The following is a 113,021-nucleotide window of genomic DNA, read 5'->3' as shown; positions in this document are numbered from 1 at the left end:
AGAAAATGATGGAATATCTAAAATAAAGCATAAAAAGAGAAGAACCCACACTCAAAATTCTGCTGTAAACTTGTAAAGTGAAAATATATAGTTCATCCTACCATCAGCCCTCTTAGGTTTTGAAGCTGGTGCTTTCTAATCAGATTTCTAATGGATGTTGAGGTTTTCATAAAGTATATTTCAGTGGAAGAGGGTAAATAAGAGGGAGAAGTAAAAAAAGAGAAGGAAAGAGGAGAGAGAATATCTATTCACCCTATTCCTAAAAGGACACAATAGCAAGGATGTATGCAGAGGAAACAGAGCTCTCACATCACAAGAATGTAAATTCAAGGAGATACTAAGGGCTACTGTAGCCTCACAGTTAGCTTTTTTATTTACTTGCCCTGAAAATTTTTCAAGACTAGTCATTTGGATGACTCTAAATCTAGACCATCACTGAATTAATGGAGATGACATTTCAAGCCAGAGAAGCCTCTGAACAGCTCTCAAAACACGTGATTTGGCTACTTTGCTTATGTAAAGGATAGATTGTCCCCTTCCTCGTTAAAAAAAAAATCAAGCATTATTAATATTTACATTAGGCTACTGAGGTTGTGGTCATAATATACTTAGTAGTAAACTTTTTTAAAATGCAGGTAAACCTAAATTTATTAACAAATAAGACTTCAAAATCTAAGCCAGTTTGAAACCTGGAAAGCAAACGAGTATACTCATATGCCTTTGACCAGATTGTGGTTCCTCTTCTCTCATTTGTAAATTATTCTCTTCAGTTTGTTTAGGGATTTAAAATGACATCAGTGGGTTGATGAGCATCCAGAATTTTCCCTTACATCCAAATCAAAATCATTTTGTCACAGGCTAGAGTGTAGTAGGGTTTTTTCAACCTAACTTAAACTTATATTGGGGCTTCCCTGGTGGCGCAGTGGTTGAGAATCCGCCTGCCATGCAGGAGACGCGGGTTCGTGCCCTGGTCCGGGAGGATCCCACGTGCCGCGGAGCGGCTGGGCCCGTGAGCCATGGCCGCTGGGCCTGCGCGTCCGGAGCCTGTGCTCCGCAACGGGAGAGGCCACAACAGTGAGAGGCCCGCATACCGCAAAAAAACTTATATTGTGTATTTCAGTCCTGCCCTTCAATACAAGTAAAAGCACCATATACTTTCTTTTTTGGATTAATCCTGCGTAAGTTATAGTCTTATTTTTTTTGAATTTACTTCTTGCTTTGAGTTTTAAAGCTTTTTAGAATGGAAAAAAACCTCAAAAATAAATGAAAGTTTAAAAAATGTATAAAGAACACCCAGATACTGATTATTCATCTTCAGCAATTAATTCATGGCCAATCTTATTACTACTCCTTCTTGCTTCTATTCCTTTTATATTATTCTAAAGCAAATCCTAGGCATTGTATCTTTTACTCATAAACATTTCAGGGCTTTAAAGAATATCTATATCTCTCTATATATCTCAATATCATTTTCACACTTTAAAAAATTTGACAATTCCTTGATAGGATAATTGTCTATAGATGTCAAAATTTTTTACAGTTTTTTTGAATCAGTTGGTTGACAAGCATTGTAAATCTCTTCTAATCTATTATCATGGTTCTCAAACTAGAATACATCAGAATCACCTAGAAGCCTTGTTAAAACACAGACTGCTGGGCCCTACTGCAGAGTTTCTGATAAGTCTGCAGTGTAGCTTGAGAACTTGCACTTCTAACAAATTCCAGGGTGATGCTGATGTTGGCTGGTTTGCAGTCCACTCACATTTTAGTTCCCCACCATCTCTCTTTCATTTCCCCCCTTGTAATTTATTTGTTGAAGAAACTGCATTGTTTCCCCTGTAGGGTTTCCTTCAGGTTGAAATTTGCTGATTGCATGCCTGTTTTACACACTGTTGGTTGTCTCTTTTTGTAATGTTAGCTTTTGCTAATCACTAATTACTAATAATTAGGGATTGAAAAATTATGATACTCTACTATCTCTTCATTTATTAGGTAAAAATACCTCTATAGGTAGAAGCATCCCTTCATCTACTGTTTGGTTACCCAGTGTTAAATTTTACAGGAAAGGCAGACTAAATGCATGATTATCTGGTTTTCAAAATAATGAGCTGTTCACTCTAATGCTCCAGGGGTGAACAATGTGTGTGATTAGCAGTTCATAGGTTTAAACATTCTTGATTCATTTCAGTTCACTGAAGTTATTTTTCTTGCAGATGCTCAAATTGTCCTAATTTTGGCCAGCGAGAGGCTCTTTAAGCTGGCTCCTAGGGCTGTTTGACATGACCCTAGTTTTCATTGGTGGCATCCTTGCTAAGTGATATGACAAGATGTTCCAGGGCCACCTCATATTTCCTGCCTGACCAGAAGGCAACACTTTCTTCAAGGAGGCCTGATTATTTTTACTGGGGAATGGTATTTGGAGACTGCAGTCAGAGCATAAAGATGCTTGTTGAGACTGGGTTACTAGGTTTCTAGGCCCTTTTTGTGGACTAAGATAGGTAATATGTTTTGTTGTTGTTGTCTTAAGATAAAATGCATAATGAGTTTATACCAGTACTCTATGCCCCCCTTAAATTCCAAGCTACAGAGTTTTTCCTTAATTTCTTTAACCTGTCTCCCTTAATTCTCACGGTAAGAATTCCAGTTTTCATTGCCAGAAATGATAGAATATCATATACTTAGTCTTTAGCGTAATCCCACAATATCCACCCAAAATTCTCAGAATATCAATACCAACATTACTACCAACAATATAATTACTGAAAATAATTGAAGTTTTTTGGAGGAGAGGGTGGGGGGGGGTCTTTAAAATACATCACACTCCAGGTTTACAGTCAGATTACTGAAATTTCAGATTATCTGGAATAGTTTCTTTTTTGAGTTTCTCATTCATGTCCTCATCGTTGTCCCCTTAATTTCCCTGAAGTAGCCTCCCAGGTAGTCTTCTTTACTCTGGTCTCTCCTGGCTCATCATCCATCCTATAAAGTCAATAATCTTTCTAAAATATAAATCTAATTGTGTTGCTCCTCCAAGGAAAGTTGTCCACCGGCTCCCAGTAACCTGTAAGTAAATGTAAACTATTTAGCATAGAAAATCATCCTAGTCTGGATCTCCAGCCTCTCCCACCCCTAGGATCTACCCTTCTTCCATCCCTGTCTCGCATACATCCTAGGCTCTAGTCAAGCAAATTTATTTTTTAAATTCTGCATTTTTCACATTTTTAGACGTTATTTCCTTTGTTTTCTCTGCCTGAAATATTCTTCCTCTTATTTGCCTGATTTTCTCATGTTTCCTTCTCAACTCAGCTCAAGCATCTCCTCCTCCTAAAGGTTTTCTCTGACCATTACGTGGTCATGTTAGGTTTCTTCTCCCTGTATCTGTTTGAGCTTTTCATGTGAGTCATTTATTAAAAATGGGCAAATCTCTTAACTTTCTAAGCCTCAGTGGCCTCCTCTGGAAAATGGGATGAACACTCCAGTTAAAACTGTCATATCCAACATCACTCATCTGAGTCTTCAGCTAGATTCTCTTAGTTCCCTCTGAAAAGCCTGCTGCCTGATGCCCACAGCACACTGGACACTCTCAGCCGCACGTATGCACTTTAGCTCTTACCAGGGAATTATATAACGTTACTTGTTTTAACTTGTTAATTTTAATTATATACACTAAATATTGTGTAAATTAATGAAATATGAATGCAAAAAAGAATTGTGTCCATGAAAACTAATTTGAATGGTTTGGAATGACTCAATAAAAGCAAATTGCTAAAAATAATTGCTTTGACTTACATATGGGTAAAATAACAGACTGAAAAAAGTAATAAAAGTTTAGAAAGATTCAGTACTCATATTCATCCTTAGTGTTTTAGTTCATACTTCACTTTAAAGAAACCAAAACTGGAAATCAGAGGTGATACATTTTCGTCTTAAAAACATTTTATTTTAGGAAAGCATTGCCACAAAACATGGAATTTTCATCATCACAAGTTCTGTTTAGGGACTTGCCTGGCGGTCCAGTGGTTAAGACTCCATGCTTGCACTGCAGGGCACGCGGGTTCAATCCCTGTTTGTGGAACTGTGATCCTGCATGCTGCGCATGATGCACAGCATGGCCAAAAAATAAGATTAAATAAATAAATAAATAAAATTTAAAAACTGTTTAAATTCTTCCAGTCTTTGAAACCTTTGAGTTGCAAATGTTTGATTCTGTTGTTTTATTGCTATAAACTATGCATGGAAAACAAAATAAAGATAAGGGTTCTTTGAAATGAATGAGCCAGTCATGATGAATCAAATAAACAAGAGGTGATACATTATGGGTTTGGTGTATACAAAAAAAGAAAAAGGGACTTCGCTGGTGGCGCAGTGGTTAAGAATCCGCCTGCCAATGTAGGGGACATGGGTTTGAGCCCTGGTCTGGGAAGATCCCATATGCTGCAGAGCAGCTAAGCCTGTGCGCCACAACTACTGAGCCTGCGCTCTAGAGCCCGCGAGCCACAACTACTGAAGCCCGCATGCCTGGGGCCCATGCTCTGCAACAAGAGAAGCCACCACAATGAGAAGCCTGCGCACCACAACGAAGAGTAGCCGCTGCTTGCCACAACTAGAGAAAGCCCACGCGCAGCAACGAAGACCCAAAGCAGCCAAAAATAAATTTATTTAAAAAAAAAACGAGACTCCAAAAAATAGGCTCATACTCAGGGAAAAAGCCTTGACCCTACATCAGAAGTGAATAGGTATATATTTGTTATAAGTTAGAAGTGTCTGAAGTACATACAAATTTTTTTTTCATGATTCTGTAATTAACTATTTAGATTAACATACAAATTACTGGTTCTAGTCACATCAGCTACATGGATTTTTCCCTCATAGTGTTTTGGATGGATTATATAAAGCCATTGACATTATGCCTGGCATATTGAAAGCATGCATTTGATCTTCAAACACAGCAGTCCTATAAGGTAGATAGGATATCTTTTTATTGTCCTGATTTTCTATGTGATAGATCAGGTTCTGAAATGTTGTGATGTGTCCAAGATCACAGCAAGTGGCAGAACCAGGAAGAGCCTTAGGCTTCAGGGTCCATGCTCTTTCTACTAGAGCATCCAGTAGGCTGACTCCGTTGGGTCTACAATATAAGACTGCTGAGCTGGAATCCTGTCTGGAGTTGTTACCCTTTATGCAAAATGTCTTCATGAAAGGCAAGCTGGGGTTCCCAGGGAGTATCATTTAAGTGACTATCACTGTCTCTTTTCCCTCTCTTTTTAAAAAACTTCCCCACATTCCTGTTTCACCATCTGAATGGTACATATTAACGTGACTTTGTGAATCTTAGAAGAAAAATTTAAATTATTAAATCAGGAAATTGTCCACCTGTCACAGATGAATATGGAAGTGGATAAACATGTCTACTAAGATGTTTTTTAATTTCAAAATTACTTTTTAAAATTTTTATTTTTCAAACTTATTTTACTGAAGTATAGTTGATATACAATGTGTTAATTTCTGCTGTACAGCAAAGTGATTCAGCTATACAAATATACTTTTTCATATTCTTTTCCATTATGGCTTATCACATGATTTTTTTTTAAATCTTTGAGTATTTTTGGCTGCGTTGGGTCTTCGTTGCAGTGCACAGGCTTCTCATTGCTGTGACTTCTCTTGTTGCGGAGAACGGGCTCTAGGCACGCAGGCTCCAATAGTTGTGGTGTGCGGGCTCAGTAGTTGTGGCTCACGGACTCTAGAGTACAGGCTCAGTAGTTGTGGCGCACGGGCTTAGTTGCTCCGTGGCATGTGGGATCTTCCTGGACCAGGGCTCGAACCCGTGTCTCCTGCATTGGCAGGTGGATTCTTAACCACTGAGCCACCAGGGAAGCCCGATTCTTTAATTTTTTTTTTCAATTTTATTTTTGGCTGTGTTGGGTCTTAGTTGCGGCATGTGGGATCTTTCATTGTGGTGTGTGGGTTCTGTAGTTGTGTATGGGCTTAGTTGCCCCAGGGCGTGTGGGATATTAGTTCCCCAACCAGGGTTCGAACCTGTGTCCCCTGCATTGGAAGGTGTATTGCTAACCACTGGACCACCAGAGAAGTTCCAGAGATGATATTTTGAATGGCTGCTTTCTGAAAATGAGAGGCTAAACATATTTTAAACCAGAAAATTATATTTGGATCCAAAGCCCATCTGGCTGCTTATGAATGTAATCAAAGGCCTTTTTTATGCAAGTGATTTTTAGGTTTGTAATTAATTACTGCAACTATTTGCTGAACAAAGTCATCGACCATAAATAGAGATCATATCAAGAAGGTTGAAAAAGCCTAAAACCTGCTTGAGCTGGTGACAGACACTTCCATTCTAGAGAAAATTTATTTTTAAGCAAAATAGGACTAACTTTAGAGCAGTGGTTTTGAATTTTTTTTGACCACAATCCATGGTAAGGAATACCATTATTGCAACCCAGACACTGAAGTTTCATGAAACAATGTTTACCTCCTATATGCACTTTGATAATTTCATACTTTCATTTTTCAAAAAATTTGGTCACATTCTTTAAATGCAGTTCTGCTCTTTTTTGATAATACTGCTCCAAGAACACTCAGATATGAACAGTAAAGTCAGCTTGGACAGGAAAGTGGAAATGCCACTGGCTTCACTATTCCCATTTATATCCCTTGACTCAGGGGTGATATTTAAAATATAAAAATATCATTTAAAAAGTCAGCTTGCCAAAGAGATCCCTCTAAAATTTTATTCTCCATATTCACACCAATTTTTCTAACTTTATAAAAGTACTGTATCTACAAAACATTTTGGTCTCAATCTACTAATTTTACCACCTACTAATAGGTGGTACTAGGTAGTTTGAAGAAAAAAAGACGGAGAGATCTCTTTGGAATTTGAATTAGGAAATTTGGATGATGTCAAATTTGGGACAATAGAATAGAAAACTGCTTAAATGTGGTGGGCTCATCTAAGACTTTGACTAATTATGTTAACCAGTAATTTGGTTTTTTTAAAAAAATTATTTATTTATTTATTTTTGGGTGTGTTGGGTCTTCGTTTCTGTGCGAGGGCTGTCTCTAGTTGCGGCAAGAGGGGGCCACTCTTCATCGCGGTGCGCGGGCCTCTCACTGTTGCGGCCTGTCTTGTTGCGGAGCACAGGCTCCAGACGCGCAGGCTCAGTAGTTGTGGCTCACGGACCTAGTTGCTCCGCGGCATGTGGGATCCTCCCAGACCAAGGCTCGAACCCGTGTCCCCTGCACTGGCAGGCAGACACTCAACCACTGCGCCACCAGGGAAGTCCCAGTAATTGGGTTTTAAAAATAAAGAATAATCAAAATTCTAGAAAGGCTTTAGCCAAAGTTGACTTCTTGCCATCAAATATGTTGGCATGGGCTTCCCTGGTGGGCGCAGTGGTTGAGTGTCTGCCTGCCAGTGCAGGGGACACGGGTTCGAGCCTTGGTCTGGGAGGATCCCACATGCCGCGGAGCAACTAGGTCCGTGAGCCACAACTACTGAGCCTGCGCGTCTGGAGCCTGTGCTCCGCAACAAGACAGGCCGCAACAGTGAGAGGCCCGCGCACCGCGATGAAGAGTGGCCCCCTCTTGCCGCAACTAGAGACAGCCCTCGCACAGAAACGAAGACCCAACACACCCAAAAATAAATAAATAAATTAATAAACTCCTACCCCCAACATCTTCTTAAAAAAAAATGTGTTGGAATGACGCTTCCTGGATGATGAGAAAACACAAGAACCTGAAATTAATGTCAGGATATAATTACATACATTCATTCACGCATCAACCAGGCACACACAGGGCACCATCTTTGTGCAAGACCCTGTGCTGGGGGCATAGTGGCCACAAAGGTAGGTTGAGTAGGATTCTATGTTCAAACAACTGACAACTTGTGGCTACTGTGTCAGTTACTTTATTTTAAAAAGAGGATGATAATTCCTTCAGTGCCCTGCTACTCACAAAATTGTTATAAAGATGAAATGAGAAATAGATATATACTTTGTAAATTATAAGGGGACATTAGTAAAAACAGTTGAACAAGTAAAATGTTCAATTGTTTTATTTCTATATATACTAAGCAATCATTTGACAATTTGTTTTTCTTTCTTCCCCTTTAATCATCAATTTATAATAACTCTAGGCGGCAGCTAGAAGATTTTCTTTCTGAAGTTCATTTGTCTAAAAGCTTTAACTGTATTTAGTAAAATGTTCCTGATAAAAAGTGCTAGACTTGTAGATGAACAAATTTTATTTCCTTCTAGTCTTGGTTGTACCCTATGTCCACAGGATAATTTAACTAAAAATGTTATCTTCCAATAAAAAATAATGAACCAACTTCCTGCTTATCTCAGTAGATAGGATTTATTGATGCACAATAAAGATTTAAAAACACCCAGAAGACTTCAAAATAACGTGAAGTACTATTAGGTCACTCTTAAAAAATTATATGGCTACAGATATAGAGGTCATAATCTCTATAACTCTGGTAAGACTCAATCCTTAAAAGTTCTAACAATGTGAATATCACTTCCCCAAGGTGATTCTTCTCAGTCACATCAGAGCAACTCAACAACACCAGGGAGGTGCAGAGATTAATAATACATAGTCAATATCCTCTAGGAGAAAGGATGAACAGCAGTAATGATTGTGGTATACAGTGTAATAGAGGTAGCTACACAGAGAGAAGGAGACCACTGATTCTGTTTGGGGAGAGTTGGGAGATATGGGTTAGCAAAAATTAGTAAAAAAACAACAAAAAAAAACCCTGCCTTCAAAGAGCTTAGAGTATAGATGGGGCAGCATTTGATTGACTCGGCCAAGTATGGCAAGTAGAAATGAACATAATGTGTTCTAGGACATAGAGGAGGATATCTAACGCTGGTCCAAGAAAGGGTTCTGAAAGAGGTGACAGGAGCCAAATTCTAAAGGAATTATTGGAGTTGGCTGAGGAAAAGTTGGAAGAAGAGCATTGGAGACAGAAAGAATAATGTACAAGAAAGTAAGGAAGCAAGAAAGAGCAGGTAGTTTAGGATGACTGGAGCTCTGGGGATACGTGGGGAACCGGCAAGCCATGAGGCCAATTCCTGACCAGGTAAGGGGTTTAGGTTGAAAGCTCTAAGACATTGATCACAAGAAGAGAAATTGCATGATCAGATTTCCATTTTAAGCTCACTCTGGTGGCAGGGTGGACAGAGATTAGGAAAGGCAAGCCTTTGGACAGGTTAGGAAGCCATTCATTCATCACGTGTATATTAAGTGCCTACTGTGTGCCAGGACACTGTGGTCATCAAAAATATACATGGTTACGCTTTCATGGAGTTCCACTCTGGTGGTGGAAGTAGATGTCAAACAAATGAACACATAATTACAAAATATAGGTATTCTAAATCACTGTGAGAGAGTAGGACAATGTGACTGTGGTACATTTCTGCTGTTGCTGACTGCCCAACATTCCTTCCTTCTTTTTTTTAAAAAATTATTTATTTTGGGCTGCATTAGGTCTTTGTTGCTGCACGGGGGCTTTCTCTAGTTGCGGCGAGCAGGGCTACTCTTCATTTTGGTGCATGGGCTTCTCATTGTGGTGGCTTCTCTTGTTGCAGAGCATGGGCTCTAGGCGCACGGGCTTCAGTAGTTGTGACATGCGGCCTCAGTAGTTGTGGCACACGGGCTCTAGAGTGCAGCATTCCTTCCTTCTGACAACAGTTTCCTTTAGGGAACCATACCTTCCCTACTCCATGTGATATGTCAATCACATTGTCCCTTCCTCCTAAAAGGTGGGCAAATAACAAAGACTAGTCAATTAAAGTGCTCTATCCTCCTGGCCCTGGTGCTTAGGCTCCAGGCTGGGCATAGGGGCCAAACAAAAAACCAATCAGGAACTACTCTGATATTTGATATGTGGATGCTAGGAAAGAGAGGGCCTTTCATTCTTTTGGCTCAATGGCTTGAACCATTAACATCTTTCCTGATAAATGTAGAGAACCAGAGAATGAATCCAATAAACAGGTGGAAGTAGAGCAGAGAGAGAGAGAAAGAAAAAAAAAAGTTTTGACAACATTATTTGAGCTCCTGGATCTAACTATGCCTAAAAGCTGAAGCCACCTTTGAACGTTCCGGTTACACTGAAGGGAATACAGAAGAAGGAGGTGCATGCTTTGGGGGAAAAATAATGAGGCCAACTTTAGACAAAATGAATGGAAGAAGCTTGTGGGATAACTAGGTGAAAATGCCTAATAGGGTCTGGGTGTATGTTTCTGTTGTGTAGAAGGGAAATCAAAGATGGAGTTACTTATTTGGGAGTTATCGAAATACAAGTGAAAGTTGAAGTCAGGTTTGGCTCTGAACTACAAGGAGAATCTATAGCTTGTGACGGAAGGAGAACAAATTCAGGGGAACATTGCCATTTATAGAAGAAACAGAAGCAGAGATGTCTACACAGAATAATAAGGAGAAAACCCAGGAGAAAGGGAGGTTATTTGAGCTGAAGATGAATAAGGTTTTAACAAGTGGGCACCCTAGGTTCTTCTCTCTCTCACATGCCCTCCCCACACCCAATCTACCAGCATATTTTGTTGTCTCTGCTTTTCTCAGCACTTCTACCTAGACTACCACCTTGGTCTACCATTGCCTCTCACCCAGGTTATTGCCTTAGCATACTAACTGGTCCATTTGTTTCCATTCTTCTGTTCTTAACACAGAAACAATGTGTGATTCCTTTACAAAGGCAGCCAGACTGTATAACTCCTCTGCTTAAATCCCTCCCTTGGCTCCCTGTATTAGTTTGCTAAGGCTGCCATAACAAAGTACCACAAGCTTAATGGGGACATATGTATATGTATAACTGATTCACTTTGTTATAAAGCAGAAACTAACACACCATTGTAAAGCAATTATACTCCAATAAAGATGTTTAAAAAAATTTAACAAATGCAAAAAAACTCGAAAAACAAAGTACCACAAGCTTAGTGGGTTAAACAGCAGAAATTTATTGTCTCACAGTTCTGGAGCCTAAAAGTCCAAGATCAAAGTGTTGGCAGGGCCATATTCCCCCTGAAGACACTAGGGAAGGCTGTATTCTAGGACTTTCTCCTAACTTCTGGTAGTTTCTCAGCTTGTGCATAACTCCAGTGTTTCACATGGCATTCTCCCTGTCTTGTCTTTGTGTCCAAATTTCTCCTTTTGTAAAATAAATTAATTAATTTATTTTTGGCTGTGTTGTGTCTTCGTTGCTGCACACAGGCTTTCTCTAGTTGCTGTGAGCAGGGGCTACACTTCGTTGCGGTGCACGGGCTTCTCATTGCAGTGGCTTCTCTTGTTGCAGAGCACGGGCTCTAGGCTCGTGGGCTTCAGTAGTTGTGGCACGCGAGCTCTAGAGTGCAGGCTCAGTCGTTGTGGTGCACGGGCTTGGTTGCTCCGCGGCGTGTGGGATCTTCCTGGACCAGGGCTCCTGCATTGGCAGGAGGATTCTTAACCACTGCACCACCAGGGAAACCCTCTCCTTTTTTTTCTAAGGACACAGTCGTATTGGATTAGGACCCCCCTTAATGACCTCATTTTAACTGGATTACCTCTGTAAAGACCCTGCCTTCAAATAAGGTCACATTCTGAGGTACTGGGGGTTAGGACTCCAACATATCTTTTTTCCAGGGGACACAAGTCAACCAACCCATAACACTTCCCAACTCAGGGTAAAGTCCAAAGTCTTTGCAAAGCTTCTATAAGACTATAAGATGTGTCCATTCCCCTGCTCTTCCCCACCTGACCCCTTCTTACTCTCTGACAGCATCCCCTACTATTCTCTCTCTGTCATTCACTCTGATGGTGACACAGGGATTTACAGGTTGTTCTCAGTACACTAAGCACACTACCTCAGGGCCTTTGCACTTACTTTCCCCTCTGCCTGAAAAAGTCTTCCCCCTAGATTTCTGCATGGATCTCTTCATCACCTTCTTCAGATCTTGGCTCAACGATCATCTCAGTAAGTCCTTCTCTGACCCATTATTTAAAACACTCTACATTCAGATTATTCTAGCACTCTATCATTTTTCTTGCTTTACTTTTCTCCATAACACCTTCTGATGTATCATAACGCTTTCTCCTAACACATTCTGATGTACCATATAATTTTCTTATTAATTTACTTTATTGCCTATCTTTTCCCACCAGAATAGATGCTTCATGAAGACAGGGACTTGGGACTGTTTTACTCACGAATATATCTTCAGAACCTAGAACAACGCCTGGTGTATGGTAGAGGCTTAATGAACATTTACTGAACAAATGAATGAGTGGTTAATAGTGTCAAATGCCACACAAAAAAGTCAGTATGAAAAAGTTAGAAGAGCATCCATTGGATTTGGCAGGATGGAGCTTATTAACACCTTATCCAAAGCAGCTTCAGTAGAGTGGCAGAGATGACAGTGGATTGGGGAGTGCATGTGAGTTGAAGGAGTAGAGATAGCAGGTGTACTGTTTTCCTATCAGGCTGGTTCTGAGGAAGGAGAGATACAGGTCTGCAGCTAGACAGACACATGGGTAGGGTGAAAGAGAACTGTTATTTTTAGATGAGAGTCACTTGGATTTGGTTAAAGGCTTAAGTAAGAGGCTGGGCTCATGTGTGGCATTTGGGCCCATGGATTACCTGGAGCCACATGGCTGAGTCTCTCCACACTGTGCACCTTAGAAGCAACTAGAACAGGGGAGGGGCAAGAGGAGCTCTGTGGGGCTGGCCACTCCTCAGCTTCCTCCGCACCGGTACTGAGGCTGCAGGGGGCCCTTTCAGCATCCTCTCCCCCTACCCACCTGAGGAGAATTGGGAAACAGAAGAGGAGAGAGTGGGAAGAGGGCCACAGCCACGGCTGAGGCTCAGCTCTGAAGCTGCATGTGGCCTTCACGGCAGCTTACACACTCCTAGGAGTATCGCCCCGTTTTCACTGCTCCCCCAACCCCCAACCACGGAGCAAAAAAGATACCCTTTCTCCCCTTTCCCTGACTTTCTGATGAACCTCTTCCTTGCTTAGACAAACCTATTTTTCATAGTGTTGGGAAAAAGAATGAAGGCTCTTATTATATTGGAGCTTTTAAAAAAAAATTCTCTATTTTTTTAACTTTTAAAATACTTTTTAAAAACTATTTATGTATTCATGGCTGCACCAGGTCTTAGTTGTGGCATGCGTGCAGGATCTAGTTCCCCGAACAGGGATCGAACCCGGGCCCCCTGCCTTTGGAGCGTGGACTCTTAACAGCTGGAGCACAAGGGAAGTCCCTCTATTTTTTTAATTGAAGTATAGTTGATTTACAATGTTGTGCTAATTTCTGCTGTACAGCAAAGTGACTCAGTTATACACTATATATATATATATATATATATATATATATATATTCTTTTTTCATATTCTTTTCCATTATGGTTTATCCCAGGAGATTGGATATAGTTCCCTGTGCTATACAGTAGGACCTTGTTGTTTATCTATTCTAAATATAATAGTTTGCATCTACTAACCCCAAATTCCTGGTCCATCCTTCTCCCTCCCCCTCCCCCTTGGCAACCACAAGTATGTTCTTTATGTCTGTGAGTCTGTTTCTGTTTTGTAGACAGGTTCATTTCTGCCATATTTTAGATTCCACATATAAGTGATATCATATGGTATTTTTCTTTCTCTTTCTGACTTACTTCGCTTATAATCTCTAGCTGCATCCATGTTGCTGCAAATGGCAATGTTTCATTCTTTTTTATGGCTGAGTAGTATTCCATTATATATATGTGTACCACATCTTCTTCATCCGTTCATCTGTCAATGGACATTTAGGTTGTTTCCATGTCTTGGCTATTGTGAATAGTGCTGCAATGAACATAGGGGTGCATGTGTCTTTTTGAATTATAGTTTTGTCCAGGCATATGCCCAGAAGTGGGATTGCTGGATCATATGCTAGTTCTATTTTTAGTTTTTTAGGGAACCTCCATGCTGTTTTCCATAGTGACTGCACCAACTTGCATTCCCACCAACAGTACAGGAGGGTTCCCTTTTCTCAACACTCTCTCCAGCATTTGTTATTTGTAGACATTTTGATGATGGCCATTCTGACCAGTGTGAGGTGTTACCTCATTGCAGTTTTGATTTGCATTTCTCTAATAATTAGTGACGTTGAGCATCTTTTCATCTTCTTTGGACATGTCTTCTTTGGACAAATGTCTATTAAGATCTCCTGCCCATCTTTCAGTTGGGTTGTTTGTTTTTCTGTTGTTGAGTTGTATGAGCTGTTGTATATTTTGGTGATTAAGCCCTTGTCAGTTGCATCATTTGCAAATATTTTCTCCCATTCTGTAGGCTTTTTAAAATATTATTATTACTTTTTATGGTTTCCTTTGCTGTGTGAAAGCTTGTAGGTTTGATTAGGTCCCATTTGTTTATTTTTGTTTTTATTTCTATTGCCTTGGGAGACGGAGCTAAGAAAACATTGGTATAATTTATGTCAGAGAATGTTTTGCCTATGCTCTCTTCTAGGAGTTTTATGGTGTCATGTCTTACGTTTAAGTCTTTAAGCCATTTTGAGTTTATTTTTATGCATGGTGTGAGGGTGTGTTCCAACTTTATTGATTTACATGCAGCTGTCCAACTTTCATATTGGGGCTTTTTTTAAGAGCTGGGAAATCTTTTCCCAGAAGATGCCCAGCCTCTCCAGTGCCCATTGGCTGGATCTGGGTCACACGCTCATCCTCAAGCCCATCAATGTCAAGGGGAATAAGACAACCCTGGTTGGTTTCGTCTACTCATGATTTACCCTAGTTATGTGGCGAGGGAGTTAAACACTGTGGAAAAAATCCAGGATCTGTTAAGCCTGGGAAAAGGGAGAAATGGCTTTGGGTGGCATACAAATATTAAGGGGTATGGATAATGATTCAGAGGGGCCATTCAAGATAGAATTGGGCTGCATGAGGGAGTAACCTGACTCTAGATGGGCCGTCAGCCTCTCTTATTTTGTATCTTGCTATTTGCTGCCACCTGGTGCAGAGATATTTCTTTCCATCATGACCAAGCATCCAGCCTCAAGTTTGGGGGCACCGGAAAAGGCCACTTGGTAGTCAAAATTTCAAAAAACACAATAGATATTTGAATCTGTAGACCTAATTCTTGAATTCCTTCTTTGCTATGTGGGTTTGATTTTTCTAGTTTAATTTTTATCCTTCCGTCAGTTAACCTACAGTTTTTGTGTGTGTGCCACCTAGTAGTGAGACTTGGTCCTGCAGGCTCTCCAGGGTAATGAGGTGCTGTGTTCTTGGAGCCACTTGGCCACTGTACAGCAAAAGGGAAGCAGGCAGAGTAGACTGCACACTTAGAGGATTCTAGAATGGCTACTCCAGTAGGGCCAATGGGAGGCTCCCTATGGTTTAGCATGAAGGCACCGAACCCATAAATGTATGACAGGTACTATTACCTTTTTCCCCTCTTGGACTCTCCTGCCACTCCTCAAACCTCTCAATGTCTGTCCAAGAAAAAACAATAACAGCAACAACAAAACCCACAAAAGGTTTGTTTCTTCCTTGACTTGGCAACCATCCTAAAACATTATGAGAGTAAGAGAGCAGGTGGACCTGGAAGGGTTCCCCTTATCCTACTGGCCGCCCCACCACTGTCTGTCCTCTTGTGGCCCATCTCCATCCAGCCAAGCCCTTCTTCCTCCTGCTTCCCCTTTCCTCTACACCAAATCCTCTGCTGCCCCGCTCTTTGCTTAGACTTTACCACAGCCTCAATTTCATCATAGAATACTCCAGCCCCCGTAACTAAAAACCTGGCTTTCTCATGAGGGAAGTATACATATAATTACATAAATGCATCTGGTAATACATGGTAATTCACAACCCTCCTGAGCAGAGACTGCTGTTTCCCTGACACTCCTATCTGAGGACCAAGAGGTGGAGATGACATGCGTTTAGCTACCCATTGCCCGATCCTCAGTTTTTCAAAAAGCGTGTCTTCTTTTCAGACTTATATCATCAGTCCATAACATCTTATCTCCCTTCTTAAAAACAATAGTTTTTTTTAAAAAAGAAAGTAATATATACACATGGTAAAGAAACAAATATTTATGAAGATATAAAAATAACAAAAATCTATGCCTCCCTCCCCTATACTGTCCTCCTGCCTCACCTTCACTGCCTATTCCAAAATAACTACAGTTAATACTTAGATGTCTATGATGGTTTATTTTATGTGTCAGCTTGGCCTGGCTATGATGCCCAGTTGTTTGGACAAACAGCACCTAGATGTTGCCGTGCAGGTACTTTTTAGATGTGATAAGAGTTCATGATCAGTAGACTTTGAGGAAAGCGGATGATCCTCCATGATGTAACTGGAGCCTCATCCAAGCAGTTGAAGGCCTTAAATGCAAAGAGTGAGGTTTTCCAGATAAGAGGGAATTTTCCTCAAGACAACAACACAGATATCTTGCCCAAGTTTCCAGCTTACTGCCCTGTGGAATTTGGTTTCAAGATAGCCACATCAACTCTTCTTTTTTTAAATTTATTTTTATTGTAGTATAGTTGATGTAGAATGTTGTGTTAGTTTCTGCTGTACAGCAAAGTGACTCAGTTATACATATACAAACACTCAGTTTCATATCCTTTTCCATTACTATTTATGCCACCTCAACTCTTTTTGTTTGTTTGTTTGTTTGGGGGGTACGCAGGCCTCTCACCGTTGTGGCCTCTCCAGTTGCAGAGCACAAGCTCCATGGCTCATGGGCCCAGCCGCTCAACCACTGTGCCACCAGGGAAGCCAACCACCTCAACTCTCACCTGAACTTCCAGCCTGCCAGCCTGCCCTAAGGACTTCAGAATTGCCAGCAATCCCCCCGCAACTCACATAAGCCAATTCCTTAAGATCACTCTCTCTCTCATTCTCTCTGTCTATATAAATATATCCTATGGATTCTGCTTCTCTGGAGAACACTGACTAATAGAATATCTGTAGTGGGGGTGGGTAGCTGGCTCCACAAATTCATACTTCACTCTCCTAGTTAACCGATGATGAGTTGCAGCTTGGTGTGGCCATGCAGCTGAATTCTCTCCACTGGTGTGAGAAGAGAAGTGATATGAGCAACTTCCATGCCTGACCCATTATACCTCCTTGCTCTTTGTCTTTCCTGGATGACTGGCAGGGTGACACAGAGGGCATCCTCAGAAACCGTGTGTTGAAGATGGCATCCCGGGTCCTCCTGTACCTATAGGGAGCCAAGTCCCCTCCTCCCCACCCCTGGCCTCACAGATCTTAAACATCCTAACCTAGATGCCCCTGGACTGTTAGGTAAGTTGTAAATAAATTTCTTTCGTGTTCAAGCTCTTACATTTTGGATCTGTTTCATAAACTAATTTAACATACCCTGACTAATAGAAAAATTGGTACCTTGAAGTGGAGTGCTATTTAAAATAAACACCTAGGGCTTCCCTGGTGGCGCAGTGGTTGAGAGTCCGCCTACCCATGCAGGGGACACGGGTTCGTGCCCCAGTCCGGGAAGATCCCACATGCCGCAGAGCAGCTGGGCCCGTGAGCCATGGCCGCTGAGCCTGCGTGTCCGAAACCTGCGTTCCCCAACGGGAGAGGCCACAACAGTGAGAGGCCCGCGTACCGCAAAAAATATATATATAAATAAAATAAATAAAAACACCTAGGGAATTCCCTGGGGGGTCCAGTGGTTAGGAGTCCTCGCTCTCACTGCCGAGGTCCCGGGTTTGATCCCTGGTCGGGGAACTAAAATCCCACAAGCTGCACCTGTGCAGCTAAAAAATGTAGACTAGAATAGAAAGACATTGGCTTAGCGGAAGCATAGCAGGAGGTTAGGAACTGGTATCACTGGCTGAAAAGATGGCATCTCCTCTTCTGCCATGGCAAAACGTTTGGTAGAACTGATGCTGTGGTAACTTGAAAGGCAGACACAATCCCTATTGTTCCAGTCGTGCGAGGGAATGTGGTTGGAATGAGCCAGAACGTATGAGTTGGCTGCTGCCTGCTGTTTAAAAAAAATTTTTTTTTATTGAAGTATGGTTGATTTACAATGTTGTGTTAGTTTCAGGTGTACAAATACAGTGATTCAGTTATACATATATATATATATACATATTTTTTTCAGATTCTTTTCCCTTATAGATTATTACAAAATATTGAGTAGAGTTCCCTGTGCTCTACAGTAGATCCTGGTTGGTTATCTGTTTTATATATAATAGTGTGTTAATGTTAATCCCAAACTCCTAATTTATCCCTCCCCCACTTTCCCCTTTGGTAACCATAAATTTGTTATGTCTGTGGGTCTATTTCTGTTTTGTATATAAGTTCATTTGCATCTTTTTTTTGGCCATGCCTCAGGGCTTGTGGGATCTTACCCAGGCCCCCTGCAGTGGAAGCAGGGAGTCCTAACCACTGGACTGCCAGGGAATTCCCTCTTTTGTTTTGTTTTTGTTTTTTTTAGATTCCACATATGAGTGATATCATATGATATTTGTCTTTGTTTGGCTTACTTCACTTAGTGTAATAATCTCTAGGTCCATTCATGTTGCTGCACATGGCATTATTTCACTCTTTTTTATGGCTGAATAATATTCCATTGTATATATGTACCACATCTTCTTTATCCAGCCCTCTGTTGATGGACATCTAGGTTGCTTCCGTGTCCTGGCTATTGTAAATAGTGCTGCTATGAACATTGGGGTGCATGTATCTTTTGATATTATAATTTCCTCCAGATATATGCCCAGGAGTGGGATTGTTGGTTCATATGGTAGCTCTATTTTTAGTTTTTTAAGGAACCTCCATGCTGTTCTCCATAGTGGCTGTACCAATTTACATTCTTAACAACAGTGTAGGAAGTTTCCTTTTTCTCCATACCCTCTCCAGCATTTATTATTTGTAGTGCTGCTTACTGTTTTCATCTAGGTATTACAAGCAAGAGATGCACTCAGACCAGAATCTACTGGTTTGCAGGTAGAAGAAGGGAATAAAGAGCTCAGAAATTTGGGATGTTGTAGATATTAATAAGCCAACTACTTCAATACCATAAATAGCAAGAGATGAGACTTGCTGCTTAGAGACCTCTCATTAAGACATCTCAGTCAGACAAAGAGCTTATTTCAATCTTGCCCAATTGTTTCAGGTGTTTTCAAGGCAACTACCACTATTGAGAAGGAGAAGCTTGGGGCAAGGAAGCAAAGTGCTGAAACAGGTTAAGGACTCTGTCTAGAAAAGAACTCTGAGTGTCTCCCCTGGCACATAGAACTGAATAGAAGCATATAGATTAAAAGCCTTGTAAGTTTGTGAAGTGAGAGTATTCCTGAAGAAGCCATAGGAAGCCTGGCCTAAAAAAAGTTTTGTTAAAATAAAACAAATCCTGGACTCTCAGATTGCAAAATCAGGCTGCAAAAGCCAAATAGTCCTCGAAGAAGGACTCCTTAGCACCCACTTTAAAATTTCTATTTATCACAGGTTCCTAGCATTTTGATTAGGATGTGTGTTTTTTTAAATAAATAATATTCTTTTTTCTTTTAAACCCCACATTTGTTTATTTATTTATTTTTGGCTGTGTTGGGTCTTCGTTTCTGTGCGAGGGATTTCTCTAGTTGTGGCAAGGGGGGGCCACTCTTCATCGCAGTGCGTGGGCCTCTCACTATTGCAGCCTCTCTTTTTGCGGAGCGCAGGCTCCAGATGCGCAGGCTCAGTAGCTGTGGCTCACGGGCCTAGTTGCTCCGCGGCATGAGGGATCTTCCCAGACCAAGGCTCGAACCCGTGTCCCCTGCACTAGCAGGCAGATTCTCAACCACTGTGCCACCAGGGAAGCCCTAGGATGTGTTTTGATTTAGTTTCCTTAATGTTTCTTCTGTTTGAGATTCATTGAACTTCTTGGATTGGAAAATTTATTATTTTCATGAAATTTAGAAAAATGTTGACCATTATTTCTTCAAATATTTTTTCTCTCCACCTCCTAATCCCCCCACTTTCTGAGAATCCAGTTATATATATGTCTGGTCACTAGATAATTGCCTTATAGCCCACTAAAGCTCTGTTCATTGTATTTTTCAGTCTTTTTTTTCTGTGTGTTTCATTTTGGAGTTTCTTCTGCTGTCTTCAATTCCATTAATCTTTTCTTCTGCAGTATCTAATCTGTTAATCCCACACAGTATATTTTCAATATTCAGATATTATGTTTTTCATACATATATCTTCCATTTTCCTTCTCATCATGTTCATGTTTTCCTTCTTAAGCATATGTTATACATTTATAATAACTATTTTAACATCCATATCTAATAGTTCTATCACTTGTGTGATTTCTGGGTCTTTCTTTTGACTGATATTCCTTCAGGTTCTTAATATGCCCGATAATTTTTAATTGGCTTTTGGACATTGGACATTGTGAATTTTACTTTGTTAGGTGCTGGACTTTACTGTATTCCTTTAAATATTTGGGGGGTTTTGTTCTGGGACACAGATGAGTTACTTGAAATTGATTTGATCTTTTTGAGGCTTGCTTTAAGCTTTGTTCTGTCAATCCCAGAGCAACCACTAGCCTAGGGCTAATTTGGTCCCACTATTGAGGCAATATCCTTCCAAGGACCCTACACAATGCCCTATGGTATAAGGTCTTTCCACTCTGGCTGGTGGGAACAAAACCAATTTCCAATCCTATATGAGCTCAAGGGATTTTTCTGTCTCCTCCTTTCTGGTGGGTTTTCCCTTGGCCCTGGGTAGTTTCCTCATTACTGAGTACTGTAGATCAGTCGTCAGCCTTCAGATCAGGGACTCCCTGCAGCTCTCCAAAGCTCTCTCTTTGCACAGCTCCTTCCTTTCTAGCTACTCTGAATTATGTCTCCTTCATACAGGAACATGGCTGGACTATCTTTGGGTTTCCTCTCTTGCACTATGGCCTGGAAACTCTTTTAAGGTAGAGAGCTGGGAAATTTGAAGAGCTCACTTGCAGAGATCACTGTCCTATGTTACCTGTTGTCCAATGTCTGTAAATTGTTGTTGCCTATATTTTGCCCAGTCTTCTAGTTGTTTGAGGCAGGAAGATGAATCTGACCCCAGTTATTCAATCATCATTGGAAGCAGAAGTCTGAACAGCCACTTCAAATGAGGACATGGAGGACAGTGAATCAGAAAGTACCATAGTCAGGGACTCAACATTCTCTGGGTTCTCTCAAGTCTTTTTTCCCCCTCATCTTCATCGAGGTATAATTGACAAAGAAAAACTGTATACATTTAAGGTGTACGACTTGATGTTTTAAGTATGCATTGTGAAATAATCAAGCTAATTTACATATGCATCTCCTCACATATCTCACGTAGTTACTATTTCTCTCTCTCTCTCTCTCTCTGTATCTGTATGTGTGTATGTGTATGTGATGAGAACTCTTAAGATCTACCCTCTCAGCAATCTCTCAGCTCCTGATCATCCCCTTAGCAACTTACAAGTCAGTTCCTCAGTTTCATGGAGGACTTCATCATCTGGCCTATTCTGATCTTTTAAAAATCATTTTTCTGCCATCATTCCAGGCATCTATAAAATCCTCAGAGCGAACCAATCCAATAATAATAGCTACTGCTTTTTAAATTCACTGTGCCAGATACTTCATGTATGTTGTCTTCTCACATTGCTCCTACCAGATAGTTATTATTTCCCCCTTTTCTTAAAAAATAAGGAACATAGGGACTTCCCTGGCAGTCCAGTGGTTAAGACTCTGCACTTCCACTGCAGGGGGCATGTGTTTGATCCCTGGTTCGGGAGCCTAGATCTAGCATGCTGTGCAGTGTGGCCACAAAAACAAAACAAAATGAAACAAACAAAAACAAAACAAAAAAAGAAACACACTGAGTAGGTTGAGCAACTTGTTCAAGAGACAAAGCCAGGATTTAATGGTAGCTATTATTGTTTTCACTATGTCATATCTCCTGTTTATTAGCTTTACAATTCCTAGATATCCTTTACTGCAGCAACCTTCCCCTCCAGTTCTCTCCAACAATTCATACCCGTGAATTGATTTAATTACCACCTAAAACTCTGAAATCTTGAACATAGAAATCTCATGTGAACACACCCTGTTAACCTCCCAACTCTACCACTCCTATACCCCCACCAAACCTGCTCTTCCACATCTTTATCTTTCTTTTTTTTTTTTTTTTTGAGGAAAAAACCCGTAGCATTACTTCTCTTCATGTCTTTACTTACTCTCTTTGTCCCACCCCTTTTTTACTTCCTTTGGAATTTTCCATCAGTTGTTCCTTCTTTCTCTTGGATTTGCAAGCTCTCTCTCTTCCTGGCTCCTTTTCTCTTCCTGAGACAGTACTGAACTTTTCTTCCTTTCGTATACTTCTTGAAAGTATAGTTGTACATTCTCTGTGTCCACGCGACCTCTGGTTCATTCTGTAATTTATAGTCCAGTTTCTTCTAATTGTTCAACTGAAATTGCTCAATTTAAGGATACTCAAGATTCCTTAACTGATAAACTTTAACAGTCTCATCTCCCAGCTTGACTCTAAAACAACATATTCCAGTATTTAACTGGAATAACTTGAAAAAACAGTGTGCTGCATTCAGATAAGATTGGGAAATCATGGGTTACAACATTGAACAGATTTCTTTCTTTCATTGCTATTATTTTTTATTGAAGTATAAATGACTTACAATATTAGCTTCAGGTATATAACATAGTGATTCGATACATCTATACATTACAAACTGATCATCACTATAAGACTGATGTAAAGTTTTCACAATATTATTGACAATATTCCCTATGCTGTATATTACATCCCCGTGACTCATTTATTTTGTAACTGGAAGTTTGTACTTCTAATCTCCCTCACCTGTTTTGAACAGATTTCTTTACTGCAGCACTTACTTGAGCTCTAAATGTGCTAATAATTATTGCTAATTTCCAGGAGAAGGATATATTAAGTAGAATCCTTTTTTATAAGGAGCATCTTGCAAAATCAGTGTTCTGAGAGTCATAATTTGGGAAACAATGCTTAGTCATTCTGAGTGTGGTCCAAGGACTACGTCAGAATTACCTGGCATTAGAATTGCCTGGGATACTTGTTATGATATACAAGATGGTAGCTAAGTCTCGGTATGTCAGAAGCTCTTCTATGAGAAGTTAAGTGAGAATGGCCTTTGAAGGAACTTGGAGAAATTAACATGTGAGAGTATCAGAGCAATGAGACAGAGGGTGCCTGAGTCCCTAACACTTCAGGGCCACCATATTATTCCTGTGCTGCTCAGCATGTTGTATGATGGAGAAAAAAATTTATTTCTTCTATAAGCATCTGCTATGTTTGCCTTTGATAATGCAACCAAATATGAAACCTAATTAATTCAGCAGTAAACAGAGAACCTACTTTCTGACCAATCATGGTGAGATTAATTTAACTGTTCTCTGTTGTTTATCATGTGGAATAGATTTTTCTGTTGTGCTTTCCTGCTATTGCAAAGTGAAAAAAAAAAAAGGACTCTCTTTTCAAAGTCTGTGTTACCTATTTGAAATGTAAACCTTAGTATCTGTATGGAGATCAAGGTTTGGGAGATGTGTATTAGATAATTGAAGACTAATATGGCCAGATAGGAGATATTGATCATTTATATGTAGTACCTATTGTTAATGACTTCAGGTCAAACTGAAAAATGAATCCTAGCTTAAAAACTTATTTTTTCTACAACACTATAAAAATTCCACTGAAATGTCTGATGTTTGAAATTTCAAATCTGGTTTCTTGTTTTTCTTTTGCAAGGTGTAACCAAAGTACTTTGGACAATTTCTAACATAAATCATAATCCAGAACTTTTTTTTTTTTTAAAGAAAGGCAGACTGCCATATGCTGGGCCTCATTTGGATGTGTCTGGAGTCTTGGAAGCTTGACTACTCTACATTTTCCTACAGATGGACCTTAAGAGCTTATTTGAATATTGGCAGGGGAGTGCTGCTAATCGTAGATCCTTGATGGAAGAATGATCCAATTCATTATCAAGTCTTATCATTTCTACTTTTAAAATATATCTTGGATTCATCCACTGCCCTACTACTCCAGTCTGTCCAGATGCCATCATCTCTTGAGTAGATGGCTGCAAAAACCTTTCCTAATTGGGTCCTTCTTCTGCCTTCCTGGTTGCTCCCTCCCTCCAATCCATTATTCACAGAGCAGGCAGGGTGAGCTTTTAAAAGTGTATGCTCGATCAGGTCACTCTCCTGCTTAACACCTTTGACAACTGTCCTGTTTCTCTTAGGATAAAATCCAGACTCCTTTCTGTGGCCGGATGCCGATCCTCCAGCTTTGCCTTGAGCCACTCTCATCCATCACAGCAACACTTCAGTCACCCCGAGTCATCAGTAGTTTCTAGACCATGCCTAGCTCTTCTCCATCTGAACTTTCATGCATTCAGTCCTCTCTGTCAGGAATGCTCTGCCCTCAACACTTTCCTTGCCTAATTTCTTCTTTTCCTTCCAATTTCAGCTTAGTCGTCACCTCCTCTGCCAGGCGTTTCTGTTCATTTACCTACACAAATGTCACAGCATTTTTCAAATTTGTGATTGCATATTTATTTATCTGCTTATTCTCTATCTTACTCTCTTAAATCTTAGCTCATGAGCATAAAGATCATTTTTTAAGGGATATCACTCTTTTTATTTATTTTTTATTTTTGGCTGCGTTGGGTGTTGCTGTGCTCGGGCTTTCTCTAGCTGCGGCAAGCGGGGGCTACTCTTCGTTGCGGTGTGCGGGCTTCTGTTTGCGATGGCTTCTCTTGTTGTGGAGCACGGGCTCTAGGCGCACAGGCTCAGTAGTTGTGGCACACGGGCTTAATTGCTCCGCAGCATGTGGGATCTTCCTGGACCAAGGATCGAACTCATGTCCCTTGCATTGGCAGGTGGATTCTTAACCACTGCACCATCAGGGAAGTCCCCATGTTTGTTTATTCATCACCATTAACTTCATGCCTAGCACACAGTAAAATTCTGTTAAATGAACAGATGAATAGGACTCTTGAAGAGGATTTCTAGAGGACAGTGACATATATCAAGGTTGAAATAAGCTATTCTTAAATGTATTTACCCTGTACAAAAGCCAAGGCTGTAAATTTTTGCGGAGGCAGAGAACCATAACTACCTCAGTTAATTCAGTAGTGTATTTGTTATCTATTGCTGCATAAAAAAATTACTCCAAGCTTGAGTAGCAGCTGACAACAATAAACATTTTTATTTCAGTTGGTTTCTGAGGGTCAGGAATCCAGGAGTAGCTTATCTGGGTGGTGCTGGCTCAGTGTCACTCATGAGGTTGTAGTCAAGCTGTTGGCTGGAACTAGCATCATCCGAAGACTAGGGCTGACAGGTGTGCTCCCAACCTGACCAGCATAGCTGTTCAAAATAGGCCTCAGTTCCTCACCATGAGGGCCACTCCACAGCAGCCTCACAACATGTCAGCTGACATCCCCCAGAACAAGTGATCAGAGAGAGAGAGTGTCCAAGAGGAAAGCCACAGTATCCTTTATAACTTAACCCCTGAAGTGACTACTTCTGCCATTTTCTACTGGTCACAGAGACCAACCCTGGTGTAGTTTGAGAGGAGAGTACACAAAAGTGAGAATACCATGAAGCAGGGAATATTTGAGGCCATCTTGGTAACTGGCTTCACAAACAGCTATTTAAACTTCTTACTATGTGTGAGGCTTATTCAGCCCTGTATACTCTCACATCTAATTCAATACCTTGTGCAGAACTGGTCCTCAAAAATTGCTTGTTGGAAAGGCAGGTGAAAAACTGCCTACACATATCAGACTTCTCAACAGTAATGTTGTAAACTAGAAGATGATAGGTGTGTTGCCTTCAAAATTCTAAATGAAAATTATTTTCAACTTAGAATTCTGTACTTACCTGATCCCACCTAGATCATCAATCATGCAGGAGGTGAGAATGACCCTTTTTCAATCAGGCAATTTCCAAAAATTTACCTCCCTTATATCCTTTCTCAAGAAGTTACTACTAGAAAATGTCTTTGTTAAAATAAGGAATACACCAAGAAAGAAGAAGACATGGTAGGCAGGAAGCAGAGGAGACCACAGGGCAGAGGCAAAGGGAATGAATGCTTAAGATGACAGCAAGGGAAGTCCCAGGGCAATAGCTGGGCAGCAGGTTGAGAGAGCAACCAGGGCAGAGTAGATGAGGTCAGAAGGCTTCAACACAGATATCTTCAGGGGACTAAAACACATTCTCTAATAGATCTGACCATGTAGAAATTGTATGGAGCATGGTTTTACAGAGCTGCTAGAGGGTGTGGAAGGACTTGGTCAAGTGTTCACAGAAAACTAAACAAATGGAAATTAGAAGCAATTATGAACTCCAGGAAAAATAAAAAGTTATAAAGAAAGCAAATGTAATTAAATTGGCCACTTATTACCATTGACTCAGTGGCAACTAATATTTACACACTCATATAATAAAAAATAAACTGCCCACATATCTTGAGTGAGGTGATGGTTACATGAGTGAATACCTTTGTCAGAACTCATTGAACTGTCCCTTTAAAATGAATGTATTTTGGGACTTCCCTGGGGGTCCAGTGGGTAAGACTCCTGCTCCCAATGCCGGGGGGCCTGGGTTTGATCCCTGGTTGGGGAACTAGATTCCACATGCATGCCACAATTAAGAGTTTGCATGCTGCAACTGAGAAGTCTGCATGCCTCAACTAAGAAGCCCACATTGCACAACAAAGATCCCACGTGCTGCAACTAAGACCTGGCACAGCCAAAATAAATTAAATAAATATTTTTTAAAAATGAATGCATTTTATTGTAAACTATACCTCTAGCTTTAACAATGGATTCCTGCAAATTGGTATCAAAAGGTTTAAAAACAATCATACACCTAGGTCTAACTAGGATTCTGTCCTAAGAAAACAACTAAGCCAATGACAGATTCATTCATTCTTACTGTCTATCTTACTATCTGACATCTGACAAATTACTCAGTTTTGCCAAATCTCAGTTTCCTCACTTGTAAAATGGGGATAATAGTTCCTGCTGTATAGTGTCATTTTGAGGAATAAATGAGATAATACAAAGTAAAACAGTAAAGTATGATAGTATTTAATAGGTGGTTAGCTATTAACATTATTTCTAGGTGGTGAAATAATTGCTTTAATTTTCTTTAAAAAAATCTCTAAAGATTTTTCTATAGTGAGCATGTGTTCCTTTTTAATTTGTAAAACTATTTATTTTAAAATACTATAGACTCAAGAAATTGGAAAAATATTATAGAGAGGTCCTTGTTTAAGCTTTTAAAGCTTATTTTTTGGGCTTCCCTGGTGGTGCAGTGGTTGAGAGGCCGCCTGCCGATGCAGGGGACACGGGTTCGTGCCCCGGTACGGGAAGATCCCACATGCCGCCGAGTGGCTGGGCCCGTGAGCCATGGCCGCTGAGCCTGCGCGTCCGGAGCAAAAGTTTGTTTGTAACTGACTACATATTATACCCATGCAAATAATCAAAGTTCTATTATGTTTTAGAAAAAAACACTAATACAACCAATGATATATCATATACACGTAAAAGAGTTGAAATAATTCCAATATAACTCTGCTCTCTCAGAGACAGATGGGTTCTAAATTTTTCTGTAAGATCCATGATCTTTCATATTCTGGGGTTATTAGCTCCAAGAACAAATTTCAAAGTCAATGACTGATTTTCATTAAACAAAACAAAACAAAAAGTCACTGCAAACTATGAATGCATTATGATTATAATGACAACAATTGTACAGTGCCTTTTTTAAGACCACTTTCACAAATTCTGTTTCATACTACCTGATATTTGCAAATTCGACCTATTTTTTGAACATATGACTATTACAGCATGAAAAATACGTTGAAAATGGAAAAGACTGGATTTTCCAAGTAGAGATAACTAACTGGCATCCTGGAACATTCTTATCAGGGTGATGATGTCAAAGTCCAGATTTGCAACACCTCTGACTGAATTACTGTTCATTTGTTTATTCAACAAATATTCATTACAAACCTAATCCTAGCGTCAAGGTGCATAGATCAGGAACCTATTAGATCTTGAGTAAGACAATTATATTCTTTTTTTTTTTAAGTTAATTTATTTTTGGCTGTGTTGGGTCCTCGGTGCGCACATGCTTTCTTTTAGTTGCAGCGAGCAGGGGCTACTCTTCCTTGCGGTGCCCCGGCTTCTCACTGTGGTGGCTTCTCTTATTGTGGAGCATGGGCTCTAGGTATGTGGGCTTCAGTAGTTGTGGCACGAAGGCTCTAGAGTGCAGGCTCAGTAGTTCTGGTGCACAGGCTTAGTTGCTCCGCAGCATGTGGTATCTCCCCGGACCAGGGATCAAACCCATGTCCCCTGAACTGGCAGGTGGATTCTTAACCACTGTGCCACCAGGGAAGTCCCAAGACAATTATATTCTATATGTGAAGAATGTGTGCATTCTCAAGGCTTAAAATGGAATTAAATCTGTAAACTATTATAAGAGAAAGTGTCTGTAAATATGGGCAGGAAAAGGATTCTGAATCATTTTTTTCCTCTTTTTGTGTGGATGGTTTTCTGGTTCCTCACTGAAAGAAAAGTGTAATAGATGTATTATTATATCCAGGAAAAAAGTTGTATGAGTGTTTATTTTTAATGTAGTTCTAGAAGATGGAGTGAGAGCTGGCTTCTCCCTAAAGACATTTTCTTTTCCTCCTGGTGGATGTATCAAAGCCTGGAGTACCGCTAATGATGAAACTAAGACAAAGCAACAGCCTGGCAGCTGGATGACACGGGGTGGGGGGGTGAGAGGGGAGTGAGGGACCCCAAGTGGGTTCCCAAGGGCTCCCTTCTTTGGGAATCCTGGAGATGGGGGAAGAGGATATAGTTGCTTTTCTTCTTCACCTCCAGTTCTCTGGGGAAGGAAATTTGGATATGGAGGCGGCTTTAGTGGCACCCAGGCTTGGCTTTAAGCAAATTGTGAGGTACGCAGTTTCTCTCAGCTTCTCCTCCTCCTTTAGCAACGATTCCACTCCTCCCACTCCTCTTTATCCCTTCACCTGTGCCGTCCCTAGTGCATCCATCTCAGGAGGTGCACTCCTCTCACTCGGTGTGTGCCTGTCTCTTGACATTTTCACCCAGATCTCAACTGGCCAATACCCTCTGTGGCTTCTCAGCTGCTTTGGGAGTATTGCTAACAAGCTCCTCCCGGAAATTTACAGGTTCTTTAAATCTTTCCCCCAGGGCCAGCTTCCTGAGTTTCAAAATCCCCCTTTTCTTTGATAAATGACCACCCAATTAAGAGTGAATTTTGATGGCAACCTTCATGGGGACAACATCCGGACCTGGTGTAGTGAGAAGAAATGTGCTTTGGATTTGCACAGACCTGGATTCCCATCCCAGGTCCTCCAGGCAGGAAGATCTACAACCTTTCTGAGCTAGTTGCCTCATCTATACAAAGGATGATAAAACCTAACTTGCTGAATTACCACTGAGATATTTATGAGAGTGCCCTATATGAGCTCCTCACTCAATCTGTACTAGTCTCCTTTTCTTTTACAAGGTTATTATGAGCATTATGTGAGGAGATAAATGTGAAAGCGCTTTGCAATCTATAAAGCTCTCTCTCTACATGTTGGGTTTTTCAAATAACAATATGTTAATAACACTAATAATAAAAGCACCAATAGGTAAGGGGAAGAGCTAAATATTTTGGTGGAGTTTTGTCATTTTATAATCTATGAATTATAGCAACAGACAACATGACCATATGTCTAAAACAAACATCAGGAACCATGATCTGACAGGTCAAAATGCATTTGTTGGGGCAGAACATTATAAATAGGAATTGTACCCCCCAAGTAGAAACCTTGAGACTTGTGGTCTCTGTACACGCAAATGACCATCTTTGATCCAGTGATCCTGGAAATCTACATTGCTGGTTATCAACTCATGATATGTTTCAATTCTGTTTCCAATGGCCAATAAAAACAAAGGTAGTGGGCTTCCCTGGTGGCGCAGTGGTTGAGAGTCCATCTGCCGATGCAGGGGACGCGGGTTCGTGCCCCGGTCCGGGAGGATCCCACATGCCGCGGAGCGGCTGGGCCCGTGGGCCATGGCCGCTGGGCCTGTGCGTCCAGAGCCTGTGCTCCGCAACGGGAGAGGCCACAACAGTGAGAGGCCTGTGTACCGCAAAACAAACAAACAAAACAACAACAACAAAACAAAGGTAGTAGCTGAGTTTGGCCCCAGGTGTTCTAAGTTTGAATGTTGCTATTTCCACTTGAGGACCAAGACCTACAAATTTCAGAAGCATTGCAGGGGTTAACAAATTGGCATAGAGTTCTGGAAAAGTTGACCAGTGTAGTTTATTTCTGTTTCAAACCTGAAAATCACCCTCCCTAATAATGTGCTGGTAGGTAAAGGAAAGAACATTGAGCAAGACTGCAGCCCCTAGAAGAGTAACAAACCTGCTGGAAATAATGGAATGTGCATTTTGGCAATTAATTTCTGTTCATGAAACTCTCTGCTGCAGATGCATGGGAGTTCAGTATGAAGAATGAACAAGACTGCTTTTGTGTAAGATCCCTCAGCTGCTGGGACCTTGGTAGTGCCTTTTTTCCACAGGCCTTTTCATGAGGATTTTGCTCTTTATAACCTGTTATTAGGTTTCCCTTTGTGCTGCTGTCATTAATAGAATTTACATAGATCTTTCTGAATTTAAAAAGAAGTTTCAGATCAGCTTGGTGCTTTGTGACCACCTAGAGGGGTGAGATAGGGAGCGTGGGAGGGAGACGCAAGAGGGAGGGGATATGGGGATATATGTATATGTATAGCTGATTCACTTTGTTATACAGTAGAAACTAACACAACATTGTAAAGCAATTATACTCCAATAAAGATGTTTAAAAAAAAAAGCAGTTTCACATCAAAATATGTTTTTTTACTTGTATTAATTTATTCACAATTATTTACTGCATTTATTGTTTTTGAATTTTTGAATTTTATTTATTTTTTATACAGCAGGCTCTTATTAGTTATCTATTTTATACATATTAGTGTATATATGTCAATCCCAATCTCCCAATTCATCCCACCACCACCCCCACTCCCAGCACTTTCCAAAATATCGTATGTTTTCTTGACAGTCCTCCCGTTGGTCTTTACAATAACATTTAAAAAAAAAATTTAATTGAATTTTTATTTTATATTGGAGTATAGTTGATTTACAATGTTGTGTTAGTGTCAGGTGTACAACAAAGGCAAAAACTTTTTAAAAGTATTATTACACAAATAAAGAAATGGTGGCTTAAGAGTGAAGTAATCCCCAAAGTAAAATTACTAGCACTCCAATCCTCCGCTTCCTTCAGACGGAAAAATCGAGAGTAAGATCCTGGGATGATTACATGCAGTGATGTACCTGATAACTCTTGTTTCAAATATTGAGCTGGAAGATGAAAGCGAAAATGAGAGAGAGACAGAGAGAGAGAGAGACGGAGGGAGAGAGAGAGAAAGAGAAAGCGTGCATGCGTGTGCGTGTGTGTAAGTCTTTGGTGTGTCGCCCATCTTTTCATCTAAGCGAGATGGCCAGACCTGGACCGCGGACGAGCCTAGCGAGGGCCCCCAAAGGTCTCGCAAACTCCGCCCCGGAAGGCCCGCCTCCTTTCCTGGAGACCCCTTAACTCTAGTCCAGCGGCGCCACGCCCCTCAGCCCGCAGCTAGCTCTGCCTCCCCGCGGCCCCCGCCCCTCCGCGCCTCCCCTTGACCTAGGGCAAGACACCTACCCCGTCCTCCATGTTCCTCCCAGTGGGTCCGGTCGGGTTCTCTCCGCTTCGCCACACTCTCCGGCCTGCTCTGGTCGCCGCCATGAGCACTGGCACCTTCGTCGTGGCTCAGCCGCTCAATTACCGCGGCGGGGCCCGCGTGGATCCGGTGGACGCCTCCGGCACCGAGAAGGCTTTCGAGCCAGCAACCGGTAGTGGGACGGAGACCGGGCGGCAGGGCCGGGGCGGCGGGGCGGGGAACGCGGCGGGGACCGGGGTAGGGGCGAGGGTCGGGCGCGGATTGACTCTCCCCCGTCCCAGGGGTGAACCTAGTCTACCTCCCTGAACCTTCATGTAGTGCATTCAGCAGACGTTTATTGGGCACAGGTAGAGTATAAAGTTGTATGTGTATGTAGGTAGCTGTAACGGTGCTGTGCAAACTCGAAAGCATGTGGACCGGAAACGAAGGGGGTCGTAGGAAACTGGACAGGCTGGTGAGTTGCTCGATGGGGTCATGGGTAGTTTTACAACGGCCTGAACAGAGAGTCCACAAAACCCCAGTGGGTGAGGTGGAGTATTCGTTAATTATTAAATTTTAAGGTTAGGACTGCAGTAATGTCTTCAACCGTGCACGTAGCAGAGGAGTTCTAGAAGGACGGGGTGAAAAGAAACACTTGTGCCAAAATGGAGGAGCGCGCACAGAGGTTTTTAGTTAGCGTGAATGAGAATTTTGTTGCCATCCCCTAGTGTTAAAATATTTCCGAACATGAACCAGAACTGGGAAAGGGGAAGAAAAAAATCCTGCTTTTATCCTGTGTTTAATGTGTGCCCAGCACTGTGCCAAGCCCTCAGTTTGCCCTGGGAGCTCCATAGATCACAAAACAAATGAGGAAGAAGTTTTTTGTTTTGGTTTTGCTTTGTGTTTGTTTTGCTGGGTGTTATGGAATATTTGTGAGGAGAAAAATGAAAATGTTTGTGCAAACCAAGTGGTATGTAGCCAGAGGGATAAAACTGGATTTCAAGAGACTGGAGAATTTACATTTGACCAATTACACCAAACCACAGAGCAGCGACTTGTCAGAACAGGAAGGGGCCACAGACACCATCAGGTTCTTCTTTAGGTAGGAGGAAACAGCCTCTTGACCCCCACTCCCATATTGATACAAAAGAAAGAAAAATTGCTCTTTATTTTAATTGCCTACAGTGTGTGCGATCCGTAAGCACCGCCTTTACCAGTTGGCTATTCAAATTTGTAACAAATAGCAGGTTTGTGAAATCTCTGGAAAAAGCAGAGTCCCGGGTGTTCTTGTGGGAGGGGAAAAGAAACTGCTGACTTGACATCTTAGAGAATTCTTTTTCGTAGAGTCATCACAACCCTTGGGATTTGGGTCTAGAAAAACTGATCATTTCATATTTTGCCCAGGATAGGGAATAAGACTGAAATAAGAAAATGAGGGACTGTTTGTTTGTCTTTTCCCCATATTTGAGAAAAAATTTTTCTTGCTTTTAGGAGTATCTTTTCTTGATATTGTTTATTAACCATATTCATCAAGTATCAGTATTATATGACTTGTATAGAACATAAACCAGTGATTTAAAATCAGAGTTCATAACCCAGGAGAAGGAGTACTTTGATTTTGTAAGACCTCTGGGATTCTCAAACATTGTTAAGGAGCATTGTGAAATAATTGATTGGAGGTTAATGTTAGCAAGCCCAAATGTAAAATAGAGGAGGGCAGGGGTTCTTACCCTGAAGTTCATGGTGTGCTAGGCAAGGGACATGTTCTCTCTATAATTCTGTGATATGGTTCAGTACATTTTTCTGGACAGAAGTCTGCAATTTTTATTAGATTCTTAAAAAGGTCAGCTGCTGGTATAAGGGTGGTCACTAAATCAAACCATACTTAAAAACAAGAAGAGGATCAATAAAAGGAAAATTGGATACACAATACTTTATTTAAAATGTGTGGCAACCAATTGAGATAACACTGACTTTCCCTGTATTTATAGGGCGAGTGATAGCTACTTTCACTTGTTCAGGAGAAAAGGAAGTAAATTTAGCTGTTCAAGATGCAAAGGCTGCCTTTAAAATATGGAGTCAAAAATCTGGCATGGAACGTTGCCGAATCCTTTTGGAGGCTGCCAGGATAATAAGGGTATGTTTTAATTTAATGTTTTCCAGAAAAGTACTCTTGCACTGTTCTGTGAGTTCTTTATGATGCTTTGCAGTTAGACCTTGATACACTATTAAGTGATACCTTTTTGATGAAGTAGGAAGACATTTCCATATCCTAACCTTGGTATGTACAACTGGCTTTCCATCAGTGATTTCCTTCTGGCTCTTGGCTCCTTGTGACACCTCCCTCGGCAGGTTTCCTTTTCCTTCTTTGTTGGAGTGATAATGTATCCTTTGTAGCTTGTCTCCTTTTCATTTTACTATGTATACTTGTTTCCTTTTTACTTTTTCCTCTGATGACTCTTAAGTTCACTTTTTTCAGGTTGATTTTATACCTTAGTTGCCTGGAAGATTTCATAGATTCATTGATGTTCCCCTCTTAAGAAATAAAGTTTAGCTTCTTACAGTCTTAAAGAGCAAAAGTACTAGATTGTCATTACAGAAAATTAGAAATTCAGAGGATATACACCAAAATATAAGTCAGGGATATTTCTCAGTGTAGGACTGTGATGATTTTTTTTCCTTATCAGTGTGTTATGTCAGAAACTGAGGGTCTAAGAGTTATCCTACTTGCAAGGTTATATGTGTATTCTGACAAGAAACATGAAGCTTTCTGGACTGGGGAAAGGGTTTATTATAGCACCTAGATGCTGTACCCAGAGCAATACTTTAGCACTAGTTTTCTGAGTCCCAGTCCCCATGGGGTGATGCAGTGAGAGGCAGATGTTAACCCTGTTGCATGCAGTGGTTGCACCACAGGAGAGGAATCCTAAAATTATGAGACTCAGCTTATAGGGGGGCTGCATATCTGCCCATTCTCTTCTCTGGAGAGAGGTTACTCATTAAGCAGATCTCCAGGATTAAGGGGGAAGGTGTCATTAGGTTCATTACACTGGAATATAAGCAGATGTCTCCAGGAACAGGAGTAGAGAGCTTTATATCTCCACATTGCTCCAGTGACCTCTATCTTTTGGGAAACCCTGTCTCTGCCTTCTAAGGCCTTTGTTTTTCAATCAGCTTGCTAGTGTCCTTTGCTCAGAAAGCCTGGACCATGCAGTAGTGTCAAAATATTCCTGGTGGGCTTCCCTGGTGGCGCAGTGGTTGAGAGTCCGCCTACCGATGCAGGGGATGCGGGTTCATGCCCGGGTCCAGGAGGATCCCACATGCCGCGGAGCGGCTGGGCCCATGGTCCATGGCTGCTGGGCTTGCGCGTCCCGAGCCTGTGCTCTGTGGTGGGAGAGGCCGCAACAGTTAGGGGCCTGCATACTGCAAAAAAAAAAAAAAAAAAAAAATTCCTGGAGAATTTTCTCCCAACAAGGTATTTTCGGCTATTAAAATTTATTTTTTATTTTTTATTTATTTATTTATTTTTTTGTGTGCTAGGCGGGCCTCTCACTGTTGTAGCCTCTCCCATTGCGGAGCACAGGCTCCGGATGAGCAGGCTCAGTGGCCATGGCTCACGGGCCCAGCCGCTCCGCGGCATGTGGGATCTTCCCAGACCGGGGCACAAACCCACGTCTCCAGCATCGGCAGGCGGATTCTCAACCACTGCGCCACCAGGGAAGCCCTAAAATTTATTTTTTATTTGATAGATTAAAAGTGGTAACTCAAAGCTGATAATTTATTATTCTGATTGTCTCTCACGTTTTCCTTGTGCATAAACATTTGGGTTGTAATATCTTCTTAAGAACTGCCTCCTTTATCATTATAAAATTACTTTTTAAATCCTGAATAATATCTAATTTTTTTTTGCTCCGAAATGGACTATCTAATATTAATTTTCTTTTCCTTTAAACTCCCCATTCCATTTTCTTTAATATCTTGTGTAATATTTTTATATATTACAGTCAAAAATATATTACTATATTTCTCTAAAGCTCTTGTCTGATGATCATATCCTGGATCTGCCTTTACCCAAAATTATTCCATAACTAAACAAATCCCACCTTCTGACCACAGCCTACAGTTATAGCTCTCAGTTGTTTCTCTTAGTGATTTTTCTAGCTAATCGTGATCTGCAGTTCTTTGCCCCTTCCATTTTTAAACTATGCACAATTTTTTTTTTTTTTTTTTTTTGGTGGTACGTGGGCCTCTCACTGCTGTGGCCTCTCCCGTTGTGGAGCACAGGCTCCGGACGTGCAGGCCCAGCAGCCATAGCTCACGGGCTCAGCCGCTCCGCGGCATGTGGGATCTTTCCGGACCGGGGCACGAACCAGTGTCCCCTGCATCGGCAGGCAGATTCTCAACCACTGTGCTACCAGGGAAGCCCCACAATCATTTTTTATAAGATAAAAATATTTGCTATTTTCCCACATTTTTAGCATTTCTAGGGCTCTTCATTCCTTTGGGTAGGCCCAAATTTCCATCTGTTACCATATTTTTTTTCTTCTTGAAGAAATTTCTTTAGCATTTTTTATAGTACAGGTTTGCTGGAGATGTTCTTTCAGGTTTCATAAGTCTGAAAGTCTTTATTTTGCTTTCCTTTTTAAAAGAATTCTAGGTAGATAATTCTAGGTTGACAGTTTTTTCTTTCAGTACTTTAAAGATGTTGCACCGCTGTCGTCTGGCTTGTGTTGTTTCAGAAGAGAAGTCTGCTGTCATTCTTATTTTTGTTCCTCTGTTTTTAATGTTTTTTCCCCCTTTGGCTGCTTTTAAGATTTACTTCTTATCACTAGTTTTAAGCAATATCATTATATCTTCCCTTTTTTAAAAATTTAATTTTATTTTTTTATGCAGCAGGTTCTTATTAGTTATCTATTTTATACATATTAGTGTATATATATCAATCCCAGTCTCCCAGTTCATTCCATCACCCCCCGCTTTCCACCCTTGGTGTCCGTATGTTTGTTCTCTACATCTGTGTCTCTATTTCTGCCTTGCAGACCAGTTCATCTGTACCATTTTTCTAGATTCCACATATATGTGTTAATATATTATATTTATTTTTCTCTTTCTGACTTACTTCATTCCACATCTCTACAGTGATCCAATTTCATTCCTTTTTATGGCTGAGGAATATTCCACTGTATATATGTACTACATCTTCTTTATCCATCCATCTGTCGATGGGCATTTAGGTTGCTTCCATGACCTGGCTATTGTATATAGTGCTTCAGGGAACATTGGGGTGCAATGTTAAAAAAAAAAAAAAAGCCATAATCATGGCTTTTTATGCAGTTTTCTTTATTTTTCTTTTGTTTGGAGTTTATTGATCTTGAATCTGTACACTAACAGTTTAGTTAAATTTGAAAAAATATTGGCTATTATTTCTTCAGATTTTTTTTTCTGCCGCCTTTTATATCTCCTCTTCTTCAGAGCCTCCAATTACATATATGTTGGGCTGCTTGAAACTATTCTACAGCTCACTGATGCTCTGCTCATTTTTCCCCCAGTTTTTTTCCTCTGTGTATTTTATTTTGGGTAACTTCCATTGTTATGCCTAAAGTTCATCTGTCTTTTTTTCTATAGTGTCTAATCTGCTATTAATCCCATCCAGTGTATTTTTCATCTCTAGAAGTTCAAAATGAGTCTTTTTTGTTGTTGTTCCACATAGCTCCCTAACATGCTCATGTTTTCCTCTGCTTTCTTGAGCACATGGAATATAGTTATAATAACATTTAATATCCCTGTCTACTAATTCTGTCATCTCTCAATTCTGGTTCTATTTCTGCTGTTTGTTTTTTTTCCTCCTGGTTAGGTGTTATATAACATTCCTACATTTTGCATGTCTGGTAATTTATTACCAGTAGACATTGTGAATTGTATTTTGTTGGATGCCGAATATTCTTGTACTTTAAAAAATATTAATGAACTTTGTTCTGGGATACAGTGAAGTTACTTGGAATCAATTTGATCTTTGCAAGGCTTGCTTCTATGCTTTGTTAGGTATGACCAGAGCAGCTAATTTTGCCCCACTACTGAATACCCTCTTGAATACCTAGCTTGATGCCCTGTGTATTAGTGAGGTTTTTCTCACTGTGGCTGGTGGGAACATGAACTATTCCTGGCCCTGTGTGAGTTTTGGGGATTTTATTCACCTTCTTGGTTAGTTTTTTTCCTGGCCTTGGGTAGTGTCCTCACAACTGACCAGTTCTCAGTTGAAGACTTAAGGGGGATCTCTAGGATTCTGTGCAGTTCTCTTCTGTCCCGTACTCACCCTGCAGACTGTAGCCATCACGTGCTCCCTGAACTCCCAACCTGTTTCCTCAACTCAGAGTATCTGTTGGGCCACACCTAAGTTCATCCTCCCTACTCTGTGATGAACTCTTTCCAGGTAGTAGGCAAGAATACATGTAGGGCTCACCTCATTTGTTTCCCTCTCTCAGGGATCACTGTCCTGAGCTGTCTGTCCAGTGTCTGAAAATTGTTGTTTCATGTGTTTTACCTGGTCTTTTCAGTTGCTTAAGGTGGAGGCTAAATCTGGTCCCTGTAACTCCACCTTAGCTGGAAGCCCATTGACTCATAGTGAAGTGAATGGTTTTTTGGTATAATTATTGGTCTTATGTTTCCTTTTTCACTTTGAATCTTTTGATGCTTTTTATCAGATTATAAAGATCTTAATGGTAGGCCCCAATCATTTCTTAGTTGGAGTGTTCTTATGAAAGTAGCTATCATTTGGCTTTAAAGGGAGAGAGAAAATGTGTTTTAAAACTATGATAACACATTTACATATAAAAAGATTGTGTATATAGATTATGCACTTGCCTTCAGCAACTGCTTTGCTCAGCTCTGACTCTTAAAGCAAGCAGGGGCTCAGGCTTGTCAGGATTTAGTGGGCATGTCTTTGCTCAGGTGGTTCTCTTATAAAAGCTAAACACTGAGCTTGCTGGGGGGTTTGAAGTGAAGGAGAGAGGTGAGTCTCTTGCCCTTTGCTTCTTCTCTTTCATCCCAGAGGACCCCTGGTCAGATCACATGTGAAGCAGGGTGGTGGAGAGGATGACAGGGGTAGATAGGAAGTACATGTTTCCCAAGAAATAGTTACAGCAGTACATTGTCATGGTGGACAGTTTTGTTTTGTGTTGGCTCTTGTCCTAGTAGGGGCAGGAAACTTGTATTGTTTTCCCCTTCTCCCTCTGCTCTCCTTATTCTGGGAGGGTAAGCGAATACTGTTTCCCTGATATCAGTAGAGATCTACTTGGACTCTTTGATAGTTTTCGTCAGGGACTTTTTTTGATGATCCTTGAAGGTATGTTAAAAGATCTTATCATCGCTTTTTATTTTATTTATTTTATTTTTGGCTGCATTGAGTCTTCGTTGCTGTGCACGGGCTTTCTCTAGTGTGGCGAGCGGGGGCTACTGTTTGTTGCAGTGCATGGACTTCTCATTGAGGTGGCTTCTCTTGTTGCAGAGCAGGGACTCTAGGTGTGCAGGCTTCAGTAGCTGTGGCATGTGGGCTCGGTAGTTGTGACTCATGGGCTTAGTTGCTCTGCGGCATGTGGGATCTTCCTGGACCAGGGCTCGAACCCGTGTCCCCTGCATTGGCAGGCAGATTCTTAACCACTGAACCACCAGGGAAGTCCCTCATAATTGCTTTTTAGAAATAACATTTTTTGTGAGGGTAGAGAATGCTGGAATAAGACAAGAAAAATCTCAAAAGGTCAGCCAATAAATAATTGAATTTTCTCTTTGAGTTCAAACCTTGAAACAGTCCTCAAAGCTAATTGCCTATCCATTGTTTACCAAAAAAAATAATAATAATAATAAAACTTCCTTAGTAACTATTCCAAGGCTTTTTGGCGATAGTCACAGATGACTTCCTGTCTGTCCACTCTTGTATTAATGTGGAAGACAACAGCATTTCACTTTTGCCAGTTTAATATTTCTTCATGTGTTTGAAGTTTAATATACTGATTCATCAGTGTATTCATGCTGATTAGTGAACCGGTCCCTGCTTCCTCTTTAGGGACTAGTTGCCCTCTTGCATTCTAGAAATGTAGTTTAAGTCACTTACGGTTGATTGTGCCTTTTGAAAATGTGTTTCACGTTGATCATGCTCAACAGATCCAAGAAGGGGAATAACTTACACCTAGTTAAAGAACTGTTACATCAGAACTGATGCTTGTTGTCCTCTTAGGTACCCTCTTTCCAGTATCAGTAACTGGAAAACAAGTTAATTGTTAAAAAGTCATTTTGGTGAGTATAGAATCAGAGAAAGAGAGGGTAAATTGCTGGTTTAAAAAGGCAATTTAATTTAGACTGTGTTGAATGTAAACAGATTATCCTTTCTGAAGGAACATGTCTATTCAGTAATTGCAGAATTTATTTAGAAGTTACTAACTTCCTTTTTTATGTTTTTTGTTTTTGGATTTTGTTTTTTCTTGGTTTTTGGCCGTGAGGCATGTGGGATCTTAGCTCCCTGACCAGGGATCAAACCCGCACCCCCTGCATTGGAAGGCAAAATCTTAACCACTGGACCACCAGGGAAGTCCCACTAAGTGAGACTCCTTGAGGTGAGCTCCTTGAAGGCAGAGACTGGATCTATCCTTTTTTTTCTTAGGCAATCATTCTGCATTTGTTACTATTTTCACTTCACTTAGTTGTTGTTCTGGGCTTTTATCCTGTTCCTTCATCTGGAATATATTTCTCTCCCATCTCATTTTGTCTAACTTTCTGTGTTTGTGGTCTCTGTGCTGCAGGCTTCAGGGTTGTAGTTACTCTTGCTTTTGGTGTTGTCCCCTCATGTAGGAGGCTGGTCTAGAGGCTTGTGCAGGCTTCCTGGTGGGAGGGACTGGTGCCTGCCCACTGGTGGGTGGATCTGGGCTTTGTCCCTCTGGTGGGCAGGTCCATGTCAAGGGGTGTGTTTCGAGGTCATTGTGGGCTCAGGAAGACTTTAGGTAGCCTGTCTGCTGATGTGTGGGGCTGTGTGCCCACCCTGTTGGTTGTTTGGCCTGAGGCATCCCAGCACTGGAGCCTATAGGCTGTTGGGTGGGGCCAGGTCTTGGTGTCAAAATGGTGGCGTCCAGGAGAGTTCGTGCCAATGAGCACTCCCCAGTACCTCTGCCACTAGTGTCCTTGTCCCCACAGTGAGCCACAGGCACCCTCTGCCTCCCCAGGAGACCTTCCAAGACCAGCAGGTAGGTCTGGCCCAGGCTCCTATGAAGTTTCGGCTTTTTCTCTGGGTCCTGGTGCACACGAGACCTTGCATGGGCCCTCCAAGAGAGGAGTTTCTATTTCTCCCAGTCCTGTGGAGTTCCTGCAATCAAGCCCCGCTGGTATTCAAAGCCAAGTGCTCTGGGGGCTCCTCCTCCCGATGCCAGACCTCCAGGCTGAGGAGCCTGACATGGGGCTCAGAACTCTCACTCCTCTGAGAGAACCTCTGCAATATAATTATTTTCCAGTTTGTGGGTCTCCCACCTGGTGGATGTGGGATTTGATTAGATTGTGAATGCCCCCCCTCCTACCATCTTATTGTGGCTTCTTCTTTGTCTTTGGATGTAGGATATCTTTTTTGGTAGGTTCCAGTCTTTTTTGTCAATGGTTATTCAGTAGTTAGTTGTGATTTTGGTGTTTTCATGAGAGGAGGTGAGCTCAAGTCCTTCTACTCTGCCATGTCTGGAATTCGACAAATATGGAATGAATGAATCGAAGCACTTTATACCTCTGGTCTATGTAGAAACAGAACATGTCCAAATATCATTATCAAACTGTCCTTTCATGTATTTCATACTGATTTTCATATTCCTCCTTCCATCTTTTCTGAGATTTGTACTCAATCTTGATAGAGTTTGTGTTAATTAGATGCTTGTGTTAATTTCTGTTGCTATTTCATTTTGCTTCTGGTAAGCCTTAATGATTATCAGTTTTAGTAAGAGAATGCATCTTCTTGTCAATTATTTGATTCATCTTTTATGTATGTTTAGATTTTGACAACAATGTTTATTTTAAATTGGATCCATAATAGCAAATATCTGTTTCTTACATATTCAATTTTTTGATCTCCTTTAGGGGCATTATTTAGCTTTTCTTTTTAGGTCTAATTTCCCAAACTTTTTCCTTCATTCCTGGACTATCTTACCTCTAAGTTTTATAAACTACATCTGGAAACAGTATTAGAAAAGAGAAATGATGAGTACTAAGCATTAGAAAATAATTGTCTTGTGATTATCTCATGATTTTAACATACTGCATTTCTTTGGGTGAATTAAAGCTGTGGGTATATAACCTTTTAAATGTTGATTGTGTGTTTGGCTATTTTGTACAGTTTTCCTAAGGACTGTTTGCTCTTACTCTGTACATGGAAACACATGCACATGTATCTATACATATTTACACAGATGTACATACATAATATTTCTCAAAACATTCCTTTTCTAATTGATCTTGAAATGAGGTGTTGGTCTTGTGTCTGTGACAGTTACTTGATGGGGAGAACGGTATTGTTTAGCAATAAGTTTTATTTCTCTTCCAAATGTCACACTGCCATTCCTTCTGTTTTCATTGAAAGTGAAAGCTGTTTCTATTTTAAAAAGTTGGGCAATGTATTCTGGTTTGACTGTTGAATGTGTTGAGGTATATGGTAATTTGTCTTAAATCTGGTCTTCTGTTTCACCCAAAGGATCGGAAGGATGAAATTGCCACTGTGGAGACCATCAACAATGGCAAGTCCATCTTTGAGGCCCGCTGGGATGTTGACACTTCCTGGCAGTGCCTGGAGTACTATGCAGGCTTAGCAGGATCCATGGCCGGTAAGCCCTCACCTAGCCTTCTGTGACCAGCTGACAAGGAGGCAGGAGAGCAGAGCCTGGGGAGGCAGGGTACAGATTTTGGAATTAACACAGGCCTGGGTTAAAATCCTGGGCATATTACTCTCTACTTCAGTGACACTGAGAACTACTTTATCTTTCTTTATTTAAACTGGAGATTGTAATCTCTATCTTCTTGGTTATTATAAGGATTAAATGAGATGATGTATATGAAACACCTAGCCTCATACCTGAGCTGTAGAACAGGTTGTGGAAAAACCAGTTCTTGCAAGAGTCAGTAAGTACATCATATTTATTTACCTACTTAGCAAAAAAATTTCTTTGTCTAGGAAGTGTACATCAATTTACATGTCAGCTGGTTTATCAGGGCCCATGAGGGCTGTGGGGAGCCAGAAGTCTGAGGTTTCAGCGTCCTCAGACTCTTCAGCTGCTGAGTCTTTCCCCATTTCTGTTTCATTTCATCTAAGTTATGTAGTGGATGCTTGGTTAATTTTTAGAGGGTTATAGTGAGTTGAATGAACATGGTTTTGAAGGATAGAAAGGACTATTTATGTGAAGAGAACATGCAGAAGCAGTTTAAGAATGACTAGAATGAACAAAAGAACAGAGGTGGGGTGAGCCCAGTGGCTGGGGCCTGGGAGGGGGCTGGTCTGACAAGTCCAGAGTGAGTCCAGGTGCTGGTGGAGTCTTGGGACAAGCGGTACTGCACTCTTCTCTACCCTCTTTTTTCCCTTAGGCGAACACATCCAGCTCCCCGGTGGATCCTTTGGTTACACCAGAAGGGAACCACTAGGGGTGTGTGTCGGAATAGGAGCATGGAACTACCCCTTTCAGATCGCCTGCTGGAAGTCGGCTCCAGCTCTGGCTTGTGGTAAGAATGAATTATTCCTCTACCTGTGAGCCACCCTTTCTCCCAGGACACGGTTTCACCCCTGCCCTACCCCTTAGGGAACTTTGAGGTTATACACACAGATCGTGTCTACATTATTTCCATTTTTATTTAATTTATTTTTGTTTATGGGTAGGAAGAAAGTTAATTTTGGTCTTGGAGGTCTTTTTTTTTTAAACTGTCAAATGAATTAGATTTGTGCCACTTGTAAGTTCTCTTCCTTTATGGTCAAGAATTCTGCGCATGATTTTCTGTGTAGGAGGTAGCACTTAGGAGTTTTGACTTCATTTAGGAAGCAGAAGATAAACTTCCTCCTTCATTTGTGTCTTAAGAGAAGTGATAAACAAGGCTTCCATCGCAGAAGCTTTGGCTGATTAACAAAAAGTTTTCTCGCGCTATTTAAAGAGAAGAATCTGTCAGAAAAGAAGACATTGTACCTTAGAAAAACTGTCAGGTTAAAAAAGCTTTACTATTAGGACACTATTGAAATGCAGCTCTTTTTTTTTTTTGCTGCTTCACGTTCTTTTTGCACATTTCTCTGTGATAGAGGAGAAATAGAATTAAGTTACTAGCTTTGGGTACTTGCATCAAATTAATTAACCTTTCTGGTCTTCAGTTTCAACTCTTACAAAATGGGTCGATCATACCTACTTCTTACTACTGTTGCAAATGTTAAATGAGATTAATATATGCAAAAAAGCCTAGATATGCAAGTGTAAGGTATTATTGGCTGAGACACTGCAAGTGTGTGGCTTGGGGTCTGTTAAATGAGAGAAACCAAAGTGGGAAGAGCAAGATATATTTACTTATTAATAACACTTTTGACCTAGCATTTGATGGGGAATAGGAAACAATTGGAGGGGCTTCCCTGGTGGTGCAGTGGTTAAGAATCCAGCTGCCAATGCAGGGTGGACATGAGTTTGAGTTCTGGTTCGGGAAGATCCCACAGGCCACAGAGCAACTAAGACCATGTGCCACAGCTACTGAACCTGTGCGCCTAGAGCCCATGCTCCGCAACAAGAGAAGCCTGCACACCACAACAAAGAGTAGCCCCTGCTCACTGCAACTAGAGAAAGCCTGCATGCAGCAACGAAGACCCAACACAGCCAAAAATAAATAAATAAATAAATAAATAAATAAAATTTTTTTAAAAGGAAACAATTGGAGGGTTTTTTTGTTTGTTTGTTTTGTGATACGCGGGCCTCTCACTGTTGTGGCCTCTCCCGTTGTGGAGCACAGGCTCCGGACGCTCAGGCTCAGCGGCCATGGCTCACGGGCCCAGCCGCTCCTCGGCATGTGGGATCTTCCTGGACCAGGGCATGAACCCGTGTCCCCTGCATCGGCAGGCGGGTTCTCAACCACTGCGCCACAAGGGAAGCCCTGGAGTTGTTCTTGATGTGTCTTCTTGTCCTGTCTTCAAAGGATCCTCAGTCTTAAAAGTCTTCCTGTGTTTGTGTCTCGATAATGTAGGTAACGCCATGGTCTTTAAACCTTCTCCCTTCACACCTGTGTCCACACTGCTGCTGGCTGAAGTCTATACTGAGGCCGGTGTGCCTCCTGGGCTCTTCAACGTGGTGCAGGGAGGGGCTGCCACAGGCCAGTTTCTGTGTCAGCATCGCGATGTGGCCAAAGTCTCCTTCACTGGAAGTGTGCCCACTGGCTCAAAGGTGAAGACAAGACCAGTACAGGAGAACATAAATGGCATGTAGATCCGGCTGTGTCAAGCCTCCCCAGAATATATGTTGGAGGCTTATCCTCTGATTTTACCCAGCTTGTATTGGCAGGGAGGCTGTAGGTATTATTGGGCAGAGGTCTGAAATGTACTTTACAAGTATGAAGGATAATTAGAACAGCCCACTGGTGTTAGGCTCATTGGGGATGGGAGTCATGTCCTGCCTGTGTCTGAGAGGGCAGGCCCTGAACTGCCACTTGTATTTGGTGACTTACCTCATCTGTAGCAGCCACCTCAGAAGAAAGGGTATTTTCTCAGTTTATTTCAGATTCATTGTTTTGACCTTAGTTTGTGCTCTGAACTCTGTCCGCCTTGAACATAGTAACAGTAATACAAAAGAGTTTCTGCCCATGACAGTCAGGGGAATTGACAGTATTTTTAAAATGAACTCCTTATTCAGACTATCAAGTGCAATTCTGTGGACTCTCTTCAGTGTTCTGGGAAAGAATATTTCAAGTAGACAGAGGACAAAGTATACTGAGAACAAGGCTGCAGGTCATGCATAGTTCAAGATGACTTTGGAGGGTCAGGATCTTGTTAACGTAGCATGTAATCTCATTGGTGTTAGACTTTTGTTCTTGTTCTGTAAGATCATGGAGATGTCAGCTAAAGGAATTAAACCTGTTACCTTGGAACTTGGAGGCAAGTCTCCACTGATCATCTTCTCAGACTGTGATATGAAGAATGCTGTGAAGGGGGCTCTGATGGCCAACTTCCTCACGCAAGGCGAGGTGTGTACCTGACCCTGGAAGAGGTTTAACGGGAATTTCCCCCCCTTCATCTCACAGTGTGTTTTAAAGCTTGTTATTTTGAAATAATTTCAGACTTACAGGAAAGTTGCACAAATAGTACAAAGAATTCCAGTCTGTCTTTGAACCAGGTCCCTCAGTGTTAACATTTTATCACATTTACCATTCTGTTGGTATGTCTATACCTACATATGCATATTATTACTGTTTTTTTCTGATCTGTTTGAAAGTTGCAGACAGAAAATCCCTAACCTCTCTACATTCCTGTGTGTATTTCCTATAAACAAGTACATTCTCTTAAATAAGCATAAAATAATTAGTAAAATATATAACTTGATATTAATGTAGTACTATTACTCAATCTATAGCCCTTATTCAGATTTCTCCATTTGTTTGACTCATGTCCTTTTAGAAACAATTTTTTTTTTTGCATTTACTTGTTGTGTTTCTTTAATCTCACTTAATCTGGAACAGTTTTAAAGTCATTCTTATCTTTCAGGACCTTGACATTTTTGAAGAATACAGGCCATTTATTTTGTGGAATGTCCCTCATTTTGGGTCTGTCTAGGTTTTGTTTGTTTGTTTTTTATTAAATTGGATTCAGGTTATGCATTTTTGACAAAACACCACAAAAATGATGTTTTATATTTCACAGTCTGGTGTTGCTGACTTTGATCACTTGCTTAAGGTGTGTCTTTACTGTAAAGTTACTGTTTTTTCCTTTGTGGTTAATAAGTATATTGTAGGAGATAAAGTGAGACTATCTTGTTCCTTATCAAACTTTGACCTACTAGTGTTAGCACCCTTTGTTGATGTTTGCTGGAAACATTTTTTTCTGGTGGTCACCAAGTGGTGTATTTCCAATTCTGTTACTCCTTCTGCATTTATATAGTTCACTGTCTATTACAAGAAAGAACTTTTTTTCCCTAGTTTGTTTTTCATTCATTATATCAGCATGGACCCATGGATTCTTATCTCATTCTGCAAGTTCTAGCCCATTACTAGTATTATTTATTTTGATGCTCAAATAATTGCAGATTCAGATAGTGGGAGCCTCTTTCTGTGACTTTTTGATATGTTCTCATTACTCTTTGGGCACTTCTTTACTTCCTGGTACAGCAAGGTGTTCTAGACACATCTTGTGCTTTCTCTGGTGGAGCTTTGTAATGAGCCGTTTCTCTAAGGAGGCTTGGTTCCATTTAGTGGTAAATGGTATTTAGAAACCAAGATCTGGGTGCCAGGTGTACTTGTTTCTACTGGAGTATCATTGCTCCTATGTCTTCCCAGATGCCAGAGCCAGGAAATATATATTTGGCATATGTGTATGTATGCACACACACATCTATTTATGTATCCATCTATATTAATAACTATAAGTTTATACAGATATTTCCAATCATTCCAATAATTGCAAGGTTTATTTTAGCCTCCTCCCTTTCATATTTATAATTTCCTTCTCTGACAGTGAGACATTAGCTTCCATTACTCACAATATATGTAATTACTCCATCCTAGAATATATTTATAATAGTTTCAGATTTGTGAAAGTACACTACTGTGAAAAATAAGCCTTCTCACTAGAGTGCAACATTATTTTTTTACAGCTCTTTTTGTCTTTAGCCTGGGGTACAGTTAAAATTCTGTGTTCAGAAGTTAATGAGTCAGTTCTTCCTTCACCACCCTCTTCAGTATGGTTATGATACTCATTTTAAATAATGAGTTTATTCGTTTCTGTTTGTATTTCATTTGGGGTTTATTTTCACCCATCCTTGCTTTAGGCGAAATACTAACATGGTTCTAAATGTCAGAATTTTACCAAAAAAGCAAACAGAAATGGCACTCCTCCTATCCTTTCTACCCACTCCCATTCCCTCCTTCCAATCCATCCCTATCCAGCCAAATCTGTTTCTCATTTTTTCTTCCTATTTCTTTTTACACAAATGACCAGGTACTTGAATATTTCTTATTTTCTCTTCTTTCCTCAACACAAAAGATAGCATATTAGAATTACTATTTTGCTTTTTGCTTTTTTCACCTGGAAATCACTTCATTTCATAGAAATCTTCTTTCTTCTTTATAGCTGTGTAGTAGAATTCCTTGTAAAGCTGTTAGTTTTTTCAACTACCTCTTTTGGATTGGCATTTAGTTTCCAGTATTTTGTGATTACAAACAGTTCTGCAGTGAATAACCTCGTGCACGTGTGTGTTCATATTGTTGGAGATATATTTTCAGAGTAAATTCCTAGAAGTGGGAAATGTATATGTAATTTTTTGTGCCTATTTTTTTGTGGTAAAATATATATAATATAAAATTGACCGTGTTAATCATTTTTGAGTGTACAGTCCAGTGGCATTAAGTGCATTCACATTGTTATGCAGCCATCACCAGCATCCACTTCTAGAACTCTTTTCATCTTACAGGACTGAAACTCTACACATTAAACAATGACTTCATATATCCTTTTCTTCCCAGTCCCTCCCTGGTAACCACTATTCTACTTTCTATCTATATGGATTTGACTATTCTAGGTATCTCATATAAGTGGAATCAAACAGTATTAGTCCTTTTGTGTCTGGCTTATTTCACTTAACTGTGTTGTAGCATGTGTCAGATTTTTCTTCCTTTTCAAGATTGCATAGTATCCCGTTGTATATGTATGCCACATTTTCTTTATCCATTCATCTACTGGTGGACATTTAGGTTATTGCTACCTTTAGCTATTGTGACTAGTACTGCTATGAACATTGATATACAAATATCTATTCAAGTCCCCTCTTTCACTTCTTTTGGGTATATACCCAGAAGTGGAATTTCTAGATCATATAGTAATTCTGTGTTTAATGTTTCAAGGAATTGCCATACTGTTTTCTGCAGCAGCTGTACCATTTTACATTCTCACCAACAATGCACAAAGGCTCTAATTTCTCCACATCCTTGCTAGTACTTGTTATTTTCTGGTTTTTTTGGTCTCAGCCATCAGAGCAGATGTGAAGTAGTATCTCACTGTAGGTTTTTATTTATATTTCCCTTACGATTAGTGATGTTGAGTGCATATATAAGATAGTGCCATATTCCCCTCCAAATGGGTTGGACCAACTTGCATTTCTACCAACAATATATGTGTGCCTATTTCCTCACGAGATAAGAGGTGATACTTCATTGTAGTTTTAATTTCAATTCTCTAATTATGAGTGAGATTGAACATCTTTCCTAGGCTTAAGCACCATTTATATGTGTGTCTGTGTGAATTGTGTATAACTTTTATCCAATTTTATATTGAACATCTAGTCATTTCCTTCAATTCTTTTTGTAGAGACTTTTTTCTTATTCACACATAGTGAAGTTCACTTTTTTTCTTTTTGGCGGTGGTGCAACGCTTGCAGGATCTTAGTTCCCCAACCAGGGATCAAACCCGGGCCCTTGGCAGTGAAAGCACCAAGTCCTAACCACTGGGCTGCCAGGGAATTCCCAAGTTCACTTTTTTTGGTGTGTTATACTATTAGTTTTGATTTTCCCTCAGTTTTTATAAGTTATTTAAATATTGGTGATAGTACCCTTTATCTGTGATGTACGTTGTAAATGTTTTCTTCCAGTTTGTTGTCTTGGCTTTGTTTAGGATGTTTTAGCCATGCAAAAGATTATTAATTTTATGTAGTCAAATTTATCATTTTTTCATTGCATCTAGATTTTGAGTACTAGTTAGAAAACCTTTTCCTGCACCTAAGTTATAGAAGAATTCACCCATATTTTCTCTTGGTAATTGGTTTTTTTATTCTATATTTAGATTCCTTATACATTTGGGGTTTACTCCTGTGTACAGTATGAGATTGTATCTTATTTTCCACATGCTAACCAGTGGAACCATTTGTTATTAATTCATCTTTACTAGTGGTTTTAGATTCCACCTTTATCATAAACTAAATTTCCTTGAGTACTTGGATCTATTTTTGGACTTTCTTTTCTGTTCTACTGTTCTGATAGCATTTGAGTAGTATTTATGTTCATGTCTGTGGGAGGGTCTAAATAGTCATTACTTGTGTGTGTGTGTTTTTTTAAATTTTGGTTGCGTTGGGTCTTTGGCACTGCATGTGGGCTTTCTCTAGTTGCGGCGAGCAGGGGCTACTCTTTGTAGCGCTGTGTGGGCTTCTCATTGTGGTGGCTTCTCTTGTTGTGGAGCACGGGCTCTAGGTGCATGGGCTTCAGTAGCTGTGGCACGCAGGCTCAGTAGTTGTGGCTTGCTGGCTCACTAGTTGTGATGCATGGGCTTAGTTGCTCTGCGGCATGTGGGATCTTCCCGGACCAGGGATCGAACCTGTGTCCTCTGCATTGGCAGGAGGATTCTTAACCACTGCACCACCAGGGAAGTCCCATTACTTGTGTTTTTAGAGACAAACATTGACTCTGAACCACCCTAGGTTTTTATTAGACTCAAGGCCTCATTTCTTGATCTATTTTTACTCTTCAGTCCCTTCCACTCTTACCTCCTGCTCTCAAAATATACAGCCAAATTGAGCATCTGAGATGAGGAAGTAGGAGAAGTCCTATGGGTCATATGGATCTATTAATTGCTTTAAGGAAATTTATACAAAAACAAAGGCATAACTTTTATCTCAAAGGGCAGAGAGTTTGTGTGTGGGGTAGTATGTCCACAATTACATGTGTGATCCTATTCAGTATGGTGATGATTTTTAGAAATGGAACTAACCTTTAAAGAAAGTATATTGTCTCTTTTAAATTTAAAGCTGTTGGACTTTTTTTCCTTTTCCTTTTTTCCCCCTCATCTACATATAAATTTTTATGTGTCTGTCCTTTAGGTTTGTTGTAATGGTACAAGGGTATTTGTGCAAAAGGAAATTTTTGATCAGTTTTCAGAAGAAGTAGTGAAACAGACCCAAAGGATAAAAATTGGAGATCCCCTTCTGGAAGATACAAGGATGGGTCCCCTGATCAACCGACCACATCTGGAGCGAGTCCTTGGGTTTGTTAAAGTGGCAAAGGAGCAGGTGAGAAACAAGTGGAGGTGAGATGAGAGGAGGGGGAGGGGTAGTTACTCCTAGGTTACTTGCTCTGTGCTTCTTTCCTATGGTCATATCCATTTGGGAGCTGTATTCTGCGTTGTACTTGCAGTGGAGTGACTAAGTATGCATTTGTTCAGGACACAAGTGGCATTTCGGGAATGCATACTGGGGTTTTATGCTTAACATAAAATATGTGTTCTTTTTCTTTTTTGGCAGGGTGCTAAAGTATTATGTGGTGGAGACCTCTACGTACCTGAAGATCCCAAATTAAAGGATGGGTATTACATGAGACCTTGTGTGTTAAGTATGTCCTCTTCTTGTTTGCTTTTAAACAGTTTGAATTAAATGTCAGATAGACAAGAATATTTATAAACTGTGTATATGGTATAAGGCAAGGGTTGGCAAACTGTGTGTCCCTGCTACTCAGATTTAAGGAGTAGAAGTTCTCCCTTACCTTGGAAGCCTCACGTGTGCCCTCCTTTTCTTGGACAATGATATCAATTACCTGGGACTTAACTGGGTGTATAGCTGTTGTTCTAGAATCAAGGCACTCCAAAAAAATGAAAGGGCATGTTTGTTAAAAATTCAGTAATGAATTTCTTTGCTCAAGAAAGTTGGTAAAGAATGTGCTTTTCTTTGAACTTTAGGTCATCAATATAATAAAACCAATTTGTTGGACAATATATTAATATTTTCAAAAATTATATGATATAATAATTTTAACACTTCCTTTCAATCTGAAAAATCTCCTGGTTTGGACAGTCAAGTATGTGGTCATCCTACTGTCCTCACACCCATCTCCTTCTCTTCTACTGGGGGTGACACTGTTCTAGAAGTTGTTGTTGTCATTTAGTTTTCTCTGTCATTTTATATTGTATGTTAGTATCTCCTATAAAAATATTGCTAGTTTCCTTGGCTTTAAAAAACTATATATAGTTGGAATTATGTTGTATAATTCCTTACACCTTATCCTGAAGATAGATTCAGCTGATTTTTGTCCCTGAGGTTGATAGTGGTGTCACTTTTCAACACTTGATATTTGGTGCAGTTTAACCTTTTAGGTCTTGCTAAAAAGCTAAAGATCCGCTGAGGTTTAAAGGCTGTGAATTTAGCATCCATGCCATGGATTAGCTTGTAGCTATTAAGGAAGAGGAAAAACTTACTATATGTTTTTACATAGAAAATGCAGGTTAAACAGTCGTGTATATGGTATTATCCCAAATCTATTAAAAATCAACTATGTGCATGGGAAAAAGGAACAGAGAATATGCATCATATTTTTTTTAAGGAATCAGGGTTTATTTTGTTTTTTTAAAAAAATAAATGTATTTTATTTATTTATTTTTGGCTGTGTTGGGTCTTCGTTGCTGCACATGGGCTTTCTTTAGTTGTGGTGAGTGGGGGATACTCTTCATTGTGGTGCCTGGGCTTCTCATTGCAGTGGCTTCTCTTGTTGTGGAGCATGGGCTCTAGGTGCACGGGCTTCAGTAGTTGTGGCACGGGGGCTCAGTAGTTGTGGCTCATGGGCTCTAGAGCACAGGCTCAGTAGTTGTGGCGGATGGGCTTAGTTGCTCCGTGGCCTGTGGGATCTTCCCAGACCAGGGCTCGAACTCATGTCCCCTGCATTGGCAGGCAGATTCTTAACCATTGTGCCACCAGGGAAGTCTGCATCATAATATTGATAGTGGATTTCTCTAGATGCTGGGATTAAAGGAGATTTTTTATTATACTTTGTGCATTTCTGAATATTACAGATTTTCTACAGAGAACATGTATTTTACAATTAGGAAAAAAATATTTTTAAACAAACTGTGAACCTATGCAAAGGACAGGGAGCTAACTACTTTAACTTCATTCTAGTGATTCTGAAAGCCTTGTTTGTCATCTACAGTGTCATTATCACTTGGAAAACTGTTAAAAATGCAGATTTCTGGTCCCTGCCCTACACCCCCAAATGTCACTTTCAGGGCCCAGGACCTTGAGATCTGCATGTTAATAAGTCCTCAGTTCATTTTTACGCATGTTAAAGTTTGAGAATGACTCCAGAACCTCAATCTTTAGATTCATTTACTTGAGATTTGGGGCTAAAGTATAATGAGTGTTATGTGTGGGGCAGGAACCTTTTCTTTTCTCATAACATCAACTGCCGCTTTATCCCCTCATCTCTTTTGACTCTCCAATATAGAATGCATTGCACACAGAGCCATACTGTGTTAATCAACCTGTGTAAGACAAACTGTATTCTGGGACTGTTGGGAAATGAATTGTCTTGAGTAATTTAATGTTCTGGCTAACAGTTTCCCTAAAAATTGTATGTGGATTAGTAATTTTCAAAGATTTAGATTATAATAAACTATCCTTAAATACAACCTAAAATTATTTAATGTACCTTTGAAGATAGTTTAGGTGTCCCCAGAGTACAGTGTAACATACAGACGACCAGAGTGCTGTTCTTACTTTGTATGCACAAGCTGTGATTCATCTCTTGTGAGATTTTAGAGTCCTCCTCTTTGTAGATATGTGAGAAGTTGGTTTTTAGCTTTGGCTAGTGTAAAGCTGGTGTTTAAAGTAGGGTTCTCAAGCTGTTTTTCTGCCTCCACATTGTTTACATGTATCACACAACCTTACAAACAACGTTATCTCACTCCATGTGTGGTTGCCAGCATTGAGGTGAGCTGTTCTTCAGCCAGAGGGCCCAGCCGCTCCGCAGCATGTGGGATCTTCACAGACCGGGGCACGAACCCATATCCCCTGCATCGGCAGGCAGACTCTCAACCACTGTGCCACCAGGGAAGCCCAGCACCACTGTCTTGAGGATCAGTGGGGTTCAGTATTTCAGATCTAAATATATGAGCTTCTTTAGACATATGCATATTTTAAAATGTCAAGTGTGAATTTAATCTTTTTAGGGAATTAGCCACTTAAAAACTTAAGTACCTTTTCATATAAAATGAACATTCCTTCAGTTATTCCTAAGTTATTATTTTTACATTGCATTTTCTTTTTTAAAAATATTGTTTCTCGTTCTAATCATATCAGTCATTAAGAAAATGTGAACAAATATATAAAATGTTAGTCATGTTTAACATTTTAACAATTGGGAGGATATATACAGTTTGTATCTTTTTCACTGAGTGTTAATCATGAGCATTTACTTATTAAATTTTCTTCACAAACATTACTTTTTTTTTAGTAATCATTTTAATTCATTTGGAGTGCATTCTATACACACACACACCCCGTTTTTTTGTTTTTTGTATTTTTTGTATTTTGGCTGCGCTGAGTCTCTGTTGTGCACGGGTTTCTTTAGTTGTGGCACGCGGGCTTCTGTAGTTGTAGCATGCGGGCTCCAGTGCACGCAGGCTCAGTAGTTGGGTCGCATGGGCTCTCTAGTTGTGGAGCGCAGGCTTAGCTGCCCTGCGGCATGTGGGATCTTAGCTCTGCAACCAGGGATCGAACCCACATCCTGTGCATTGTAAGGCGGATTCTTAACACTGGACCAGCAGGGAAATCTCCAAAACATTATTACTTTTTGAGGCTTCATAGAAGTTCATCATTGGGTTGTGTACCATTCACGTGATCATCCCATCTATTTTGGATGTATAGTTTGTTGCTTCTAGTTTTGACTGTTACAGGAATGTTGTGATGGAAGTCCTTGTATGTACATCCTTGTCCACCTCATTAGCTATTTCCTTATGATGAATTCAAAGAAGTAGATTTAGAATGAACACAGAGGCCATGGCTCCTTAATACATAGTGTTAAATCGTCATTCAGAAAGGATGCTCGGATTTATATTCACACTGAAAGTGTCACATTGAAATTTCTGTAAAGCCGTGTATTCACTGTTTACTATGAACAGGAAATTTTAACGTGCCAGAAATAATCATTCCTTTGCTGATGTTTAATTTTTTAATAATGTTTGCAGCTAATTGTAGAGATGACATGACCTGTGTGAAAGAAGAGATTTTTGGACCGGTTATGTCCATTTTATCATTTGACACTGAAGCTGAGGTTCTGGAAAGAGCCAATGATACCACTTTTGGACTAGCAGCTGGTGTCTTCACCAGGTAGGTGGGGAAGGACACCTCAAATGGCTTTGAAGAAATGGGGCTGCAGTGTCTTCTTAGATATCTAATTGATCTTATTCCCTCACTGGAGTTTGCCCTCACTGCATTTTCATCAGCACTTTCTGTTTGCTTCAGCTAAAGTCAAAAGATGGCAAAGTAGCATTTCACAGTTAGCCCTGAATAGCCAGAGAACCCTAGTGTTGAGTTTAAATTAAGCTATTAGCTTTATTGATGAAAGTTCTGTCCTTTTTTCATTCATACATTTAATAAATATTTAAGTTTCTGATCTATATAAAGCATCAGGTGCCTATTAAAAACATGTATGTCAAAGAATTTAGAAATCCGTAAGCATATAAATACTGGGCAGTATTCTTCAAAGCCATGATTTTTAGCTTTATAGTAGTCCCTAAATTGGAATGCATTGTAACACATGTGGGCCTTTTTTCTGTTGTTGTGTATTTAGGGTGCTATTTCCAATTTTAACTATTGTAAGTAATGTTGGGATTAATATCTTTGTACATAAACTTTAACTACTATAAGAAAAACAAAAAGTGATTTCAGAGAAAAATTTCTTGGAAAATTCTTGCAGATTGCTTGTTTCTGATTAGTCTTTGGCAGTAGTAGGCAGTTTTCTAAGACTGTTTACACTTGGGATTATGCTGTTTCTTTACTAATATACAAGGTTATTATTTTTTGTAGTTTTGTGGTCAGGAACGTGGGATGGAAGACCCAAGTCTCCCTTGAGGACCTGATGTAATAGCTTCTTTTTGAGTTCTGAAGAAAAAAGTGAGGAGCTACTTTAAAAAAAAAAAAAATAGACTTTATTATTATTTTTTAAATTAATTAATTAATTAATTTATATTTTGGCTGTGTTGGGTCTTCATTTGTGTGCGAGGGCTTTCTTGAGTTGTGGCAAGCGGGCGCCACTCTTCATCGTGGTGTGCAGGCCTCTCACTGTCACGGCCTCTCTTGTTGCAGAGCACAGGCTCCAGATGCGCAGGCTCAGTAGTTGTGGCTCATGGGCCCAGTTGCTCCTTGGCATGTAGGATCTTCCCAGACCAGGGCTTGAACCCATGTCCCCTGCGTTAGCAGGCAGATTCTCAACCACTGCGCCACCAGGGAAGCCCAAAATAGACTTTATTTTTAAGAGCACTTTTAGGTTCACTGCAAAACTGAGTGCAAGTACAGAGATTTCCCAGCTACCCCTGCCCCACACATGCATAGTCTCCCCCATGATCCACATCCCCCACCAGAGTGGAACAGTTGTTAGAACTGATGATGCTACATGAACACATCTTTATCACCCAAAGACTATAGTCCACATTAGGGTTCACTCTTGGTGTGCGTTCTGTGGGTTTGGACAAATGTATAATAACTTGTACTCACTGTTGTAATATCATACAGAGTAGTTTCACTACCCTAAAAGTCCTCTCTGAGGAGCTGCTTTTGTTTGTTTGTTTGTTTTATTTTGTTTTGCTTTGTTTTTTGGGGGGCTGTGCTTCACAGCTTATGGGATCTTAGTTCCCTGACCAGGGATTGAACCCAGGCCCTTGGCAGTGAAAGCACAGAGTCTTAACCACTGGACCACCAAGGAATTCCCAGGAGCTGCTTTTTTTTTTCTTGTATATATATGTATATTTTAAAATATTTATTTATTTATTTATTTGGTTGTGCCGGGTCTCAGTTGCGCATGTGTGCTCTTTAGTTGTGGCATGTGAACTCTTAGTTGTAGCATGCATGTGGGATCTAGTTTCCTGACCAGGGATCGAACCCAGGGCCCCTGCATTGGGAGCATGGAGTCTTAACCACTGCACCACCAGGAAAGTCCCAGGAGCTGCTTTTTTTATTTTTGCAGTATGCAGGCCTCTCATTGTTGTGGTCTCTCCCATTGAGGAGCACAGGCTCCGGACGCACAGGCTCAGCGGCCATGGCTCACGGGCCCAGCTGCTCCACGGCACGTGGGATCTTCCTGGACCGGGGCATGAACCTGTGTCCCCTGTATCAGCAGGTGGACTCTCAACCACTGCTCCACCAGGGAAGCCCAGGAGCTGCTTTTTTTGATTTGAGGATTGCGTGGGATAAGTCTCTCCTCTTGCTTTGCTTTGCCACCAAAATACAGACAAAGGCCAGTTACAAAGGAGAGTAACTCTTTTTTAAAATTTATTTTAAAAAAACAGCTTTGTTGGGATAATTCATGTACCAAACAATTCACCTATTTAAATTGTACAATTCAGTAGTTTTTAGTGTATTCACAGATTGTACAACTGTCATTATAATCTAATTTTAGAACATTTCTTCATTCTAAGAACAGTAACAGTTACTCTGCATTTTTCCCCTCCCCCCAGTCCCTGGCAACCACTGATCTACTCTGTCTTTATAGATTTGCATATTTTGAATATTTTACGTAGATGAAATCATACAGTATGTGACCGTTCACCACTGGCTTCTTTCACTTAGTTCATCTCCTGGCTTCTTCTCAAAGTTCATTTACTGTTATAGTATGTATCACTTCTTTATTCCTTTCTACTACTGAGTAATATTCTGTTGTATGGATATATCACATTTTGTTTATTCATTGACCCATTGATAGACATTTGGGCTGTTTCTACTTTTTGGCTATTATGAATAATGCTCCTATGAGCATTCATATATGAGTCTTTTTGTGGATATTTGTATATTTCATTTCTGGTATATACTCAGGAGTGGAATTGCTGGATCCTATGGTGACTCTGTGTTTAACTATTTGAGGAACTGCTAAACTGTTTTCCAAAGTGGCAGTACCATTTTACATTCCCATCAGCAATGTATAAGGGTTCCAGTTTCTCCACATCCTAGTCAGCAATTGTTATTGTCGGTTCTCTTGATTTTAGCCATCCTCGTGGTTGTGCAGTGGTGTCTTATATCAGTTTTGATTTGCATTTCTGTGAGTTGTCTTTTTACTTTCCTGATAGTCTCATTTGCAGCACAAAACTTTAAAATTTTGTCAGTGTAATTATTCTATTTTTTCTTTATCTGTTACTTTTGGTGTCATGTCTAAAAAGATTATATCTAACCGAAGGTCATGAAGATTTATTCCTGTTTGCTTCAAAGAGTTCTGTGGTTTTCACTCTGACATTTTAGGTCAGTGACCCACTTGAGTTAATTTTTGTGTGTAGTGTAAGAAAGGGATCTTCCTTCATTCTTTTGCATATGTATATCCAGTTGTTCTAGCACTATTTGTTGAAAAGACTATTTTCCCACATTGAATTGTTTTGGCACCCTTGTTTCTGCTGCTTATTTTATACGTGCATTTGGATGAGACTGTAAAATTCAAATCCTTACCTATTTTGCATGGATGGTATAAGATTTTAAAACACATTTTGAAGAAACAAGAATTTGGCAATGTTTTGAGACCCTTAGGAGTGACAGTCTAACTTTTCCTGGTGAGGTTGTAGCAAAAGAAACTGTGAATAACCAATGCATTTTTTTCTTCATAGGGACATCCAGCGTGCCCACAGAGTGGTGGCTGAGCTTCAGGCTGGAATGTGCTTCATTAACAACTATAATGTCAGCCCAGTGGAGTTGCCCTTTGGTGGATATAAGAAGTCAGGTGAGGGTCTGGGAACTGTGAAAGCAAACCCCTGTCTCTAGAGACACTGGTCATAATTCAGTCCTTATGGAACAGGTTCCTAAACCTGTGTGTGTATCAGAATCACCTGGAAAAGTATATGAATTCCTGGTCCTCCTCAGGCCCGCTGTATCCGTCTCGGAATGGAAGCTGAGTGTCTTTATTTTTTCCAAAAGCTCTCCAGAAGTCTTTGATGTGTAGACTGGATTGTGAACAGCTGACATGTATCTGAAAAAGGTTTATCTCATTGGTAGGATTACTTTTTCCTCACAGTCTGTGATTGCCATTAAGTGTAACCACCCCTAGGCGTTCTAACCATGGCAGGTTTGTAAATCTAGTCTGTTAGGAGATTTGAGGCATCAGGAACATAGCCATTACTTTGAGGTTCTTCCTTTGGAGTTTGTTGCTAATTTCACCAATTCTGTATGAAAATTGGTTTGGACTTTGTAGGTGCAGCATTCTAAGAGTCCAGCCCCTAGTCTCCTGGCAGATATTTATGGCCATCACAGTGTTGGCAAACATATAAACATGGATGAATGATGATGAGATGGTGGGTGTTAATTTGACAGTTTTATTTGGTATTGCGTTTGGTATCGTTCTGGCATTCTGTAGTCATACTTCACTAGTCATTCTTGTCCCTATGGGGTACCTGGAGGAGCTGTAACACAGACCTAAATGCAGGGTAGGAACCAAGGCTCTGTTTTATTAATTCATAACCCTCAGTTTGTTTGGAATCTGCAGCTTTGGCCTCAATGGGGCCTCTGAGGCCAGCTTTCCCTTCCCTAAACCTGAATCTTTGGATCAGTGCCCATGGATATGCCTATATGAGATGAGAGGGACAGAAAGCTGGCCTAACATGCCCAATGGGCTCCATGCTGAGAGGATTTGGAAAGGAACAAAAGGCAGAGTGAGGCCCTAGCAGGGCCATTGTGTATGTCCCATTTGGAATGATGCCCCCTGGAGATGTGCATTTTTGGAGACTGGGCCTTGCTCTTAGGATGCAGAGCGTGCCTCAGTCTGGGGTGGGGGACACAGGAAGGCTGTCCTTTTAGCATGTAACCTTATCTACTAGTGATTGGGCAGTGTCTTGAGAGCCTAAAGGGTCCACTCCCCACGTGAGTGGACAGAGTGTAAATAGTAGGTGCTCTTACAGATTTAGTATAAGAGAAGTTAATAAGCCTATTATGTAGAGTTAAGTTTTAAGTTAGCACTGACTTTCAAAGGCATCAGGTTGATAATTGTAGAGAATGCTCTAATGATAAGAAAGTCTGAACATTTTTAGACCTTAGTCTAGAAGAGTAGATACTAGAAGTTAAGAGTCATACTGGTAAGAAATGAAACCTAAATATTTCCCCATCCCCGAAGGCTAGTGTGTCACTTTTCCCACGTCTAGCTCCACAGTTAATACATGCAGTTGAGGACTTGATCCCAGAACTTCTTGGCTTTGCGCTCTTCCCCAGCCCTGGGAGCAGTGCCTGTTTCCACAGGTCACTGTGGCTGGATTACCACAATGGCTCACCCTCACCCTTTCTCTTCCTTTTAGGGTTTGGCAGAGAGAATGGCCGTGTGACAATTGAGTATTATTCACAACTAAAGACTGTGTGCGTGGAGATGGGTGACGTGGAGTCTGCTTTTTGAAAACGTGCAGTGAAGCCAGTGAACATGGCCGGGCCTGGGAATAATGAGAACCGGCTCTCTTGACCGCAGCGGTGCAGCCAGAATGTTGGCCAGAATGGCAGAATGTTGGCCATTCAGGATAAGAGAATGGTTCAGTGTTACTTTTCATCGCTCAATCAGTTTCCTAAGTGAAAATGTGCGTAAGTGCCTTTTAGATGCTAATCCAGAAAGCTGTGATTTTCCTTAAAGCAAATTTCTCTGAAATCTTTGAGAGCCACTAGCACACTACTGGAGAACAGGGGGAGGGACCAGGATTGTTCTTCCACAGAGCCGACCCACTGACAGTTTCATTCCCTAGCTTGCTTTAAAGAACCCATGCCTTTAGAGGTTCCTGGGGGAATCAGCAGAGATTTCTGCTCCTTGACATTTTTAAAGACATGGCCCCTCGTCATTCCATTCAGAAGGCTGGCAGTCAGGAGAGAGGGCTTGGCTAATAGACGGGTCAGTTTGGTGTGAATGCTGACTGGCCAGAGCCAGCGCTGCGGGGATGGGGGAAACTGGCTCCAGTCCTTGAGTTACAGCTTGCTCTCTTATGACAGAAGAGTTTCCTTTTAAACGTACAGACTGTTTGTAATCCATTGCAGTATACTGAAACTAAATAAATCACACCATCAGTCCTTTCAGTGTCATGTTTTGAAACTATACATACACATCTCAGGGTTATAGGAGGACACAGGATAGGGCTAAAGTTAAACGTTTTAAGGCAGAGGATTTGACCTTCTTTGCAGTGAGTACACATGGGCAGGCTTCTCTTGCTGTAATGAACTTTCAGTGGCCCATTCAGACTTCTGGGCTCCATGTTCTTCCCAGCCTAGATAAACGGGGCCTGTCCTTAAAGGGCTATCAGATCATGGTGACTTCTCAGACTGTTGCAGTGATCCTCATCTTTTTTTTTTTTTTTTTTTTTTTTTTCCATACGTGGGCCTCTCACTGTTGTGGCCTCTCCTGGAGCACAGGCTCCGGATGCGCAGGCTCAGCGGCCATGGCTCACAGGTCCAGCCGCTCCACAGCATGTGGGATCTTCCCGGACCGGGCACAAACCCGTGTCCCCTGCATCAGCAGGCGGACTCTCAACCACTGAACCACCAGGGAAACCCAGTGATCCTCATCTTGCCCTCTTGTCTTCCTTTCATGGGAATAATTTAGATTTAATAGTGGTATTAGGGTTCTCCAGAGAAACAGAACCAATAGAATAGAACAGATACATATAAGAGAAGATTTCTTATAGGAATTGGCTTACGTGATTATGGTGGCTGCAAAGGCCCACAATCTGCTCTCCACAAGCTGGAGATCCAGGAAAGCTGGTGGTGTAATTCAGTCCATGTCCCAAAGCTTGAGAACCAGGAGTGCTGCTGTCTGAGGGCAGAAGATGGATGTCTCAGCTCAAGCAGAGAGAGTGAATTTGCCCTTCTTCTGCCTTTTCTATTTGGGCCCTGAATGGATTGGATGATTCCCACCACATGGGGAGGGCCATCTGCATTACTCAGTTCACCAGTTCAAATGCTGATCTCTTCTGGAAACACCCTCATAGACATACCCAGGCATCCCATCACCCAGTGAGGTTGACATATAAAATTAGTCATCACAGTAGCTAAGAGGTAAGGGATGATTCTTGTTACTGGGCCTGCATCTGATTATCTATTATGATGGGCAAAAACTGTAGTTAGAGGATGAGAACAATTGAATCAGCCTCTCTTGATGGATATTCGCACAGCGGGCACATACAGGATACCGAGCAAGGCCAACGGTGATCTCATCCTGGGTCTTCAGGGGTCCTTGTGTGACTTCCACAGTAGGAGCCACCTGGGAGAAGACAAGTTTCTGGCAGTCCCTCTGAAGAGAGAACAGCCAGGTAAAGGGAACCAACATTTGAATACTCCCTGCGATCCATCTGCTACTTCCCTTCTCATTGAGTACTCACACTAAACATAAGAAAGTTGTTAGCCCCAATTTTCAGATGAAGAAGCTGAGAATTGGAGAAGTCTGGACCACAGCCAAGTCAGTAAGTTGTAGAGTAGAGTTCCAATCCAGCTATGTGGGACTTTAACGCTTATGCTTTCTGCTCTCCTTCCCCGATTCCTAGAGCTTAACTCATTGTATTCATTTTGTATGACTGCTGTAACAAATTACCACAAATGTGGGGACTTTAAAACAACACATTTATTATCTTGTAGTTCTGGAGGTCAGAAGTCCAAAATGGTTTCACTGGGCAAAAACCAGGGTGTTGGCAGGGCATACTCCCTCTGTAGGCTCTAGGAGAGAATCTTTCCCCTCCTTTTCCAATCTCTAGATCTGCATTCTGTGGCTCACGGCCCCTCCTCTTTGTTTAGCAGCAACAGCTTAGCATCAAGTCTCTGCTTCCATTGCCTTCTTCCTCTGTGTAGTCAGATCCCCCTCTGCTTCCCTCTTATATGGACACTTACGATAGCATTGAGGGCCCACGGGATGGTCCATAATAGTCTCTTATCTCAAGATCCTTAACATAATCATATCTGCAAAGTCTCTTTTTGCCATATAAATATTCACAGGTCCCAAAACTTAAGATGTGACATAGCTGGTGGGGAGCATTATGCAGCCTACCGCACCCAGCATGGTCCAAAGTGTGTTCCAGGATGTCATTAACTATTGTACTTCACAAATTTACCTGAACAAAGATTCTTGTTTGTTAATGAAGCATCTTAGGAGAGTAATAATATGTACAAAATGCACTTAAGGAAACATGATTTAACCAAGAGGCCAGGCCTTCCTTTGATTTGGAAGAAGTTGTATCATCTAGTTAAATTCTCCTGGAGTCTCCTTTTTCTCTACTAGTATTTTTTTTTTTTTAATATTTATTTATTTGGCTCCACCAGATCTTTAGTTGCGGCACGCAGGATCTTCGTTGGGGTGTGCAGGATCTTTAGTTGCGGCATGCAAACTCTTAGTTGTGGCATGTAGGCTCTTAGTTGTGGCATGGGGGATCCAGATCCCTGACCAGGGATCGGACCTGGGCCCCCTGCATTGGGAGCGTGGAGTCTTACCTACTGGACCACCTGGGAAGTCCCTCTACTAGTATTTGATTAACTTTTGAAAGTTAAGCAGAAGGTACCCTTCTTTTTCCTTCTCCCATCTAGTATCTCCCAGAGGTAACTACTATTAACATTTGGGTGCATATCTTTCCTAGGATTTTCTTAAAGGTAATAACTGCCAACTAACCCTGTATCCTGATGAGGCCACGTGTAAATTTATTCAACTCATGTCCTTTTATATGCATTTTAAGATTTACTTGGTTGACAGCTTCCTGTGCTACAGCGTCATTTAACTGCTACGGATAGAAATGGTTTTGGAATTGTATTCATGAGAGAAAGAAGAAAACCAAGACCCATGTTGGCTTACTCCTTTGCAGTAGCTTAGAGTCCTGATCTCTGGCTTGGCTTTTCTGTGATTCCAAACAGAGGCAGTCTCACACTTGGGCAGGTGTTTTTCAGACAAAAGCAGTGGCCACTGGGTCCCTTCTTTCCTCCTGCTGCTCTTTATTTCTTACACCTTCGATCCTCTTGCTGCCTAAGGCAAGAGTCTGGCAGAAGGAAGGTGGACTACAGTTTACTGACCCCATCCACAGAAGTCATCCATCAGGAGCTTCCAGAGAAGGGGGGCAGCCCTGAGTTCCTTGCCTGCTTCTTACAATGGCAGAGTCTCCACCGTAGCTTCTCTGAAATGCCTAGTTCTGAGTTTGGCTTTCCTCAGAAGTAAAAATGATTCCTTGGTTTTTCTTATACCTAAAGCCCTGTCTTTGTATTTCTTTTTACAGTGTGAGGGGGGAAAAACATCAGCAAAGGGGAAAGAGGAGACCAAGTCTTAGCAGTTAAATGATGCTGTGAAAAACTATCAGAAAGTCAGATCAGCAGTGAGCAATCTCTTCAGAGTAAATCAGCATTCCTCATGGTCTTGCTTAAGGCCCTACTGCGGCTTTTAGTTCAGTTAGAACACAGTCCAAACTCCTCGCCGTGACCACCACTGCCCTTCTATGACTCCCGCCTCTGTCACTCTCCCTGTTCACCTGTGCGTTACTCTGCCAGGCCTGTTCTTGCCTCAGGAGCCTCACACTCACTCTCCCTCTTCCCCAGAGAGCATGCTTTTCCAGATCTTCACCTGTAGGCTCCTGAAAGCCAAAAACTAAACATTCACCTCCTTAAATCTGCAGTTGCTGCACACATCCCTATCCCACTACACTTTTATTTACTTCAAAGCATTTATCACTGTTTGAGATTACAAACTTATTATTTCTCCGATTAGAATGGAAACTCTAAAAGCCAGAACTGTCATGCCACTGGGCTCAGAAAGTTCCTAATGTTTGCGTAAGTGAACGGATTAGAAGGGCTGTGGTAGAACCTTGGTACTCAGTGTGGCCCAGGGGCAGCAGCCTGTGCTTGTTTGACCTGTGGAATCTCAGTTCTCACCTCAGGCCTCTGAATCAGAATCTGCATTTTAACAAGATCCCCAGGAGGTTCTTATGCATGATAGTTTGCCAAACACTGGTTTTAGAGCAAGGGTTCTCAGCTTTGGCCACATGTTTGAAATACCCAGAGAGAGCTTTAAAAATACTGAGATTCTAATTTAATTGATTCGGGGTGTGGTCTGCTCATCTGGATATTAAAAGGTCTCTGCTGGGGTGAATTTAGGGGACAGACAAGGTGGAGAACCACTGCTTTACTGCAGTGGTACAGTAGCCACTAGCCACATTTAGCTATTTAAATACAATTAAAACTAAATAAAAACTCAGGTTTTTAGTTGCTCTCGTCACATTTCAAGTACTCGATGCCACACATGGGTTGTGGTAACTACAGTGGACAGTGCAGTTGAATAATACTTCCATCATGTCAGAAAGTTCTATTGGACAGTGCTGCTTAAGAGAGGGAACTGAGAGTTGTTTTCGATTGAGTTAGAGCATCTTTGGAGGCAAGTGATATAGGGGTGAAAGGAAAGTGGGGCAAACTCTGGGGGTGTCCTTGGAACATAAGGTAACCTGGTTGCTGACTTTTGATGGATGAAGTTTCACCAGCAGGTGGCTCTCCTGCTTCCTACCACATCTTGTGCTGGAACCTGAGCTGGCCCTTGGCCACGGGAACATCGCGCTAGGTTTGATCCTCAAGAACCTTATACAATAAGGACAGGTGGAGGTCAAGATGGCGGAATAGAAGGACGTGGAACTCACCTCCTCCCACCAATACATCAAAAATAGATCTACATGTGGAACAGTTCTCACAGAATACCTGCTGAACTCTGGCAGAAGATCTCATACAACCAAAGCTGTAAGAAAGATCACCAGGTAGGACAAAAGAAAAAAAAAAGTAATTAGGACAGCACCTGTACCCCTTGGAGGGAGCTGTGAAAGAGGAAAAGTTCCCTCACTCTGGGAAGCCCCTTCAGTGGCTGGGAGATCAGCTGGGACAGAAAGGGAGCTTCAGAGGCTCGGAGGACAGTGCAGTAGCTGCATTGTGGTAGGCAGAAAAGAGAGAGACCTACACAGATGGTCCTGGCCATGGGCAAACTAAATAATGCAGAAGAATGAATAAGTGATCTGGAAGATAAAATAATTGAAATCACCCAGTCAGAACAGCAGACAGACAAATGAAAAAAAAAATGAAAGCAATATACGAAACCTATGGGATAATATAAAGTGAGCCAATCTACACATAATACGAATCCCAGGAGAAAAAGGGGATCAAAAATGTACTTGAAGAAATTTTGGTGGAAAACTTCCCAAACCTAAAGAAGGAAACAGATATCCAGGTATAAGAAGCACAGAAGGTCCCAAACAAGATGAACCCAAGCTGACCTACACCAAGATATCTAATAATTAAAATGGCAAAAATTAAAGCAGGCATCCTGAAGGCAGCAAGAGAAAAACAGAGGGAACCTCCATAAGGCTATCAGCTGGTTTCCCTACAGAAACATTGCAGGCCAGAAGGGAATGGCAAGATACATTCAAAGCCCTGTAAGAGAAATATCTGCAACCTAGGATACTCTACCCAGGGAGAGTATCATTTACAATAGAAGGGGTGTTGGGCTGTACCCCGCAGGCCTACAAGCCTTGTACTTGCCCATCCTTGAGACCAAAGAAAGATCCTGGAGTCAGTGATAGAGACCTCTGGTTTAATGGGTGGTGGATCTTTCATGTCTGAAGCAAGATCCTGGAACGACACCTCACCATGTGTGTCATAGTGGGTAGGACATGGCAGCAGTCTTTGTTCCTGGGGTGAGGGCGAGGTTACCAGTTATAGGGGGAATTGAGGTCAGGTTGGCTCATCAGTTACCAGGGAAACTAGCAGAGGGGCATGCTCCTCACCACCCTATTAATAAGTTATCATGGTGGAGATATTCTGATCTGAATATTAGAACAGTCACTGGCTGGGTTGGGGGCAAGTATGTAGGAAGGTCAGTCATGTGAGTAGAGTGTAGGTGAAGCAGGCACTGGTTGAGCAGGGGATGTACAGAGAGCAGCCATCTTGGTGGCCTGATCATACAGTCCACCGCTACATATGCTGCACAACCCTCACAATCTTGGTCTGCCCCTCTTCTATGATATCCCTGGGGTCAGGTATGTAGGGGGGCACTGCAACCAGATGCCACAAATACAGATGGCAGCAGCCAAATAGCATCAAGAGTAAGATCAGCCATTTGCCAGAATGTGGGCAAATTTTGGAGCCAAGCACTTACTGGGGTAATGGAGAGGGAGTCAATAGCAGCAGTGCCCTCTCTGGTTATAAGGAAGGTAAGGCCAACCCTGTTTTTCACAAATCCCAAGCAACCCCCATGGGGAGGAGAAGGCCCTGGCTCTAAAAAATACATTCTGGTGGAGTTAGCAGTTACCCCATGTTTTGTTAGGGGTGGATGCATTAGGTCTTTCCAAACAAAAAACAGTTAATGACACTAGTTGGACTTGTGTGTCCAGAAGCCAGCCTATTCCACTCCACACAGCATAGCCTGGGGGGGCTCATGGGCAAAGCATATGATGTGTCACATGGTAATGTTTACCGACAGGGTCCTTCTGACGTATTGGCATGTGGGACAGGAAGATGGTATGGGTCTTCCCCGCCCCCCCCCCCCCCCCCCGGCCACTGTCAGTCATCTCCACATGGTCACATTAGCCAGGTTGATTTTTCATGGAAATCCAGAGGAAGACAACAACAGCATCTTGCTGTTGCCATTAACCCAGCAATTAGACTCTTTTCTCTGTGAGGTTATTGTTGCTGCTCAGTCCTCGAATAGATTTCCTCTACTCAGGCTAGGGACAAAATGTAAGACACCTAACAGGCACAACACAGAGAAGATCATGACCATTAAGCAAAATACAAGCCGTATCCGTATTGAGATAATATCAACCACACCGGCCTGTCGTTTTTGTCCAGGTCTGTAATATAGTTCAGAAAACAAGTTTTCAGTAATACAGGAATGTGTCCAAAATCACACCTACAGTGGCCACCTAGGCTCCTCCAAACTGGCTGTGGTGGAATTCCTCAGAAGTCTCAGACTGAATTCCCAAAAGGCCTCTCAAGGCCTGGAAAGCCATACCAAGGTCTGCCATCAACTCTGCCTTGGGGGAGTCCCCTCTTGTAGAAGTCCCCCAAATATTGAGATTCCTGCACATGGCAGGAGACAGTCTTTCCCGTTCACCTGCTTGGAACCCAAGAGTCTCCAATTTCTGGAGGGACCAGGCAGAGAGAAAAGAAAAATGTTTCAATTCTACCCATAGGTATAGTTTACCAAATTGCTGGAAGTCATAGCTAACTTGAAGGGAAGGGCTTCCTTATATCTGGAAAACATAGATCAAAACCAGTAATACTCCAGACAAAAACCATAAACATAACCGTGTATACCAGTTCACTCAGTAACCAATCCTTTTAATTTTTTATGAAATCATCAGGTTTTCCATTAGCATTCTTTGATTTCTTACCCAGTCAGCAGTATGAGCTGAAACTTATGAGACCTGTACTTGTCAAAAAGTCCTTCCTATGAATCTTCTTGAAGATGGAGCACTTTTTTCAAAAGCATCAGAGTACAACGATAATTGTCTATAAATGACAGAAGACTTAAAAAGGTACAGTTAAACACCTGATTACAATGTAATCAATAAAGAAACTTGGTTACAATAACTAGAATTATGACTGACTATAATCTTAACCCTTAAAAACCTTAATCTGGCAAAAACCAAGGAGTAAGTAATTGTGAACTTTTTTCTACCAGCATTTCCTGATTGGAAAACTTATGCTTTAGTCTTCATCTCCTAAGAAGGCAAAGGTAGTTAAACTTAGACCCACCCAGCAATTAATGTTCCAATATTTTATCCTATTTGAAATGACCCAGATAGTCAATGAATTCTCTTCATTTAGTTTCAAGTTGCCAAAATCTGGAGAGACTGTTTTAGATAGACATTCCCAAAACATAGTAATTCCTAGAGAGTTTGTCCCAAATCTCTTATCTCATTTACATTTCCTTAAAGTTTCATTATATCAAGTTCTTTTCTTTTTTTATTAATTAATTAATTAATTTTTGGCTTCGTTGGGTCTTCGCTGCTTCGCGCAGGCTTTCTCTATTGTGGTGAGCGAGGGCTACTCTTTGTTGTGGTGCATGGGCTTCTCATTGTGGTGGCTTCTCTTGTTGTGGAGCATGGGCTCTAGGTGGGCTTCAGCAGTTGTGGCACGCAGGCTCCAGAGGGCAGGCTCAGTAGTTGTGGTGCACGGGCTTAGTTGTTCCGTGGCATGTGGGATCTTCCCGGACCAGGGCTCGAACCTGTGTCCCCTGCATTGGCAGGCGAATTCTTAACCACTGTGCCACCAGGGAAGTCCCCAAGTTATTTTCCCTGCTGACAAATTTGTAACAGATATATTAAGGTCTTATTTGACCTCTCATAAACCTAGGTACAACAGGAGTATTATACTTAACACTGATGACTCTAAAGACATATCTATATTAATCAAACCAACAAGCTTAAGTAGTTTCAATAGCAGATTTCAATTCAGTACTGAATATTTCCCAGATTGTGTGAACCTGAAATTCATTCTGGACAGTTTCTTTTTCTGAGAATTTATGTAAGTGCTTAATTTAAGCCATTTAAACAGAGCTCATCCACAAACCAATCTTCGCCATGCCATTTGGAGACAGAGACATATCATATTTATAAGGTACACATAGACATATATATATCTATATAGACACAGAGACCTCACAGTTTTCCTGCTAGAGTTTAAGAGGGTCTCTTTTTCCCCCTTCACTCTCAGGTAGATTATTTACGTCTCAAAGACACAGGAAGAGAAATACCATTTCCTTCTAGAAAGCTAATTTCCTCTAATGGCATATGCAGAAACCAGTTTTAGAATGTCAAGAGTCCCATCTTGGACATTTTCAGGGAATTGTTTCAGTTTCTGAATAGCCAATTCAGTTTAAACAAATAATAGTGATAGACAATAGTACATATCATTCACTCACATTCATATCCATCACTTTCAGGGGAACATGAATCAGCATTCAAGTTACCAGGACACCCTAACAAGGGTCAAAACCAGGGAGAGACAACAGGATTTGGACTCATATACTGGGGCACTCATGCACACACCCAAGATTAAAGCCAAACCAGTTATAAAAGGCTCATTTTGATACAATAGCAGAGCCATTAGGCCATTGTTCTCCATACTCTCTTGGCAGCCCTCATTCATCAAGGACAGCCACTACAGGGCCCCACATACTAGTGGATAGCCACCTCAGGATTTCCCCTGCAACTTATGGGCCCCATGTGTTAGTGGACGGCCACATTGGGATTTCTTCCACAACTTTTGTACCCCACGTTAGTGGACAGTCCCTGCAACTTTCCATTCCCTGTCCTTACTTCCTGATATCTCTGTGCTCACAGGAGTTTCCTGGGTCTCCTTGCTGGCTTTGTCAATTGTTGGGCTGCACCCTGCAGGCCTACAAGCTCTGTACTTGTCCATGCTTGAGACCAAAGAAAGAGCCCTGAGTCAGTGACAGAGACGTTAACGGTTTAATGGATGGGGGAATCTTACATGACTGAAGCAATGTCCTGGAGCAACACCCCACTGTGTGTGGCAGATGGGCAGGACATGGCGGCAATCTTTGTTCCTGGGGTGAGGGCAAGGTTACCAGTTATAGGGGGAATTGAGGTCAGGTTGGCTCATTGGTTACCAGGGAAACTAGCAGAGGGGCACACCCCCTCACTGCCCCTTTGATAAGCTATCAGTCATGGTGGAGATATTCTGATCTAAAGATTAGAACAGTCATTAGCTAGGTTGGGGACAAATATGTAGGAAGAACTAGCTGGGGTGGGGGCAGGTATGTGTAGGAATGTCAGTCATGTGAGTAGGGTAAAGGTGAAGCAGGCACTGGTTGAGCAGGGGATGTACAGAGAGCAGGAGAACAACCATCTTGGGTGGTCTGATCATACAAGGAGAGAGAAAGAATTTCTCAGACATGCAAAAATTTAAAAATATAGCAATACTAAATCTATTCTGAAAGAAATATTGAGAGTCTTCTCTAAATAGAAAAGAAGCAAGAATCTATAAAGGAAAGAGAAAATCACAATAGGAAAGTAAAACACTAAGCCAGTACATAGATTAAAAAAAAATCAAAAAATTTTTGTGCAAGTGATTATAACTACAATGAACAGCAAAAGGATAAGCATGGAGATGTAAAAGAGGATATCAGAACCATAAAATGTGGGGGATGGGAGTAAGAAAAATGTAGATTTTTTTCTTAGAATTTGTTTGAGCTTATATGACTACCAATCTAAAGCAAATAGATATAGTAATGGGTTAACATACTTGAAAACCAGGGTAACCACAAACAAAAACATACAATAGATTCACAAAAACCAAAAAGAAGAGAACTCAAGCATAATACAAAAATAACCATCAAACCACAAAAGGACAAACAGAAAGAAAGGAACAAAGAAGCAATACAAAATCAACTGGGAAACAAGGTTTAAAATGGCAAATTACCTTAAATGTTAATGGACTAAATGCTCTGATTAAAAGACATAGAGTGGCAGATTGGGTAATAAAACAAGAGCCTACAATATGTTGCCTATAAGAGATCCACTTTAGGACAAAGGACACAGATTGAAAGTGAGGGGATGGAAAAAGATATTTCTTACAAATGGGAATAACAAGAGACCAAGGGTAGCAAGATTCATATCAGAAAACAATAGACTTTAAAACAAGACTATAAAGAAAGATTAAAAAGGACACTATATAGTGATAAAAGGATCAATACAAGAAGAGGATGTTATACTTCTTAACTATGCTCCCAATATAGGAGCACCTAAATACATAAAACAAATACTAACAGACATAAAGGGAGAAATTGATGGGAATACAATAGTAGTAGGAGACGTTAACACCCCACTGACATCAAGGGACAGATCTTCCAGACAGAAAATCAATAAGGCAAAAGAGATCCTAAATGACACAATAGAACAGTTAGACTTAATTAATATTTTCAGGACATTACATCCATAAAAACCAGAATACACATTCCTTTCAAGCACACATGGAACATTCTCTAAGATAGAACACATACTAAACACAAAACAAACCTCAACAAATTTAAGAGGGTAGAAATGATTTCAGTCATCTTTTCTGACCACAACAGCATGAAACTAAAAACCACAGGGACTTCCCTGGTGGCACAGTGGTTAAGAATCCACCTGCCAATGCAGGGGACCTAGGTTTGATCCCTGGTCCGGGAAGATCACACATGCCACGGAGCAGCTAACCCGTGGCCCACAACTACTGAGCCTGTGCTCTAGAGCCCGTGAGCCACAACTACCGAGCCTGTGTGCTGCAACTACTAAAGCCTGCACGCCTAGAGCCCATGCTCCACAACAACAGAAGCCACCATAATGAGAAGCCCGCACACCACAAGAAAGAGTAGACCCCACTCGCTGCAACTAGAGAAAGCCTGTGCAGCAATGAAGACCCAATGCAGACAAAAAGAAAAAAAAAATCAACCACGGAAAGAGAAATGAGGGGGAAAAAATGATTATGTGGAGACTAAACAACACGCTACTAAAAAACCCCAATGGGTCAACAATGAAATCAAAGAAGTAATTTAAAAAATACCTTGAGACAACTGACAATGAAAACACAACTATACAAAATCTATGGGGGGCTTCCCTGGTGGCGCAGTGGTTGGGAGTCCACCTGCCGATGCGGGGGATGCGGGTTCATGCCCCGGTCCGGGAGGGTCCCTCATGCCGCGGAGCGGCTGGGCCTGTGAGCCATGGCTGCTGGGCCTGCGCATCCGGAGCCTGTGCTCTGCAGCGGGAGAGGCCACAACAGTGAGAGGCCCGCGTACTGCAAAAAAACAAAACAAAACAAAAAAACAACAAAATCTATGGGATGCAGCAAAAGCAGTCCTAAGAGGGAAGTTCATAGTGATACAGGCCTTAATCAAAAAACAAGAAAAATCTCAAATAACCTAACATACCACCTAAAAGAATTAGAAAAGAACAAACAAAACCTAAAGTCAGCAGAAGGAAGGTAACAGTAAAGATCAGAGAGTAAATAAACAAAAGAGAGTAAAAAACAATAGAAAAAAATCAAATCAAGAGCATGTTTCTTTTTTTTTTGGCTGAGTTGGGTCTTCATTGCTGCGCACAGACTTTCTCTAGTTGTGGTGAGTGGGGGCTACTCTTCCTGGCGGTGCACAGGCTTCTCATTGCAATGGTACCTCTTGTTGTGGAGCATGGGCTCAGTAGCTGCAGCATGTGGGCTCTAGGGTGTGCAGGCTTCAGCAGTCATGGTGTGGGGGCTCTAGAGTGCAGGCTCAGTAGTTGTGGCGCATGGGCTTAGTTGCTCCACGGCATGTGGGATCTTCCTGGACCAGGGATCGAACCCGTGTCCCCTGCATTGGCAGGCAGATTTTTAACCACTGCATCACCAGGGAAGTCCCAAGAGCATGTTTTTTTAAAAAGTAAAATCAACAAACCTCTGGCCAGGCTCACCAAGATGAAAAGAAAGAGGATCCAAATAAAATAAATGAAAGAAGGGAAATAACAATTGATACCACAGAAATATTAAAAACCATAAGAATACTATGAACAATTATATGTCAACAAATTGAACAACATAGAAGAAATGGACAAGTTTCTAGAAACATACAGCCAACCAAAACTGAATCAAGAAGGAGTAGATAATTTGCACAGACCAATCACTAATCTGCAATTTAAAAAAATCCCTGCAAAGAAAAGTCCAGGATCAGATGGCTTCACTGGGAAATTCTGCCAAACATACAAAGAAGAACTTATACCAATCCTTCTCAAACTCTTCCAAAAGACTGAAGAGGAAGGAACACTCCCAAAGTCATTCTATGAAGCCATCATCACCCTGATACCAAAACCAAGGACACTAACAAAAAAGAAAACTACAGGCCAATATATGAATATATATAGATAGATAGATATATAGATTCATCTATATGAATATAGATGCAAAAATTCTCGACAAAAATATTAGCAAATCAAATCCTACAAAACACAAAAATGATCATACACCATGATCTCGTTGGTTTCACCCCAGGGTCGCAAGGATGGCTCAACATATGCAAATCAAAACAAAACAAAACTGCTTAGTTTACTTGGAAAAAATATGCAGCTTATAGCTATTTAATCAAAAGTCAGAAGTCTTAACTATTGGCATAGAGAAATCAGGTGAACTGTTAATTTATAGTCCAGTTACGAGCATAATTTATCCTTCAGTGTTGATCACATGAAAATATCTTATTAACATCATAGTAATTCTTCTTTATTCAAAGTATATGTAATCTAATATGTACATATATTTCCCATTACCTGTTGGAGCTCATGCAATATAATCTATTGTAAAGTTTTCTTTGGTTCAACTTGTTTCAATGGGATAAGCCCTAAAACTTTTCCATAAAATAAGTTACTTCTCCCAATATGATTTGATTTTAAAAAATACAAAAGTCAATCGTTGTGACACAACACATCAACAAAAGAAAAGACAAAAACCACATGATCATTTCAATAGATGCAGAAAAAGCAATTGATAAAATTCAACATCCATTCATGATAAAAACTCTTACCAAAGTGGGTATAGAGGGAACATATCTCATCACAATTAACAGTCAACATAATACTCGGGGGTGAAAAGCTGAAAGCCTTCCTGCTAAAATCTGGAACAAGAGAAGGATGCCCACTTCTATTCAACATAGTATTGGAAATCCTTGCCACAGCAATCAGAAAAGAAAATGATATAAAAGGTATCCAAATTGGAAGGGAAGAGGTAAAATTGTCATTACATGCAGATAACATGATATTGTAAGTAGAAAATCCTAAAAATGCCACATAAAAACTACTAGAACTGATAAACGAATTCAGCAAGGTAGCAGGATACAAGATTAACATACAGAAATTGGTTGCATTTCTTTATGCTAACAGTGAAATATCAGAAAAGGAAAGTAAGAAAAAAGTCCCTTTTAAAATCACATTAGAAAAATACGTAGGAATAAACCTGACCAAGGAGGTGAAAGATTTATATCTGAGAATTATAAAACCTTGATAAAGGAAACAAGATGATTCAAAGAAATGGAAAGTTATCCCATGCTCTTGGATTGGAAGAATTCGTATTGTTAAAGTGGCTACACTACCCAAAGCAATCTACAGATTTAATGTGATCCCTATCAGATTACCCATGATATTTTTCACAGAACTAGAACAAATCATCCTAAAATTTATATGGAACCATGAAAGACCCAGATTGCCAAAGCAATCCTGAGAAAAAGAACAAAGCTGGAGGCATGACCCTCTCAGACTTCAGACAATACCACAAAGCTACAGTAATCAGAACAGCATGGTACTGGCACAAAAACAAACATGGATCAATGGAACAAAACAGAGAGACCAGAAATAAACCCACACACCCACAGTCAATTAATCTTTGATGAAGGAGGCAAGAATATACAGTGGAGAAAAGACAGTCTCTTCAGCAAATGGTGTTGGGAGAGTTGAAAAGCTGCATGTAAATCAATGAAGTTAGAACACTCCCTCACAACATACACAAAAATAAACTCAAAAGGGCTTAAAGACATAAATATAAGACATTACAGCATAAAACTCCTAGAAGAAAACATAGGCAAAACATTCTTGGATATAAATCATAGCAATGTTTTCTTAGGTCAGTCTGCCAAGGCAATAGAAATAAAAGCAAAATAAAAAATAGAACCTAATCAAACTTATCAGCTTTTGCACAGCAAAGGAAACCATAAAGTGACAAGACAACGTATAGACGGGAAGAAAATATTTGCAAACGATGCGACCCACAAGGGCTTAATTTCCAAAATATACAAACAGCTCATACAGCTCAATAACAAGAAAAACAAAACCCAATCAGAAAATGGGCAGAAGACATAAACAGACATTTCTCCAAAGAAGACATACAGATGGCTAACAGACACATGAAAAAAAAGCTCAACACTGCTAATTAGCAATGGATTAGAAAAATGCAAATCAAAATTACAGTGAGGTATCACCTCACACTGGTCAGAATGGCCATCATCGAAAAGTCTACAAATAATAAATGCTGGAGAGGGTGTAAAGAAATGGGAACCCTCCTACACTGTTGGTGGGAATGTAAATTGGTACAGCCACTATGGAGAACAGTATGGAGGCTCCTTAAACAACTAAAAATAGAGTTGCCATGTGATCCAGCAGTCCCACTCCTGGGCATATATTTGGAGAAAACTGTACTTTGAAAAGATACATGCACCCCAATGTTCATAGAAGCACTATTTACAATAGCCAAGACATGGAAGCAATCTAAATGTCCATTGACAGATGAATGGATAAAGAAGATGTTGGGTGTGTGTGTGTGTGTGTGTGTGTGTATGTGTGTGTGTGTGTGTGTGTGTGTGTGTATATATATATATATATATATATATATATATATATATATAAATGGAATATTACTCGGGTATGAAAAAATGAAATAATGCCATTTGCAGCAACATGGATGGATCTAGAGATTATCATACTAAGTGAAATAAGTCAGACAAAGACAAATATCAAATAATATCATTTATATGTGGAATCTAAAAAGTGATACAAATGAACTTATTTATAAAACAAATACACTCACAGACATAGAAGACAAACTTATGGTTACCAAAGGGGAAAGGGGATGGGGGAGGGATAAGTTAGGAATTTGGGCTTAGCAGATACAAACTACTATATGTAAAATAGATAAGCAACAAGGACCTACTGTATAGCACAGGGAACTGTATTCAATATCTTGTAATAAACTATAATGGAAAAGAATTTGAAAAGAATATATATATATATATATATATATATATATGAAACTGAATTACTTTGCTGTATACCAGAAACTAACACAACATTGTAAATCAACTATAATTCAATTTAAAAAAAAGAACCTTATACAGTAAGTATTATCATTATCCCCAACCTACAGCTGAGCAAATGGAGGCTTAGGGAGGCTAATAAACTCAAGGGCATATAGCTACCTGCAGGGGGGGATACTTGAGGTTCAGTATGGAGCAACGGTAGACTGGTATGGTTCTCTAATTTCCACCTATAACAGAACTCAGAATGTGTTTTTCCATAGAAATAAACTGACTCTTTGGAATGTACACTGTGGAACAGCAGTGAGTGCAAGCAGTACTTATGCCCCCTTTTTTTTTTCTCCATGAGACCAGGGAATTTAATAGAAACTAGCTTACCAGGCAGGGTTATTCTCTATGGCATTGATACAAACTGGATTCTGCCCAGCCCTTGCGTGCCCTGGAAGTGTGTTGGTGGAGGAAACAGGGAAATGAAAAGGCAGAGCTCTGGGTTCCCCACTTCAACCACAGCACCCTTTCATGTGTTGGGTTCCTTATAAAACTTCCTTTGAGCCCATTCTATAATAGCAAAATGACAAAGATGGATCGTATTACTTTGAAAAGCATACCCTGTTAAGACTTCAAACAAAGGCAAAAACCCAACTTGTCTCCATGTCTCCCCTGCCCTGCTTCGCTGATGCCTATACTCTGATGAGAAAAGAAACCTTAATAAGTTCTCCAATCTCTTTAGGTGCATTTCTTATCAAACAAAAACCAAAAAGGCAAAAATCAAAATAAAAAACAACCCAAACCACAACCCTAGCTTATTACAAATTTTTAATTATATTATCTTTTTAAGTCAGGAACAAAAAAACTACTATTCATCACCATCATTTCATAAAGAGACATTTTAATGTAAAAAAGAATACAAGTTAAAGCTTTATAAAAAGTCCTCATTTTTCTTATTTTGCTCTCCACTTGTGAAAATTTCTCATGAACCAACACTGATCTAGTCCAGCTTTCTTATCCAATGCCCTGAGGACTCCAGGCGGTCATCTAGCCAAAGCTGACCATCTTCAATTGCCGACCAGGGCATTCTATCCTTAAATGTTTTAGTTCCTCAAAGTGGTAGTGGGGTACAATGGAAAAAGCATGGATTTGAGAGTCAGGCCTGGGTTCAAATCCTATCTAATCCTCAAAGGCTACTGAACACTTGAAATGTGGTTAGAGCAACTAAAGAGCTGATATTTTTGTTTGTTTTATTTATATAGTATAGCATAAATTTAAATGTAAATAGTCCTATGTGGCTAGTGGCTGTATTGGAAAGCACAGATCTAGACACTATTACTGTCAAGTAGTTTAGGGCCACATTCATTTCTGGAACAGCCATCTCATTCTGCCAACTCACATTGTTCTCCAAGTCAGCTAAAACCTTTTAAGTCTTCCATATTTTGTTGCTAAGGGTGTCTTTCCCCAATTATACCTAGGCAATCAGATCTTTGCATCCAAATGCAGGAAATTAGATTCATCTCTATTAAGTTTCATAACCTTAAATTTAGTCTATCACTTCAGTTTTTAAGCATTAGAAGCCATCTTCAATAGAGATTTTTTAAAAATCCTATTGTTATCCTATGTATTAGCAAGTGATAAGATAATCTTATATCATAACTAGCACTAAAAGACTTTCATCGAGCCCCAGTTTTTCACTGCTGTGGCCTGACTATGAACATATTTCCACAATTAGACCTTTTTCCAGCTCACACATTAAGTAAACATCCTCTGGCAGGGTGAGAAGTGGTGCTTAATACTCGTGGCCCCTCTCTCATCTACTAGGAACAGGCTACTTATATTTTAGATAAAGACTCAAAAAGAAATAAGTGAGGGGCTTCCCTGATGGTGCAGTGGTTTAGAGTCCGTCTGCCGATGCAGGGGACACGGGTTCATGCCCCGGTCCGGGAGGATCCCACATGCCGCGGAGGGGCTGGGCCCGTGAGTCATGGCCGCTGAGCCTGCGCGTCCGGAGCCTGTGCTCCGCAACGGGAGAGGCCACAACAGTGAGAGGCCCGCGTACCACACACACAAAAAAAATAATAAGTGATAGAGTCAGGGTTAGGTATGAGGCTGATGCCAGGTAAGTTTTTATTTAGGGAAAAAAAAAAGTCACTGAAAATAAAAGTCACTCAAAATGAATGAGAGTTTCAAAACACCCTATAACTCTTTAATGGCAGCTTTTGCACCCACTGCTCAAGCCAGTTCTAACCCAACCAAGATGCTGGAAAGCAGAGCACACAGTGGTGCCCATCAGGCCAATGAGGGCGATGAAGCTCAGGGCTCCCCGTTTCCGCTTTCTAGGTTCTAAAAAAGAGGAAAGAGCAGAAGTTACTGGGGGTGCTCCACAATGACAATGCTGTCAACATCCACCAGCCATTCTGTCAAGGCACTTGGAGTTGTACATTAGACCATCTAGTCTTAGGAGGTCAACCAGCGCTTCAGCCTAAGCTGTCAGTATGTCAGATACTGCATGCAAAGGCGTGTGCCACAACAGTATTGAACTTTGTAACACATTATGGGATAGTAATTAGAGCACCTTTGCTCCAGGATCTTCTGGAGTTTTCCCTCTTCCAAGAGGTAAGTACAGCCAGAAGAATCTCTTCTCCCTTCTCTCTCAGGCACACCATTTATAGTACTAATTAGGAGCAGGGGATCTGCCTGGGTTTGAATCCTGGCTTTCTAGTTTACACTTAGTAGCTCTGAGACCTTGAGTCTTAATCTTTCTAAGCCTCAGTTTCCTCATCTATAAAATAATATTATCTATGTCATAGAATTGTTGTAAGGCTAAATAGCATATGCAAAGTTCTTAGAAGTGCAATTGACACATTGAAAATGCAGAATGCACTTTGTTACTGTTCAAAGGTTAATAAAAAGAAAAGATAACAGATCTTTCACCTAAATATCAAGTTACTTTCCCTTTTCTTAAAGCCCTGCTAAAGAGGAAAATATAGTAGTATAAGATTTTAAATTTGTTTCCTTGACAGATGTCAATAGGTCCTTACCTCCTGTGTAATAGCCATAAGCATAAAGAACTCGTCCAACAATCCAGGCCATGCCCAAGCCAGAAACTACACGCTAAAATAAAAGGGCTCCGTTAGTTATTTGCACGAAAGAAACAGGCAGAATTTTATTAACATCTAGGATTGATTACACAATGTTTTAACAAAAAGTTAACAGTTTCATGGATATAGTAAAATACTCCCTACCAAAGTTAGGGTAGAATGAAGTTGTTTCAGTCAGGAAAATCAAAGCGCTGTGATCCTTCTATGAACTGCTCAGAGACCTGGGAGGTGATTGCTGGCCTTCTCCTAGGTAGGTGGGATGGGAGGAACCTCCCGGCCTGCCCCAGGGGACTCAGTGTGCTAGAGCACAGGGGAAGGAGAGGCAGGCCTGGGGGTCGCAGAGTAAGCCAGGAGAGGAAACTGACTGAACGGCAGGACTAGGGGAGGAGCCCTGTGGACAGGAGATGGACTGCACATTCCACGGCTGTGTGCTGCTTTGTCTCAGCCAGGTCCCCCCTGGGAGGGCTCTAAGGGGCTGTGCTGTGGCCCACGCATAGGCATGGGGCTCCACTAGAAAAAGTCGGGGGAGTGTGTCATGTTGTGAATCCCAGAACATGTGGTCTTGGAGGGGAAAGTCTCCTCATTCCCAACACCCTTGGGAAGAGAGAGTGAAAACTCATGCAAGATGGGAAATCCTTCCATTTGGACACCCTGCCGGGGTGAGCAACCCATTTGGTCTAAAGGAGACAGGGGAGAGGAAGAGAGAGGGTGTGTGAGGACGTGAGTCACTGTGCATCACTGTCCCCAACTGTCTTTTCAATTTAGCAGTGGCATCAGTGGGGGTGAGGTTCCTACTTTAGGATTTTTATTTGTTTGTTTTGATGATTTTAGGGAAGTTAAGTATCAGTAGGAGCATGAAACAGCTATAAATAAAACCCCCAGGTGCACAAGTCACTATCTAGAAGCTCTGTAGTTTCTGCCAGGTCTCTCTTTAAAGTCGCGTAAGTACCGTCAACCCAGGAACAATATTAGGTGCTTGTCTTCAGAGTAGTCTTAGAGTATTTCCAAGAGCTAAGCACAAGGAATGGGATCTAGGGCAGTGGGACAGGAGCGGGGCTGGGGTGGACATCACATGACGCCTAGAGAGACCAGCTAGTCTGTTTAGACTAGCTAGCCTAGTTACTTGCTAAGATTGGGGCTCTTTAGAGGCACAAGAAAGAAATATCTTCTCTAAGACAGTAGTAAACTTTTCTTTGAAAAAAAATACAAGACTTTGAGGTCATGAACTATAGATGTGCCATTCTGGCAGCTGACCAAAAAAGCACAAGGCCATTCAGGTACAGACCAGAGGCTTATGAAAGTCTCAGAACCAGAAATGTGAGGTGCCAGCACTCTGGTCTGAACTCAATGGAGGGGAAATCTGGGCCCTGAAAAGGAAACACTTTCTGTGTAAGGCAAGACCCCAATGGCAACTAATCAGGCTCAGATAAACTTGCTTTATTTAGATAAGGTATAGTGCAGACCAAACCTAAGGCTCACAAGGGCCATAGCGGCCTACAAGGCCCCGAGGTCCACCCTCACCTCCAGCCCTCACCTGCTCACCACTGAAGCCACACTGCTCAAAGTGCACCACACAGACCAGGCAGGCTCCTGCCCCAGGGCCTTGCCCTTGCTCGTCTCCTGCCTGGAGATGTCTGGAGACGTCTGCAGCACCTGCTCCCTCACCTACTGCTTAAGTGTCACCTTCGCAGCAAGGCGCTCCTCCTGACCACCCCACTCAACACTGTGCCCCCCTCCCCAGGCACTCCCTTTCCACCATCCCTGCTTTTGCTTCCTCTGTGGGGCGCATCACCTTCTAACATGCTACACGATGTCCTTGAATTGCTTTTTGTCCGCGACCCCAACTAAGAGTCAGCTTCATGAAACCAGGAGTCTTTGCCTGTTTTGTTCACTGCAGTAACTTCAGGTGTCCAGGAAATGTTCGTTGAACGAATCATGTGGCAAAGGAAAACTCAATGGACATGAACCTCCTAGGATCAGAGAGACCTGGGTTCAAATTCTGATTCACCTACTCTGTAGCTATGTGATCTTGAGAAAGTTACATAGTATCCAAGAGGTTTCTCCTTATCTGTAAAAAATGGGAAAAATTCTACCTACTTTAAGGAACTTTGTAAGAAGTAACTGAAATTCTTTTAAATACGTGGTGCCTAGACATTGAAGATGTTCATTAAATTTTCATTTCCTCTTCCCTCCTGAATGGCTCAGTGAATTAAATCTATTCAATCTAATTAGATGAACCCCCTCCCCAGAAAAACTTACTGGGTGGTAAACACCTCCGACAGCTAGAAAAAATAAGAAAGGAGGGTACACTTCCAACCTGGAATAGATAGAAAAAAAAGGTTTTTTTTTTTTCCTTTAAAGTGCTCTATATAAGTATGTCTACGTAAAACTAAGAACCCTTTACATTCTTACTTGCCAAGTTAGAAACTTGAGAATAAAAATAGACATTGACCAGAGGCGGAAGGCCTGACCACTAAGATCCACCTTCTTTTGCTCTGCTTGGGATTAGATCAGAGGTAACTCAGAACACAGTGAGTCAAAGACGTCAAATCTAACAAACTGATGAGGCGAATTAGAGTAGATTTCCTTGCAGAGCTCAAAGCCTCTCACCCCCTAGGCTGAGAGATTCAGCATCAGTTTAGAGTGAACTTGCTGCAAATACTGCAGAAGAGTAATGCAGCATTAAATTCATGTTTGAAAAGCGCAAGGAAGGGGGAAGGATTGGGGGAAGGATGAAGTGGGAGTTTGGGGTTAGCAGATATAAGCTATTATATGTAGAATGGATAAACAACAAGGTCCTACTGTATACCACAGGGAACTATATTCAATATCCTGTAATAAACCATAATGGAAAAGAATATCAAAAAAGAATATATATATATTTATAACTGAATCATTTGGCTGTACAGCAGAAATTAACAACATTGTAAATCAATTTTACTTCAATTAAAAATAAAAGAAATGGAAGAAAAAAAGAAAAGTTTATCTAAAATCCCACCATCCTAACAAATCTTAATTTTGCTTAATATTTAATCTGTTCACTTATACATTTTTAATGATACTTTTAATGAGTATTCATGATCATCATCATTGCTATTACTCAGCAAACAGAGTACCAAGGGTTGAGGTGTTGGACAGAAAACACCCACTCTGCAGATGTCTTGGGGGCCGGGCAGGGCCAGCACTCACGTGTTCTGGTGGGCCCGCTGAATGCAGTTGAAGAGGTGTCCATTTTCAGGGTCAGTGCTATACATTGTAGGATACTGTTAAAACAAAGTGTGTGTGATCAAATGGTCAAGTGTAGCATTCAGTGTTGAGAGTTAAAATCAACCTTAAAGATAATGTATCCCAAAGCATCTTCTGCCATAACCTTGGTAAGACGATCATTCAATTTCTGCTTACATGCAGGTAGTGACAGAGGTCTCATTCTCAGAGGCAGATTCAATCTGTGTCTATTAATTTCCAGTGACAAGAATATATGTCTATGCCATTCAAGGGATAGAGGCAGCTTGTGCCAAATTCAGGGATTTTGTTGACGTTATGCCATCACTGGTGGCTTTGGGATGCATTACAAGGATGCCATTGGGAAAGAGCTCCTTCCCAAGATTCAGCAAATACCACATCCTTTTAAGGTTCCCCTTAATGGGGGAACAGAAACTGCATGTGTGAGAGTTTTAATGTGTCCATCAAAATAATAAACTAGACATGAAAACTTTAAAAGGAGCTCTAATTATAAATTGCTCAAAAGAAGTAGACATTTAAAATTGCTCACCAGGGACAGCTTCGGTAATTATCCCTTTTAGATCAGCTAGAGCTAAAGGAAGCATTCAATAGACCTCCTCCCTATGTCTGATGTCCAAACACAGGCTAACTCAGCACCACGTGCTTCTTTTCTACTTGGGAAACAGGAAAATCACCAGAAGACATCATTTTAAAGTGGCACACCAGGAAACAACTGCTATTTAACCCCCTCCACCCCCCCCCCTTTTTTTTTTTGGTCTCGCTGTGCAGCTTGTGGGATCTTAGTTCCCTAAACAGGGATCGAACCTGGGCCCTTGGCAGTGAAGACGCAGAGTCCTAGCCACTGGACAGCCCAGGAATTTCCTATTTAACCCCCTTTAGAAAATAACTGTCTTCCTAGCAAAGAGCTCCAGCCAAAAGCACACCTGGTCTTTTTACAGAAGAGACAAAAGTAAAACAAGATGGAAATGACTCTCCAGAAGGGCCCCATATTTCTTGCCTTCCTCCTGCCAGACAGGGGCAGAATTTCTAATAGGAACAGGGCTGAAACTGCCACCGCTGACCACTAGCACCTCACCTTTCCCTCCACAACTGAAAACAAGTTCTTGCCCCGACGAACCCACAGAGGCACCACTGTATTCCCACTCACCTCCACTTTGTACTTCTTGCGGGCCTTGGAAACGTTGATGGCTAGATGAGTTACCATTATGAAGCTAGCAGCACCAGTTAGAATCACGAAACCATATTCCTTAGAGAGGACGGCCATCCTGACTCTGTGGGAGAAAGAACACATTAGGGCACCGCCTAGCACGGTGGGCTCCAAGCTACAGATCAAAAAGAGGCATGAGTGATCTGGTGGTTCTAAGAGGCAGAGATATTACTGTATACCGATATTACTGTATACCACCCAACAGAATTAAAAAATGATTCAAGTCTGCAATATACACACAGAAAAGTTCACGATCACATTGTATATTCTCTTTTGTGCCTGAGTTCTTTTGATCAACATTGCATGTATGAGATTTATCTAAACCACTGCAGTAGTCATTGCTATTGGATGGTCTGGCCACTAAAAACCACAATGTAAAAAAATATTTAGCAAGGCAAAATGCTAAAAGATATACTAAGTTACAGAGAGAGAGAGAGAGAGAGAGAGAGAGACAGAGAGAGAGAGAAAGAGAGACAGAGAAAGAGAGAGAAACAGGATATAGTCAGCAAGTACACAGTGATTCCAGGTTTTTCGCTTGTATGTCTGTTGGCATCGGAGATACTCAGGGCAGGAACCCTAGGGCCTCCCTTGGATCCTGAGGTACGTGCTGGTACAGCAGCAGAAATATCACACTGGTAGGGAAGGGATCAGTTCTAGTTCTTTGAAAGCAGAGCAAGGTTCTGGGCAGCTCTTGGAGAACCCAGATTCTTCATCAAATTAACACTTCAAAACTAACCCCATGATGTGTTCTAGTGCCTGCAATGCAGCTTATTTTGAAATGCATCAAAAAATGATGATACAAGCTAATATAGCAAAATATTAATGCTAGAACCTGGGTGGTAGCTATATGGATGTCCACTATACAATTCTTCCAACTTTTCTGCATGTTTGAAAAATTTCATATGAAATGTTTGGAGAAAAAGCTCATCTCAGCATTTTTCAGTGTTCAGCAATTTCAGCTCTTTTAGCTCTTGTCCTGCTCCAGGAGGAAAGAAGAAAGAAGGAAAGAAACAGACTGGAGATCAAGGAGAGGAAAACCTGCCGGGTGGGAAGAAGCCCTAATAAATTCAGAGTAAGTTAGTGCTGCCCTCCAGTCTCTCTGAGCATTGATCACCAGATGTCTGAAGGGTCGGAGCACGGCAGGACACAGAGAAATAGCTACAATGCTTCCAGAGATCCTTAGCTGCTGTCCCATCACGTGCATGGCTGCCACAGGCCAATAGCTCCTGTGTGTATTCTGTCTTCAGTTTAAAATTTCCATCCCTGGGAATTCCCTGGTGGTCCAGTAGTTAGGACTCCACCATCCCACTGCAGGGGACACAGGTTCGATCCCTGGTCAGGGAACTAAGATCCCGCATGCCACATGGTGTGGCCAAAGAAAAAAAAATTTCCACCCCTGAAAACTGTTTGGCTGCAATCTCTCCTGAAAGCCTGGGAAGGTTAACCTGCTCCACAATGTTTTAGTCATTCTCACAAACAACCCAACAAGTTGCTAATATCCCTATTTTCCAAAGAGCACCCAGAGGTTAAGCAATATTCCCAAGGTCTAAAAGAGAAAGTATCCGAGTTGGGATTCAAATTTAGGTTCCAATTCAGTTCCAATGTCCCCTTTCAATCCCACTTGGCGATTTAGAGCTGAACTGACATTGGGATCACAGAATCTTTCTCAGTGTGGAATTTGGGGCCAGCAAACAGGTCAGTTCTTTAAAAGTAAGCTTCCCTTAGGTCTGCAAAATGACATTTGGAACCAAAATCCTAAAATCTGCCCATCCCCAACCATGTTTCACAATAATTCCCGTTAGCTTCCCCTGCTATATTCTTTCTTTACCTGGAGCTGCTTGTGGAGGGGCACCCAGCATCCCCTCCTCCGGGACAGGGAACACACACTGGAAAGGGCCGTCCCCATGACTCAGCATGGGAATCACCTCCAGGTCAGCCTCTCCTGGGCCATCTCGTGTGGCTGCGGAGAGCAAGGAGTCTTTGGCTGCCTTCCAAGCTTCCCTGCCCTCATTCTCTTTTAGAATTAGCCCTTTCCAGAGTTTAGAAAATCAGCTTGGGGAGGAAGGTTTAGTAGTAGTTGTTAAAACAAAAATATGGGGTGAATACTGAACACCTCTTTGAAAGTAAATAAATATGACTACCTGATATCCCTGGAGTTCAACCCATCTGGGCTAAAGAGGCCACTGAAAACGGAACTGTTTCTAACTTTGTCAAAAGCCGCCTGTTTAAGAACGATACAATTCAGCATATCTGGTTTAGGTCAAAGTGTGCAAGTTGAAAGTCTGTTCAGACCTCACCTTTAGACAGGAGGCTAGGCTCTCTTGCAGCCTGGGGTCACCTTGTGTTGGTGCAGACTTTTCAGCTCATTTTTCATCTCCCCCCAGATCCCATAAGCTCCATTTTACAGAAAAGGAAATGGAGGCTCGGGTAGAGAGATGAGGGCAGAGCTAAGACCAGAGCAGGTTTTAGAATTCTTCCCCAAATACTCCAGCTAGCCCAGGCAAAACATTAGAATTTGGTGGCTCGATCACTGGCCTCTGTTTTTCTGGCCTGTAAGGATTTGGGTAGGAGAAGCTAGGTAGCAGGACAGAGAAGTGTCTTTTGAGTAGATGTTTCTATTGCAGGCAATGAACACTCAGAAAGGCAACCGCTCAAAAACCTGCAATTAGAAATTAATGTTTACTACTGACCTCCTCTTCCAACGTATAAATGCAACCTGGAAGGTTACACTCTTAGGCAGTCACACCCTAGTGAAAGTGACTCTCTTCACACTTTGATATGGTGATAGGTACTGAGGGGGAAAGGATCTAGGTGAGGGCAAGCAAGCCAGGAGCAAGACCTTTGAAGGACAGAGAATTTACAGTAAGGGAGACCCAGAGTCCGATGCTAAAGTGGGTAGTGTGCAAAGGACAGTGTAATCGGTCAGGAAACAGTGAGCGTACTAGGGGCAGGAGGAAAGAGGCGGCCCTCCCCAAGGCTCTCCCTGCAGGAGTCCTGGACACACCTGCATAGGTGCCGGAGCCAAGCTTGTTCAGACCCCCTGACACCTCCTTGCACTTCCACCACGTGAGGAGCCCTGCTTCACAGGCCACTGAAGCCAGCACTTCCCAGCTGGCATGATCAGGGCTAGAACAGAGAGAGCAGCCAATTGCATCAGATACTAAGCTCCTGTGAGGGAGGGACCGTGTGTGTCCGGCATCCCCCGTGCCAAGCACAGAGCGTGTGCTTATAGAAAGCTGTGGAATAAATGAAGCAAGCTGTAAGTCCAGGTAGCTTTCAGAATAACTCCTCCGATCTGCACAGTGCCTGGCATAAAGTGTGTGCCTAACCCATGTCAGTTTCCTTTTTTCCCCTCAAAGCATCTACTGAAACAATGGAAGCAATTGGATGTATGAATTCCTGGAGAAAGAGGAGACCAGAACACAGAGAAAAGCTCTGTCGCTACAGCTGCTGAAAACATAAATCCAATAGGGACTGCAAAACACATAAGGCTTGTCCTTTAAGGAAAGAATCAGTTTAATTCACTTAGGGTTCAAAAAAACTTCGTCATTTGCTGAATCCATATTTTCTGAGGAACCCAGGGCAAAGAGATGCACGCTCCCACCCCGTCGTGGGTGCGGGTGTGTACACTGGCGAAAGGGGAGGCACCTCGGCTCATAGCAGCCACGTTCCAGGCAGCTCCAGCCACGCCCAAGGTTGGGCCGGTCCCGCAGCTAGCCGATAGCTCCCAGGGCACAGGCTTGAGAAGCTGATACGTGCAACACAACCTTTTTCTGACATGAGCATGCATTCGGACTGCACACTATAGTCTGTTGATTACATACCTGCTCTGTGTCACTGGCAACCCATATATCCACCCAACAAGATAAGGTTCTTGGGGTGGGAACTCTGCCCTAGACTGCCTTCTATGTGGTGATAGACACACAGCATGCAGTCCAATGGTCCTTTTGGAGCTGAACTTTCATGACTGGTATAGATTACTTTGTAACTCACTTGGTTGTATAATAGCACTTGTTAATTATCACGCAGTTTCCGAGGTTAGTCGCACACCAGCTGTAAACATTAAAATTTATTATTTGTACAAATAAAAATTTATTTAGTTACTTTGTAGTATTACACGCTGCTGGGAGAAGTGTAAAACAGAACCACCTGGAGGACAGCCTGGTGGCACACAATATACTTTACATTGTTCATAACCTTTTGCTCATTAATTCTACTGGGAATCTATCCTGGGGTAATAATCAGGAAGGCAAACAGGTTTGGTTCAAAGGCATTCACTTCAGCACTATTCATAACAGCAAAAACAAAAATGGTATAGATGTCCAAACAAAGAGGATTAATTAAATAAATAATATATCTGTAAAACAGAATAGTATATAACCATTAAAAATGGTAAAACATTAAAGATGGTGAAACAAACAATATATAGCATGTTAAGTTAAAAAAAAAAACAGAGTATATCTAGTTTTCTAATAGAAAAAATTAAAGAAGAAAATATCAAAATCATAAGCATAGCTATTTCCAGATGGCTGAATTATAGATTTTCCTTTGTACCTTTCTATAATGTGCAAAATGAGCAAATATATACCAAAAACGTTATGTAAAAAAATGGCCTGACAATAATTAGTAATCGAGGAGACAGAAGGAATAGACAGTATGTTACAAAGGAACCAAAGAATCGGACCTGATTTTTAGCTTGAATCCCGTCACTCATCCACTATGTGCAGTATAGAGACAGCCTTGCAGGTAAGGGGGCAGTTTTGGAATCACATTGTCTGGGTTTAGAACCTGGATCTCGTATTCCTAGCTGTGTGTCCTAGGGAAAATTACTCAACGTCTTTCAAGCATCCTTGGTTTCCTCACTTGTTAACTGGAGATAATCATGGCACCTACCCCACACCATATAGTTGTTGTACAGATTAAATGGGGACACTGTCTCTAAACACCCATCAGGATGCCTGTCACATAGTAAGTACTCAATAAATGTTATATATCAGGTTATACTATGTGTGCTAATGTTCTGTTAACTGTCTTTGCCCTGATTCAGTGATAAAAGCGGATGTTCGAATACAAGATGATGAGATACATTTAAGAATTTATAATTTAGAATTATCATTTTAAGATAACAAACAAAGCTTAGAACTACATATATTCCCCTCCTTTTTGAACTCTTAATAGCCAGCCATGTTATAATATATTATCTGAAGGGCAAGAGTATTCAGAAGGAAGCAGGCTTCTAGTACAGACTATGGAAATCAGCAAACTGCAGTCATGTAAACCCTCCCTGTAGCCAGACATGCTTATCCCCACATGGGGCTGAGCATCTGTTCATTTACTTGTTTAAGTTTATTGAGTGCCTACTATGTGCTACTCAGTGGGCCCATGCTGGGGATGAGGTGAACAAGCCAGACTTTAGTCTCTGCCCTCAGGAAGCTCATGTTTTACTGGGGGAAGCAGGCAAATAAGTAAACAAATATCCAATTCCAGATTTTTCCTTCATACCAACTATCAGAAACTGTGTACAAACCCCCCCCACCCACTCCCACAAAAATGAAACTAAAAAGGTTGGGGAAAGGCAGAGATGGGACAGAAGTGTTTCTGTTCTCTCCTCACTTATTTAGTAACTACAGAGGTGTATGCTCCTAGTTAACTGTTTCCTGGCAGTCTTGAGTCAAAATAGTTCAGTTGAGAGAACATTAAGTTGAAGGTTTAAAAGGAATTAGTTTTTCTTTTTATTTAGAAAATTCGTGTCACTTATTTAATAGTAGAGATCCTTTTGGGAATGTTTTTATTCCTAGCAGACTTGAATACTGTTTATGATTTGCCTTTTCCCATGGGAAAATTCACAGGAGTAGAGACGGTGGGAATTCTGGAATTAGACTTGTGTTCAGACCCCACCTGTGGGACCTTAGAAATGTTACTTAATTTTTCTGCCAAATGGGAGAATACTATTTACTTCACAGGATGGTTTGAGGTGTTAAATGAGATAAACTAGACTAAGCATCTGGTATGAACACTTAATAAATGTTGGTCCAAACACAAAGACATTGTACATCCTGGCAAGTGTACATGTCTGTCCACATATGTAATACTTCCTAAATAAGGAGATACTGATTTTTCTACAAATCTATAATGTGCTCTGACTTAGAAATTAGTTCTGATACTGTTTGGGATAGATTCAAATTTGGCAGAAGGCTGGTCTACTTAGATTCCTGATGTGGACAGCATAATGACAGAACGAGTTAGTTTCCTAGTGTGGACAGCATGAATCCCAGAACACTTAAGTCAGTTACTCAACCACAATATACAAAGTGCTTACTCTATGCTAGGCAATGTTTAGTTGTGGGAGATACAGCAGTGGACAATATGGGGGTCCCTGACCTCAAGGCACTGACACTCTAATGATGAGAGAAGACTGACAAGAAATACACAAACAAAGGCAACCTGAGAGAGTGATGACTGTTATGGAGAACACACAGGTCGGTGATGTGGAGGGAACGGGGTGGAGGTGGGGCTACTCCAGCAGGATCATCTGGGGAAGATCTTTTTGCTGTGGCAAACATCTGCATTGACACATGAATGAGGAAGAAACAGCCGCACAATGTTATGGGGAAAAGAACATTCCAATCAGAGGGAACAGCAAGTGTAAAGGCCCTGGGTGAGGAAAAGCCTGGACCCCAGCACATGGTGGGAACATCAGGAAATAAGGTTAGACAGGACAGATCCAGATTATGAGAGAGTCTTTACAGGCCATGTAACAGTCAATACTTCTTGCTTCTCCCTCAACGGACTAAGATGAGATGCATAGAGGAAGCAAGGGTATGCAATTAAGTGCCAGTAGAGGAAGCATCACTTCCCAAAGGGAAAGGTGTTTGACCAAGCAAACGTGCACCATCATTAACTATGCAAGCCCTCGGGGGGATTCAACTCCTACACGTGTAAAGAGCTTTCCAGGTATGAAAAGGGACCAGGAACGGTACAGACCGTAAACGTAAGGAAGAAAGAGTTCTGAAAAGGAAGAAGTGAATACCTCTGTCAAGAAGCATGAACAGGCTAAGAATATGCCTTTGGCTTTGGTGAGGGGGAACCCTAGTTTTAGGGAGATGGTAGAAGGTGGAAGTCCATGTGTTGAGGGTTAAGAGACAAGTGGGCTGTGAGGTAATACACATCAGGCAGTTCTCCCTCCTAAATGTGCTCACACTGTCCAGTCCTGCCAGTATGGCCTCATGAAAGTCCTACCACTTCCCATGCAGACTTTCCTCCTCATGGACCTTCACCAGCCACAGGCTCTACCTTTGGATGTTTGCACATTTTGAGGATACTTTAGGAAAAGAATTATTTCTACAACAGATATTTTTAAACAGTAGCATTTCCATGTGTAACTTTTGTTTGTTTGTTTTGTTTTGTTTTTTTGTGGGGTTTTTTTTTTTTGCGGTATGCAGGCCTCTCACTGTTGTGGCCTCTCCCGTTGCAGAGCACAGGCTCCAGACGCGCAGGCTCAGCGGCCATGGCTCACGGGCCCAGCAGCTCCGCGGCATGTGGGATCTTTCCGGACTCGGACACGAACCTGTGTCCCCTGCATCAGCAGGCGGACTCTCAACCACTGCGCCACCAGGGAAGCCCCCCATGTGTAACTTTTTTATTTATCAAAATATATATTACTGGCCAAACATGACTTTCTGAGGACATATCAGGTTGGAGGAAAAAAACTAGGTAGAGTATTTGAAGCAGGTGTGGCATGGGACAAAACCCCAGGCCACAGTGGGTGTCTAGGGGTACATCGGAGAATACTGGTGCCCTGGTGACTGGTGGGGCCTTGAGGTCTATGGGACAGCATAGTGGAAGGAAGAGTATTTGAGGCAACAACTCTTTGGTGCATCCAGTGAGTAGATACCCAGTGGATTTTTAAAAAGCTACAAGGCACCACTGTAAAGTCTTACTTTAGGAGTGATCAAGCTTGGACTTCAAATGAGGCAGTGTTGGTCTCACCCCTAGAAGACATGTTCTATTCCAGTGCCTGAGTTAGCAACATGGAGTTTCATTACAATATTTGGCTAAGGTACTCTCCTATAGGAATGTGACTGACAGATTCACCTGGAAACATCACTACTCCAGCGCTTATACTTTGCTCAACCTTTCCTCCAATTCCTGCTCTGCTACCACTTGCCTTATCTCACTGGGGCAGGGGTTCCTGCAGTTACAAAAGGGTTACTCAGAGAACTTCCTGAACTACATTCAACGGAATACTCCTGGGGTAAAGCTCTCCTTCACTTATTTACTCCACTCCATCTTAGCTGCCAATAGAAATTCCCCAGGGCACAATCAACACTGCACAAATGGAGCAAAAGGCAGGCTTTATCATTTGGGCACTGGCCTCAAATAATTTATGACTTCTGAGCCATGAAGTTACAACAACTTATCTTCTCCTAAATGAAAATCAATCAAATGTCTTAAGGGAGAGAGGATTTCAACTTTCAGTGCTCTCTTTGCCCTCAAACAAATAAAAACCAGTGTGGACCATGGTAACCCTTACTTCCAACTGTACTGCAATTCCTCAGCAGTGTTTTTTTTTTTTTTAATGCATCAGGAATGGGACAATGCTAAAGCACTTACAGACTGACTTGGAGCCATTCCCCAATGTTTCATTAAAATCTTTATTTGGCTGCCTGTACTATTAATCCAATCTTCCTTATATATGGTCCTTTATTTTATTTTTAAAATTTATTTATTTTTGACTGCCTTGGGTCTTCATTGCTGTGTGAGGCTTTCTCTAGTTGCGGTGAGCGGGGGCTACTCTTCGTTGCGGTGCGCAGGCTTCTCGTTGCGGTGGCTTCTCCTGTTGCAGAGCACGGGCTCTAGGTGTGCAGGTTTCAGTAGTTGTGCCATGTGGGCTCAGTAGTTGTGGCTTGCGGGCTCTAGAGCGCAGGCTCAGTAGTTGTGGCACACGGGCTTAGTGGCTCTGGGGTATGTGGGATCTTCCCAGACAGGGCTCGAACCCGTGTCCCCTGCATTGGCAGGAGGATTCTTAACCACTTTGCCACCAGGGAAGCCCCGGTCCTTTATTTTACATGGCATTGTCATGAGAATAATACAAGGATGGTAACTTAAAGGGCTTCATCTGATCACATCAGATGGACCTCCATGAGTCCCCAACACTGGGAGGTGGTTCCAAAAACTCTGAGGTTGTGCTAGGGGTCTACTCAGCCTGTACTCTTTTAATGAGGTAGCTGTCCAGCCTCGTTTTTGCCTCCAAATGTATCTACAAAGGAATAGTCCTCAAAATTATTTCTAGGCAAGGCAGCTGAGCCCATATAAAGCTAAATGGAGAAACTTGAGATCCTAGAGGCAAGCAGCACAAAAGTAATTCCCTGTTTCCACAATGGGAGAGAAAAAAAGGAGAGTCACAGAATTTCTTTGGGTCCATCCTACATTTTCAGAATGCCAGTCTGGTCACTTCTATAGTACACAGATGATAAAATCTGTTTGAGTGTCAAAGTTTCAAATGGCAGTGAGATTTTTAAAAAGTACATGGGGGCTACCCTGGCAGCGCAGTGGTTAAGAATCCACCTGCCAATGCAGGGGACATGGGTTCGAGCCGCGGTCCAGGAAGATCCCACATGCCGCAGGGCAACTAAGCCCGTGCACCACAAATACTGAGCCTGTGCTCTAGAGCCTGTGAGCCACAACTACTGAGCCTGCGCTCTAGAGCCCACAAGCCACAACTACCGAGGTCCGCGTGCCTGGAGCCCGTGCTCCGCAACAAGAGAAGCCACCGCAACGAGAAGACCGCGCACCACAACGAAAAGTAGGCCCCACTCGCCACTACTAGAGAAAGTCTGCGTGCAGCAACGAAGATCCAATGCCGCCAAAAAATAAATAAAATAAATAAATTTATTTTAAAAAATTAAAAAGAAAGGGCTTCCCTGGTGGCGCAGTGGTTGAGAGTCCGCCTGCTGATGCAGGGGACACGGGTTCGTGCCCCGGTCCGGGAGGATCCCACACGCCGCGGAGCGGCTGGGCCCGTGAGCCATGGCCGCTGAGCCTGCACGTCCGGAGCGTGTGCTCTGCAATGGGAGAGGCTACAGCAGTGAGAGGCCCGCGTACCGAAGGGAAAAAAAAAAAAAAAATTAAAAAGAAAGAGTACATGGACAGTTAAAAGAAGGAGTAATAACCATGTGAAGAAAAATAACTACTCCACACAATTGTTTTGCATATTCAGTAAATATCACTCCAAGGGCTAAAAATGAAAAGTTAGTTGAATAGGCAGGCCATTATTTGTCCAGCCTTGAATATTAACTCAAGTGAGGCAAACAGTAGAGGCAGGTAATAAAGTGGGTCTTTCCCGGTTTCTCATATTCTTTAATTCCTCATCAGTGTTGCTGGCAGAACACTTGGAAAGTGGAAGCACACTACAAGTTAGGGGGATGGAAGATCTGTCTTCTTAAGAGATAAATGTCCTATAAATTCAAATATATTCAATTTTATAGTTAAGTAGCCACAGCTTGGAATATAAAATATTCAAGTTCCACATGTCATTTAAATTCCAACACTCTTGTGAACTGTCAGGGCTGAGGACGACTACATTACTTAAGCGCTGGCTGAGAACAGGATGGGGGAGGGAAGGACCAGCTTGACGCTCAAGTCCAAGTGAATGTTTCCTGGTTATGTGGGATGAGCCTGCACTGACACAAATAAACTTTGTTAAGGCCAAATAAGCAAATTACCTGCTCTTTTCTTCTCTGGAGTCTGACTTCTGTGTGAAAACACTAGACACATATGCTTAACTGAATCTCCCCTGGGAAAAACTGGTAATTCAGCTCTTCAGGAATCTAAGAATAGTAGATTGTAAGACAGAACAAATCCTAGGCTTCCCTGTTTGTAGGATGACAAACTTTCCCAAACAGATTCTTGACCCAAAAGGCCCTATGGGCGAGAGTTCCTTGATGTGCTGACCTAAAAGCCCTGAGCCATGCTGGACCATCTGGAGCCCAGCCTCCAGGAAAGTGTGATCCCAGGGACAGGTTGCAGGACATTTCCCATAGTCTGAAGGCACCAATCTCAGAGGACAGGGAAGAGAATGGGGAGAAGTTATGGGATGCAGAAGAAAATAAAAATCTTGTAACAATTCATTCAAGGGAGCTGATGTGACAAAGTCAATGCAGGACAAAGCATTTCACCTAAATGGAATGCTCACTTTAAGTCCACATCTACCACCTTCCTCAGTAGTGCCTTAGAATGATTCTTTTCCTGATTTATCCCCTACTGAATGCTGGGTACCACGTGCAGTGCAGCGCTACAATGGTGAACAAGACTGAGAAAGAAGGTCCTGACCTTCCAGAATACAGAGTCAAATCGAGGGAGACAACTTAGGAGGATCATGAAACAGGAAGGTAACAGATTGAGCTAAGGGCTCTGAAGGATGTAACAGTGATGTGAGAGTAAGCACACAGATAGAGAAAACAGCAAGTACACAGGCACAGAGACAGGAAAGGGGTTTACTTGTATAAGGATGAAAAAGGAGACCAGTGTTGGCTGAAGGTTAGTGATATAGCCTAGGGGAAGAGTGGTAGGAGAAATCAATGATTATTAATAACACTTATTATTAGCACATATATTACTTAATATATGTCAAACACTGTTCTAAGTAGTTCATCAATATTAACTCATTTAAACTCTCACAGCATCCCTATGATATATTATTACTCCATTTTACAGATGAAGAAACTGAACATCAGAGAGGTTAAGTAATCTGCCCAGGGAAACGCAGCTATAACAGAGAAAGCCTGGATTCACACACAGCCAGGCAGTCTGGCTCCATAGTTATGCTCTCAACCCTTGGCTGTATTGTCTCTCAATCAGGTTGGGGAGCAAGTTTGACCACACCTGACCTCTTTTGAAACTTTTCTACCTCTCTGGACTCTATCCTGAGCATAAAATATAACAGAAAGCTAATAATTAACTCCAAGTCTGTGACTGATTAAAGCCTGAGAGCTTTCTAATTGGAAAGAGAAAAAAAACTTGGAAAAGGTCCAAAAAGGAACTTTTTTTTTTCCTTTTTAATGAGTGTCAGCACTGCAGTATGACAGGAGGAGAGATTACAGGGAAAAAAAAATCCTCCAAACTTTCAGGCATACAGGTTTGCAAAGGGCAAAGCAACACAAAAATTGGCACTTCATTTTTACATCACGATTTCCATACAACCTGTCCCTTAACTGGCATTATATAGGAACTGAGGGGCAGAGTGAAACTAAGCCCTGACTTCCCGAAGAGGAAAAAAAAAAAAAATCTCTAATGAGTCACATGGACACCATTTGGATATTCCATCACAAGAAATGTGGGTGGACTGTATGCAGTGAATTCTTAGCAGCTGCTGAACAAGTCCCCACCAGGCTACCAGCTATTCTGAATGAAGGAACTGCATAGGCTGCAGGCTCCTGCCTGAAACAGTATTCTAACTCTTCAGGCCTGTCTGTACTTAGAATGAAGTTGTGTCACAATCGTTCACATTTCTTAGGCTGGAGGAATAAAATAACACTATTAAATAAAAAAGAGTGAACTAAGTCACCAAAATATTAGAACACAAGTTCCAGTTAATAAATGGGTCAACTCTAGAAGGAACTTATAGCGTAACAGGGGATGGATGATTCTAAATGCTGAACTCCTTAAAGGTATTTGAGAATGTATTTGGAAGGTAGTACAACTTCCCCATAGGAAGATAGGCACATAGACACTGTAAGAGATAGCAAGGGAAATGCAAAAATTCTATTTTACATAGCAGTAACCTACTTGGTAACTGCTGAATTCTTCTTTTTCAGGAGGATGTTATACTCATAAGTAGTATTAATGAAACCAGTTGTAAAAACCGTAGCAGTATATTCTTTTAAACACATATTGCTTTAAAAAATGCTAAATGGTTCATGGTCAATTGTGGTTGGCAAGGGTGTTCTGAATACAGATTCAGAATATTTAAATAGAAATATAGGGAAGAATATATTTAAATATTGCTAGCTGTGCAGCAGGCACTAAATTACTCTTTGACAGATTGATTTGTCATCTACTTCATTCCAGATTTTTCCACAGAGGTTCAGTCTCTTTGCTATCCTCCAGGTTAAGAGGTTCCCCTTCATGGATTGCATCTTTGCAGAACTCTAAACTGGCAGGATTAAGTCTAAATAAGGGGGAAGACTGCCCTTCTCCAGTTTTGTTCCTTAATCTAAGGAAGCCCTGCAGTGCAGTTTCTATGACTGGGCACAGTACCTCTACACAGTACCTCTGTTTTATATGTAGTAACATCATTTGTCCGGGGAATCACTTGACAAAGTTTTCTATTTCTGTAACATTGTCAGGAGGGAAGCTTTACAGAACGTCTTCCCCAGCTGAAAGTATTTGTTTGGGTTTTAGGTGTAAACTTATTTAACTCTGTTAAATTTAACTCCCGTGAGAATACACATTCTTGATCCCCTAGCTGAGATACTATGCTCTCATCAATGAATTCGTTGACCTAAACATAGTCTGTAATTTTGACCAATAACCTTGGGTGCTTCCCAGAAACTGTAGGCTCCCAGTGATCTACAGATTTCCCAAGAGATGCCCTTTCTTCCACCGAGAGAGGAATCGAAAATCTGCGGCAATTCGAAATGACCACACCCAGGTCTACAGCACCTGCAAAGAGCCATATATCTGCAGAGCAGTAAGTGTCCTTTCCCTCCAGATCTCCATTTCTCCAGTTAGGGGATTAAAGCCTCAAGCCCGTAGCTCTTTTCCTACCCACCCTCCTGTCTCTGCTTTCCTTTTACCTCCCTTCCCCCACTCACTTGTCCCCTAAGCTACAATGTAGCGGTAAACTCGTGACTCCCAAGGAAAATGATAGCAAAAGCCAGAACTTCGGAGAATGATTTACCAACCAGCCTCCAGCCCCTTCCACCGCCCCCGCAGCTGCCACACCGCTGTGGCCCTAGCGCTCCCTGCAGCAACACTAGATGAGGGAAATTCTCTGAAATCAACCTCAACGAAGTTTCCGCCTCCTCTCCTGCTCTAAGGCAGCGGTAGGAAATGACCCACTCGTAGGTTCCAATTCAAACATACGACAAACGTTTCTATGAAACCGGAGGAAAACAAACACAATTCCCTGGGAGGCCCTCCCGGAAGGTCCCTAGCAACACATGCACACCCGCAGCTGGCGCAGCGCTTGCAGGCCACTTTAAAAACCTGTGTTACCCATCAGGCCTGCACTGCCAGCTGCCCCTGCAGTGCCCTGCCCGCCCCTCCTGTGCACCAGAGATGCAGTTGGCAAGGTCAGGTGGGCTCTGGGAGGCAAAAAGAAGGAGCCTGGCGTCCGCACAGCCCAGGGAGCGGAGGAGAGAAAAGGAAGTAACTGAGGAAGGGTTGACCTTGAGAATCTCCCTGAGTTTTAGATAGCGTGGCTGGCCCAGCTTAGACGCCCCAAACCCACTATATCATGGGGAGGATGGAGGGCAAAGGGGATGGGAAAGTAGAAAGAAATCTACAGACAAGAAGGGAGAGAGAGAGCGAGTCCCTGTTCATCTTGGGATGGCCGAGATACGGGCGGTGCCCAGCGCAGGAGCTGAAATGCCTCCGAGGCCCACGCTCCTCGCTGCCCGCAGGTGCGGGGACTCACCTGGATCACCCTGGATCACCTTCGCTTGGCTGGTGCAGAACGCTGTGCGCAGCGGAAGTGTAGGTGCTGCACCCTTGGTCTCCTGCAGAGTGGGGCGTGGCCCGGAGTAGTCCCCGCCCCCTCCCGGGGCAGCGCGAGGCCACGCACTAAAGGCGGGGCTCTGGGTGTCAGAGAGAGCTCTCCGAGTACCCCTTGTGGGCCGCTGGTCTTGAGGCAGAGACTGCATTTTCTTCCTCCTCACCGTTGTCCGCAGATTTACCCCTCCTACTCCCAAATGCATTTATCTGTTCCTTTCTGCAAATGCCCTCGTGGCCGCCTTCCTAAACTGTCCCAGCCAGTTCATACTTCTCGGATTGAGTTTGCAGCACGGTAGCACGGTAATAATTTATCCCCAGCAGAGCCACCGTAGCTTGCTTCTAGGGGCTCTGGGGTGAGGGCAGGGACATGGGTTTGCAGGGCGCCTGCGGGCAAGGGGGAGGTCACCTGAGCCGGGCTGCAAGGCTGGGATGGGTGCGTTCTAGCTGCGTCTAGGGTGTGCGGGGCGCTCAGTGTCTCAGATTGCTACAGTCGCCAAGTGAAGGGATTTAGGGATGTTAGGGCCTATTTCCCTAACTAATGTTGTTAGTTTTGCGAAGATCCGGAAGCGAGCCCTGTCCGTGTGGTGGCCGCATTCATCCTCGCCCACGCCGCCCTCTCGCCGGGGTCCGCACCGCCTTGGGGATCCACAGATCTTTGATAGAGAATACAAGGCCCACTTAGGCCCTCTATTCCAAGTCCGATGAGGTCTTTTTTTTTTTTTTAACATCTTTATTGGAGTATAACTTTTACAATAGTGTGTTAGTTTCTCCTTTACAACAAAGTGAACCAGTTATACATATGTTCCCATATCTCTTCCCTCTTGCGTTTCCCTCCCTCCCACCCTCCCTATCCCACCCCTCTAGGTGGTCACAAAGCACAGAAGTGATCTCCCTGTGCTATTCGGCAGCTTCCCACTAGCTATCTAATTTACATTTGGTAGTGTGAATATGTCCCTGCCACTCTCTCACTTTGTCACAGCTTACCCTTCCCCCTCCCCATATCCTCAAGTCCATGCTCTAGTAGGTCTGTGTTTTATTCCCGGCCTACCACTAATCTCTTCATGACATTTTTTCCCTTAGATTCTATATATATGTGTTAGCATACAGTATTTGTTTTTCTCCTTCTGACTTACTTCACTCAGTATGACAGACTCCAGGTCTATCCACCTCATTACAAATAACTCAGTTTCATTTCTTTTTATGGCTGAGTAATATTCCATTGTATATATGTGCCACATCTTCTTTATCCATTCATCTGTTGATGGACAGGCCTGCAGGCAGGGTCGAGCCGGAAGGAGTAGAGCTTGCTTCGAAGTGCCGTAAACTCAGCCTTGGAACCGTCGACGTAAGAAGGCACCAAACTTTCCAGTTCTCACGTGCCTTAAGTGTGCCCGTCACCCCTTTCCTCTGGATACCCGACATCCTACTAGGGATTGCCACATCTGGGCCACCCCTAGTGTCTCTTATGTGGGAGTACTTCCCCTCTCTATGAGAGCCTGTGCTTCCAGGTTGAGGTATAGAAAGGCGGAATCTAGATCTTACAAGGCTGTAGGCTGGGTGTTGGTTCCTTTTTATTGATTTGTCATATCCACACATCCAGAAGTATTTTGAGGTCTCATAAAATCTTTACTACTGTTGCTTAAACAACTTCCAACCATTCTCACGCTTTTCAGTACAAGAAGGCCTTACATGTTAGGGTTTCTGGCATGTTGATTGTAAAGGACTTGTTTTCACTGAACACTGCAAGTAAAAAAAGTAGGAAAGCATTTTTACATTATTGAGGGACATTTTTCCCCAGTGCTTCTATAGACTGACGGTGTTCTCTGTTGTAGTCTTTGTCCACCTCCCCCCACCTCTCCCCATGCAAACCTCTTTTCATATGTTGAAACCTAATCCCCTCTTGCCATGGTATTCATGGCTTGGGCCTTTGCCAGGTATTAGTTCATGAGGGTAGAGCCCTCATCAATGGGATTAGTGTCCCTATAAAAGAGACCCCAGAGAGCTCCCTTGGCCCTTCTGTTGCGTGAGGACACAGGCAAGACAGCCATTTATGAACCATGGAGTAAGCTTTCATCAGACACTGAATCTGCCAACACCTTGATCTTTGCCTTCCCAGGCTCCAGAATTTGGAGGAATAAATGTTTGCTGTTTAAGTAACCCATCCTATGGCATTTTTGTTATAGCAACAAGTCAGAAGTAAGACACTTACTGACTGTTCTATATAAGAAGAGGTGGCCTGAGGTGGTAGAAGGAATGATTGAAGAGTCAAAAGCATAATTCTTGTCCCTCCTTTCCCAGTTATCCCTGTTTGACACAAACAAGTACTTAACCACACAGGACCTTACTTAAAAAAAATCTCATTATAAAAGTAATATTTGTTTATTGCAGACATTTTGGAAAATATGGGGGAAAAATCCACAAGAAGCAAAAATAGAATCATACTGTATATAGTTTTGTTGTCTGCTTTTTCCACTTCATAAATTATTAACCATTTCCCTTTTTCTTTCTTGAACAGTTTATTCTGCAACATTATTTGGTACTGATTGCACATCATTTCACAGCATGTACATACCAATCCCCTCTTGTTGGAACTAGCTTGTTTTCAGTTCTTTATTATTACAAGCAATGTATAACCTTGTGGATAAATCTGTATGCATGCTCTTATTTCTTTTGGCTAAATACCCTTAAAGAGGAATTTCTGGGTCAGCGAATACATACATTTTAACGTCTTTTGATATTTGTTAACAAGATGCACTCCAGGAAAAGATTGATAATCTCCAACACTGTATATTAGATATCATTTTCCTCCATCTCACAGTGAGGATAAGACCTGTCTCACAAGGTTATTGTGAAGTTCAAATGAAATGAGGACAGAAGTCCTACATTCCTTTTGACACAGGATAATATATTTTGCAAGTTCCTTTATAACAACATGAATTATGATGTAGAACACTTTGGCTCAGAGGTTACTCTGCCCCTACTTCACTCACCATTGGTTCTTTCTCCATTTACAATGTCTTCTTCCAAGCCTCTTCATAAAGTCACCATTGACCTTGTAAGCTCTCTCTATCCTTGGATTCTCAGACATTGCTCTCTCCAGATTCTTTTCTTTCTGCTCTCCTTTATTAGTTCCTCTTCATCAACCTGCATCTTCAGAAGTATTCAAAATTCTCCAAAGTGCTATCCTTTATTTTTTCTTCTCACTCTTCTCTTTGACGAGTCTCTTCTTTGACTCTCTTATTGGTTGCATCCACTCCTGTGGTTATTTGGGTTTTCTAGAGTCCAAACAATCATCTCTTTTGGGAAAATCCCTCATTTTCTGTATGTTCTTTGGAGGTAGTGCTTATCGAAATATACAAGTTGAAAGGCAATTCTTCCTCTCTCTCATTTCAGAGGAGATAAGGGGGTGAGCACATGCCTTCATCTTTGCCAATCAGATGTTACTTCCAAGAGAATGAACAGCAACAAGGGGACATTTGGAGTTCTCATTCATTCATGTGGCTGCAGCAGTGGATGGACCAGAACTCTCCAAGGGGCTTTTCTGACCACTCCATTGAAAATTGCAACTTCTCTCTCCTCAAGGCACTCTTTATCCTCCTTCCTTGTTTTATTTTCTACCATCTGACATATTTTTGGATTTAATTAACTGATTTGTTTATGACCTGGGTGCCCCATTTGAATGTAAGTTGCATGAAGGTGGCAGTATTGACTCTTCACTGCTGTGTCCCCAGTGCTCTGAGGTGCCTGGCATGGAGTATGCACTCAATAACTATCTGTTCAATGAATACACATATGGCTAGTTCTTGCTGCCTCACTGTCTGGAACTCCCTGGGTTTGTGACCTTGTCATGAAGCCTGCCCTCCAGCCTACCAATGATTCTGGGAGTCCCCATAGCCTTCCAAGAAATACCCTATTTGGCGAGTTAACCAGAGTCAGTTTCTGTTTCAGGCAGAACCACCTACTGTATTACAGGCTTCTAACCCACAGGGTAAATAAAACCACATTCATTACCTTGCCCAGCAAACCTTTATGTATTTCAGCAAAGGACATCATCTAAGTAATTACCTGAGCTGGAAACTTAACAACACTCCTTGTCTTTCACTCCCTGGGCTTGGGAATCAGATAGTCCTGCAGTGGAATTCCAGAATAGTCATTTATTTAGCTGTGAGATTCTGGGGGGAAATTATATACGTTCTCTGAAAAAATTTTTTTATCTGCAAAATTAGTATAACAATATCCATTTTGCTTGGCTTTTGTAAAGATAGCATAAAGTCTGGGCCTACTATAGGCACTTAATAAATGCTGTTATTATTAACCGATTCTAGATGATGACACCTCAAAGCAGTCTCCCTTCTAGTCCCTCTGCACTAGTTTATGCCTCAAGTCTCCTCTAACCTAGACAATTACAGTAACCTTTTAACTGCTTCTCTTTAGACATTCATCACCCAGCTACCATCATAGTTACCCTTCTAAAGCAGACCTCTCCTTTGGTGACTGACTAATGCCTTTAGGGTGGAGTCCAGACTCTCCTACGTGATATTTCAAGATCCTTTAGCAGTGTAGCCTCAAACTGCTTTTCCAGAATCCTCTCATTTAACATCAATTTCATAAACATTTGTTGAATGCCTACTAGATGTTAGGCAGGAACAGAACCTGCATTTTAATAGGGGAAATTGCCAGTGAAAACAAGATAATTACAAATTGTGACTGAGATTTCAACCTGAAGCTTTAGAAGGCATTGACAACTTCTGTTGTCTCTTTTGTGCTTCTACCACCCATGTGAAAAGAGCATGTTTCAGGAAGCCATTGCTTTTCACTCTGAGTCCCAGAATGGGAAACATGGCTTGCAGACCCCAACCTGATTTGCAATCTGGAGCCAAACTTGGCTGAACACAAACAAGGTCAGTCAAGCCCAGCACAGGCACAGCCAGCCTGCAGACTTGTATGTGAGGCATAAATATTTACTGTAACTCACTGTGAGTCTGAGTTTGTTAGTTATTTTAGCAAAACTGGAATAATACAGAGATAGAACCAAGAGAGCGTGTTTGTGGGCTGGATGTGTGGATAAGGAAAAGAAAGATATCAAGGCTTCTGTCTTGAGTAATAGAATGGAGAAAGGCATCAGCTACCAAGGAATTACCAAGGTAGAGAAGATTGGTGGGGGAAGGAATTTGGGTTGGGGAGTCAAGTTCAGTTTTTGACATCTGTAATAGTCTGTGCAGGCTAACTGTTGTTGAACAAATAACCTCAAAATAGCAATGGCAGAACACAATAGATTTTTCTTTTCTTGTTCATAAAACAGTTCAATGTGAGTATTCAGTGGGTGATGTTTTGTGCATTGATTCATGAATCCAAGCCCTTTCTGTCTTGTGACTCTGCCCTGCTCTAGAGCTACATCCAGCTGCATGGGAAGCTAGGAAATGCTTGGCTGGGAGCTCAAGGTAATAAGGATCTGGTGAACAACTAGCTAGTCTCTACCACTGCACCTTATTTTGAGATACCTCTTAGATATCCAGGAGAAGATTGAGAGTTACTATAAGAGTCTGGCTCTCAGGTCTGAGCTTGAGATACACTTTTGGAAATGAAAGACATGTGGATGGTATTTAGGATCACATGTAGATGTAATAGAATGAGGTCAGGATAGAGATCCGCACTGTTGGGCTCTTCAACATTTGGAGATTGGTAAAGGAGGAAGAGCTGGCAAAGGAAAACAAGAAGAAGGTAAGAATTCATTACCAGTGAGGTAAGAGGGAAACCAAGAGTGAGTGATTTACAAAGGCCAGAGAGGAGGAAGGAGTGGTCAACTGGCAAATGTTGCTGAAAGGTCAAGTAAGATTTGGAAAGAGAAAGGACATGAATATGAGCAGCTTCAGAGGAGCCACGGGGAAGGAAGAATGCTTGATGGGTTGAAGAAAGAATTGCAGGAAGTATGAATATGAGGAAGTAGAGAGATAAGAGTATGTAGACAACTCTTTGATATGTTTGGCTGTGAAGGGAAGCAGAAAAATAAAGGGTCAACAGGAAGATGATGAGCGGCCTAAATAAGGCAATAAGGAGAGCTTTTGATGATGTAAGAAATGGTATAACTAAAGGAGGCAAACCCTTGGACAGCCAAGAGTAGATGGAAGAAGTGGAGAGACTACTGATAAGAGAGCTACTTTATAGTAACAGGAGGGGAGGAAAAAAAATAAAAAGGATGTATTTTTACTAGGGAAATAGTATTAGGGAAGGACAGGTATCCCCATGCTTCCTTTCCTTCCAGGTGGAGGGAGCTCAGCTATTGTGACTCGTAGTTTCCCTCTTTGTCCCTGCCCATGCTGTCCCCGGGGGAGGTGGAATGACTTACTTGATTGGTGACTCTGCGTGGAATAAACTAAATATAGTTGGCTCAAGTTCACTCTTCTTACTCTTGGGAAGAGAAGATAAACATGCATTTATCAGTCATGCAAATAAATGTGAACATATATATATATATATATATATATATATATATATATATATATATATATACACACACACACATGCTCTGTTTGGGCTGCTATAGCAAAATACCACAGACTGGGTGGCTTACAAAAACAATAGAAATTTAGTTCTCATGGTTCTGACGGCTGGAAGTCCAAGATCAGAGTGCCAGCATGGTCAGGGGAGGGCCCTCTTCTGTGTCTCAGATTTCTCACTGTATCCTCTTTGCCCTCATGATCTAATCACTCCCCAAAGGCCCCATCACCTAATACCGTCATCTTGGAGGTTAGGATTTCAACATATGGATTTGCAAGGGGGACACAGATATTCATATCATAGAATATGTGTGTATGTATATACAAATATATATATTTATAGCTTTGTCTGCTGAAAGGGTAATGACATCCAAGTAGCAAAGAACACACCTAGGACCCAGATCTTGATTATCTGATTTCTAAGTACCATTCCCCACTAGGAGAAACCAGCGATTCTTGGGAAAATGGCTGAAACCCAGGTCTACCTGGAAAATTTTGTTGTACTAAAAAGTAAAGGTGTGCTAATAAAAATTTGATATTTAATATAAATAAGGATAGTATGAAATTATAGTTCTTTAAATAAAAATCTGTGAGCCATATTGATAATGTGTAGGTAATATGTAAATGCATACATATAAACTTATGTATGTACATAGGAGGTATATGGGAGTTGTCTGTAATATATAACTTTCTATAAGTTTGGAATTGTTATAAATTTAAAGTTAAAGATATTACAACTCCCATTGTCCTTACCCTGTTAAAGATATTTTTTAAAATATAAAATTTATATATGTATCGTACATTTAAATATATTTAACTCCCATCTTATCCAGCTTCTCATTCTCCCAATAGCACTTTTCAGTATCTATCACACTCTGTAATTTACACATTTATTACATCATTTATTATTGTTTGTCTTCCCTCCCTCACTGCTTCTTTAAAGGATGCAGGCTCCACAGTTGTTCACTGACATATGCTAGAGGGCCTAGAACATCATCTGGCATGTAGTAGGTGCTCAATAAATATTTATTGTTGAATGTATGAATGGACTATAACTTTCTGGGTCTGGTAGATCATTATGGCTGACTCTCTGTGGGCCTTTCTCCTGGTTTCTTCAGAGGCACCTCTGCTGGCACTTCTCACGGTGCAGGTGATGTATATCATCCCCTCAGCCTCTGGTTTTCCTGTGGTGTCTTTTGGTCAGACTTTCAGTAGGGTTCCCATCGTCCTTCTAGGAGATCCTCTTTGGTCAGAATTTAGAAGGGCTCCAGGCCTGATGCCTCTCCATGTTGTGACCTACATGTGGTCCTTGGCAGCACTCATACATCATTTACCCTCACTAGGGAAGTAAGCAGGCTTCCAGTACAGCCTAGTCTTTCACCCATTAGATTTATCATTCTCCACACCAATCAACACATACCCCTCCATCTAGGGAACACCTGTTAAGCTCTTAAAGCAGTCTGCTTAAAGGTCCTCACACCATGCTTGAGGTGTGAAGGAAGCACCACTTACCTGTACCCCTTGGGGATAGGTGGGAACTTCAATACAGAAGCCTTTTCCTAAGTCCTTTTTAATCTTCAACCTACCAAACCCTTTTGTACCTTTGATAGGCATTACTCATTTAACTGGGCTTTGTAAACTTGCTTATACATTTCTACATGGTATTCTGTCTCTCCATTTATTTTTGTATCTGATACATGGTGTCTCAGTCAAAACTTCAGGTTTAACATCTTGTTGCACATGTAAATCCGTGACCCATCGTGACTCAAAGATATATTGCTACCAAATAAATAACTCATTAATCAAAAAGCAATTTCAAAATAATTCAGGTGATTTTTTGCATTTCTCCCTCAAATACCATGAAGGGGATTTAAGATTACAGTGATATATCTAAAAGCTTCCTTTCCCACAGATGTTCCCATACATCACAGCTGTTCTCATTCCTCTGTCTTCCAGATTTTCCCTAAATTCTTCCCCTGGCCTTAACAGGGACCATTTTTTCCCCTCCCTTTCCATTTCTGCCATATTTTATATCCCTAAAAATCCCAAAGAATAATCTAGCCAGACTCATCCCTGGCTAGAATGGATGTGATCGGGAATCTTTGGCTATTCATTAATGGTAGCTGGCAAGGATTGTCCAGCTACACTTCATTTATTTTTATTTTATTTTTTTGCCATGCCACGTGGCTTGCAGGATCTTAGTTCCCTGACCAGGGATTGAACCAATGCCCTCAGCAGTGAAAGTGCTGAGTCCTAACCACTGAACCACCAGGGAATTCCCTACACTTCATTTCTTAATCCCCTTGTAGTTAGCGGTGGCTGTGTGAGCAACTTCTCCCTAATAGAATGTAAACAAAAGTGAGGTGTGCTATTTCCAGACCTGACCCATTAGGCTACTTGTACTTGCCTTTCCCCCTTCTCTTGAGCTAGAATGGCAATGACCAGAGTAGCCTTGGATGGTAGAGCTGCTATCAGCCTGGGGCCCTGCATGATTCTATGGAAGAGAGCTGCTTGCCAACCTGGAATAACTTCCCCAGGATGTTACATGAGTGAGAAATAAAGGTTTATTTGGTTTAGCCATTTCACTTTGGTGTTCTATTTATTGCAGCAGTTCAGACTACTCTAAAAATATAGAAATTAGAACCAGGAGTGGGGTGCTGCCATAATAAAACTCCAAAATACATAGCATTGACTTAGCAGTTGGGTGGCATGCAGTGAGGGAATGGAGAGCTTTAGATCCTTGTTATGCTGGGGAAATGCAGTTGGTACAACACTTTCTGAGATAACCATGAAGGCAGGTACAAGTTCCTCCTGAGCCTGTAATAATGGAAGAAGCAGTTGGAAAGAGCCAGAATTTTAAGGTGAGTTGGCTGCTGCTTGCTGATTTTAGCAAGGTATAGGTCCCAAAACTTTGGAGCCAGATGTGTTTGAGAATTCAGAATTTTTTGAAATTTAGAAAGTTAGCAGCACATATATTATATAGTATATTATAAAACACCCTAGCAGTGTCTGGGGCAGCACCCCATAACCATATTTCTATTTCTGCATTGAGATGTATGATCATTCACACTAAGCAGGATAAATAAAATCTCTAAATAATCCACATCAATTTAGATCAAGTTTCACCATCATAAAGTTACAGAAATGAACCATAGAAAACTTGTTTTTCAGATAAGGATTGTGGGCCTAAATTGTAAGAAAGAGGGGATATGGGGACAAGACGGCAGAGTAGAAGGACTCAAGCTCATCTCCTCTCACAAGCACACCAGAGTCACAATTAACTCCTGAACAACCATTGATAAAAAAGACTGGAACCTACCAGGAAAGATATTCTACACCCAAATACATATAGAAGAAGCCATAATGAGATAGTAGGAGGGGCACTCTCATGATATAATCAAATTCCATACCACCCAGGTTTGCAACTCACAAACTGGAGAATAATTATATCACAGAAGTTCTCTACAGGAGTGAGAGTTCTGAGCCCCACATCAGGCTCCCCAGCCTACAGTTCTGGCATCAGGAGGAGGAGAACCCAGAGCATTTGGTTTTGAAGGCCAGTGGGGCTTGAGTGCAGGAGCTCCACAGGACTGGGGGAAATAGAGACTCCACTCCTGGAGGGTGCATACAGGGTCCCATGTGCACCAGGACCCAGGGCAAAAGCAGTGACTTCATAGAAACATGGGTCAGACCTAGTTGCTGGTCTTGGAGGGTCTCCAAGGGAAGTGGGGGTGGCTGTGACTCACCCTGGGGACATGGATACTCATGGTGGAGATGTCAGGGAGTGTTCATCTGCCTAAACTCTTGCAGAGGCAGACATCTTGCTTGGGACATTAGCACTGAGACCTGGCCCCACACATCAGGAGACAGGCTGCCTAAGACTTTCTAAACCCACAGCCACCTCTAGACATGCTCCTTGACACGGTCCTTCCCACTAAAGGGCCAAGACCCAGCTCCACCTACCATGGACAGGCACTGGCTCCTCCTTTCAGGAAACCTGCACCAGCTTCATCTACCAGGGGACAGACACAAGAAGCATGAGAACTAGGATTCACAGCTTGCAGAACTGAGTCTGCAAACGTAGGTCAGAACTTACCCAGGGACCCAGTGATCCCTAGCACTTCACTTGGGTGATGAGATGGAAATGTATGGGTGGGACAAATAGGATATACCTTACAGAGGACCACTTGTCCAAGGTTGAGAAACATAACTAACCTACCACATACATAAAAAAATACAAATAGAAATGTAAACAAAATGAGATGGCAAAAGGATATTCTCCAGACAAAGGAACAAGATAAAACCTCAGAAAAACAACTAAGTGAAGTGGAGATAGGCAATCTACCTGAGAAATAGTTCAGAGTAATGATTATAAAAATAATTCAAGAACTTGGAAAAAGGATGGATGCACAGAGTGAAAAGTTACAAGAATTTGTTAACAAAGGGTTAGAAAAATATAAAGAGTAACCAAACAGAGTTGAAGAATATAATAACTGAAATGAAAAAATACACCAGAAGGAATCAATAGCAGAATAAATGAGACAGGAGAATGGATCAGTGAGCTGGAAGAGTGTTAGAATAGAATAAAGAAAAAATAGTATAAAGAATACAGAATGGAATAAAGAAAAAAGAATAAATAGAAATGAGGACAGTTTAAGAGACCTATGGGACAACATCAAACACACTAAAATTCACACTATACAGGTCCCAGAAGGAGAAGAGAGAGAAAGGGTCTGAGAAAATATTTGAAGAAATAATAGCTGAAAACTTCCCTAACGTGGGAAAGGAAACAGTCACCCAAGTCCAGGAAGCACAGAGAGTTCCATACAGGATTAACCCAAGGAGGAACATGCCAATTCATATAGTAATGAAGTTTACAAAAATTAAAGCTAAAGAGAAAATAGTAAAAGCAACAAGGGAAAAGCAACAAATAACATACAAGGGAATTCCCATAATGCTATCAGATGATTTTTTCAGTAGAAACTCTGCAGGTCAGAAGGCAGTGGCATGATATATTTAAATGATGGAAGGGGAAAACCTACAACTAAGAATACTCTACCTAGCAAGGCTCTTGTTCAGATTTGATGGAGAAATCAAAAGGTTTAAAAGCAAAAGCTAAAGGAATTCAGCACCACCAAATGAGCTTTACAACAAATGCTAAAGGAACTTCTCTAAGCAGAAAAAAGCCACAGCTAGAAACAAGAAAATTACAAAATGGAAAAGCTCACCAGTAAAGGCAAACCTACAGTAAAGGTAGGAAACCACCTACACACAAACTAGTAGGGAGGTTCAAAGACAAAAGAAGTAAAATCATCTGTATCCACAATAAGCAGTTAAGGGATACACAAAACAATTAGATGTAAAATATGATATCAAAACCAGTAATCATGAGGGGAGAGAGTACAAATGCAAGGTATTTAAAATGCATTTGAAATTAAGAAATCAGAAACTTAAAACAATCATATATATAGATAGATATATTACACACATATATATGTGTATATCTATCTATCTATCTATCTATCTATCTATCTATCTATCTATCTATCTCTATATAGAGAGAGACTGCTATATCAAAACCTCATGGTAACTGCAAACCAAAAATTTATAATAGAGATACACACAAAAAAGAAAAAGGAATCCAAACACAACACTAAAAATCATCATCAAATCAGAAGAGAACAAAAGAGGAAAGGGGGAGAAAAAAGACCTACAAAAACAAATCCAAAAATAATTAACAAAATGACAATAAAAACACATGTATCAATAATTATCTTAAACACAAATGGATTAAATGCTCCAAGGAAAAGACACAGACTGGATGAATGGATACAAAAGCAAGACCCTTATATATGCTGTCTAAGAAGGACTCACTTCAGATCTAGAGACACATACAGACTGACAGTGAAGGATGGAAGAAGGTACTCCACATAAATGGAAATCAAAACAAAGCTGGAGTAGCAATACTTATATCAGACAAAATAGACTTTAAAATAAAGACTGTTACAAGAGACAAAGAAGGACATTACAGAATGATCAAGGGATCAATCCAAGAAGATATAACAATTGTAAATATATATGCACCCAACATAGGAACACCTCAATATATAAGGCAAATATTAACAGACATAAAAGGAGAAATTGACAGTAACATAATAATAGAAGGGGATTTTAACACTGTACTTATATTTCCATTGATGGACAGATTATCAAGAAAGAAAATCAATAAGGAAACACAAGTCTTAAATGACACATTAGACCAGATGGACTTAATTAATATTTGTAGAGCATTCCATCTGAAAGCGGCAGAATACACATTCTTTTCAAGTGCACATAGAACATTATCCAGGATAGATCACATGCTGGGCCACAAGGCAAGCCTTGGTAAATTTAAGAAAATTGAAATCTTACTAAGCATCTTTTCTGATCACAACACTATGAGATTTGAAATCAACTGCAAAAAACACAAATACATGGAGGCTAAACAATATGCTACTAAACAACCAATGGATCACTGAAAAAATCAAAGAGGAAATTTTAAAAATACTTAGACACAATGAAAATGAAAACACAATGATCCAAAACCTGTGGGATGCAGCAAAAGCAGTTCTAAGAGGGAAGTTCATAGTGATACAAGCTTACGTCAGGAATCAAGAAAAATCTCAAACAAACAACCTAACCTTACACCTACAGGAACTAGAGAAAGAAGAACGAACAAAACCTATAGTTAGTAGAAGGAAAGAAATCATAAAGATCAGAGCAGAAATAAATGAAATAGAGACTAAGAAGGCAATAGAAAAGATCAATAAGACTAAAAGCTGGTTCTTTGAAAAGATAAACAAAACTGATAAAACTTTAGCCAAATTCACCAAGAAAAAAGGGAAAAGGGCCCAAATCAATAGAATTAGAAATGAAAAAGGAGAAGTTACAACCAACACAACAGAAATTCAAAGGACCATAAGTGACTACTACAAGCAACTAAATGTCAATAAAATGTACAACCTAGAAGAAATGGACAAATTCTTACAAAGGTACAATCTCCCAAGACTGAACCGGGAAGAAAGAAAATATGATCAGACTAATTACAAGTACTGAAATTGAATCTGTGATTAAAAAACTCCCAACAAACAAAAGTCCAGGACCAGATGACTTAAAAAGCAAATTCTACCAAACATTTAGAGAAGAGTTAACACCTATCCTTCTGAAACTATTCCAAAATTTGCAGAGGAAGGAACACTCCCAAACTCATTCTATGAGGCCACCATCACACTGATACCAAATCAAAGAAACCACAAAAAGAAAAATTACAGGCCAATATCACTGATGAACATAGATGCAAAAATCCTCAACAAAATACAATCAAACCAAATCCAATAATACATTAAAAGGATGATACACCATGATCAAGTGCAATTTATCCCAGGGATGCAAGGATTCTTCAATATCCGCAAATCAAATGGTGTGATACACTACATTAACAAATTAAAG

At 41.3% G+C, this 113,021-nt stretch overlaps 2 protein-coding genes across 3 annotated transcripts; one reads left to right on the top strand and one right to left on the bottom strand.

The window, feature by feature from the left end:
• The first annotated feature begins 31,565 nt into the window (after positions 1-31,565).
• Positions 31,566-61,022, top strand: ALDH9A1 (aldehyde dehydrogenase 9 family member A1). Its single transcript, XM_059054391.2, has 11 exons — positions 31,566-31,999; positions 33,798-33,943; positions 42,518-42,647; positions 43,402-43,536; positions 45,025-45,221; positions 45,877-46,017; positions 50,850-51,038; positions 51,270-51,357; positions 54,980-55,121; positions 58,598-58,710; positions 60,272-61,022. The coding sequence occupies exons 1-11, from the start codon at positions 31,819-31,821 to the stop codon at positions 60,364-60,366; spliced, it is 1,557 nt and encodes a 518-aa protein (XP_058910374.1). The 5' UTR covers positions 31,566-31,818; the 3' UTR covers positions 60,367-61,022.
• Positions 61,023-78,867: 17,845 nt separating this feature from the next.
• Positions 78,868-99,067, bottom strand: MGST3 (microsomal glutathione S-transferase 3). Of its 2 annotated transcripts, none has more exons than XM_067040106.1 (6): positions 98,960-99,067; positions 84,262-84,385; positions 83,061-83,134; positions 82,131-82,188; positions 79,812-79,884; positions 78,868-79,113 (listed from the first exon to the last, which is right to left on the bottom strand). In XM_067040106.1, the coding sequence occupies exons 2-6, from the start codon at positions 84,376-84,378 to the stop codon at positions 78,977-78,979; spliced, it is 459 nt and encodes a 152-aa protein (XP_066896207.1). In that variant the 5' UTR covers positions 84,379-84,385; positions 98,960-99,067; the 3' UTR covers positions 78,868-78,976. The 2 variants fall into 2 exon arrangements, with proteins under 2 accessions (XP_066896207.1, XP_066896213.1); XM_067040112.1 differs by lacking the exon at positions 98,960-99,067 and adding an exon at positions 86,150-86,209.
• Positions 99,068-113,021: the final 13,954 nt, after the last annotated feature.

Source organism: Kogia breviceps, chromosome 1 (genome assembly GCF_026419965.1).
Source record: "Kogia breviceps isolate mKogBre1 chromosome 1, mKogBre1 haplotype 1, whole genome shotgun sequence".
In the NCBI taxonomy this organism is placed as follows: Eukaryota; Metazoa; Chordata; class Mammalia; order Artiodactyla; family Physeteridae; genus Kogia; species Kogia breviceps.
Note: the sequence above shows the minus strand (reverse complement) of the source record. Positions and strands in the feature narration are given on the sequence as shown.

Coding starts and splice junctions, on each gene's coding strand:
- ALDH9A1 (XM_059054391.2), top strand. CDS start 31,819: ATGTTCCTCCCAGTGGGTCCGGTCGGGTTCTCTCCGCTTCGCCACACT. Junction 33,944..42,517: donor AGGCTGCCAGGATAATAAGG/GTATGTTTTAAT, acceptor TTTCACCCAAAG/GATCGGAAGGATGAAATTGC. Junction 58,711..60,271: donor TGGTGGATATAAGAAGTCAG/GTGAGGGTCTGG, acceptor TCTTCCTTTTAG/GGTTTGGCAGAGAGAATGGC.
- MGST3 (XM_067040106.1), bottom strand. CDS start 84,378: ATGGCCGTCCTCTCTAAGGAATATGGTTTCGTGATTCTAACTGGTGCT. Junction 83,135..84,261: donor GCAAGAAGTACAAAGTGGAG/GTGAGTGGGAAT, acceptor TTGTTTTAACAG/TATCCTACAATGTATAGCAC. Junction 79,114..79,811: donor TTATGGCTATTACACAGGAG/GTAAGGACCTAT, acceptor CCTCTTTTTTAG/AACCTAGAAAGCGGAAACGG.